This window comes from Macaca nemestrina, chromosome 17 (assembly GCF_043159975.1).
Source record: "Macaca nemestrina isolate mMacNem1 chromosome 17, mMacNem.hap1, whole genome shotgun sequence".
NCBI lineage: Eukaryota > Metazoa > Chordata > Mammalia > Primates > Cercopithecidae > Macaca > Macaca nemestrina.
Window position 1 is genome coordinate 85,862,083 of NC_092141.1, and position 140,626 is coordinate 86,002,708.

At 52.7% G+C, this 140,626-nt stretch overlaps 1 protein-coding gene and 2 long non-coding RNA genes across 8 annotated transcripts; 1 reads left to right on the forward strand and 2 right to left on the reverse strand.

Annotated features, from left to right (window-relative positions):
• Positions 1 to 22,613: 22,613 nt before the first annotated feature.
• On the reverse strand, positions 22,614 to 24,069 carry LOC139359378 (uncharacterized). The gene is made up of 3 exons (XR_011615292.1): positions 23,901 to 24,069; positions 23,166 to 23,305; positions 22,614 to 23,093 (listed from the first exon to the last, which is right to left on the reverse strand). It is a non-coding gene; the product is annotated as an uncharacterized lncRNA (long non-coding RNA).
• A 1,482-nt stretch (positions 24,070 to 25,551) lies between these two features.
• LOC105469217 (alpha-1,6-mannosylglycoprotein 6-beta-N-acetylglucosaminyltransferase B) lies at positions 25,552 to 105,846 on the forward strand. 5 transcript variants are annotated; one of them, XM_071083631.1, is made up of 18 exons: positions 25,552 to 26,090; positions 29,903 to 30,015; positions 39,490 to 39,637; positions 59,539 to 59,654; positions 60,287 to 60,360; positions 61,233 to 61,403; positions 62,148 to 62,312; positions 62,989 to 63,158; positions 80,002 to 80,133; positions 81,970 to 82,103; positions 88,401 to 88,531; positions 93,597 to 93,752; positions 95,965 to 96,111; positions 96,294 to 96,410; positions 101,864 to 101,938; positions 103,317 to 103,573; positions 104,120 to 104,314; positions 104,429 to 105,846. In XM_071083631.1, the coding sequence occupies exons 1-18, from the start codon at positions 26,023 to 26,025 to the stop codon at positions 104,484 to 104,486; spliced, it is 2,427 nt and encodes an 808-aa protein (XP_070939732.1). In that variant the 5' UTR covers positions 25,552 to 26,022; the 3' UTR covers positions 104,487 to 105,846. The 5 variants fall into 5 exon arrangements, with proteins under 5 accessions (XP_070939732.1, XP_070939734.1, XP_070939733.1 ...); XM_071083633.1 differs by lacking the exon at positions 39,490 to 39,637; XM_071083632.1 differs by lacking the exon at positions 29,903 to 30,015 and having other exon boundaries at positions 25,553 to 26,090.
• A 9,318-nt stretch (positions 105,847 to 115,164) lies between these two features.
• Positions 115,165 to 125,118, reverse strand: LOC105469219 (uncharacterized). 2 transcript variants are annotated; one of them, XR_011616045.1, is made up of 3 exons: positions 124,623 to 125,118; positions 119,758 to 119,921; positions 115,165 to 115,254 (listed from the first exon to the last, which is right to left on the reverse strand). It is a non-coding gene; the product is annotated as an uncharacterized lncRNA (long non-coding RNA). The 2 variants fall into 2 exon arrangements; XR_011616044.1 differs by lacking the exon at positions 124,623 to 125,118 and adding an exon at positions 120,058 to 120,154.
• Between the last annotated feature and the right edge of the window lie 15,508 nt (positions 125,119 to 140,626).

Here is a 140,626-nt window from a genome sequence, read left to right on the forward strand (position 1 = left end):
AATCCCAGCTACTTAGGAGGCTGAGGCAGGAGAATCACTTGAGCCCTGGAGGTGGAGGTTGCAGGGAGCTGAGATTGTGCCACTGCACTCCAGCCTGGGGGACAGAGTAAGAATCTGTCTCAAAAAAAAAAAAAAAAAGTAATTTGTTCATGGTTTTACATTAAGCAGCTGAATTGGGATTTTTAAAAACATTTCTTAAAAATAATAATAAAATAAAAAACCATTTCTTTATTAAAAACAACGGCTAATACATACCGTACAAAAAAATGGAAAATGAAAAATCAATCTACCCATATAAGCCTGCCATTTAATCTTTTAGAATATTTGCTTTGTCAGGCCGGGCGCGGTGGCTCAAGCCTGTAATCCCAGCACTTTGGGAGGCCGAGATGGGCGGATCACGAGGTCAGGAGATCGAGACCATCCTGGCTAACACGGTGAAACCCCGTCTCTACTAAGAAATACAAAAAATAGCCGGGCGAGGTGGCGGCGCCTGTAGTCCCAGCTACTCGGGAGGCTGAGGCCGGAGAATGGCGTGAACCTGGGAGGCGGAGCTTGCAGTGAGCTGAGATCCGGCCACTGCACTCCAGCCTGGGCTACAGAGCGAGACTCCGTCTCAAAAAAAAAAAAAAAAAAAAAAAAAAAGAATATTTGCTTTGTCTTCATATTTAATTTCCATAACCTGAGTCGTATTGTCTGTGCAGTTTTTTTTTTTTTTTTTTTTTTGAGATGGAGTCTTGCTGTGTTGCCTGGGCTGGAGTGCAGTGGCCAGATCTCAGCTCACTGCAAGCTCTGCCTCCCGGGTTTACGCCATTCTCCTGCCTCAGCCTCCCGAGTAGCTGGGACTACAGGCGCCTGCCACCTCGCCCGGCTAGTTTTTTGTATTTTTAGTAGAGACGGGGTTTCACCGTGTTCGCCAGGATGGTCTCGATCTCCTGACCTCGTGATCCACCTGTCTCGGCCTCCCAAAGTGCTGGGATTACAGGCTTGAGCCACCGCGCCCGGCCGTCTGTGCAGTTTTATATTCTAGAGCAGGATTTGAACCCAGAGCTCAGACAGGCCAAGTGAGGAAGGGGCTTCTGCCTTTTTATCTCTTCACATTCTGATGATGTCCTAGAATAGGACCTGAGGTTGTGTGTGAGGAGCTGATTTGTCCCTCTCAAAAAAAATTCACGATGAAAGCCGGGCATAGTGATATGTACCTGTCGTCCCAGCTACTCAGAAGGCTGGGTGGGAAGATCGCTTGAGACCGAGAGTTTCAGGCCAGCCTGGCCAACATAGTAAAACCCCATTTCTAAAAAAATAAAATTAAATTAAAATTAACTCATAATGAATCCCTAACCCCTGTACTTCAGAATGTGAGTTTATTTCGAGATGGGGCTTTTAAAGAGGTGATTAAATTAAAATGAGGCTCAGCGAGCGATAACCCAGTCTCACTGGTGTCCTTATAAGAAGAGGAAATTCAGACCAGGCACGGTGGCTCACGCCTGTAATCCCAGCACTTTGGGAGGCCAAGGCGGGTGGATCACCTGACGTCAGGAGTTTGAGACCAGCCTGGCCAACATGGTGAAACCCTGTCTCTACTAAAAGGCGTGGTTGCAGGCACCTGTAATCCCAGATACTCGAGAGGCTGAGACAGGACAATCGCTTGAACCTGGGAGGCGGAGGTTCCAGTGAGCTGAGATCACACCACTACACTCTACCCTGGGCAACAGAGCAAGACTCTGTCTCCAAAAAAAAAAGAAAGAAAAGAAGAGGAAATTCAGACACACAAAGACAAAGAGACAGTAGGGAAGGGGCACACAGGAAAGACGTAGGAGGCCACCTACACTGTGCCCCGGCCCTGTCTGGGGATGTCCACCTTCGCCTTGAGCACACGGTGTAAGGAAGTGGCTCAGAGCCTTGGCACGGGGCGCTGGAGTGGGAGCCCTTTGTTTCTGGGTCTGCCCCGGGCTGAGAAGACTTGACGCTGTTGAAATGGCTCTGCTGGCTTGGACCCCCTGAGACAGGTTCCGCTTCAGCTGGTGAGCTTGGGCCCTGGCCTTGGATGTGGCCAGCGCCAGCGAACCTGGATCTAGAATAAGCAGAAAGACAGCTCACTGCCACCTTTAACTCACGGTGCAGGGAGTGAGCCCGGGCTTCAGGGCAGAGTGCCCCCTGTCCTTGCTGACTCTCAGCCTGGGCTCTGTCCTCTGGGCTCCAGCTGTTGTAGGACATCCTGAGAAAGGGGTCAGCCAGGCCGTGAATAGTCAATGGCATAGAGGCCTGAAGACTCCAGTCCTTCCCCCTGTGACAATGACACCTCCTAGGTGACCACCCTTGAGCTAATGCTTTTTTTTTTTTTCCTTTGAGACGGACTCTTGCTCTGTTGCCCAGACTGGAGTACAGTGGCGCGATCTCGGCTCACTGCAAGCTCCGCCTCCCAGGTTCAAGTTATTTTCCTGCACAAGGAGCTGGGACTACAGGCCCGCGCCACTGCGCCTGGCTAATTTTTGTATTTTTAGTAGAGACGGGGTTTCACCATGTTTGCCAGGCTGGTCTTGAACTCCTGACCTCTTGATCTGCCCACCTCAGCCTCCCAAAGTTTTGGGATTACAGGCGTGAGCCACTGCGCCCGGCCTGATGCTTATTTCCTTCCTTTCGTGGTCTACACTTCCTCCCCTCCGCTACTTCAGTCCGCTTCACTCTTCACTAAGCTGGCCTTTGACCAGGTCTCTGATGAGCGACCTTACCTCTCAGCTCCAGGCCCCCCAGACAGCACATTTTCCAGGTGTCCTTTCTGAACACTCAATGCTGGCCTGTGCCTGGCTCAACCCTTGGCTCTCTTTTCTGTCTTAGCATGGTCCAACAGAGGTTTTTTCTTGTTTTTGAGGCAGGGTCTTGCTCTGTCATCCAGCCTAGAGAGCGGTGGCACAATTATGGCTCACTGAGGCCTCAACCTCCTGAGCAGCTGGGACTGCAAGCATGCACCACCGCGCTGGGCTAATTTTTTGTTTTTTGTAGACATGAGGGTCTCATTCTGTTGCTCAGGCTGGTCTCAAACTCCTGGGCTCAAGTGATCTGCCCGCCTCCACCTCCCAATGTGCTGGGATTACAGATGTGAGCCATCATGCCCAGCCCCATTTTTCTACAGTGTTGGAGATGTTCTCTCTGTGCTGTACAACACAGTAGCCATGAGCCACGTGCAAGGTGGCCACTGTGACTGAGAAACCAGTTTCCTTTTTTTTTTTTTTGAGACGGAGTATCTCCCTCTGTTGCCCAGGCTGGAGTGCAGTGGTACGATCTCGGCTCACTGCAACCTCTGCCTCCTGGGTTCAAGCGATTCTCCCCTACCTCAGCCTCCTGAGTAGCTGGGATTACAGGCACATGCCACCATGCCCAGCTAATTTTTGTATTTTCAGTAGAGACAGTTTCACCATGTTGGCCAGGCTGGCCTCTAACTCCTGACCTCAGGTGATCCACCCGCCTTGGCCTCCCAAAGTGCTGGGATTACAGGCGTGAGCCACCGCACTGGGCCTGAAGTTTCCTTTTTGTTTCATTTTAATGAATTTAAATGTGAAAAGCCACAGTGGCTGCTGGCTGCGGTGCTGGACAGCGCCTCCTAGGACGCTGTTAATACCTGTGCCGTGCCCTTTTGGAGCATCTGCCGCTGTCTTCTGCATTTCTGTTCCTGGCGCTGACACCTCCCCTGAGCCCCCATGAGACCCATCTCTTCTTGACACCTCTCCTGGGTGCTGATAGGCCCATGGATTGAGCATGTGCAAATTCTCTGATCCCACCTTCCCCATTGCAGAGAACAGCACCTGCCACTGCACAGCCTCCAGACCCAGGAGTTGCATTTATTTCCTTCTTTCTCCTGTCCTGAGCCAGTCACCTAGGCTCGTCCCTCGAGACATATCCCAACCTACACTTCCCTCCACCCCCACTGCCTCAGCCCACTCCGGATCAGGCTGGCCCTCCCAGCTCTCTGCCTCCCCACTCCTCTCCCGTGTTCCCCAGCCCAGCAGCCAGAGTGACCCGGCTACAGCACAAATCCCAGCACCTCATTCTCTGCACCCTCAAATACAACTAGAATCCATCCCTGCTGCTCTGTGGTCTGGCCTGCCCAGCTCTCCCACCCCGTCTCCTCCTTCCCCTTCTAGTTTCCTGGGGTCCAGGCACCTGGCCTTCTTCCCCTCCAGTGCCCAGTGCTGACCCCCACCCAGGGCTCCTGCATTTTCTGCTTGGAACTCCCCTTTGTGAGTTCCAAGCCTTTGTGTCTCCTTCTCGTTCCAGTCTGAATTCAGTGTTACCTCCTCAGAGAGGTCTTGTCCCACCACGCACTAGCGCAGCACATCGTCTTCTTCGTAGAGAGCACGCAGCCCCTCCGATGAAGTGACTTCCACAGGGTGCATCAGCCCCTCCAGGCTAGAGCTCTGTTCTCATCACTGTGTTCCTGGTAAAACAGTCTTGTTGGCCTGCCTGAGCCAAGCTCTTTGTCCCTTCCTCCCTCTCTCCTTTTCTCCCTCCCTCTCTCCCCACCTGTCTCTTCCTCTCTCCTTTTCTCCCTCCTTCTCTCCCTGACTCCCTCTGTTCCCTCTGTCAGTCTCTTTCTCTCCTCTCCCCGCCCTCTTGTTCCCTCTCTCTCTATTTCTGTCTCTTTTCTCCCTCTCTCTCCCTCTCTGTTTCTACCCCGACTCTCTCTCTCCCTCTCTCTATGTCTCTCTGCCTCTCTGTCTCTCCCTCTCTTTCTCCCTCTGTCTCTCTCTCCCTCTCTCTCTGCCTCTCTGTCTCTCCCTCCCCCTCTCTCTCTGTCTCTCTTTCCCTCTCTCTGTCTCTGGGTCTCTCTGCCTCTCTGTCTCTCCCTCCCCCTCCCCTCTCTCTGCCTCTCTGTCTCTCCCTCTCTCTCTGCCTCTCCTTCCATCTCTCTCTCTGCCTCTCCCTCCATCTCTCTCTCTGCCTCTCCCTCCATCTCTCTCTCTGCCTCTGCCTCTCAGTCTCTCCCCCGCCCTCTCTCCTTTTGTTACCCCTACCCACCCATGTCTGTGGAGGGCTGTGTCTCCCTTTGCCCCAGGACACTCCCTTTTTTTCTCCCCCGTTCCTGTCTTTTGGGTGAAGGGTAGAAGGAAGACAAAAGCTGGAATTCCTGAGCAAGGGAAGTCATCACTGCCCCCACACTGAAGTTGTGACTGCTCATGCTGTAGCCCCTGGGTGGCCTCTGATGCAGCCACACAAGGGGGTTCCACTCTGCTCCTTACTGGACCCGACCCCACCCCCTCTAGCAGCGTCCTCTGGAAAGGACTAGTTTCCCGCTGTACCCAGTGCATCCAGGGCACCTGGATCAGTCCTTCGGTACCTTCACGTTTCAAACAAACACCTCTTGTAGCTCGGGCAGCAAATTGCGCTATTTGTGGGGAGAGGGGTCGAGTGCTCTGAGCAGTCGGAGCTGGACCGGCCAGTGCTCCTCTGGTAGAATGTGGGGGGAACACTTGGGGTGGACTTTGGCTGGGGGCACCCGGAGGCTTGCAGGCTGGTCCCCCAGAGACCTTAGGATGGTCTCATGTTCACCCAGGTCTATTCTGAGCCAAGCGCCAAGCACCTTGGCTGGAGTTGGCTCACTTCCTCCCCTTATTACAGATCCCAGCGGCAGCAAACCCAGCCTTCCCCCGGAGCACCGGCACACTCCCCACTAATGATAAGGCAGGAGAGCTCCTGCTCTTTCCAGCCCTGACTTTAATTTCTCTAATTATAGCTGAGGCTGGGAGCAGTCCCTCCCCCTTAATCTACTTAATGCAGACACACACTCCCCCCAACTCTCCACCCCTACCCGGCTTCTGCCTTTAACCCTTTTGCTGCTGGGTGGCAGTTTTCTGAGTGGGCACCTGTTAAGAGCTGAATTGCGTTCCCATCACCAAATTCGTATGTTAGAACCCCAAACCCTGTAGCTCAGAATGTGACTATTGGAGACAGGGTCTTTAAAGAGGTAATTAGGGCCGGGCGCTGTGGCTCACACCTGTAATCACAGCACTTTGGGAGGCTGAGATGGGGGGATCAGGAGTTCAAGACCAGCCGGCCAACATGGTGAAACTCCGTCTCTACTAAAAATACGAAAATTAGCCGGGCATGGTGGCAGGTGCCTGTAACCCCAGCTACTCGGGAGGCTGAGGCAGGAGAATCGCTTGAACCCAGAAGGTGGAGGTTGTAGTGAGCTGAGATCACAGCCACTACAGTCCAACCTGGGCAACAGAGCTAGACTCTGTCTCAAAAAAAAAAAAAAAAAAGAAAAGAAAAAAGAGGTAATTAGGCCAGGTGCAGTGGCTCACGCCTGTAATCCTAGCACTTTGGGAGGCCAAGGCGGGTGGATCACCTGAGGTCAGGAGTTTGAGACCAGCCTGGCCAACAGTTGAAACTCCATCTCTAGTAAAACTACAAAATTAGCCGGGTGTGGTGGCAGCACCTGTAATCCCAGCTACTTGGGAGGCTGAGGCAGGAGAATCACTTGAATCTGGGAGGCGGAGGTTGCAGTGAGCCAAGTTCGCGCCACTACACTCCAGCCTGGGTGACGAGAGTGAAACTCTGTCTCAAAATAAAATAAAATAAAATAAAACAGGTAATTAGGTGAAAATGGACCCTAATCCAACACGATGGGTGTCCTTATAAGAAGAGGAACATAGACACAGACACAGAGGGGAGACCCGGTGAAGGTCATGCAGCCAACGTAGGAGGCGTGAACAAAAACCCAACCCTGCTAACACCTTGAACTTGGACTTTTAGGCTTCAGAATTGTGAAAAAATCGCCGGTTGTGGTGGCTCCTGCCTGTAATCCCAGCACTTTGGGAGGTCAAGGCAGAAGGATCATTTGAGGCCAGGAGTTTGAGACCAACCTGGGCAACATAGTGAGACCCCATCTTTTTGTTTTTGAGATGGAGTCTCGCTGTCGCTCAGGTGGAGTGCAGTGGTGTGATCTCAGCTCACTGAAACCTCCACCTCCTGGGTTCAAACGATTCTCCTGCCTCAGCCTCCCAAGTAGCTGGGTCTACAGGCGCCCGCCACCACACCAGGCTAATTTTTGTATTTTTAGTAGAGACAGGGTTTCAGCCTGTTGGCCAGGCTGTTTTCGAACTCCTGACCTCAGGTGATCCAACAGCCTGGGCCTCCCAAAGTGCTGGGATTACAGACATGAGCCACCACACCCAGCTGAAACCCCATCTTTACAAAAAAAAAAAAAAAAATTAGCTGGGCATGATGGCATGCACCTGTGGTCCCAGCTATTCCGGTTGCTGTGGGAGGATAGCTTGAGATCAGGAGGTGGAGGTTGCAGTGAGCCATGATTGCACTACTGCACTTCAGCCTGAGCAACAGAGTGAGACTCTGTTTCTAAAAGAAGAAAAGAAAAATTGTGAAATAATAGATTTCTGCTGGTTAAGGCACGTGGTCTGTGGCTCTTTAGCATCCTCGGCTGGGAGGGAGCCATGCAGCTGCTGTCTGGGAGGCAGGAAGCACTTTTGCCTCTGAGGAAGCCCCCCTGGGAACCCAGCTCCAGGACCAGCAGTTGGGGTGGTCAAATGAAGCTGGGCCCCTCTGCTGGCCTAACCCTGGAGTTGGGGACATCTGGTGGCCTCCTGGGGAAGGGGACTCAGTTGCATCACAGCCAGTCGACCCATGCAGGTGCCAGGTGTGCACATGGGAATGTGTCTGTGTGCTTGTGTGTGTTCAAACAGGAGAGACTGGTCAGGCTTAGCAATTAAGCTTAGATCCCTTCCCCAGCCCACCGAGCACACAGTGCACCGTTTCTACAAGGATCTCAGAAAATCAATAGGTGTCCCATTGGGGCAGGAGCGGCTGAGTTCAGCTTGTGTTTCCTGAAATGTGCCTGTCCCAGATTGTCTGTTCTGTGGTGCCAGAGGCAGGAGTGGAGCCTGTGCAGAGCTGGAACTCTGAGTCATACTCTTGCCATCACCTCCATGGTCACAGTCGTGCCTGCTGGGCACTCTCATTATAGAGACCTTCTGAAGGTCACTGCAAAATCGTGATGCCCTAAATGCATTGTGGACCAAGACAAGAGGCAGGTGGGGTTCTTTGACAGGCCCCAGGCCTGGGAGATTTGCCCTTGGGAGGAATCACTGGTGACTGAATGTATTCTGGGGAAGAGAGAAGGGGGATGGATATGGAAACAAGTCACCAGAAAGACCTCTTGCGGGACAGATTGGAATCACAGCCCTCGAAAAGGGCCATGACATGAACAGGGATGGCCTGGAGTGGGGGGTGTGGTCAGGCTGCTGTGGGGTGCTCCTGTCTTAACAGTGAAGAATGGCTGGTGGTCCTCAAACAGCGGACAGTACAGCCGTGCTGGACCTGTAACCTGGTATGCTGGGCAGTTCTGTGAGGGGTCAACTCCCTGCAATGCCTCTCCTAGGTCCTGTTCTGCATTCTCTCATCATGAACCTCACTCAGACCAGTCTTTCATGACTGCTCTGCTAAGCCCACAGGGGTTCTAAATTTTTTGACTATTCGTAACCAAGGCAACCCATAAATATAGCACAAACCGATTCTCAATTCCCCAGACAGTTTTTGTTAGATTGCTACTCAGTTTCCATCTTTCCTTTTGGTACTGGGTTGTGGCGGTCCCTGGGATGGCCCACACACTTGGTGATTTGCCAGAAGGGCTCATGGGACCCAGTGGAGTTTGCAGAATTCTGTTACAGCCATCAGGGGCTTCCTCCTTCCCTCGAGGGTGCTCACAGAGCATGCTCCTTCCCCAGCCATGAAAAACACATGTGCAATATGTCTGCCCAAGGATATCCCTTAGAGACTCAGCACCCAAGGTTTTTACTGAAGGCTGGTCACATAGGCAATCCCTGCTGAGCAACTTAAAAAAAAAAAACCCTCCCATAGGAAAAGCAGGTGTTGGGCCAGGTTCAATGCCCCATGCCTGTAATCCCTGCACTTTGGGAGGTTAAGGCAGGAGGCTCGCTTAAGCTCGGGAGTTCTAGACCAGCCTGGGTAACATTACAAGACCCAATCTGTACAAAAATAAAAAAATTAGCCCAGCGTGGTGACATGCACCTGTGGTCCCAGCTACTCAGGAGGTGGAGGATCACTTGAGCCTGGGAGGTGGAGGTTGCAGTGAGCCAAGATTACTCCACTGCACTCCAGCCTGGGCAACAGAGCAAGATCCTGTCTCAATAATAAATAAATAAATAAATAAATAAATAAATAAATAAAGTAAGAAAAGAAAAAAAAGCAGTTATTTATCCTAACCCATATTGTTTGCATATACAGGCTAGGCACAGTGAGTCACCCTTATCAGCCAGGGAATGGAGGAATGGTTCAAGTGCCAAGTTCCCAGAAGCCAGCTCAGAGCTGACCTCGTGGGTGGACTGTTTTAAAGATAGCAGCCCTGGGCCTCAAGTCCATGAGGTCTTTTCTCAGTCGGGACCTGGCCCGGCTCTCCCAAATAAATGATCAACTACGGGGTTGCTTTCCTCTCAGCTCACTTTTCTTCCAGCTGTGACCCTTGACTTCCTCCCTCCCTGCCATGGGGACCTCCCATCATAGTTAAGGCACAGCTGTTGAATGAGGTGCTCCGTGCCTGCTTTGAAGAGCCTTTCCCTCTGCTAATTAGTCTTCCCATCTTCACAACTGACTTATTTGATTTTATTTTAATTTTTTTGAGATGGAGTTTAGCTCTTTGTGGCCCAGGCTGGAGTGCAGTGGCATGATCTTGGCTCACTGCAAACTCTGCCTCCCGGGTTCAGGCGATACTCTTATCTCAGCCTCCCAAGTAGCTGGGATTACAGGCGCCCACCACCATGCCTGGCTAATTTTTGTATTTTTAGTAGAGATGGGGTTTTGCCATGTTGGCCAGGCTGGTCTCAAACTCCTGACCTCAGGTCATCCACCTGCCTCGGCCTCCTAAAGTGCTGGGATTACAGGCGTGAACCACCGCGCCTGGCCACAACTGACTCTTAATTTATTGCTGTGTTCATACCATTTCTACCACTCTGGATAAATTTTTCTAACACCTCCATAATGGGGTCTTCACTTGAGGCTTGGATTCTTTCTTGAGGGGGCTTCTAGCCAGGGAGAGAATGAACTGTTTCTAACTGAACAGCTCTTCCAGATGCCTTCCACAAACGTTCAACCCACAAAGCAGGAAGGGCCTGTATTAGTGTCTATTGCCACACATTACAAACAGTGCTAAGGATACAGGAAGGTACAAGAAACTGGTGCCGTAGGTTGACTCCATGGAGGGGAACTGGATGGCTGTGGGGGGCAGGTGTGGAAAAGAAATTCACCATGTGCTCTATGAGAGCCCTTTGAATTTTGTACTATGTACAAGTATTACTTTTTCAAGCAAAATTATTTTACTTTACTATTATTATTTTTTAAGACAGGGTCTTACTCTGTCGCTCAGGCTGGAGTGCAATGGTGTGATCACAGCTCACTGCAGCCTCAACCTCCCGGGCTCAAGTGATCCTCCCACCTCAGCCTCCTGAGTAGCTATGACTACAGTCACATACCACTATGCCTGGCTAAGTTTTTGAGTGCTTGTAGAGATGGGAGTCTCACTACATTGCCCAGGCTGGTCTTGGGCTCCTGGGCTCAAGCAATCCTCCCACCTTTGCTTCCTGAAGTGCTGGTATTACAAACATGAGCTATTTCACTCAGCCAAAATTTTTAACTAAAACAAAGAAGAAGAGATGGAGGAAGAGGAGGAAGGAGATGAGGAGGAGGAGGAAGGAGATGAGGGGGAGGGAGAGGAATAAGAATAATCATACGAAGGAGAAGGAGAAAAATGAAGAGGAGGAGGAGGAGGACAAGGGGGAGGAGGGTGAGAAGAAGGAGGAGGCGGTGGTGGAGAGCCAGTGCATCATTATTCACAGTAAACGTCCATCATCTGATGAATGGATAAACAAAATGTGGTGTAGCCATACCATGAAATATGATTTAGTCATAAAAAGGAATGAAGTTCTAATATCTGTTACGATGTAGATGAACCTTGAAAATATTACACAAAAGGCCAGGCATGGTGGCTCATGTCTGTAATCCCATCATATTGGAAGGCCAAGGAAGAAGGATTGCTTAGAAAACCTCATCTCTAAAAAACAACAAAAAAAAAATTAGCCAGGCTGGGTGGTGGACACCTGTGGTCCCAACTACTTGGGAGGCTGGGGTAGGAGGATCATTTGGAGGTGGAGGCTGCAGTGAGCCGTGATCATGCCATTGTACTCCAGCATGGGTGACAGAGCAAGACCCTGTCTCAATGAAAAAAAGAGGAAAACTGCATAGAAGAGCACATATTTTATAATCCCATGTATGTGAGATATCCCAAATTGGTAAATCATGGAGAGAGAAAGCAGGTTAGTGGTCCCCAGGGGCTGGGGGAGGGGAGAAGGAGAGCTGGCTGCTTAGTGGGAATGGAGTCTTCCTCTGGGGTGATGAAATGTTTTGGAGATAGAAGTGGTAGTTGCACAAAAAAAGTGAATGTACTAAATGCTACTGAACTGTATATTGTATTTTATTTATTTATTTATTTCAAGATGGACTTTCGCTCTTTCTCCCAGGCTGGAGTGAAGTAGGCACTGTAACCTCCATCCCGGGGTTCAAGTGATTCTCCCACCTCAGCCTCCTGAATAGCTAGGATTACAGGTGCATGTCACCACGCCCGGCTGATTTTTGTGTTTTCAGTAGAGACAGGGTTTCACCATGTTGGCCAGGCTGGTCTCAAACTCCTGACCTCAGGTGATCCACCCGCCTTGGCCTCCCAGAGTGCTGGGATTACAGGTGTGAGCCATCACCCCTGGCCGAATTGTATGTTTTTAAATGGTTAATTTTATGTTATGTGAATTTCTCCCTGTTTTTTTTTTTTTTTTTTAAACAAGAAGCAGAGTATGCTCTGGTAAGGTTCAGCTCAGGGGGAAGTGCCCTGTCCATCATTACCGTGAGCTCTAGAGGGACTGGAATTCTCGGTGCCCTGGCCAAGTGCACACTGGGGCCCTGTGTCTCCACTCATTGACCTGGTTGGTCCCTGGATTTCCCAGGTTCCAGACATCAAAGGGAGTATGTCAACAGTGCACACCATCGTGCCAATTAAATGCAGTGATGCACTATACATACACCTAACCAGCAGCCAACCAAAATAGCTCTTAGGGGCAAACTCCCAGCCGTGTCTTACAAATAACTGTAGCTGCAGAATGTACCAGGAAATGACAGAGTCTGCCATTCACCTCAGGCCTGCAGCATCTCCAGACTGCACGGCTCGCAGATGGTGACACTGAGGGAAGCGTCAGTGTCACCCGGGGAGCCAACTGGAAGCCCATCTACTTCGGGTCCCTCCAGGCAGTGCCTGCTTTCTCTAAGAAACAGGAATGAAGAATATTCTTATCTCTACCCATTAGGCCTAAGGATGACTCTGGACTTGGTTGATAAAACCACCAAATTAGAAGGAGAAGCGGGGCCTCAGCACCGGGAGGACAGATCTTGGTGGCTGTCAAGGCTTTGGTTTTAGCTGTGGAGAAAGAGAGAAGGCGCCAGAACCTTGGGGCTCCCCTGTGAGATATGAATCCTGCAAGCTATATGTGCAGGCCCCGCTGAGTGCCCCACAGTCCTCACCACAGCCCGAAGGAGGAGGCACTTTTTTTTTTTTGAGATGGAGTTTCGCACTGTCGCCCAAACTGGAGTGCAGTGGCGCGAGCTTGGCTCACTGCAACCTCTGCCTCCCAGGTTCAAGAAATTCTCCTGCCTCAGCCAGGATTACAGGCATCTGCCACCACGCCCAGCTAATTTTTGTATTTTTAGTAGAGATGGAGTTTCTCCATGTTGGTCAGCCTGGTCTTGAACTCCTGACCTCAGGTGATCTGCCCACCTCGGCCTCTTAAAGTGCTGGGATTATAGGTGTGAGCCATCGCGCCTGGCTGGAGGGAGGTGCTTTTATGACATCATTCATTTACTTATTTAGAGACAGGGTCTTGCTCCATCACCCGGGCTGGAGTGCAATGGCACAACCATGGCTCACGGCAGTCTCAAACTCCTGGGCTCAAGTGATCCTCCCACCTCGGCCTCCCTGGGAGCTGGGACCACAGGTGCACCACCACACCTGGCTGATTTTTGTATTTTTTATTTCGCCATATTGCCCAGGCTAAGTCTCGAAAGCCTGGATTCCAGCGATCTTCCCACCTTGGCCTTCCAAAGTGCTGGGATTCCAGGTGTGAGCTGCTAAGCCAAGCATTATATGTCATTTATATGGTTGAGGAAGCCAAGCCCAGCCAGGCAGGAGAGGTGCTCCAGCCTATGCAACCTGTAAGTGGCAGTGCTGAGATGTGCACCCAGGGCTGTCTGATCCAAAGTCTGTGCTTTTACATAAGTTACTACACTGGGGAGTCTTTCTTTTTTTTTGAGACAGAGTCTTGCTCTGTTGCCCAGGCTGGAGTGCAGTGGCCGGATCTCAGCTCACTGCAACCTCCCCCTCTATGCTGGGTAGTCTTAGGGTTACCTCAGGGCTATGGCTGAAATGTTTGCTTTCTGCCCCTGCCAAATTCATACGTTGAAACCTCAACTAGTGTGACGGCATTTGAATATGGGGCCTTGGGGAGGGAATTAGGTCAAAAGGGTGGAGCCTGCGTAGATGGATGAAAGCCCCTATAAAAAGACAACAAGAGAGAGCTTGCTTCCGCTCCGCTCTCCACCAGTAAGGATACAACAAGGAGAGGCCACCTGCAAGCCAGGAAGACAGTCCTTCAGTAGCCTTCAGATCCGCCAACATCTTGATCCTGGGCTTCCGGCCACCAGACCTGTGAGAAAGTGAGGCCCGTTGTTTAAGTCCCTGGTCTTTGATCTGTTACTGCAGCGCGAGCTGACCACGCACTCATTGTGAGGCAATGACCTTTTTCTCAACCATGTGCAAGTGGTATTTCTGCGTGCTTCAAATATCACAGGCGGGATTGTCAGGAAGCCGAGGAGGGGCCTTTTGAAAGAGAATAATGCTGAGCCATCCGGGACCCTGGATGACAGAAGCCCTGAGGCAGACAGAAATTTGGACAACTCAGGACGGGGAACTTGGAAGGCAGCGCCTATAGGTCTGAGTGGTCCCTGCCTGTGTTGACTCAATTCTTCCTCCAAGGCAAGAGCCACTAGGAACAGAGTCAGGACATCCTACTGCCCAAGGCTGTTGAGCTCGGCCACGGGTAAGGCTAGGACTGGAGGAGCTATGCCTGGGGCTCAGGTGCGCCTGAGCACAGCCCAGGAGCTGGGGCTGGCTTCTCTGAGACTTGCAAGTCACACGAAATGCTTTCTACTCCATGGAGTGAAGGCGTGGAACTAAGAGGGTGCAGTTCTAGAAGCTGGGCGAGGAGGTGGGAGAGGCACCTGATAAGGGCTTGGGCCTGGCAGTTAGAGGAACAGGCAGAGGGGTTGGGGCCAGGTGCGAAGGTGGGGGATGGGCCACATGGTGGGGTAGGTGGAGGGAAAGTGTGGGGAGGACGGACGGGGTGGGCATTATGGGGTTCTGGAAGAGAGTTTGGGGGCAGGTGCCAGGGGCCGTGGCTCACACCTATAATCCCAGCACTTTGGGAGGCTGAGGTGGGCGGATCACCTGAGGTCGGGAGTTCAAGACCACCCTGGCCAACATGGTGAAACCCCATCTCTATTAAAAATACAAAAATTAGGCTGGGTGTGGTGGCTCACACTTGTAATCCCAGCACTTTGGGAGGCCAAGGCGGGTGGATCACCTGAGATCAGGAGATCAAGACCAGCCTGACCAATATGGTGAAACCCTATCTCTACTAAAAATACAAAAATTAGCTAGGCATGGTGGCGGGTGCCTGTAATCCCAGCTACTCGGGAGGCTGAGGCAGGAGAATTACTTGAACCCAGGAGGCAGAGGTTGCAGTGAGCCGAGATCATGCCGCTGCACTCCAGCCTGGGCGACAGCGCGAGACTCCGTCTCAGGAAAAACAACAAAAACAAAAACAAAAAAACCCAAAAATTAGTCGGGTATGGTGGAGGGCGCTTGTAATCCCAGCTACTCAGGAGGCTGAGGCAGGAAAATCAACTGAACCCGGGAGGCGGAGGTTTTAGTGAGCTGAGATCGCGCCACTGCACTCCAGCCTGGGTGACAGAGTGAAACTCTGTCTCGAGAGAGAGAGAGAGAGAGAGAGAGAGTTCGGGAGAACGGGGGCAGAGGTCCCTGGAGTTGTCCCCTTTTCCTGGGTCTCCAGCAGCCCCCACTGGCATCTCACTGAGTCCCTGTGTTCTCTGATATTCCTGAACAAGACCCAATTCATTATCATCCTAAATATTGATTTAGGGGAAAAAAAAGTAGAGCCTTCAGCTCAAAGAACTGCTGAGATCTGGGATGATGGATGGCTTTATTAACATGCTTCAATTTTATATTTATCAAATTAAACCAGCAGCCAAGGGACACTTAATTAAGATTCTTTGTCATCAGTCAGAGGAGAGAAGATGGGGGAGAGAAAGGGCTTATGACCCGTATTCTAGGAGGAAAGGTTTAAGTGCCCAAAATAATATGTCAGAGGCCCTTGTGAGGGTTTAGTGGCCGGCAGTAATGAGGGCTGTCTTCACCATGGGAATTCAAGGATGGGTTCGAGTCTTTCTTCCTTGTTTTCTCTTTATTAAGCTCTCATCAGAGATGCGACATTTATTCAGTGCCGGTCCTCCATATTAACAAACACACCATGTCTGTTAAGATGTCAGAGCACAGGGCAGCCAGGGAGCCCAGGCTTGGAGATCAAATCTGGGTTCAAATCCCGACTTTCCTTACTAATTGTGTAATCATGGGTAAGTTACTTCATTTAAAAAAAAACAAATAAACTGGGATATAATTCATATAAAATTCACCCCTTGAGAGTGTACAATTCAGTGGTTTTTAGTATATTTATAAATTCTTAGTATATTCACCATTGTGCAAACGTCACTTTCCAGTTAAAACATTTCCATCACCCCTGTATTAGTCCGTTTTCACCCTGCTGATAAAGACATATCTGAGACTGGGCAATTTACAAAAGAAAGAGAGGTTTGTTGGACTTAGAGTTCCACATGGCTGGGGAGGCCTCACAGCCATGGCGGAAGACTAGGAGGAGCAAGTCACATCTTATGTGGATGGCAGCAGGCAAAGAGAGAGCTTGTGCAAGGAAACTTCTCTTTTTAAAACCATCAGATCGACCTAGAGCGGTGGCTCATGCCTATAATCCCAGCACTTTGGGAGGCCGAGGTGGGTGGATCACCTGAGGTCAGGAGTTTGAGACCAGTCTGGCTAACATGGTGAAACCCAGTTCTACTAAAAATGCAAAAAACATTAGCTCAGTGTGGTGGCGGGTGCCTGTAATCCTGGAGGTTCAATATTCAAGCCTGAAAAATGCACTCAGCAGGAGACAGATAAGCAGGAGGAAAGACACACATTTATGAGGTGCATGTGCACAGGAGTCATACAGGGTAGGCGCCTCCAAGAAGGACCAGAGGGTTGAAGCTTAAATAGCATTTTGAGCTACATAAAGAGTTAGGGGCTTACAGGCTCCTGGATGGTGGTGGTGACCAGCGATGGAGGGTGAGGGCAGGAGCTGCACTGGGAACAAAGGCATTCGTCTCTCCTCTGGTTAGCGTACGTAGGTTCCGGGGACAAGAAAATTGCATTCCTTCTGGAGGAACTTCCCTTAGATAAGGAAAGCTTCAGGAAAGCCCCTCCTTGTGCTTTGGGAAAGAAGGGATGGAGACAGGATGGAGACTGGAGAAGGGCAAAGAGACCTTGGTTCTGAGGCTGCTTCTTTAGTTCAAAATACAGCCCTCTGCATCAGTGCGTTCCACATCTGCAGATTCAACCAACTGCGAATGGAAAACATTAAAAAACAATCATAACAATACAACATTTAAAAATAATACTGGCCAGGCATGGCGGCTCATGCCTGTAATCTCAGCACTTTGGGAGGCTGAGGTGAGTGGATCACTCGAGGTCAGAAGCTTGAGACCAGCCTGGCCAACAAGGTGAAACTTCGTTTCTACTAAAAATACAAAAATTAGCTGGGCCTGGTGGTGCCCAGCTATAATCCCAGCTACTTGGGAAGCTGAGGCAGGAGAATTGCTTGAACTCGGGAGGCAGAGGTTGCAGTGAGTTGGGTAACAGAGCAAGACTCAGTCTCCAAAAAAAAAAAAAAAAAAAAAAAAAAATACAAATACAAATACAAATTAAAAAATATAGTATAACTATTTACATAGCATTTGTGTTGCGTTAGGTATTATAAGTAATCTAGAGATGTATATGGGAGGATGTGTACAGATAACATGCAAATATGATATAAGGAAATTGAGCAGCCTTAGATTTTGGTACCTGCAGGGGTGCTGGAACCAATCCTGCATGGATGCTGAGGGATGACTATACTTAGCATGTCAAAGCACCGTATTTTTGGGGTGTCATTTTCTGAGTTCCGGCACTTGGGGTTACATTAGGCCTGCGACAGTGAAGAAGCAAAGAACAAACATCACTCCCTCCATTTGTGTTTAAGAGGCCTTTACTCATTCCTGCACGTCTGCTAGGATAATTTTAGAGCGCTGAGACAAAATGCAAAACAGCAATCATGTAGTTTTTGAAACTAACTCTGGGATTAAAGGCAAAGTCTGTAAACAACTAGCTATGTTTTGTTGAAGGTTTACAGGCACACTGTGACTGGACCAAGGACAAAGAAGTTCCCAACCTCTTCTCACCCTCACTGATGTCCGGATGTCTGTGGTCTTTCATCACCTCTAGATTCCAACACTCTCCTCTTCCCCATATCCCCCTCCCATAAAAACTCTCTGGCCAGCCTAAAAAATTGGAGCTGTTACCTTCGAACACTTGTTCACCATCTTCCTGGTTTTGCTGGCTTCTTGAATAAACCTGCTTTTCCTCCCTCCAACCTTACTGCTCATGTCTGGCTTTTGGGTGGCAAGCAGCTAAACCTGAGTTCGGATGCAGGCCCAACCAGATAATCTAGGATAATCTCTGCTTTTTTTTTTTTTTTTTTTTTTTTTTGAGACGGAGTTTCGCTCTTGCCCAGGCTGGAGTGCAATGGCATGATCTCAGCTCACCGCAACCTCCGCCTCCTGGGTTCAAGCAATTCTCCTGCCTCAGTCTCCCAAGTAGCTGGGATTATAGGTGTGTGCTACCATGCCTGGCTAATTTTTGTATTTTTAGTAGAGATGGGTTTCTCCATGTTGACCAGGCTGGTCTTGAACTCCTGACCTCAGGTGATCTGCCAACCTCAGCCTCCCAAAGTGTTGGGATGACAGGCGTGAGCCACCACACCTGACCTCATCTCTGCATTTTAAACTCAGTTGATTAGCAACCTAATTCTCACAGGTTCTGGGGATTAAGAGGTGGACATCTTTGGGGGCTGATTCTGCTGATCCCATATTTCTGCAGTGATCTGTGATGCAACCAGAGAAACTGTTCAGAAAGAAAGGGGGTCTGTATTAGTCTCCAGTGTTTCTTTATAGTAATGTGAGAATGGATTGAGTAATTTATAAAGAAAAGAGGTTTAATTGGCTCACTATTCCACAGACTGTACAGGAAGGATGACTGGGGAGGCCTCAGGAAACTTACAATCACAGGAAACTTACAATCACGATGGAAGGCAAAGTGGAAGCAGGTGTGGCTTCATGGCAGGAGCAGGAGGAAGGTGGGGGGAGGTGCTACATACTTTTAAACAACTGAATCTTGTGAGAACTCACTCACTATCAGCAAGGGGGAAATCTGCCACCTGATCCAGTCACCTCCCACCAGGCTCCTCCTCCAACAGTGGGGATTACAATTTGACGTGAGATTTGAGTGGGGACACAAATCCAAACCATATCAGGGTCATTAAAAAAAAAAGTTGCCCTGCTAAAGCAAATCTAAATAACAACGTGAACATGGTAACACATTTAGAGTCCCTGGTTCATTTCCTGGCTGTATGAGTCTGTTTTCACACTGATATAAAGATACTACCTGAGACTGGGTAATTCATGAAGGAAAGAAATTTAATTGACTCACAGTTCCTTGTGGCTGGGGAGGCCTCAGGAAACTTACAATTAGGGTGGAAGGGGAAGCAGCCTTCTTTTTCACAAGGTGGCAGCAGAGAGAAGAGTGAGGAATGAAGTGGAAGAGCCCCTTATAAAACCATCAGACCTCCTGAGAATGAACTCGCTATCTTGAAAACAGCATGGGGGAAACTACCTCCATGATCCAATCACCTCCCACAGGGCTCCTCCCTCAACACGTGAGAATTATGGGGATTACAATTCTAGATGAGATTTGGGTGGGGACACAGAGCCAAACCGTATCACTGGCATATAGTAGATGCTCAATAAATGGAATCTCCTGATCATGATAAAGCGTTCACCTGTGTTTCCAGCACTGGGATGGGGCCTATATGGAGGGGGAGGGCTGCCTGTCTGGTTTGTGCCTGCTTGGCTGGCCACACGCACCCCAGACACAGTGGTTACCTTTCCTGCAGAGCAGGGCAAGTACAATAGCTCTGCTCCCAGCTCCCACAAGCTGTGCGGTAGAATGGCCTTCTGTCATAAATAAAAATAAATCCTAGATGCTGCCTTTCAATCAGAGGATTAGCCAAATGTTGCGAAACAGAAAGCATAAAATACGCATTGGAGAAGCAACTCTCCCTACCTCGTGGCCTCTGCACTCGTGGTGGCTGGCGTGTGCGGGCCAGTTGTCCTCGCACAGTGCCGCTGTTGCTGATTTGTACGCAGTGTCAGTAAATGCTGTTATGTCATTATTAATGCTGCACACTCTGGCAAAGGACAATGGCCTATTACCTCGTAATGCGCTGTGTGCTGCTGCAGTCGGATCACATTAAATGGGGATTTCAAACATGGTAAACGGCTTGTTTCTCTTCTCCCTCTGCATACCCCAGGCCCCGTCTGTGAGCTCCAGGAACAACCTTGAAGCCCTGAGAAGGTAAGAGTGGCAGTCGAGGCTCTGATGCCCAGTGAGGCTCCAGCAGGACCAGTGAGGGGGTCCAGGGGTCCCTAGGAAGCAACCTAGCCTTCCCACCCCCAGAGTGCACGTAGGAGAGTTGATTTTCCTCCCTGGGGCAGAGAGGTGTCTGGGCAGCTTGGCCTGAGGCTTGAGGGTGGTGGGGTAGTTCAGGGAAGCTGGACTTGCCAGGTCGGGGAGCTGGTGGGCTCACTGCTCTGCCCTCCAGTGACACCCGCAGGGGGCCCAGATGGCAGGCCTTCCAGTGGATTTTATTGGTCTTGCACAATATTCTAAAAATACTGAGCCTACATTTTAAAATTATGCGACTTCACAGAAGTCCAGATTTCTGGCTTCTCTTGAAATAACTGGGCCCACAGTCACACAAACACGATGGCAGCATGTCCCCTTTGGGGGTGCAGCCCTTGACGGACTTTCACCATGCTGGTCATTTGAACTAGGTCCCTGTAGTGCGTTAAACAGTGTCTCCCCCGATCCATGTCCTCCCAGAACCTCAGACTCTGACCTTATTGGGAACTAGAGTCTTTGCAGATTTAACTAGTTAAGATGAGGTCCTGTAGGATTAGGGTGGGTCCTAAATCAATGAGTAGTGTCATTACCAGAGAAGGGATATTCAGGCACACAGAGATACACCCGGAAAAGGCCAGATGGAGATAAGGCAGAGACTGGAGTGATGTAGCTACAAGCCAAGGGCTGCCTGGGGCTACCAGCAGCTGGGAGAAAAGCATGGGGTGGTTTATCTCTTAGAGCCTGGAAGAAACGGACCCTATCAACACCTTGATTTCAGACTTCTGGCCTTCAGGAAGCTGAGGCAGGAGGATTGGTGGAGCCCAGGAGATCGAGGCCGCGGTGAGCTATGAGCGCAGCACCACACTCCAGCCTGTGTGACGAAGCGATGCCCTCTTTCTTATAAAATAAATAGATAAACAAGGACTGGCATCAGGTGTCCCTGTTGCCAAACCCCTTCCCTCTTCACTGTTTCTTGAGGCTATCAACAGATCCACAATCAGTCAAATGCAGAGCAGGGTGCACATTCGCCCAGGTGCCCTGAATACAGCACTTCCAGCCCCTCCCCTTGAGCAGGGTGAATGTGAAGAAATAAATTCCGGTTGCCTTGAGCCACGCAGGTTGTGGTGGTTTGTTGTGATTGTCTGGGAAACACCCCACTCCCCTTGTTTCCTGGCCCACCCTCTCAGTATATTGAGTTTGGACTCCTGAATGGCAGGACTTACCCTGCCGCACCCCAATCCCTTCCCCGGAGTCCTCTGCCTGTTTGGACACAGGCCTCCACTGCCTGGCCAGGGCTTTCCGACAACTGTGGGCTTCTTCTGACCCCTCCAACCAGGCCAGCAGGACCCAAGGGCAGGGGGAGGGGCTGGAAATGCTTTTTTTTTGAGACGGAGTCTTGCACCGTTGCCCAGGCTGGAGTGCAGTAGCACAATCTCGGCTCACTGCAACCTCCACCTCCCAGGTTCAAGTGATTCTCCTGCCTCAGCCTCCTGAGTAGCTGGGATTACTGTATTATTAGTAGAGACAGGGTTTCACCACGTTGGTCAGGCTAGTCTTGAATTCCTGGCCTCATGATCTGCCTGCCTCAGTCTCCTAAAGTGCTGGGATTATAGGCGTGAGCCACTGCACCCAGCTATTTTTTTTTTTTTTTGAGACTGAGTCTTGCACTGTGACCCAGGTTGGAGTGCTGTGGTGTGATCTCAGCTCACTGTAACCTCCACCTCCCAGGTTCAAGCAATTCTCCTGCCTCAGCCTCCTGAGTAGCTGGGATTACAGTCACCCGCCACCAGGCCCAGCTAATTTTTTGTATTTTTAGTAGAGTTGGGGGTTTCACTGTGTTGGCAAGGCTGGTCTCGAATGCCTGACCTTGTGATCCACCCACCTTGGCTTCCCAAAGTGCTGAGATTACAGGCGTGAGCCACCACGCCTGGCTAGGAAGTGCTCTATTTAGGGCACCTGGGTGAATGTGCCTCCTAGCCTTGCACTGGCTGGTGGTGGGCCTGTTGATAGCTTCAGGAGAGAAACGATGAAAAGGGATGGGGTTTGGAAACGGGTACATCTGATGTCAGTCCTTATTTATTTATTATTTTATAAGAGACAGGGCATCGCACTGTCACACAGGCTGGAGTGCAGTGGTGCGCTCATAGCTCACTGCAGCCTTGATCTCCTGGGCTCAAGCAATCCTCCTGCCTCAGCTTCCCGAGTAGCTGGGACTCCAGGTGCATGCCACCACACCTGGGTAAGTTTTAAAGGTTTTGGTAGAGATGGGGTCTCACTATGTTGCTCAGGCTGGTTGTCTCAAGCTCTTGGCTTAAGCATTCCTCCTGCCTTAGCCTCCCAAAGTGCTGGGATTACAGGTGTGAGCCACGGCGCCTGGCCCACCATCAGTCCTTGGCCAGGCCTTGAAGCAGGTGCTGCGGTTCCTACTCCCCTGTTCTCCCCTGGCTTGCTTCCAGAGACTCTCCTTCCTCCTCAGGAGGCCACAAGTATTTGTATAGAACAGCGCTTTCCCACCCGGGCCTGTGTCGGCATAACCTGTGGCATTAAAACACCGGCGTGCCCAGGCCACACCTCAAGTACTGGATCAGAATAAGGACAATTTTGCTAAATTCTGCAGGTGATTCTGCTGGAATCCGGGCTGAGAACCACCAGTCGATGAGGCAGGATCTTGGGATCTTGATATGAGTCCCCCAGAAACAGATGCTGAGAATAGGATTCTGTAAGTGGTTTATTTGGATGGTGACCCCAGGAACATTGACCGGGGAGTGGAATGAGACAGGAGGGAAGGGAGTGAGCACAGCGGCATCACAAGGCTGGTCACATCATGGGCGACTGGAGCTCAAACTTGCTGGGAACCCGTGGAGCCACAGGGTAACACACCACGGATTATCACCCTGAGGGAGAGGGAGTGGGGGTGTCTATCCACTGCTTCAGGGCTGCTTCCCAGTTGTTGATCCTTTGTCCAGGGTCCTTTGTGCTTGCCCTTTTATGTTCTAGAATATTCCCACAGCCGTTAAAAAAAAGTCCTCAGGCAGAGAGTTGAAGGTGTTCTCAGTAATCTGCCTCTTTGCTTGCAGAGGTGACTGCAGCAGGAACCAGGGTGGGGCACAAACAGCATCTGTTCCTGATAGACAGTAACAACAATCAGAACTACTATGCTTAAGGGCTCAGGAGGTCCTGGCAATGGGCTACTTACCTGCATTAAGCGGCTCAATCCTCAGAACAGCTCTATGCAGCAGGTTACAAGGAGCCCGATTTATAGTTGAGGAAACCAAGGTATGAAGAGGTTGGATCCAAGACTGCACGATGCGGGATCCACAGTTTTTCTCCTAATGCCTACAGCACAGTGGAGAGCAAGCAGGACTGTTTACACTGAACTGTACTGCAGACAAGAGGCCAAAAAAAAGGGGACAGACTTCAAAAGGGACAGGCAGCTGGACAATCTGGCTTGCAAAATGTCACTGGCTGGCCTGGCACGGTGGCCCATGCCTGTAATACCAGCACTTTGGGAGGCCGAGGCAGGAGGGTCACTTGAGGTCAGGAGTTTGAGAGCAGCCTGGCCAACATGGCGAAACCCGTCTCTACTAAAATATACAAAAATGGTGCATTTTTATAGGCCTTTATTACAGGTATCTGGCACGTGCTTGTAATCTCAGCTACTCAGGAGGCTGAGGCAGAAGAATCGCTTGAACCCAGGAGGCAGAGGTTGCAGTGAGCCGAGATCGCACCACTGCACTTCAGCCTGGGCAACAGAGAGAGCCTCCATCTCAAAAAAAAAAAAAAAAAAAAAAAAGTCACTGGCTGTCCTCTGCTTGCTTCCCTCCCTGGCCCAAGCCAGCCATCAAATGGCAGACAGGCTCTCCCACTCCAACCTCAAAGTCCATATCTAAGGGAGTGTGGCCCAGAGGAAGAGGGGAGTACCCTCCCCTACCTTCTGAATTCTGGCTTCTGTGGAGGGTAGGCCACCTCCCCAGAAGACCCACGCCAGAGGTGGCCACGTCTTCTAGGGAACCCCATCTCCACCACTCAGCAAGAGGCTTCCCCTTTGGCCTAAAATGGCAACCAGATATAAATGCCACCCCCTGAGCTTACATGAGAGAGACACCTAATCAGAAGGACCATTTCATTCCTTAGTGTACATATGGCTTATTGCCAGTTTGTGGCAGATGTAGGCACCCAGGCATGAGGTATGATTTAGAGGCCTGGCAGAGACCTCTGCCCTCCAGTATCTCCTTAGCCAGCCTGCCACGATGCCTAAATTTCCTGCCACCATTCATCACTCTTCTGCACAAGGGCACGGTCAGCATGTCCTTGTTCAATGCAAATTTGTTACCTAAGCTGTGTAACACAGTATATCTGCTAACACCAATTTATCACCCATTTTCACATTAGCAGAGAGCAAGGCAGTGAGATAATGGAACTCGGGACAGGTACATTTTGATGAAGGAGGAGGAAAAGCAGGGAGCCTGTCACGGCCAGTGAGAAATGGCCCAGGAAGGGGGCCGGGAGGTGGGCAGGGCAGGCAGCAAGGGACCTGGGTGTAGCGGATTGGAGGGGACCAGGCGCAGCTGGAGGAAAATAAAGTCTCCTCCTCGCATAAGCCAGGCTGCAGCATGGTGGCCTGAGCTGGGAAGACCCTCAGAGTCATTTGACATATGACCGAGGCTTTGGGCACTTCCCAGGGTGGAGTGGTTAGGTCTGACCTCGGGAAGTGCTTTTGAAGCGGGAGAGCTTTCTTCAGGCTGGCTCTGCGAGCTCCCAGGAGCCTCTGTCTATCTCTGCAACTGCAAACACATCTCCAAAGCCAGGAAGCGCGAAGAGGAGGAGGGGAGGACGCCTAGATGCTAAGAGATGACATGAGATGCTACATGCTTTAGGGTTGCAAGGGGCCTTGGTGAGCTTCTGGTCACTATCATAATGGAGACTGAGACGTGCACACTTGATCGCCCACTGACTAGAGGAGGATCTGGGGCTAGAACTCAGTACGCCCCTGCACTTGGCTCTGTGAGCGGGCCCCACACCACAGGCTGAGTTTATACTCAGATCAGTAAGCAAAGAGGAGCCACGGGAGTTTCTGATCAGGGAGGGACAGAAGATGGGCGTGTGTTGCCAAGCGAAATCCGATCGGTGGGAAGCGGCTGGTGAGGAAGCCCGTGGAGGCACCTGGCGGAAGAGAAAGGTCTCCGCTGGGTGCGCATCTCTTCTGTGCTCTGCGGGAGCCAAAGCAGCTTTCGGCCCTCGGGGCTGGTGGCGCCCTGGGAAGTAGCTTGGCTCAGGGGAAGGAGCAGGGACCCCCGCCCGCCGGTCCTCGAAGCGGGTCCTCGGCGTCCCAGCCCCGCACGGCCCCGGGCAGGGTGGACAGCGGGGCTGCGGCCACGAGGTGGCGCCGGCGCGCCTTGGAAGCGCAGCGGCCGCTCCCGGGCCGCCCCAGCGCCGCTCTGCCGCCTCCTCCGAGGAACAATGCGGCGCCTCCGGGCGTAGCGCGGCGCGCGGCCGGACGCCGGACACCAGAGCGCGGGCGGCGGAGCGAGCGGGCGGGCTGCGGGCGCGGGTTGCCCTAGTCGAGAGCCATGGGCGCGGCGCGGCGCGGGGCCGAGGATCGGCGCGGCCCGGAGGCGCTGGGGTCCCGGGCGCGGGCCCGGGGCTGTCTCTAGCTGGCACCGAGGGCGCGGGGCCGGGGATGAGGGTGCCCGCCGCGGGGAGCCCGTCTGCGCGCCGCGGCACGGTCCCGCCCAGCGAGCGAGCCCAAGCAGGCAGACGCGTGGCCGGCGGTCTGGGGGCGCGCCGCCTCCCGGCCCCCAAAATGTGAAGCGGGGAGGGCGGAGACGCAGAGACGGCCCGGCCGGGCGCCCTCACCGCCCTCCGGCAGCCGCGCCGCTCCCTCCGCTGCCCTCCCAGGCCCGAGCAGCGAGGCCACCGAGCCGCGCGCTCCCAGCTTCGCTCGGACGCTGCTTCGGCCAGCAGAGGGTTCGTGGCCCGGAAGCGGCGAGAACTGGGCCCAGGACGGTGCGTCCGGCCTCGCCCGCGGCTGCTCGCACCAACAAGTTTGAACAATGATCACCGTCAACCCCGATGGGAAGATAATGGTCAGAAGATGCCTGGTCACCCTGAGACCCTTTCGGTAAAGTTCCCTCCTGGTTGGTCTTTTCCCCGGGGGGCGCAGGATGGAGGTGGGCGAGGTCGGTTCCTGCGAGCGTGCAAGTCCCGGCGGCAGAAGGGGAGGTTCATGCTTCAACTCCTGGTGATGACCAGTGGGCCTGGGCTGGGGAAACGGATGGGGTTGGGGTGCGGGGTATGGGTGGGGAGGGGTGTGGTATTCGGGGACCTGTCCCGAGTTGGGCAGGGTTGGAGAGGACTCGGGATGCAGAGGTAAGAATGGGGGCAGAAAACCCCCAGGTGGTGGTCCTGGGCCCAGAAAGTCGCCCCAGCCTGCCCGCCCCTTCCTAGCCCCTCGGGGTCCTTCCTCACCCCGCGGACGGTCCCATCCGGGCGGCAAAGTTAGTGAGCGGCGCCCAGGAGCTCCCCCTCTGGTCCCTCCCGTCCCTCCTGTCTGCCCCTAGGTCGGCTACCCCCAACCCCTCCGCCTGTGCCACCCTTTCCCCCGCCTTTGGTGGCACTGCTCTCCTCCCCACGGTGCTTGGGCCTGGCTCCGACGAGAGGGTCCCGAGATTAGACCGAGGACCCGCTCATCCCGGATTCGCCCCCGATCGCAGGCGTTGGAGATGCGGGGGTAGGGGCTGCGCTGCGGGGCTATGGGGCGGCTGGAGCCGGGGCTGCGGCGGAGCGTGGCGGGCGGGCGGAGGCGAAGGCGACATGCTTCGGGCGGCCAGCACCTGGGGGCCCAGGCCAGGCAGGGTTGGGGCCGCACAGGACTCACTGGACCCAGCCAGGGGCCCCCAGGGCCCAGCAGTGCCGGGGCAGCCCCCTCTCCTCCCAGGCACCCGCGGAGCCGGCCCGCAGTGGGGTGGGGAGGGGGTGCTGCCTGGTGGACGCTCGGCGGGGCCAGAGTGTCACCCCCTGGGTAGCTGGTCAGTGAGGAAGCTGGGGGAGTGACAGCCCCGGTGCAGGGGCCGGACTCGGGACGCGGCCACAGGTGGGCTCCGGGCGCGGGAGGGAGCCCGCGAAGGCGGAGCTGGCAGGGTCCCTGAACCCTTGCCCTCCAGGTCTCGGCCAGAGTCCCGGTCCCGCCCAGCCCCACTGTGGTCTCCCTGCCAGCTCCAGACAGGGATGGGGGTGGGGAGACGGTGGCTCACCTGGCGCCGGCCTCCCAGCACACCGGGCCTGCCTGCTGGGCCGAGGAGGCAGCCCCAGGGGACGGCAGGGGTCAGGCTGGACCGCTGCGGTTCAGGGCTCCGGGAGGCCCGGAGAGCTGGTGCAGGCCCTGGGCGGTGATAGGGGCCTCGGGAGCCCATGGGAAGCAGGGCGGGAAGCGGGCGTCTCTGAAAAGGGCCTTGCTCCTCCAGGGAAGCCCTTGAATCCCTGAGCTGACTGGGAAGGCTGGAGGGTCCTCACCCCTTCTCTTCTGACCCCATTCAGGTCCCGCCCTCCGGGCGGCTGGATGTTTCCTGGCGCGATTGGAAGCAGCCGCGGGACCCCAGTACCATGGACAGCGCTCGCGCCCCAGGGCTGCTTCCCTGTCTCGTCCTGCCCTGGTTTTTTTTCAGGCCCTTATCTGAAGGCAGGACTAGGGGTGGAGCTGCATGGGTCCCCAAAGTTGTGTAACTTCACCCCAGGGTCTCCCTGGGCTTCCCGGAGACCCGCAGCCATCATCAGTGAGTCCCTTCAGTTGAGGTGGGGGGCAGGCTCCAATTATAGCACCCCAGCTTGTTCATCCTCAAAGGCAGGCTGGGGTCCTGTTCTCTCTGGTTTTCCCCGGGCTGCTGGCAGGGTCTTTATTCCATAGGTGCCCCTGGAATGTTGCTTGAGTGGATACATGGATGGCTGAAACCATTTTAACTTGAGCCCACTCCAAATGCCCCCCAGCTGCCTTGGGGGACATTGAATCCCAGGATCGGGGGCTGGCAGAGGGAGATGCAGATGAGGTGTGTTGGGGGACTTTGGGTTCGGGGTTAAAGGGGGTAGACACTGTTCTCATAGCAGGGTTGTTGGACCCTGGTGGGCAGCCCAGGTCCCCAGCTCTAAGTACAACTCCCTCGCTCCCCTGGCCTCTTCCCTAGGGACTAGAGACATGAGTGGGGGAAGTCCGTCCTTGTCCTCAGATTGGGAGGACAAATAGCTGATTTCCCCTGGGATCTCCCGAGCATGGGACAGCACCTTTCCTGTGCCGTGGCTGTGGCTGTTGTCTCTAGAGTCTCCCGACTTCCTCTGAGGGACCCCAAGATCTGAGCCCCACCCCCAGGCTTGGTGGAATTAAGTGAGGTGTCCTTCTGTGCTGAGGGAAGTGTCCCTTGTGCGGTCTCGCCTACCAAATCATGTCTCCTGACCTTCCTGTCGAGGGTGTGGTCTTTGAGTCTCTCCTTCGGGAAGCTCCCAAGCACCTCTCTGCTTTGGGGTTCTCCTCCTCTCTGCCCAAATCTCTAACAGCTTCCTTTAAATATGGGCTGGGAATTTTGTTGTGCCTTTTATTTTCTTCTGCAATTATGTGTTTTCTTTAATGGACCAAATTTTAATTAAATACTGCTCTGCCAGTTTCAAATAATGAAGATTAAAATGCATAAAGCAAGTCTTGCATAAAGACACAAACAAGTGTGGAACCTGAGGGTGTGGAGTGGAGGGGCAAAGCCCGGAGGTCTCTGGCATGACTTGTGGGGCTCTCTCCAGGGAGCCTGACTCCACACAAGAGAGGGTTCCTCACCCTGATCTGGGGTTGGTGGGAGGGCGCCCCTCTCAGCTCTGCCAGTTCATCAAGTCCCCTGATAGGTTCAAGGTCCCAGAAAAGCCCCAAGGCTGTGCTGCGAGCTCAGCTCTCCTGTTTGGGGCCTAGGATTGATGAGGGAAGCAGCGGGACCCTGGGTCTGGATTGAGGGAGGAAGGGTTCTGTGCCTTCTTCCCTGCTGTCCCCCTGGGGTTACCCCAGAGCCTGGCTTCTGGTGGATAATCAATAACTACGTGTTGAAGGCAGGAACAGGAGTCCTGTCCTGGCCAGCTCTCCCTCCGACCCAGTGTGACAGCACACACACCTATATTACATCCCTTGCACAGGTATGAGGACACCCTGGCCAGTCCGTGGTGCAGGCTGATGACCCTGGGTGTGCCTGCCTAGGGGAGATGTGTGTTGGGGGCAGCCTGGGCATGGGCCATGTGGCCCTGCCCTGGAGATCTTACCATACAGTAGTGGAAGTGGTTGGGGGTGTTCAAACAAGTTCATGACTGCTGCAGCAAGGCCTCTGCATACAGCACTGAGGGTGGCCTGAGTGACTGATAGGGTCCAGGTGGGCTTTGTCTGGACCAATTCCTTGCCTTCTAGCTGGCCTCGGGCCCTGCTGTGTCCATCACTGGTTGTCAAACTTTAGCATGCGGTGGAATCTTCAGGAGACTTTGCTAAAACAGCTTGCTCGCTCCACCCCAGAGCCTCAGATTCAGTAATTTGGGGTCTGGGCCCAGCATTGGTATTTCTAAGGAGTCTCAGGTGATGCCGACTGCTGGTCTGGGGACCACACTTTGAGGACTGCAGCTGTTAATGAACCAGCTCCGCTTGGAGGCTAGAGCCCGCCCGCCTCATGCCTAAGTGTGCGTCATTCTGCCTTGTGGTTTTTCGTGTGGCTCGGGGCCAGCATCTTGTAGTCGAGCTCTCTTTATCCTGTAGTGGGGGAGCCCTCCTGGGCCTGGAGCTCAGCCCCCATCCTTTCATTCTCCTTTGCTTCCTTCACTCATGCACTCATTCTTAAAGCATTTGTGCAGCCGGTACTTGGTGGAGCGCCGGAGCACGATGGCCCTTCCTGCCCTCCTGACCCGCCTCCTTCCTCTCCGCAGGCTTTTTGTCCTGGGCATCGGCTTCTTCACTCTCTGCTTCCTGATGACATCTCTGGGAGGCCAGTTCTCGGCCCGGCGCCTGGGGGACTCGCCATTCACCATCCGCACAGAAGGTACCTTTGTGGGGCAAGGGAAGTGTGAGATGAATGAGGGTGTTTGTGGGTCAAAGAGGAACTGTCTCTGAGCCTAGCCCTGTACCTGGCTTTCTGGCCGCCCTGTAGGTGGATGTGAGTGGAGGGGGCCTGGACTTGCTCTGTGTGACCCTCCATGCGCTTTGGCTCTGGTCTGGCAGCTGTCATCAGGCTTCCTCTGGCCTGGGTTCTCAGGCCAGGCTAGGGCCTTTAAGCCAGGGTCTCCCGGGTCTCAGAAGAGGCTGCCACTGTTGCTTCTTTAGTTGGGTGTCGGGGTGAGCAGTCTCTGGATATTACACCTGAACCCTTGAAGCACACATATCCTTGTCTTTGGCCCAGGCTGTGGCCATGTGGGGACGGGTCTGGCCATAGGCTTAAATGTCTTATCTCTGAGCTCTTGGGACACAGCTCTCTCCCAGGCCCCGTCACTCCTTGCCCACAGGATATTTGCAAGGCAGTGGAATGGAGATCAGAGCATGGGCTTTGGAGGTCTGGTGGGTCTGGGCTTGCATCCTGGTCATCACCTACCAGCTGTGTGCCGTTGGCCGAGTCACCTGGCTTCCCTACAGAGAAGGACAGCAGTGACCTTCTGCAGAGGTTGGATTGAAGGGGCTCACACGTGAACATTACCCAGCATGGTTGGTGCCACATGGCACAAGAGTGACCAACTGGGAGCCCTCCTCCTGAAACTGGGCCCAGCCCCACCTCATCTCACCTAAGGAGGGGTAGGGGTCAGAACTGAGTCCTGCCCACTGTATCATGGGGGTTCTTTTGGTCACTGATCAAAAGGAGGGACATGGGGTAGTGGGGAAACTGAGACAAGTGGATTTCTGGAACTGTTTGAAGGCTGGCTCTGTGAGATTTCCCTGCCCCTCTGGGGAAGTCTCTCCTTGAAGTCCACCTTCTTGAACTTGCAGGGCTTGGGTATCTGGCTCCCCTGTTCTCAGCGATGAATATTGTAGACATCCCAAGTTGAATAGGTTGTCATCTGGGTGGGTGCTGAGGGGCTCTTATTATGCCATCTGTCATCTCATCATTAGATTCATTCCTCTGGTTTCACATGCACTTCTTTAAACTTGCAAAAGCTCTCAGAAGGAATCTCACACTTATTAGTCATTCAAGCCTGAGTGTAAGTTAATTTATCCCGTCTCTGACTCGCAGAGATTCCTCAGTCTCTGAGCCTCCAAATTTTCCTCTGGTAAATGGGGATGGTAATCCCCATTTCCCAGGCTTGTCGTGAGGCTGTGCTAAGATAAAGCATGGGAAGGGGCCTCAGCAGCATCTGTCAAACGGCAAGCACTCCATCAATACTTAATGGATGTTTTGAGTTGGAAACGGGGGCACTGCAGCAAAGCATGTTTATGGAAGAGGACCAAGGAGATGCTGGAATGTCTATGTAGGAGAGGCTGAGGATTGAGGTGGGCAGGGGTGGGAGGAGGCAGTCGTGAAGGTGCACCGGAAGGGTGGCTTGAGGGAGGGCTGGTAGGAAAAGTGGTGCATGGGAAGATGGAGTATAGACAGAGATTCATAGAGTACCTGGCTGCCACCCCTGGAAAGGGGGTGTGCCTATCTGGGTGGGCTGCTACAGAGGCCTTGAGGAAGCTGAACCTCCAGAAAGGTCAGGGGTCTAAGAGGTGGGAATTAGGGGTCGGGGAGAAGAGGGGTTTTTGGCTGGGCTCTGGTTTTTATGCCTCTCTCCCTAAGGGGGTTGGAGAGTCAAGGTAACTCACCTACCCCATGGCTCTTGCCCCATCTGGGCAGGATCAGGCTCAGTGGTCCGGAGTACAAGGGGTGTGGGAGCCCTGCTGTGCTCCGTGCTGTGCAGTTTTGCTTGGGTATGGGGGTGGGAGTCCAACCCTAACTGCAGGTCTGGGTCTAAAGATGAATGGAACCACATAGGGGAGAGCACTTGCCCAAGTTCATGCAATTGGACTAGAGCTGTGTGTGCATATGTGTGTATATGTGCATGTGTGTGCATGTGCATGGGCTTAAACTTTTTAATGGGGTATAAGATACACAAATGAACAATCCATGCAACTAACAACCCAGATCAAGGAACAGAACATGATCAGCCCCCAAGTGTCCCCATGCCACTTCACAGTCATTACTCACCCAAAGATAGTCATGACCTGACTTCTGATCGCATAGAAGAGTTCTGCCTGTTTTTTGGGCTTTGTGAGCATGGAATCATTTTGGGAGTTGATAATGGTTTGGCTGTGTCCCCACCCAAATCTCATCTTGAATTGTAGTTCCCATAATCTCCACTTCTTGTGGAGTGGACCCTGTGGGAGGTAATTGAATCATGGGGGTGGTTTACCTCCATGCTGTTCTTGTGATAGTGAATGAGTTCTCACAAGATCTGATGGTTTTTATAAGGGGCTTTTTCCCTTTTGCTTGGTACTTCCCCTTCCTGCTGCCATGTGAAGAAGGACATATTTGCTTTCCCTTCCGCCATGATTGTAAGTTTCCTGAGGCCTCCCCAGCCATGCTGGACTCTGAGTCAATTAAACCTTTTTCCTCTATAAATTACCCAGTCTTGGGTATGTCTTTAGTAGCAATGTTGAGAATGAACTAATACAGGAGTAGTCTTTTGTGTGTGGCTTTTCTCTCAATAGTACATGTGTGAGACTCACTATCTTGTATGTGGTTGCATACATATCTTGTATGTCACTTACACTTTTGCACTGTTTTTTTATTTTTATTTTTATTTTTTTGCTGTGTAGCCTTCCATTATGTGAGTACACCACCATTTTTTTTTTATACTTTAAGTTCTAGGGTACATGAGCACAATATGCAGGTTTTTTACATATGTATACATGTGCCATGTTGGTGTGCTGCACCCATTAACTTGTCATTTACATTAGGTATATCTCCTAATGCTATCCCTCCCCCCTCCCCCCTCCCCACAATAGGCCCCGGTGTGTGATGTTCCCCTTCCTGTGTCCAAGTGATCTCATTGTTCAATTCCCACCTATGAGTGAGAACATGCATACACCACCATATTTTTATCCATCCGACCATTGGTGGGCATTTGGTTGTTTCCAGTTTTGGGCTTTTGCGAACAGCGCTGCTATGAATATTTTAGTGCATGTCTTTTGGTAAACACACGTAGGCATTTCTGTTGGGTATACCTAGGAGTGGAGATTCTACATGTTGTAATGTTAGTTCTCAGACCAAATTTATCCAAACCAGTCTTTTCACATTTCCCAGGCCTCAGAAGCTGAGTGCCTGGAATACAGAACTGAAGTCTGGGAGAAGGAGGAGAAAAAGGGGCCGCTGAGAACCTGGGAGAGCTGACCCTGATTCACTTTAGATCCCGATTTGCAGTGTTCCCCGTGATTTCTTTCATATCCTTGGATCAAGCTAATTTGCTTGGGCAGACCCAAGGCAGGGACTGAGGCGGGGAAAGCAGTTTGCAATGTGGGTTTAACATCCTGATCCTGCAAGAGAAGCTCCTCAAACTACATCCCCACACAGTGCCTGGGGCAGCCCTGCTGAGAACCAAGGAGATGCCAGCGTTTCCACCTAGGAGATGCCTGAGGGAAGGATCAGGGCTTCAAGGGAGGTGCTTGGCAGATTGCTTGGCTGAATCAGGCCTGGGAAGGGATCTTGGAAGTTCTGGGCCAGGGTTGGGTTGTTGGATAATGCACATTTTGTTACACAAAAGAAATCTGTGGAGTCTAGACAACCCCAGAGCAGAATCAGGAGAAGGAAACCCTCTAAGGCCCTGCTATTTAGAAAAAAAAAAAATCATTGCATTGGTCAAAAAACAATCTGTGTACAAATGGGAAAAACCATCTCTCCTCCCCTGTCAAACCAGTGACAAGTGACAGAAGTGACAGAAGTGGGGTCCCACATGGACTGTGGCTGCGAAGGGGGAGGGAGGAGAAGGCTTTTCTCGAAAAGAAGAGCAGGGCGTCATTCAGCCTCTTGTGGACTGTGGTCTATGTGCGGGGCCTCCAAATTCTCCTCTGTGCCTGTTTATACTTCATGATAAACTCTGCATACTTTGGGGGATGAAATGTGACTGACATCTCATTCTGTATTCTGCACACTCATCTGAAAGATTCGAGAGAGGAGGCTGCATGGGGAATCATGACCCAGAGGAGATCTGACTTCATTCCCTCTTGCTGCATTTGGGCCAGGCCTGGACCCTGGGGAGGGCTTTCTGGCATCGCCCCCTCCCAGGCAGCTCTGCCCCACTTCCCACCCCAGGCCCTCCTCCTGTCTCCTGCCCTTCCAGCCCTTCTCTCCTAGGCCTCCTTCCCCATGTGGCTGCAGATAGGGCTGTGGGGCTGTTTCCTGCCCTCTGACTTGTCTTGAAGAAGTAGTGGTAGGAGTCTGGGCATGGTGGCTCATGCCTATAAGCCCAACACTTTGGGAGGCTGAGGCAGGTGGATCACCTGAGGTCAGGAGTTCCAGACCAGCCTGGCCAACATGGTGAAACCTGTTTCTACTAAAAATACAAAAATTAGCAGGCTGTGGTGGCACATGCTGTAATCCCAGCTCCTTAGGAGGCTGAGGCAGGAGAATTGCTTGAACCTGGGAGGAGGAGGCTGCAGTGAACCGAGATTGCGCCACTGCACTGCAGCCTACGTGACAGAGCAAGACTCCGTCTTGGGTTTAAACAACAACAACAACAAAAAAAAGTAGTGGTAGGAGGCTGTGTTTTGGGAGGGGTCTGTAGGTTGGAAGTCCATGGCACAGCTGCATGTGTCTACTGCACCCTGCCAGACCTCCCAGGCCTCCTCCAGGAATTGAACCTGGGGAAGGCTCCCTGGCTCCATGGATGGTTCTGGCTCTGGCCCTTGGTGCTAAGGGGCCCAGGGGCTCTTCTCTCAGGCTCAATGGATGGGGGGCCAGGGCCCGGAGGTCTGAGGGAGAGCCTGATGCGGCCTCCCACGGCCTGTCCTTGTCTTCTCTGCTGCCCGGAGCCCAGAGCGCCCGTGGCCTCAGCTGGTTTCTGCGGTGAGCAAGGACAGAGAGACAAACGTGCACATTTCTCCAGCTGCACAAACACCCAGTCACAGCTCCCTTCTCAGTGCCAGGGAAGCCTCTGCTTTCTGGAGAGATGGGGGCTCATTCAATTTCCAATGGTAAAGGGTGGGGATGGGGACAAGAAAAGGGGGACGAAGGAGGATGAGAGAGACAGAGAGATACAGAGCGTCTGGGGAGGGGATGGGGCCTCCGTGGGTAATAAACACACCCCGTCTGTAGATGAGAGGATCTATTTGTATCTCACAGCGTCCTAGCTTTCCTTATTTATATGGAAATATGGAGGGAACATGTGCCTGTTCTGAGATGTATCACTGGGGCCTCACATTAAATATATTTCAATTTAGCTGATGCCAAGAGTGGTGAAGTGACTGGGGAGAGGCGATGTCAGCTGGCTCTGCTGACAGTCCCAGGGCCAGTGGCGGCTTTTAGGGGGGTGGGTCACTGGGGGAAGGTCGGCCTAACCTGCTTCCCTCCTGGGTACCCACCCCCTGCCTTGTCTTTGGGCATTTTTAGAGTGGAAAATGTGCCTGATACCCCAAGGGCTCATTGGGAAGGGGCGGGGCTGTCTCCCCAGGTCTCAGGGCTTTCTGGAGTTCCATGCCATCTGCAGAAGATAGGAGCAGCTCCTGAGCCCCTGGAACTGGGGGGTGGGACTCTTGCTGCCTTGGTCCAGTCTGATGAGGTGGGGCTTGAAGAACTACAGATGGGGGATCTGGCTCTGTGGACATGGTCATTGTGAAACCCAGGCTGCAATGACCCACGCCTCTGTATGTCCTCAGGGTTTTCGTTTGTTTGTTTGAGAGAGGGTCTCGCTCTGTTGCCCAGGCGGGAGTGCAGTGGTGCAATCACGGCTCACTGTAGCCTCAATCTCATGGGCTCCAGCAATCCTCCCACCTCAGCCCTGAAAGTAGCTGGGATTACAGGCACATGCCACCATGCCTGGCTAATCTTTGTATTTTTTATTGAAAAGGGGTTTTGCCATGTTGCCCAGGCTGGTCTTGAACTCCCGAGCTCAAGCGATTCATCCACCTTGACCTCCCCAAGTGCTGAGATTATAGGCATGAGCCACTGCGCCTGGCCTGCTGCCAGCTTTTATAGGAGTGATTCTTTCTTTTCCCGTTTCTCGAATCTCTGGAAGCAATTAGGGGAAGTCAGAAACAGAAGTCAGGGTGATAGAGACTCAGAGCTCAATGAGCCCAGCCCCCTCGTTTTACATGAGAGTAAATTGAGGCCAAGAGAAGGACGGTGACCTGCCCACCTATCTGGTCCGTGGCAGAGCAGGCCTGGAGTCCAGGCTTCTGCCGCACCCCTCTTGACCGGGCCCATGCCACCATGCTGCTGCTGCTGCAGCCTCTGTTTTGTCGACTCTCAGGGGCCCCTGCAGCTCGAGGCCAGACCTCATAGTTTTTGGCCCATCAGCTGTTTTTCAGCCTGTGCAATGGGGCTGGGAGCGTGGGGTGTGGGTGGGGAGCTGTGACCGTGAGGTTTCTGGGAGGGGCTCAGGCGATGGGCAGGAGCAGAGGAAGCTTGGGGTGGGCTTGGAGAGTGGGACCGGTAGAGCAGCAGACAGGGTGCCAGGCCTGAGGCACTCCAGGGAACACAGCATCACCCCAAAAGCCATATTGTGGGCTCAGCACTCGTGGGGTGCTGCATCTGCAGGAGCGAGCTGCTGACCAGGCTCTGTGGTCAGTCAGGCCTAAGTGCTCTGGCCACAGCACCACTACGGTGTCCCGGCTGTGGTCTGTTACTCCTTTTTCCATCTTAGTCCTTTGGGGAAAGGACCCTCCAGCCTGAGCTGTGAGCAACTGCCCACCAGGGCTGCCCAGTGAGGCCAGGCAGGCTGTGTACTGCACGACTCCATGATACCCTTCAAGCGGTCACAGTACCAGTGGTGCCCCGTGGACTTGTGGAAAGCAGTGGCCAGGCAGGTCATCTGAGTCCTCCAGTGTTTTTAGCTGAAATGATGGGAATCTCTTCATTTACTCTGTGCTAAAAGCACTGGTTGCAAGCTCGGTATTGAATTTGGAGGGTGGGCTTGGGCAGGCATCTCTGAAATGAGAGTGATCTGAAAAAGTAAACCATTGCCCCCAACTCTGGGAAGCTCAAAGAGAGAGTGAGCCATCTATATCCTGTTTTTATCCCACTACTTTGGAGAAGGACTACTGCAGCCCAAGCTATGAGCAATGGCTCACCAGAACTGCCCAGATTAACCGATTGAGTGTGTGAGTGCGTGGGGAGGGCCTGAGAGGCTGGAGGGACCTGAGTTAGTGTCATTTAATGCTAGTGTGAAATTTCCCGGTCCCAGCTGAGTGTTTGAAAATCCACTCTGTTTTCCGTAGAGGGACTTGTGGGGGGGGGGGTCCTTTGCTGCTTCAGCTCTTGGGGTGGGGAGGAAATATGCCCATTTTCTCCAATGCCCGACCCCATCCGTGAGCCTTCCTGGGCATCTCTGCCTCTCTCTCCTTCTTTTCTTCTGCCCCCCACAACCCCCCTGCTCCCATTCATGCCTGTTCTTTGGAGCCAGGAGCCCTGTGTCTTTAAGGAAATCACAGCTTCTCCTGTTTTGCAGCCCTAGCCTGGCTGGCATTTCCACGGTGTGTGAGTGGCCCCTCCCCAGCTCCTGTGGCCTCCCTTCTGACCTCAGGTGGGGTCACCTGGCAGGGGAGCCCCACCAGGGGGTGACTTATATCAGGGTGGGAACGCGGCAGCAGTGGCTGGGCCGGCCGGAGCCAGGGAAGAAGGGCAGAAGCAAAGCAGAAATGTAACAGCAGCCCCGGTGATGCGGAGGCTGCCGGCTGCCCCTGCTCAGCCCACAGCCTCTGGTTCCTTCTCTCTTCTCCCTGCTCTGCCTCTTCTCAGTGGCCTCTCTCTTGTCACCTTCCTGGTGCTGTGATGTTGGTCTGCAGATGGGGCCTGTTATTCTTGCCTTGAGACGGGGATGCTGAAGCTCAGAGCCATTCAGTGACTGCCCCGGTCACACGGGGGTCAGAGGGCAGAGGCCCCAGTCCCCTTGCCCTCCCCAGGTGGGGTGACTGCAGTGTGTTCTACTTGGTCTTGGGGCTCCCTGGCAGGGCTGAGCTTGGGCGCCCTGGTGGTAACATTCTCGGCAATGCAGCTTTCCCAGCTTCCCCAGCTTCCCCGTCTCTCTTCCTCACTCTCCTGCCGAGGTTTCCATTAGCTCCCGTTTAAACTACTCACCCTCAAACCCTTGTCCCAGGCTCTGCTTCTGGGGAGCCCAACCCATGGCATCCTCCACTGGGCCCCTGGACTGGCAGCCTGAGCGTCAAAGGTTCGTGTCCCCAGGTGACCTGGCTCATTTTTGGGGAGTGATTTCAAGCCCAACCCATAGGGGTTTGGGAGGAGCTGAGTTGGGGATTTTAGTGCCTGGAGCCCAGCACCCTATGGACTGTGTGGAGGGCCAATGTGAAGCCTTCAGATTTAATTAAAAAGGAAGGCGAGAGCTCGCTCCTGCACACTGGCACGTGCAGTGCTAATGATCGGGAATGATTAGAAAGGAAGCCGTGGAGGATTGCAGGCTGGCTGATGGGATCTTGGTCGAAGTGCCTCATTTTCATTTAATTTTCTTCTTCACAAGGTCTCCCCTGCCCAGGCTGGGAGCAGAGGGAAGAGCAGGCGCTTCAGCCCCAGGGAATCTGCTCTCGTCAGTTGATCTTTGGGAACCCAAAGACCAGTTTGAGATTCAGAACTCATGCATTATGGTTTCCTACAGGAGGGTCCAGGGAAGAGGGATGGGGAAGAGATGGGGTTAGGGCCCAGGGGCTGGGCAGGAGAAGGAGGGCTGGGGAAGCAACAGGGCCCTGGGCCCCTGAACACAGGCTCCCAACTTCCCTGCATGTCCAGATCTATGGGGAGCAAGGAAAGTGCAGATTCCCAGGGCCCGGACCCTAGACAGTTGAACTGGCAAATCTAGACCAAGGCCCAGAAATCTGAATTTTAACAGCCTGCCTAGAAGATCCAGATGCTGCTGGGTGATTGGCCACACTTCTAGGAACCCTGATCTAGAAGTCCTGCCTGGAGCTTGCTGTCTGGGGGCTCTGGGGCTTCTGTCCCAGTGCTGGGCCTTTTCTGCCATCTCACAGATATGAGGGTTGTTGGGCCCCAGGACACCTCAAAGATTACATCTAAAGCTCCATTTTACAGTTGACAAAACTGAGGCCCAGAGGGCTTAGGAAATGATCCCAATGTCACATGGCTGGTGGAGACAGGGCTGCCCAGGGCTCTCACTCCACCACGATGCTGTTCTCTGTACCGCAAAACAATGCAGCAAAGGGGTCAGGAATGACTGGGAAGATAGGGCTGAGGCTGGGGTCTGGTGTTGGTGCTGGGGGGCTTTGGGGCCAGCTTTGTCTGAGCTGCCCCAGCCTGGACACCAGGTGGCCTCAGGTGGCCTCCAGGCTGCTCAGGCCTCCCCTAACCATACCCACACTCTGCCCACAGTGATGGGGGGCCCTGAGTCCCGTGGCGTCCTGCGCAAGATGAGCGACCTGCTGGAGCTGATGGTGAAGCGCATGGACGCACTGGCCAGGCTGGAGAACGTCAGTGAGCTGCACCGGGCTGGCGGCGACCTGCATTTTCCCGCAGACAGGTGAGGGGACGCGGGGAGGAGGCACGCGGAGCAGGGGAGCGGTGGCACCTGCCACTCTGCCCGGCATGCTGTCCATCATCTCCTTTTGTGAATCTGGAGAAGATTTTGACTATATGGTAATACAGCCCAGAACGCATTTCTACCACCCAAATTTAACAACTGTTAACATTTTATTGCATTTGTGGCCTGTTTTCCTCTTTAAATAAAACATCACAGATGAAAACTGAAGGGCCTTTTAACAACTTCTCCCTAGAGACAAGTGCCTCCCTGAATTTGCTGTAAGTTTTTCCAGTCCATTCCAAGCACATTTGCACATATGTTTAATACACACACACATTATAAATGCATAGTGTGTGATTTTAACAAATTCCATGTAAGTGGCATCTCACAGTACATATTCCACTGCCCTTTTTTTTTTTTTTTTTTTGAGATGGAGTCTCACTCTGTCACCCAGGCTGGAGAGTGCAATGGCATAGTCTCAGCTCACTCCAACCTCCGTCTCCCAGGTTCAAGCAGTTCTTCCGCCTCAGCCTCCCAAGTAGCTGGGACTACAGGTGCATGCCACCACACCTGACTAATTTTTGTGTTTTTAGTAGAGACAGTGTTTTACTATGTTGGCCAGGCTCGTCTCGAACTCCTAACCTCGTGATCCACCCACTTTGGCCTCTTAAAGTTGGGAGTACATCTACTGCCTTTTAAATATTAAAAAAAAAATTTTTTTTTGAGACAGTCTTACTCTGGGCTGGAGTTAAGTGACATGATCTTGGCTCACTGAAAACTCTGCCTCCCAGGTTCAAGTGATTCTCATGACTCAGCCTCCTGAGTAGCTGGGATTACAGGAGTACACCACCACACCAGTTAGTTTTTCTATTCTTTTTAGTAGAGATGGGGTTTCACCATGTTGGCCAGGCTGGTCTCCAAATTCCTGACCTCTGGTGATCCACCCGTCTCAGCCTCCCAAAGTGCTGGGATTACAGGCATGAGCCACCCAGCCTTTTTTTAAAAATTTTTTTTCGTGATGATTTTGAACTCTGTGTTGAGGGTATGTTACTAATGTACCCCTGGCCATTTTTGCCAAGTAGAACTTTCTGGTTTATTTATTCTAAATATTCTCCTACTTCGGCCAGGATGTCTGAGAGCCCCAGAGTCTGTGCTGCTATCCTACGTGCCCCAGCAGCATCTCCAGGGGCACATGCGGTGTGACATCCAAATCATGTGTCCTAGGTATATAAGGCATCTCCTGGACCTCAGAGAACAGGAGTGTGGGAGGTCAGGCCGTCCCGACTGGCCCCTAGAAGTGGATGTGGAAGGAGGGACTTTGACCTCACCCTATTCCAGGGAGACAAGCTCCACTTTCCCTCTTTTATATATTGGGGTTCTTTTTTTTTTTTTTTTTGAGACGGAGTCTGGCTCTGTCACCCAGGCTGGAGTGCAGTGGCGCGATCTCGGCTCACTGCAAGCTCCGCCTCCCGGGTTTACGCCATTCTCCTGTCTCAGCCTCCCGAGTAGCTGGGACTACAGGCGCCCGCCACCTCGCCCGGCTAGTTTTTTGTATTTTTTAGTAGAGACGGGGTTTCACCGTGTTAGCCAGGATGGTCTCGATCTCCTGACCTCGTGATCCGCCCTTCTCGGCCTCCCAAAGTGCTGGGATTACAGGCTTGAGCCACCGCGCCCGGCCTATATTGGGGTTCTTTATGAAATGGATTTGCTAAATGTATTCTAGCTGCTAAAAATTAAACTTGAAACACACTTTTAGACAATTTGCAGAAAAGCTGTTTCTCAGCCAGCGTGTGTGATGGAAAAGCCAAAGCTCTAGGCATTTCTAAAGTACGGAGTTGGGTGAAACGGAAGGAAATGCTGACCCACAGGAGGTCACTGTGCCCACAGGAGGGTTGGAGGGACGCCTGCCTGAGTCAGGCCTGAAACACAGTGCGCCTGTGTGGACTGGTGTGGGATCCTGTGCCATGTAGCCTGCTGGTGCTGGGCTGCTGGCTGTAGGGCTAACCTCTAACTGGCCTTGCCGATTGAGTGAATGTCCTGGATGCCTGGTAGGCCAACCTGGTGTGAGCATCATTACCCTCATATTAGCTGACATTTACTCAAAGTGCACTAAGCACCTGGCATGGTTCTTACTGCATACGTGCCGTGATCTTACCTATCTCACAAACCATCTTATAGTTTAATCTTTAAAGATTTAATTAAATCTTTACTCTCACAGAGGAGGAAACTTTTTCTCCCAGAGGAAGAAACTGAGGCACAGAGAAGTTCAGTAACTCACCCAAAGTTGCACAGCTGTAAGAGGCTGGACCTGGCTTTGGGTTCAGGCCGACTGGCTCCACAGCCCACATTTCTAAGCACTGTGCTCTTGATGATTCATTAAATATGTGGTTATGTGTGGTTTGGTTTTTGTCCCTTTCTAAGAGGTTTTATTTATTTATTTATTTATTTTTTGAGATGGAGTCTTGCTCTGTTGCCCAGGCTGGAGACCAGCAGTGGCACGGTCTCGAGTCACTGCAACCTCCGCCTCCTGAGTTCAAGCAATTCTTTTGCCTCAGTCTCCCAAATAGCTGGGATTACAGGTGTGTGTGCCACCACACCCAGCTAATTTTTGTTTTTTGTTTTTTGAGATGGAGTCTCACTCTGTTGCCCAGGCTGGAGTGCAGTGGCACGATCTTGGCTCACTGCAAACTCTGCCTCCCGGGTTCAAGCGATTCTCCTGCCTCAGCCTCCTGAGTAGCTGGAATTACAGGCACGTGACACCATGCCCAGCTGATTTTTGTATCTTTAGTAGAGACGGGTATCACCATGTTGGCCAAGATGGTCTTGATCTCCTGACCTCGTGATCCACCTGCCTCGGCTTCCGGAAGTGCTGAGATTACAAGTGTGAGCCACTGCGCCCGGCCTAATTGTTGTATTTTTAGTAGAGATGGGGTTTTGCCCTATTGCCTAGGTTGGTCTTGAACTCCTGAACTCAGGTGATCCACCCTCTCGGCCTCCCAAAGTTCTGGGATTATAGGTGTGTGCCACCGCGCCTGGCCTACTGGATGTATTTTTTAGAAAGATCATTCTGACTGCTGAGTGAAAACTGGATTAACAGGGTGGCAGGAGGGGAAGCAGCGAGGCTGTGGTAGAGATGAGGAGTGCTGGCAAAGGGATCTCAGCTTCCTTGGAAATTCCCCTGAGGCATGAGGCCATATTCTATTCCTCTCTGTGTGCACAGATCCTTCTTCTCTGACACTGTCTGTGTGCCCTCGGATCCAGCTCCATCTTTCTCCCTCAGATCCAGTCCTTTGCCCCTCTTTCATTCTTTCTGCTTTCCTGTCTGCCCCCAGCTGTGCCTCTGACGCAGCCTTTGTCCGCAGGCCTGTTCGCCAGGTCAGGAGCAGCCCTTGTTGATCTCTGTTGAGGATATCGCTGCGGGCAGCAGAGCTGAGGGTCCAGTGGACCTGACTCCAGATCTGCCTTCTTTGGCTGGAGGTGGTACTGCTGACACATCCGGTGGTTCTCTGATTTTTTCCAGTCCTGGCCTGTGCCTCCCTCCCCTGCCCTGCCCTTTGTCTCCTCCTGGGGAAGGCGGGAACTTGTTGGGGAAGGGGGAACACGTGCCACCTCCCAGCTCCCTCCTGGGAAATCGCAACCGTCCATGTGGGCAGACCCCATCACACCCACAGGCAGAGCCATCAATTTCAGGGACACTGCAGTTGCTGGTTTCAGGGAGAGAAATGGTGGGTGTGTCGAGGGCCTGTGAAAGCCACCTGCTCACACGCCCCTGTGCACAAACTCTTGCTCCCTCCCCGCGCGAACCTGACTCCAGGTTAACCAACCTGCAGCTAGACCGGCAAGAATCCTGCAGGAGTGCCTGCTGCTGCGCTTCCAGAAAACTCTCAGGTGCCTGCACTTGGATTCCCCACTTAGAAATTTCCTGTGGCTTGAAAAAACACCTCCACTGTTCTTCCTCAGCCCTTTTGGAAGCTTCTGGGCTGCCGCCTTCCACTCGTGGCTGGTGTGTCCTCAGGGAAAGTAAATTTGTGATTTTAGCCTAGGAAAACATAATTAGGGAGGCAGATTTGCTGCAAATGGCATCGTATTATGTGTCCTAAAGCCAAATAGTAATGATCTTTGAATTTTCCATAAGGCCATAAAACCACCGAAATTTGAGGCTGTCTGGATTGAGGAGATCAGTCTGTATTTGTTGAATGACTAGTGTGTGCAGAGTCTGGGCTGGAGATTTGAGAGCAAGTGGAGGGCACAAAAGAGATGGAATTCCACTGCATGCCCGGTGCCCAGCCTGGCCAGTGGCCGCTGGGAGTGGCGCAGACCTGGGCGGCCTTGGGCTCTGCGAGCCTCAGGTTCTTCAAGTGTGTTAGAGATGATGCTGATGGGAGGCCTGGGCCCTGTGCTCGGCACTCAGAAGAATAGCTTGTCTCCTTTCCTTTCCTTGTACTGTTAGGGTCTAGAGAAGGGGGTGACCCAGCCACGCTGTGGGAGGCTTAGAATCACCAAGTCCCCATAGCACAGGGGGAGTTTGGGATAGTCTTGAAGGAGGGACATTTTGACTGGGGAGACAGCCAGTGCTCTGGACAGAGGGAAGGAGCAGATGACCCTGCAGACCCAGACGTGGCTGAGCCCGAGGGAGGCAGACCAGGGAGGAGGGGCTACCTGGGAGCACTGTGGCTGGAGGACCTGGTGAGTGAGGGGCAGTGGTGGGCTTGAACCCTGAACTTTGATGGCTCTAAAAACCACCTTCAGGCCAGGTGTGGTGGCTCATGCCTGTAATCCCAGCACTTTGGGAGGCCGAGGTGGGCGGATCACCTGAGGTTGGAAGTTCAAGACCAGCCTGAACAACATGGAGAAACCCTGTCTCTACTAAAAATACAAAATTAGCCAGGTGTGGTGGCAGATGCCTGTAATCCCAGCTACTCAGGAGGCTGAGGCAGGAGAATCGCTTGAAGCCGAGAGGCAGAGGCTGCAGTGAGCCAAGATCGCACCATTGCACTCCAGCCTGGGTGACAGAGTGAGAGTCTGTCTCGCAAAACAAAACAAACAAACAAACAAAAAAACCCACCTTTGTCCTCTAGACTCCTCAGTTTGTATCTTAAGCTGGGGCTGATGCCGCTGCTCTCAGAATAGGCACCTGCCGACCCACCTGGGTGTCCTGGGAATGCTCAGACTTGGGGTCTCCTGGTTACACCCAAGACCCCCTTCTCCCCCAGCCCCCATCTCAGGCTGTATCAGCACCATTATTGCCATGGCTTGGATGCTGACCTTACAGTCACTCCTGACTCTTCTCTCCCATACACTCACCCTGTCCCTCAGCAAATTCTCCCACCTTCAGAATACACCGTAGAAGCCCACCTCTTCTCACCCCACCAACTGACCCCAACCAGCTAGTCCCAACTCAGCAGCCACCGGGATCTTTCTTTCCCTCTCTCCCTCCCTTAGTTCCTTTCTTTCTTTTTTCTTTTCTTTTTTTCTTTTTTTTTACAGAATCTTGCTCTGTTGCCCAGGCTGGGGTGCAGTGGCACGATCTAGACTCACTGTACCCTCTGCCTCCAGGGTTCAAGCAATTCTCCCGCCTCAGCCTCCCAAGTAGCTGGGATTACAGGTGTGCACCACCACGCTTGGCTAATTTTTTTGTATTTGTAGTAGAGATGGGATTTCGCCATATTGCCCAGGCTGGTCTCGAACTCCTGATCTCATGTGATCTGCCTGCCTTGGCCTCCCAAAGTGCTGGGATTACAGGTGTGAGCCACCATGTCTGGCCCAGTGGGGTCTTTCTAAGTCATCAATAAGACCAGGTCCCTCCTCTACTCCCAGCTCCCTCATGGCCCCCAGCTCACTCAGGTAAGAGCCCAGGTCCTTCCAGTGGCCGCACTGTGCCTGGCCCCATGTCCCTGTGGCTCCTCCTGCTGGTTCTGCCACTGTCCCTGGAACACAGTGATCTCAGGCTTTGCTTCCCCAGGCAGGTGGTAATGACACCGCACGCAGCCCAACCCCAGCTCTGTCCTTTTAACAGGGGGAGTGCATGTGTGCATGGGTGTATTTATGTATTCATTTTTTGTTTAGGACAGCGGAGTCCTCTCTGCTCTCACTTGGGGAGGGGCCTCCCCAGCCTCGGGGCGGCTCTGGATGGGGCCAAGGAAGAGCTGAAGCAGAAGAAAGCAGTGCAAATGCAAGCCAGGCTGGATGCTGGGGTGGGGGCTCCATGTCCCGTGTGGTGTGTGTGAAAGAGACAGAGGCGGACACAGAGACACGGCGACAGAGAGGATCCGTCTCCCTGGCTCCGGCGCTCATGTTTCCAGCCGTGTGCACTCAGGTCTCCCGGTATGCGTGTCTGTAGGCACCTGTGTACGTGAGTCTCTGTGTTTTAAACAGGAAAGTGATCAGTTTCATAGTAAAATAACAGCCCCAGCAAGCACCCTAGTCAGCAGCGGGGAGATCAATACCCCCGTTAATTGAATGCAACTCTCATAAATCAGGAGAGGAAGTCAGAATTAAACCTCCTTCCGGAGGTGGCCTGGAGAGCTCGTTCTCAGGGTAAGCAGACTGGACCAGAATCAGTGGTAACCTTGTGGGGCCGGGAGGAAGGGGCTGAGTCTCAGGGGCCTCTTTGGGGGACCAGCCTGAAGGGAGTTGAGGATTGGGGCCTGCGAGGAAATAGTGACCTGCCACTGGCCACCTGCGGAGCCAGAGTTCCCCGCCGGCCCCAGCCTGTTGCCCTAGGCCTCAGGTGGTGGAGGGAACAGAGCATCTGGGTCTGGCATGTGGCCTGCAGTGTTGGCTGCCTCTTTGGTCCCCTGGGGCAGTGCCTGGAGGCTGGCTGCACGGGGTCGGCCTTGGGAAGAAGGGGGGACAGTGACCAGAGGTCTCGCTTGGCATTCTTTCACTTTCCGAGTAAGAAACGATGGTTTTGGTGGAATGCCTGGGGCTTAGTGGGTGTGCAGAGAACATACTGAGGCCCAGGTCTCCCATGCCAGGTGCATTGAGCTGTTTTGCAGATGCAGTGAGGAGATGCAAGGCTGGTGCAGGGCAGTATCAGTCCTGGGAGTTTGCCGTCTGACCTTGGGAAAGCCGCTGTATCTGTCAGACGTCCTGGGACCTTGGGACCCAGGCAGGCTCTTGAGGTCACAGTGCCCATGGGAGGTGACTGAGCCCACGGGAGGTCACTGTGATGGGTTTGGGCCCACCAAGGGGCGGCTCCAGCAGGCAGGGAGGGGAGAGCTCTCAGGGAACACACCTGATAGCCTGGGAAGTCACCGTTCCCTCTCCCCATCCCCGCCCAGAGCTGTCTGCAAACCCCTCTGGTCTCAGAAGCTGTCTCGGGCCACCATGGGTACCTTCACTGGGATAGAGGCGTGTGGTTGGCAGGTCGGGGCCTCTTTCAGCCAGTGCCACCCAAGGGCAGCCCTCGACCCCCAGGGGCATGTTCTGGATTCCAACGGACTTTGCTGCAGAGCTAGCTGAAGTAATAATGATTAATCATCATAATAATTAATGATGATAATTAATGACAATAGTAAATAATAATAACAGCCACCCTCTATTAGGCACTTCTGAACTTTGAATGTCACCAGCAGCTTGGTGAGGAGGATCCCGTCTAGGTCTGAGCCAGGCCTGTGCAGTTGGCACAGCCCCGCGGTGCTGAGAGCTGGACCAACCACGTGACAGCCACGTTTACTGGGGATGGGATGTCAAAAAGTCCCAAGTTCCCAGTGCAGTCCCTGCCGGGCTGGGAGGGAGGTGGGATCCTTCAGGCTGCAAGTATGTCCTGTTGGCCCTGAGGGCTTCCTGATCGTGATGAATGTCTCCAGCTTTTCTGTTGAAGGCAGGGTGGGACCAGAGACCTTCCCTCCCCTCTTATTGGCCGTGCTGTGGGTTAGGATTCCTTCCTTCCTTCCTTCCTTCCTTGTTTGCTTCCTTCCTTCCTTCCTTCTTTCCTTCCTTCCTTCCTTCCTTCCTTCCTTCCTTCCTTCCTTCCTTCCTTCCTTCCTTCTATCCCTCCTCCCTCCCTCCCTCCCTCCCTCTCTCCCTCCTTCCCTCCTTCCCTCCCTCCCTCCTTCCTTCCTTCCTTCCTTCCTTCCTTCCTTCCTTCCTTCCTTCTATCCCTCCTCCCTCCCTCCCTCCCTCCCTCCCTCCCTCTCTCCCTCCTTCCCTCCTTCCCTCCTTCCCTCTTTCCTTCCTTCCTTCCTTCCTTCCTTCCTTCCTTCCTTCCTTCCTTCCTTCCTTCCTTCCTTCCTTCCTTCCTTTCTTTTCTGGAGACAGGGTCTCCCTCTGTCACCCAGGCTGGAGTGCAGTGGTAAATCTCAGCTCACTGCAACCTCCGCCTTCTGGGTTCAAGCGATGCTCCTGCCTCAGCCTCCGGAGTAGCTAGGATTACAGGCACCTGCCACCACCCCTAGCTAATTTTTTGTATTTTTAGTAGAATCGGTGTTTTACCATGTTTCCCAGGGTGGTCTCAAACTCCTGAGCTCAGGCAATCTGCCCACCTCGGCCTCCCAAAGTGCCGAGATTACAGGCGTGAGCCACTGCGCCTGGCCCTGGGGATTAGGATTTCAACATAGAAATTTTGTGGGGACACAGACATGGTTCATAGCAGCAGGCAAGACAAGCGCCTTCTATTGCTTACTCCTTCGCACAGCTCTCCCAGGGCTCCCTTTGACAGACAAGGGAGCCGAGGCTCAGAGAGGCTCGTGGGTCCAGGACATGCAGCACAGGGCCAGCCTGGTGGCCTGGCTGGCTCCAAAGTTCTCGGTGCTTCGAACACAGGTTGTTCCTCTTCTAAGCCCTCTGTGGCCCTGATAGGCCTTGAGGAGGGCAGGAGGCTTCCTGGAGTGTGTCCCCTGACCCCACTGAATAAGAAAAAGCCAGCACAGCAAGGCAGGTGTGGTATCAGGGCCAGGAGGTGGGAAGTCTCTTTTTGAGACAGTGTCTTGCTCTGTTGCCCAGCCTGGAGTGCAGTGGCTCAATCATGGCTCACTGAAGTCTCAACCTTCTGGGCTCAAGCAATCCTCCCACCTCAGCCTCCAGAGTAGCTGGGACCACAGGCATGTGCCACCACACCTGGCTAATTTCTGTATTTTTAGGGGAGATCGGGTTTCACCATATTGGCCAGGCTGGTCTCGAACACCTGACCTCAGATGATCCACCTGCCCCAGCCTCCCAAAGTGCTGGGATTACAGGTGTGAGCCACCATGCTTGACCAGGTAGGAAGCCTTTAGAAGGAAGCTCCAGGACTGTGATGGGCCAGTGGCCTTTGCCCCCCAGTGAAGCCCCAAGTGCCGGGCAAGAAGGAAACTGGCAGACCCTGTGTGGAGAACAGAAGGTGACCTTAGTTTGGTCCTAGGGCTCCAGATGCAGGGCACTGGCACAGAACATCTGGGGTCCCCAAGGCCAGCCTGAGGTCCAGTGATTTGCTAGGAGGACTCAGAACTCAGCACAGCCATGATCCTCACAGTGACAGCTTATTCCTGTGAACGGATATGGATGAAAATCAGCCAAGGGGAGCGGCGCACGGACGGGGCAGGGCCCTGGAGATCTGCATGGAGTACCGGTGTCCCTTTCCCAGTGGAGCTATGACAACGCTTGCTCTCCCAGCTATGATATGGGACAACACGCGTGGGTGTTGCCAGCCTTGGTGTCCAGCGATGTTATGGGGGCTCAGTCTCAGAGGCATGACTGACCACTCAGGGGCTGATCTCAGTCTCTGGCCCTTCCAGAGGTCAAGCTGAGGTGGCGTGGCCCAAGGCCCCCACCGTCAGTCACAAGGAAGCACAGACTGTCGGGGGTGGCCCAAGGCCCCACATAAACAGGGACACTTTTATCAGGGGGCACTCCAAAGGCTGAGGGGCGAGCTCCCGGGAGCGGATCCAGGGCAGGCCCTTCTTTCGGATGTGTGGGTGTGGACATCCTGGAGCTGCCCAGCTCACCTGTTACTGCACGCACAGTATGGGTTCTTGGGTACCTGCGTGTTCTTCCCTCTTGCCCTTGAGTGGCTCAGTGATACCCTGTGATGCGCCCCAGGGTCACCCCACACAGACACACCCTAGATTGCTCTCCCCTCTGCCCCCTCTCCCTGATAACCCCCCTCAGGGTGTCCTTGAGGCTGGGCCTGCGTTTGGTTCATCTATTTGGTTCCTCTGTGCCTAGAGCCCAGCACCGAGCAGGCACGTGGTAAATATGTGTGTATGCACGTGGATGATGGGACCTCCTCTGGGGACACCGCTCCTGAGCTCTCCAGCCTCCCCTCTCCCTGACTCTCACAGGCCAGGTCTTCACTGTTCACGTTCATGCTGCTCTGCCGGAAGCCGCTGGTTCAAGCTCACCTGGGTTAACAGCCTTCCTCTCTTAAAATGCGTGTAACGAAGGCATAAAAGAAAAGAAAGGAAAATGTACTATAAGCAGGACCAAAGGGCTCAGGGGCATCTGCACCAGCTGGAGAAAGACTGGGTGCACTTGGTGGTGGGAGTAAGGCCCAGTGGATTGTCCCCTGTCCCCCCTGCCGGGGTAGATAGAATTCAAGGTTCGTACCCTGGTCATGGATTCTACAGGGTTAGGGTGGTTGTTGCCTGGGAAACTCCTTCTGCCAGAGCAGCTTCAGCCTCGCCTCCTGCAGGGCCTTTTGCTCAGTTTTGGCCTTGATCCTGATGTCCTGCCCCCACCCTGTGCATGGACCCCTTCCAGGTGAAATGGTGCATTCCTGCCTGTCTCAGAGCCCCCCTGTTGGCACTACCTTCCTGGGGTGTAAGAGGTGGAAAATGGATTTTCTTCCGGCAACCCAGCGTGTCTCAGGGCAGCCTTTTCCGACTGATTGAAGACAGTGTTCCATTTGTGGCTCTAGGCTGCTTCCTTTGCTGAAGACCAAGGCCTGGAGGCCCCTTGTAAGCTTGTAGGCGCTGCAGTTGTGTCCAGGCATTCATTAGGGCCACCTGGCTCCCTGTTCTCCACCAGGAACGTTGTCTCCAGCTGTCCCTCTCCAGCCATGTTGCCTGTTCAGCAGCCTTCTGTGCTGGGCGGGGTGAGCTTTGGGGCTAGGCTGCCTGGTTGGACTGATTTTCTCATTTAATAACTGTGCGACCCTAAGCAAGTCACTCAGCCTTGCTGTGCCTTGGTTTCCTTCCTGATCTGTCCGATGGGGGCATTAAGAGGGACCAGGATGTTGTCATGGGCATTAGACAAGATCAGAGTATAGAAAGAGCTGGACAAGTGAGTGCTCAATACCTGTTGGCTATGTAACTGTCATTATCATTAGTGGAACGGTTTTCTCGTGTCCTTCTAAAAGTCTAAAAGAAGTCTTGCCTCCCTGGGCGGCCTTATGACGTCCATAGAAAAGATTTTAGGCTGGGCACGGTGGCTCATGCCTGTAATCCCAGCACTTTGGGAGGCCGAGGCAGGTGGATCATGAGGTCAGGAGTTCAAGACCAGCCTGGCCAAGAAGGTGAAACCCCATCTCTACTAAAAATACAAAAATTAGTTGGGCACAGTGGTGGGCACCTATAATCCCAGCTACTCAGGAGGCTGAGACAGGGAATTCCTTGAACCAGGGAGGTGGAGATTGCAGTCAGCTGATATTGTGATAGTGCACTCCAGCCTGGGCGACAGAGTGAGACTCTGTCTCAAAAAAAAAAAAAAAAAAGATTTTAAATGGCATTGGTTTCCTAGGGCTGCTGTAACAAAGAAGCACAAACTGATTGTATTAAACCACCTGTCCCTAACACCCTGGCATAGACTGGTACTGCTCCATGGCCTGTTAGGAACCTGGCTGCACAGCAGGAAGTGGGCAGCAGGCAAGCAAGTGAGGCTTCATCCATATTTACAGCCGCTCCTCATCACTCCCATTACCGCTTGAGCTCCGCCTCCTGTCAGATCAGCGGTGAGATTAGATTCTCATAGGCTTGAAAACCCTATTGTGAACCATCCATGTGAGGGATCTAGGTTGCCTGCTTCTGATGAAAATCTAATGCCTGATTATCTGTCATAGTCTCCCATCACCCCCAAATGGGACCATCTAGTTGCAGGAAAATGAGCTCAGGGTTCCCACTGATTCTACATGGTGGTGAGTTGTATAATTATTTCATAATAATAGAAATAAAATGCACAATCAATGTAATGCACTTGAATCATCCTGAAACCACCCCCACTGCCCCTCTCCCTGGGTCTATGGAAAAATTGTTTTCCAAGAAACTGGTCCTGGGTACTAAAAATGTTGGAGACCACTGGATTAAACAATAAAAATTGATTGTCTCACTGCTCTGGAGGCCGGAAGTCTGAGATCAAGGCGTCAGCAGGCAGTGCTAGGGAAGGATCTGTTCCAGGCCCTGCTCCTGGCTTCTGGTTGTTCCTTGACTGATGGGAGCACAATTCGAGTCTTCACATGGTGTTCTCTCTGTATGTGAGTTTCAGACCAAATTTCCCCTTTTGATAAAAACACCAGTCATATTGGTCACTCCAATATGACCTCATATAATCACTCATTACATCTGCAGTGACCCTGTTTTCAAGTAAAGTCACATTCTTACCTATTGGGGGATAGGGCTGCAACATATGAATTTGAAGGAGGGGGGAACATCGTTTAACCCAGTGCAAAAATTGTATTTTATAATATATGAAAATCACATATTAAAATTTTTTTTTGATCTACAAGGGTTTTTTTGCCCCCCCGATTTTTAAAGAAATTCAAACATTTCGAGGGTCCCTAAAATCAACGTGGGCCCTGGCCTGTACCTCCTGGCCCTGGTGGAGAAGTCAGTGCTTGTGCTGCCTACCCCATGGTAACAACACCAAGGCCCTGGGTTCCCCACACGGTGACAACACCAAGGCCCTGGGTTCCCCACACGGTGACAACACCAAGGCCCTGGGTTCCCCACACGGTGACAACACCAAGGCCCTGGGTTCCCCACACGGTGACAACACCAAGGCCCTGGGTTCCCCACACGGTGACAACACCAAGGCCCTGGGTTCCCCACACGGTGACAACACCAAGGCCCTGGGTTCCCCACGCGGTGACAACACCAAGGCCCTGGGTTCCCCACGCGGTGACAACACCAAGGCCCTGGGTTCCCCACGCGGTGACAACACCAAGGCCCTGGGTTCCCCACGCGGTGACAACACCAAGGCCCTGGGTTCCCCACGCGGTGACAACACCAAGGCCCTGGGTTCCCTACGCGGTGACAACACCAAGTCCCTGGGTTCCCCAGACCACATTGGCTGAAGGCCATTGGCCACCGTTCTCCCAGTCCAGCCCCTCTTTTTCTTTTCCAACCAGGCATTTCCCAGGCCATAGATCTGTTGTGGTTTGAGGCTTTATGACATCTACTTTTGTTGTCACTTTTAGAAAAACCTCTCAGGGAGAGAAGCCTCATCGTGTATGATTTGAAAATAGAAAGGGCTGTGCAAATGCTAAGTCCAGTATAATAATAGTGATGCCAAGTAATTCTGTTTTGAACAAGTTGAACTTGTTAAATCAGACAGATGCCATCTGCACTATTTAAAGCCTGTGCTGGCGATAGGTTTTACGCAGACACGCTTGTCGTAGGAAAATTGCTGAATCCCCCAGAAAGTAAAGTGCTTTGCTTTGTATTTGGGCGTATGATGCTTCCTCTCAGGAATGGGATGGCTGCTGTCCCTGGGGAGCAAAAGCATATCAAGCATGTATTGAGCATCTCCTGTATGCTGAGTACTTTACATTTGGCCTCACAGCTAATCCTCACAATAACTCTGTTACTCAGATTTCACAGGAGTTAAAGCCTGAGTTCAGAGAGGTTAGGTAACTTGCCTAAGGCCACATAAATGTGAAATGCAGCAAGGATTTGAACCCAGGACCTCTCACTTCCGGGGTTTCACTCTTTCCAATACATCTCTGGATAATGTGGAGAGTCACTGACCCAGGGCTTGAAACTCAAGGGCATCCCTTGATTTCTTTCTTTCCTATGAGAGCGGCAGGTGAATTAAAGCTTGGCCTTCAGCAATAGGGACATGGTTGGCAAAAAGAACTTCCTGACAGCAGGAGCATCCAGGAGAACCTAGGCTCTCTCTCTCTCTTTTTTTTTTATTTTAACAAAGTCTTGTTCTGTCACCCAGGCTGGTGTGCAGCGGTGCGATCACAGCTCGCTGCAACCTTGACCTCATGGGCTCAAACGATCCTCCTGCCTCAATCTGAGTAGCTGGGACCACAGGCGCATACCACCATGCCCAGCTAATTTTTAAAATTATTTATAGAGATAGTGTATCACTCTGTTGCTCAGGCTGGTCTCGAACTCCTGGGTTCAAGTGATCCTCCTGCCTTGCCCTGCCAAAGTACTGGGACTACAGGCGTGAGCCTCTGGGCCTGGGCCTGGACTCTCTTTTGTGATGGATTAAAAACCATTTCCCCTCAATTCTGCAGATGGTGATTATCGTAGTTTCCTAGGGTTGCCATAAAAAATGACCACAAACCAGATGCCTTAAACCGACAGAAATTTACTCTTTCCCAGTTCTGGAGACAGAAGTCTGAAATTAGGGTGTCGGCAGGGCTGTATTCCTTCCAAAGCTCAAGGGGAGACCCCTTCCTGCCCCTTCCTGGCTGCTCCTGGTGGACGCTGGCAGTGCCTGGCCTTCTTTGTCCTGCAGATGCATCACTCCACTCTCTGCCTCCTTCGTCACATGGCCTTCTCCCCTGGGTGTCTGCACGTGGCCTTCTTAGAAAGACCCCAGTCATTGAACTTAGGGCCAGCCTGATCCGATATGAACTCACCTGAACTAATTACATCTGCAAAGACCCTATTCCCAAGTAAGACCTCTTGCTTGCTTGCTTGCTTGCTTGCTTGCTTGCTTGCTTTTTTTTTTTTTTTTTTTGAGACGGAGTCTCGCTCTGTCGCCCAGGCTGGAGTGCAGTGGCGCCATCTGGGCTCACTGCAAGCTCCGCCTCCGGGTTCACACCATTCTCCTGTCTCAGCCTCCCGAGTAGCTGGGACCACAGGCACCCGCCACCTCGCCCGGCTAGTTTTTTGTATTTTTTAGTAGAGACGGGGTTTCACCGTGTTAGCCAGGATGGTCTCGATCTCCTGACCTCGTGATCTGCCCGTCTCAGCCTCCCAAAGTGCTGGGATTACAGGCTTGAGCCATCGCGCTCGGCCAAGTACACTAATATTAAAGGTAGAACTTGATGGAGTTTTACATATAGACAGATACTGAGATTAGGTTACATAGAATATTTCTAGTACACAATATTTCCTGTGTTCCTTCAACGGAAGTCATTCTTAGCCCCTAAACCTAATTTCTACCCTGGCTTCTATCAGCATTACTTTTGCCTGTTCTTGAACATCATATAAATGGAGTCACAGAGTACGTTATCTTTTTTATTTTATTATTTTTTTTTAGACAAAGTCTTGCTCTGTCACCAGGCTGGAGTGCAGTGACACGATCTCGGCTCACTGCAACCTCCGCCTCCTGGGTTCAAGTGATTCTCCTGCCTCAGCCTCTTGAGTAGCTGGGATTACAGGGACACACCATCACACCTGGCTAATTTTTTGTTTTTGTATTTTTAGTAGAGACGGGGTTTCACCATGTTGGCCAGGCTGGTCTCAAACTCCTGACCTCAGGTGATCTGCCTGCCTCGGCCTCTGAGTGGGATTACAGGCGTGAGCCACTGTGCCCAGCCCATAATCTTTTTTATTTGGCTTATCATGCTCAGCATTGTGACTCTGAGATTCATCTATGTCATTGCACATAGCAGTAACTTCATTTTTACAAAAATTTTTTTATGTCCATAGGTTATTGGGGAACAGGTGGTATTTGGTTACATGAGTAAGTTCTTTAGTGATGATTTGTGAGATGTTGGTGCACCCATCACCTGAGCGGTATACACTGCACACTATGTGTAGTCTTTTATCCCTCACATAAGGCCACATTCTGAAGTTCCAGCTGGGCATGAATTTTGGAGACACTCTTCAGCCTACAGTGATGGAGCCCTGAGCACGGGGCCCACACTGGGCAGTGCCCGGCTCCACACAGGAAAACTGAGTCTCTGTCCTCGAGGACTCAGGACTCCGTTCGGGGTTTCAGGCTGGCCACTCACAACCACACCACAGCGGGGCAGGAGATTCAGAAAGTGATCTGGCTCTTGCAGCACAGATGGAGAGGAGCCTTGCTCCAAGGAGAGGTGCCTCCAGGAGGGGCTGAAATGGGTTGAGGTCCGTTCCAAAGTCTCTAGTTGACCTGGCAGGACCCCCGGCTTGTCTTGACATAGGTTGTTTGTGCCCTGGGGTCTCTGGTTAGAAGGTAGGACAGGCGCCCAGTTTTTCTCCACCTTGCGTGCCTCCTGTCATGATGGGAGCCCTAGAGCCCGGCCTTAGCTGCCCTTGCTGGTCTCCAACCCTGACCCTGCAACAGTGGAGGTTTCCCTGCCTCTGCACTCTGTCCTTGAAATATTCATTCCAGGCCGGGTATGGTGGCTCACACCTGTAATCCCAGCACTTTCAGAGAACGAAGCGGGAGGATCACTTGAGCCCAGGAGTTGGAGAACGGCCTGGGCAACATATTTTCTACAGAAAATTTTTTTAAAAATTAGCTGGACGTGGTGGCTCATCCATATGGTCCCAACAACTTGGGAAACTGACTTTGGATGATCGCTTGAGCCCGGGAGGTTGAGGCTGCAGGTGATCTCGCCACTGCACTCCAGCTTCTGTCCAGGGTGGCAGAGTGAGAGCCCTTCTCTCTCTGCCTCTCTCTCTCTGTATATAAAAAAATATTCATTCCTGTCAAAGGAGCGTCCATCCTGCCCCTGTAGGTCAGCATGGAAAGCAGCTCCACGATCTACATCTGGACTGATTTCAGAGCCCAGCAGACATCAAATCAGCATGTTTCTTCTTGGGGTGAACCCAGGCATTCTCGGTGGGAGCACATCACTGCCCAAAGGGCGAACACTGGTTCTTGAAACAAGCATAGTAGCGGTAAGAACGTGTAAGAAATTTCCTAGATGGGCCATAATGAGAAAAGGTTGATGTGTCCTGGTCTAACCCAAGTCCCTGTGGCTGCTGCTTCAGCCACATCAATATCAGTGCTGATCACGAATGCAAACAGTGCCGATGTCGCACAGGTACCGCTGGCCACGCACTTCACAGCTCTCTCTTCATTCAGGCCTCACGATGGTAGCTGCCCTTATTTCTTAAAAGACGAGACTGGTGAACACAGAGAGGCTCAGTGACCTGCCCAGGGTCACACAGCTCATAGGGGGCTGAGCTTCTCTCGTCTCCTTGTGTGGTACTGGTAATGGTAATGAACCTTGATGCGTTTTGGACGGATGAAAAATACTCCTACTTCCTTCTGCCTGAAGACTTTTTGAGCAAACGAAGCAGGTGGCTTTTAAGTCTCTTCTCTTTCTTCTTTGCAATCTCACAGAAGACTGTCGTGCATTCAACTTTGTGCTCCAAAAAGCCATGTCCAAGCCCTGGTCCCCAGGACCTGTGACTGTAACCTTATTTGGATATAAGGTCTTTGCAGATGTAGTCAAATTAAGAGGAGGTGCTACTGGATTTGGATGGGCCCCGGTTCCATGGCTGGTGTTCTTATAAAGAGAGGAAGGTGGACACAGACACACACAGGGGAGAAGGCCGTGTGAAGGCGGAGGTGGAGGTCGGGGTGAAGTAGCCACAGACTGAGGAACACTGAGGACTGCTGCTACCTCCGGAAGTTGGGAGGGAGGCCTGGGGGAGACTCCTGCAGAGTCGGAAGGCACTGGCCGTGCTGCCGCCTTGCTGTCTGCCTTCCAACCTCCAGAGCTGCCAGAGGAGAAATGGGTGTGGTTTTAAGCCACCTGGTTTGTGGAGATTATTTCAGTTGCCTAAGGAAACTAACACAAAAGTGGTGGCATTTTTTATTTTAAGAGTTTTATGTTTGTTTGTTTTTGTCAAAATTTGCCTTGGGCACTGAACTAAAGAGTGAGAGGACAGACTGGATTGTGTGTATGTGTGTGCGTGTGTGTGTGTGCGTGTGTACATGCGTGTGTGCAAGAGTGTGCGTCTGTGTGTGCATGTGTGTGCGTGTGTCCATGTGTGCGTGGGTGCGTGTGTGCATGTGTCTTTGCGCATGTGTGCATGTGTCTACTGGGGTGTGTATATGTGTGCACGTGTGTGCGTGCATGTGTGTGTATGTGTGTGCATGCATGTGTGCACGTGTGTGCATGCATGTGTGCGTGCATGTGTGCACACATGTGTGTGTGCATGTGTGTGTGCATGTGTGAGTGTGTGCGTGTGTGCATGTGTGTTGTGTATGCATGTGTGTACATAAGGGGCTCATTCCCCATTCCTGTCATCTGCCTTTTGTCCCCTCCACTTCTGTGTCTGCTTTGCCCCTACCTGTCATCCTGACTAGTCCTCTGACGTGTATGGGGCTACTGCCCTTTCTTTCTTTAGGAAAGGTGGAGGTGGGAGAGGAGGATGGCTGCAGAGGGCAGGTGGCCATTGAGGGTTTCTGTTATGCCTTCTCTAGTGGGCAGCTCACCAGGCTCAGAAGATGAGGAGAGGTGGAGTTTGCAGACCTGAGCGGAGCCCAGGTTGGAAAAATCCTTCATTGAATTCCTGTTATGTGCAACCATAAAGACCAGTACCTTGTATAGGGATAAACGGAGCTTAAACAGGGCCGGCAAAGCCACGGGGTGAGGTGAGAATCAAAGGAAACCGAATTAATATGTTTAAAAAAAGGCAAGCAGCTTCCTGGAAAAAGACCCCCAGGGCTATCTTTGTGTGAGAAGATCTGCCAGCCGAGGGGAATCCATCTCAATAGAAGTTTGCAATGAGATAAGTACGACATATGACGGCTAATAAATGTCCCTGAGAGCTGAGTAGTAATCAACACAGGAAATAAATTCTCCAAAAATAGAAGCAACACTGGTATCGATGGTGAGGTGGAGGGCTGTGGTGGTGGCAGTCACCTCCTTTAAGATCCTGGGAAGGATTTGTTCTCAGGAAGCCAGTGATAATTTACCGGAGTTTTAATACCTGGCAAGTTCCCAGGCTTCTGTGGGTGGAATTCATTTTGGCACAATACGGCCTCTTGGGAGGAAATAGAGAGACAGACTGGGAGAGGCCTGGCTGTGCCTGGGAAAAGGCCTCTGTCACTTGTGTGGTCCCTGGACAGAACCTAGCCAGGCTCCTGAATGGAATTCCTCTGCCTGTTTCAGCCCCATGTGTTGCCCTTCAGCACACATGCAGTAATGCACAGGCGTGCCTGCCACGTGCAGATAGGGTCACATGTGCAGATAGGGTCACATATGCAGTCGTGGGCACACGTGCAGTTGTGGGCACACATGCAAATGTGATCACATGTGCAGTTGTGGGTATGTGTGCAGTTATGGGTATGTGTGCAGTTGTGGGTATGTGTGCAGTTGTGGGCACACGTGCTGTTGTGGGCACATGTGCATATGTGGGGACATGCGCAGATGTGGGGACATGCGCAGATGTGGGCACATGTGCATATGTGGGGACATGCGCAGATGTGGGGACGTGCAGATGTGGCACCTGTACAGTTGTGGGCACATGAAGATATGTTCCCTGACTGCTCAGGGAAGGTGGATGTGAGGCCTGGGGCCGAGGGGCGGGGATGTCCAGTAGTAAGGGCCTCTCTGCAGATATGATAACACATGCAGTTGTGGGCACATGTGCAGTTGTGGGCACACATGAAGTCATGACCAACATGTGCAGATATGGGCTTTCCTAGATGTCTGTAACGTGTGTACTGACTGGGGTAGGCTGCCAGCTCCATCTTCTCACCCGATCCACTCCCCACCATTTGGTCTGCTTGGGGTTAGGGTTTGGGAGCCTGGGGCGTTGCAGAGCCTGCCAGCTTTGCCCGTGGGCCTACTGGCAGGGCCCTCCTGGGAAGGTCATCTTGGCCGGTTCTGTGGCTCACCTCCGACTTCTCCCACTTAGGATGCCCCCTGGGGCCGGCCTCATGGAGCGGATCCAGGCTATTGCCCAGAACGTCTCCGACATCGCTGTGAAGGTGGACCAGATCCTGCGCCACAGCCTGCTCCTGCACAGCAAGGGTGAGTGCCAGAGGGTGGGGGTGCCCTCTACCCCAGGGAGCCAATGAACTGGGTGCTGGGCGGGCCCTGGAAGGGTGGGACACCTGAGGTGTGGCTGACTTCTCTTCACAGCAGCTCTCCTGGGTCTTCGGGGCCCCAGTTTAGGCTTTCAGGAGGAGGACTGGGGGTTCACTCCCCCCGACCTGGCAGGAGGGCACTGAGGACAGAGAGGATCCCTGGAATCCCAGCCTCTGGGGTCCACAGTTCCAGAAGTGAGGCCACCTGGGGAAGGGTCCCTGGGCAGCCCCCTCCAGTCCCTGTGATGTGAGGAGCAGCGAGCTGGGGGCTGCAAACCTCATTTCTGTCTCCTCAGAAAACACTGGGTACGCTTTCGGTGGGTGCATGAGGTCTGCCCATCCAGGCGGCTGCTGGGTAGCTGTTCGCACCAGCTCCTCACTGCTCCTGAACCTCCTGAGGAGGCTGCGGGCAGCCCAGGCCCAGGATGACCTTGTGCGTGGGTTGTGCTGCTGGTGAGCTTTAAGGTGGGAAAGTCTGGCAGCAGTTTGTGTGGGAAGCTGCCTCCTGCACCCAGGCCTCCCTCCCTGGGCTCCTCCTTGGACCCAGGCCTTCAGCAAGGTGACCTCTCCCTACAGTGTCAGAAGGCCGGCGGGACCAGTGTGAGGCGCCCAGTGACCCCAAGTTCCCTGACTGCTCAGGGAAGGTGGAGGTGAGGCCTGGGGCTGGGGGCGGGGATGTCCACTAGCTAGGGCCTCTCTGTCCAGCCCCGCCCCTAACCTAGGCACAAGCTGGCAGAGGCCAACCTCAAGGAAACGGCTTCTCTGCTCAGTGCATCCACCCCACCCATCAACCCAAATCCCCCAGGAGGAGTCGCCCTCAGGTGTCGGTGCTTTCTCACAGCAAATGATTAAATCTCCGAGTGTCACCGCCAGCAGCCAGAGTCCCCCAGAGACTCAGAGGAGTGGCCCTGGACACCCTGTCCCCACTCTTCCTGGCCCAGCCAAGAGCTGGACACAGAGTCTTCCTGCCCCATCTCTGGGGCCACCGCTGGCTGCGTGAAGTCTCCCCTGTAGGAGCTGTCCACAGCCATGAAGCCAGCGCCCCGCTGGTTCTGAATGCCCTAAGGGGTGGGCAGTGGAGCCGCAGACCCCTTCCTCGGTGACCATCTGGGATCACTGCAGGTGGATCCTGCCTGGGCTCCAGCCCTGGCCACCTTGGAGGCTGCTGCCTGACCTTGGCCTCTAGCCCAATAGTGCTCTGGTAGTGGGGAGACAGGGACCAAAGGGAGAGTGAGACAGCCAGGACTCCTGGCTCTTTGCCCCAGACCTTTGAGCCAGCGTTCTCTCCCAGTCCCTCCTCTTTCCAGACATGAGGGCTGGTGAACCTGCCCCTGCCATCTCTGGGGTCCTTCGGGCAGGTCCTTGTTCAGTCTCTTCTCTGCCCTGTCCCCTGTTGTATCAGTAGGGTGGGCCGCATGGGCCCCATCCTTGACCTCAGGGCCCCTGGGGTGCATGTGCAGGGGAGCCCCCGAGGGTTGGTGGGGCTGGCGCAGCCCCCTGCCCAACCTGGCCCTCTCTGCAGTGGATGCGTGCCCGCTGGACCTCCGACCCCTGCTACGCCTTCTTCGGGGTGGACGGCACCGAATGCTCCTTCCTCATCTACCTCAGTGAGGTCGAGTGGTTCTGCCCCCCGCTGCCCTGGAGGAACCAGACGGCTGCCCAGAGGGCACCCAAGCCCCTCCCCAAAGTCCAGGTGGGCCTGGGAGGTGGGTGGGCTGGTGAGGGGCCAGCATGGCTGGACATCCTCAGGGACAGTGGGCAGAAACCTCTGCCCTGGGGGAATGAGACTGAGCGGCTGTGCCAGGTGTGCGGGCGAGTCCCAGCCCACCCTGCCGGGCAGACAGGAGGCCAGCCTGCCAGGGTCTGTCTGCCTTCTTTGAGATGCCACCAAGCTGGGCCTCTTTGCAGAGCAGGTGGGGGCCTGGAGGTGCCCCCTTAATGGACTAGAATAGTAGTAATAGCAGCTGTCACTTATTGAGGGCTTTCTGTGTCCAGACGCTTTATTTGCACTTAAAGTTCCCAGCCATCCTCGTGCAATCATATTTGACAGACGATGCATCTGAGGTTTACCGTTGAATTAATGGGCTTGAGGTGCACAGTTGCTGTGGTGGCCACATCTGTCCCCTGCCATCAGAGTTCTGGCTGTGATCACCGCCCACTGCCTCCCTGCTGTGGCTGGGATCCCAGGAACTGCTGTGGTTGGCTACCTCCCCGGAAGGGCTGGGTGCCGGTGGTTAGAGCTGGGCTGGGGTGAGTGTGTTGATGGGGAGGGCAGGACTCCCTAGTTTTGGGGCTGATGAGCCCTTTACAAAGTGTGGGAGAAGCTGGAGCAGGCCCTAGCCTCATGGGAGGGTGCCAGCCCCTGTCCCCAGGCCAGCAGGAATGATGGTGGCTACAGGTCGAGGGGCAGAGAGAACTGAGGTCTGGACCCCTCCAGGCAGTTTTCCGAAGCAACCTGTCTCACCTCCTGGACCTGATGGGCAGCGGGAAGGAGTCCCTGATCTTCATGAAGAAGCGGACCAAGAGGCTCACAGCCCAGTGGGCGCTGGCTGCCCAGCGCCTGGCGCAGAAGCTGGGGGCCACCCGGAGGGACCAGAAGCAGGTGCGTGGCCCCTGCCCCCTCATGTGCAGGAGTTGAGAAAGCTCAGGGCCCCCACTTCCAAGTGGGCATGGAATAGGTCTTCAAACAAGCTGTAGTGGGCTTCTGAATTTGATCAGAGGGAGCGAGGGGTGGAAATGGCAGAGTCAGGATAGAAGTCTGTGGTGGTGGCCCCTGGCCCTTTTCAAGGTTGGGACCGAATGACAAGCCCCCAAGGGGTCCTGCATTCTGTGTACATCTGGTTCATGTCAGGCAGAAAAGTCATGGTATTGGCCTGGAAATTTGGGAATATTCTGGGGAGCTTTGTTAGCTCATCCCTCCCTTCTTCCTTCCCTCCCTCTCTTCCTCCCTCCACCCAGTAGATATTTACATGACTGTCACATTGCCCTTTTATTTCTTTCAGAGCCCTTATCATTTCATGAAATTATCTCTTGTCTGTGTTCACTGTTGTCTACCTCTTCCATCTGGAACATAAGCTCCATGAGGGCAAGCACGCGACTATCTTGTTCACCCGTGTCCCCAGTGCCCGATCTGGTCACTCTGGTGCCAGAAAGCACCTGCTGGGGCCCGGCCTGGAGACAGGGTCTGCTGCCAGCTGGTCTCCTGGCCGGTGCCCCTGGGGAGCGGGGCTGAGAGCTGCTGCTCCTCCCTGCTCACCCTCTGTGTTGCACCAACCCAGATCCTGGTCCACATCGGCTTCCTGACGGAGGAGTCCGGGGACGTGTTCAGCCCTCGGGTCCTGAAGGGTGGGCCCCTGGGGGAGATGGTGCAGTGGGCAGACATTCTGGCTGCGCTCTATGTCCTGGGCCATGGCCTGCGGGTCACAGTCTCCCTGAAGGAGTTGCAGAGGTGAGTGCTGGGGAAAGCCACTGGCGTCGAGTGGGGCAGGGAGGGGATGAAGGGGAACCCCTCCCCTCCCTCCCAGGGGCTGTGGGAGCCCCTGCTCCGCCTGCAGGCCCCACGGCCCTGAGGCCCTGAGACCCTGGGAGGCGTCCTGGTGTTCTGCGAGACATCGCCCGCAATTCCCCTCCTTCTGCCTGGTCTTGGGGGATGTAGCCGGGAAGTGTGTTTGCATAGCTCTGTCTGGCCAGGGCCTGGCTCCTTCTCTGGTGTTTCTGCTTGGGGACTGACACGTATTGGCTTGTGGAGTTGAGCCACGTCTGCACGCCAATTGAGCCCTTCTGCCTGCCATTCTGGAAGGCTTGGTTTCTCTTCTGGAACTGGGCTCCTTCTTGGGTCTACTTTAGGGTCTGGAGACCAGTAAGAGGTGGAGGGTGAAGGGAGTGGGCGGGTGGTGCCTATCCCTTATCCAGTGCTGGGCTTTTCAGGGTCCCTCAGATGCTGTGGGAGGTGGAAGGGCAGTGATTAGAGGCTCCCCTGGGTGCTTGAGGGTAGGATGGGGTGAGGCTGAGAGTGTGGGGATACCAAGGGGGTAAGAGTGTGTGATTGGGTTTATTTTTAACCACTGTTTCTGTGGGATATAGGAATACAGAAGATTTTTCTCTCTTTATTAATATTTATTATATGATATTTGATGCACACAAAGTCTATTTAAAGTATGTTGTGAAACACAAGAGTCAAATCACCTCCCATGTGTGACCATCCACTTAAGATCATTATGTCACCAACGACTCTGTGTCTGGTGTCCGCTGATCTCTCTGCCTCCTCCCCAGACGAAGCCTTAACTTGAACTTTATGTATATTATTCCTTTGCTTTTTTTTTTTTTTTTAAATGGAGTTTCTCTCTTGTCACCCAGGCTGGAGTGCAGTGGCGCAATCTCGGCTCACTGCAACTTCCACCTCCCAGGTTCAAGAGATTCTTCTGCCTCAGCCTCTTGAGTTTGCTGGGATTACAGGCGTGCGCCACCACGCCGGGCTAATTTTTGTATTTTTAATAGAGACGGGGTTTCGCCATGTTGGCCAGGGCTGATCTCCAACTCCTGACCTCAGATGATCCACCTGCTTTGGCCTCCGAAAGTGCTGGAATTATAGGCGTGAGCTACTGCGCCCAGCTTCTGCTATTCATATATTTTTAAATCTTATTTATTTTAAAATAGAGATGGGTTTTCGCCATGTTGCCCAGGCTGCTCTCAAACTCCTGGGCTCACGTGATCTGCCTGCCTCAGCCTCCCAAAGTGCTGGGATTACAGGCACGAGCCACGTGCCCGGCCTACTCTGCTATCTAACATAGAACTTATTCCTTCTATCTATCTATATGTTTGTACCCATTAACCAAACCAACCTCTCTTTATCCCCGCTCCTCACCACATTTGATGAGATTATTCCTCAAGGTCTTCCTTAAAGAGCCCAGAATTGTTTGCATGTGAATTTTCTTCATTAGCCCATTAACTTCTACTCAGGTGGTTTTCAAGTGGTTTCCTTGTGTGTCTCCCCAGGGCCTCCCCAGAGCCTCTTGCTGGTCTAATTAGCCCTCTTTCCACTAATGCTGACGCTCTGTAGTGTTGGAGAGCAGAGGATGCTGATGAGGACAGAGCCATGGCAATCTTAGGTCACTAGGGCCCAGCAAAGCACCAATCTTGGGCAGCTCCTTAGTTTCTACACTTCTTCCCTGCAACTCAGAGTTTGCCAGTAACTCAGGAAGAACGTCCGTGACTCTGATCAGAGGGAGGAGTCTGGGCCAGTTGTTTTGAGTAGTGGGAGAAGGAGGCTGGGTCTGGATTGTGTTGCTTAGGAGTCTGCTAAATGACCCAGTGCTTTGAAGGTTTTCATCCCCATCGCCTGAAATTCACAGCGCTGGAGTCATCCTTTTAAGTGAATGCATTCAATGGATAGGCTCAGTAAAGATGAAAAAGTGTCTCCAGAGAGGAACAGCACATGTAAGTGAGGCTATGGGGCAGAAGCAGGTTGATGCCGGAGACTAAAGAGGCAGCTGTGCGCTTGTGGCTGTGTTGAGAAGCACCGTCCAGGTCAAGGGTGGGCTCTAGGGGAGGAAATCCCCACCTTGAAATAGCAGGTCCAGGAGCTTCAAGGAACCCGGCTGGGAGCTGTCCCCAAGTGCTAGTGCTGAACCCACAGAGGGACTCCCAGTGCTGGGAGAGGGAAACAGCACATCCCTCACTCTGGCTCTCACCCTGGTGACACCTTGTTGTCAGATCCAGCTGTTCGCACTGTGCAGGCCACTTTAGAGCCAAGGTGTGGGGCCCCCTCGCTTGCCTGCACCCACTGCTGCACACTAAACTATGTCCACCCCCGGCTCCCTCTGAACAGAGGGCCTGGAAGAGGCATCGAGGCTGTCTGTGGAACAGAGCGCTGCAGAGGCAGTTAACATTTGCAGATTATGGAAAGAGGTGATTTTTCCCTGGCCTGGAAGCTTCCTACAGGGAAGTCAGAAGGGGCGGGGCTGAGGAGGAGGGAGAAGAGAAGGGACCTGGGTTGGGGGAAGCTAAAAAGGTCTTGAGCAACTTGTGAGTGGCACAGCCAGTGACTGTGGCTGACCATGAGTCAGACCTTCCTCAGCAGAGCAGCTAACAAGGGTCTAGTGGCCCTTGATGCCTGGGTCACCAGAGACCCCAGGACGTAGTGGGAAGAATTCTGGTGAATGGGAAGAATTCTCAAGGAATGAGAAGGTGTCTCCTCTGCATTCATGACAGCCCAACGCCACGCATATCATCTTTCTGTAAGAAAGGCAGATATCTGACGAGTCTCCTTGAGAGGTGGGAATGGAACTCAATTGTTCTGCATCTCAGCCCATGCTGGGTTTCTGCTCTCTCGCCTTACCCTGAGCTCTTACTTTCCCAGAGCTCTGCATCCTCTTCTGGTCTCTCCCCTGGGCCCAGCACTGAGCCTGTGGTCAGGACAGTTGCCAACACCCATCTCAGGGCCAGAGCAGGGACAACGGGGGTGGCTGCACTTGGGAGGCCCTGAAAGTGAGGCCCTGGTAAAAAGTGACAAGATCAGGAAATGCCCTTTACTTTACTATTGATTGTACTTTACTGCCTTGTTCTTTACTATTCATATGCCCTCAGACATGCACACAGAGACCCACATGCACACACACATGTGAACACCCATTCACATGCATGCACACGTGTGTATACACTCATGCAACCTCTGCATGCACCCATGCATACATGTGCATATCCACCAGATGTGTGCACATACATGTATACTCACCCACTCACATGCACACTCATGGACACATACTTATAGCCTCTGCACCCACACGTGCACACCCACACATGCACACCCACTCACACACCTGAATATGCACACACTCCACATACACACGTGCAAATGCACGCTCCTGCATGTGCAGCCATGATACACCTATACAGACACACATGCACAGTCTCTTGCACACACATGCACAGTCTCTTGCACACACATGCATATCCACAGCCCACAGGAATCAGTGTTTTTTACCAAGCAAGGCTCCATTTCCTCTCAGGCTCTTGCAGATCTGAAGGAGCTCCAGGGAGAGGTTGCCCCATCTCTGGTTTGCAGTTTGTTAAATGGGCAGGACCAGGACTGTGCTTAGATGCCCTGGCCCTTGGTCCCCTGTGGGGTGAATGAACGGTCTTGCTCAGACAGGGCAGAATGGTGTAAACAGCTCAGCTACCTCAGGGGATCTTCTTAGGAAGGTGATTTCTAAATCTGCTACCAAATGCAATTTAAAAACAACTAAAAGAATAAAAATAAAAACCAAACCACCCTCCCCAGGAGAATTCCCCAGTTATGCCTACAAAATTTACAGCATCAGCTGTGGTTGGAATACGTTCAGGGTGGGGGTTCTTAACCCTGGCTGCAGCAAACCACCTGAAGCACTTTAGAAACTTACCAGTGTTTGGGCCCCAGTCTAGGCATCTCTGACTTCATTCATCTGGGGTCGGGGCCCAGGTAACAAGTTTAAGCTCCCAGTGATTCTAATGGGCACCAAAGGTTGCAAATTGGAAAAGCTTGAGGCTGTGGCTTTTCTAAGCCCCTCAGCCCAGTACACAGTCTGGGTGGCGGTGGGGCTGGGACATTGTAGAATGCATGGCTTCTTCAAAAGGCCTCGTCTGTGTCCCCAGTGCAGTCCTGGAGGATGGGATTGGGGCCCCAGGCTCAGAGCTCTAGAAGAGATGTAGAAAGAATGGGAGGATTCATCCTGAGTCCTCCTCTGCACTCCTGAGAACACCCAGGATACCCTTGGTTGCTGGAGTGTGGCCTAGTTGGGGGGTCGGGCCACAGAGGCACCCCGTGGAGGTGGCCCAGATGGTGGGGCCTCTGGCATCCTGCCCAGGGCATCAGGTGGGAACCTGCTGGCCTGAAATGCACTTTGTGCCACGCCCTTTCTTGGATGTACTTTCTTCCTTCTTCCTTTGTAAAGTGGGGGCATTGCATTGGTCCCCACAGTTGGCGAGGTCAGTGACAGATGTAAGGCCAGGGTGGAGGTACAGCTGTGAGCTCCCAGGCACATTCCCTGCCGGGGCCTCTCTGATACATAAACGCAGGCCTTTCCTCACAGCGGAGATGTCAGTGCAGCTTGAGATATGGATGAGCCTCCTAGAGCTGCCGTAACAATGGAGCACGTGCTGCAGGGCTCACACAGCAGGAGTGAATGAACTGAATCCTGGCGCTGGAGCATGCTGCAGGTCCAAGAGCAGGGTTTTGGCAGGGCTGGGGCGTCCTGAGGCTGCGAGGGAATCTCTGCCCCAGGCCTCTCTCTGGGCTCCTGGTGGTTTCCTGGTGAGGAACTTGGTGACCCTTGTCCTGCAGCTACATCTCTACAATCATCTCTGCCTTTGCCTGGTGGCCTCCCTGTGAGCGTGTCTGTGTCCAGATGTCCCCTCCCTATAAGGACCTATTGCATTAGGGCCCACCCTCATGCCCTCATGTTAACTCCATTACCTCCGTAAGGACCCCAACTCCAAATAAAGTCATAGCCTGAAGAATTGGGGGTTAGGACTTCAATATATCAATGTGGGGGGTGGGGGACACAATGTTAACCCATAGTAAGATGGCAACCATTGTAGCCTGGATGCGGCGCTGGGCAGAGTTCTCACCGAGTAACCGCGAGCCCTTCAGGGAGAGGCAGAAGCACGCGAGGCCTCACCTCTCAGCCCTGGGAGCCGTTCTGTGGGAGCAGCACCAGTTTAATTTGAAAACAGGTCAACCGGATGTGAAGGTAATCTGAATTCCGAGTGTCTCAGCTTGGCTACTGCGACAGAAACGTCTCCCTTGGCTGGCGAAATGACCCGCATGGGAGGCGGCAGGACAAAGACGCAGCTTGTACATTTGTTGTAGTTTATTCACAGATGTTCATGGCAGATGTCCTGGCCACTGACGGAGCAACAAGGCTGGACGGATGAGCCCGCCCTGCTCCACTCCTCGGATTTCGGTGTTTCAATTAACCTGCTCACTGGAGTGACATTTGGGACAATGTGCAGGATCCATATCTGCCTTTGCTGCTGCAAGATGCTTCCGGGGTGAGGGAGTTGGCACGAGGGAGCCACGCGCTCTGTGATGAGATTGCAGTGAGGTGATGTCAGCCAGTTCCCGCCTGCGCCCCGCCGTGCATGGAGAGAAGAAGTCAAACCCGAGCGTCTGCCCGGCCGCTGCATCCTGAGACGGCCTCGTGCATGCGCAGGTCCAGGGTGGGCATTTTAAAGTTAAGCCTTTCCCTTCCTGCTTTCCCAGAATCAGCTGTGCTCATCAATTTTATTTGCATAATTTCAAGCATCATTAATAGTACATGGCATGAGGAAAAATTACTGAGCTCTTCCTCCATCCATGAGTGAAATTGGGTTTAGTAGAAAATTAGTTGACTTAACTGGCAAATGATGAAAGCTTAAGAGGAGAATGTTTAAATAAGGAGGACTAGGAGAGACAACTCCTGGCTGTCAAGCATGCAGCCAGGCTGGAAATCTGCCTCCTGCCTGGGGCCCGGTGCCCAAAGGAAAGGCTGGGGAGGGTCCCCAGAGAATGACGAAGGTGGAGACTCCATCTGCTTCCTCCGGCACAGTTCACGGTGACCAGCTGAGGCAGGTCTTAGGGTTGGAACCCAGAGATAGATCTGGATATGACTGGCACAGACTGGTCTGAGCCAATGCAAACTGGGCCCAGCTGCTGGAAACCAGCTTGAGCGGACCAGAACCAGGCTGAACTGGGCAGCTCAAACCAGCTCCAGGGCGGAGGATGCTGCCCTTCTCTGAGGGGAGAGGAGAAAAGCACTGGGTTTGGGGCACACATGTTGAAACAGAGGTGCCCCATGGAGGCCACCGGGTGATGGGCCCAGGGGAGGTGTGGCATGGAGATGGAGTCTTGGCCATTGAGCGTTGTTGAACACAGTGTAGATGAAGTTGCCAAGGGATGGGAAAACAGGCTTGAGGGGCACAGACTTGGGAAATATCAACACAGAAAGGCCTCTTACAGGCAAAGGAGACTGAGGAGTAGCCAAGAGCAAGCGAGATGTGGTCATGGGTGACCATGAGAAGATGCTTCTAGAAGGATGATGTGGCCAGCAACACATTGCTCATTGAGAAACCAAGTAAGAAGGAGACTGAAAAATGTCCGAAGAATTTGGTCACATGGGGCTGGGTGGGGCAGCTCACTCCTGTAATCCCAGCACTTTGGGAGGTCATGGCAGGAGGATTGCTTGATACCAGGAGTTCGAGACCAGCCTTGGCAAGATAGTGAGACCTGGTCTTTACCAAAAACAAAAAAATTAGCCAAGTGCGCCAGTGGTCCCAGCTACTCAGGCGACTGAGGCAGGAGGATCACTTGAGCCTGGGAGGTCGAGGCTACAGTCAGCCATGATCGTGCTACTGCACTCCAGCTTGGGTGACAAAGCAAGACTCTGTCTCCAAAAAAAAAGAAGAAGAAGAAGAAGAAATAAAGAAGGAAGGAAGGAAGGAAAGAAAGAAAGAGAATTTGGCCACATAGATGTCATTGCTCACCTTGGAAAGAGCATTGTGGTGCAGTCGTGGGGAACAAAGGTTCAAAGCACACCATGATGGAAGGTGTGCTTGTTTATTTTTCAAGATAAGAGAGTGCACTCATGTTTAAATGTGGATGTGAAGGAGCCAGAACAGTAGGGAGGTTGTGGACACAGGAGGGAGAGAGTATCGCTGGCAGTGGCTTCAGGGGAGGGTCCCAGGAGGAGGGACAGGGACAGCTCTTCTGCCCTGAGGTGAGAGAAGGAGCAGAGACCAGGGTATGATGTAAATGCAGCGGGCTGGGGGGCCTGGGCTGGGGCAGGGAATCGGGCGCTCCCCTCTGATGGTTTCTGTTTTATCTTTGATGCGGGAGGGGAGGGCATTTCCCATGAGCCAGGTGGAGGCAGCGGGAGAAAGGATTAGAACCAAATATGGCAAAAGGTTAAGGCTTGACAAGGCAGGGAAGTGGAAGCATTGGAGCATTATATGATTTTCTATAATTTTCTGGATGCTTGGACTATTTTATAACTTATAAGCACACAGATTAGGAAAAGGTGGGGAAGAACCGCGTCTTGGCACCTAGACTTGTGAACGGCGGCTCTCCTGCATCACCCTCTCTGTTCCAAGAGGAGGCACGAGAGGCCGACGATTATGTTATGCTAAAAATCCCCGGCCCCTCTCCTGTCTCCTTTTTCCTTCCCGTTCCTTCAGTTTCAAGGAGGCATTTTAACCTCCTGGCTGAGTGGGGAGCGAGCGCAGGAGCTACATATCCCAGCCACGCCTGGCAGCCGGACACCCGACCCAAGTTGGCTGGCGGTCAGATCTTTCCCCGGAAAATTCAGACCTGGATGGGCAGAAGACCTAGATGGCAGGCAAGGGGACAGAGAGGGAGCAGGCGCTGGCATGCCGAGTGTGGTGGGATCTCGTTCAGTGTAGCCAAATGTCGTGGAAGGTTGTGGGCTTCTGCTGCTGGGGCCTGGGGCTGCCCTGGCCCCTGCCCTTCATCCTTCCTCGGGATCCAGGAGCGACCTTCCTCGCAAGGGCCTCGTCTCCCCTCACACTCCATGTGCTGCACTGGCGTCTCAGGGAGTCTGTTTCTTGGAAGTCAGGGCCCCGGGTCAAGTCTGAACATTGACCGAAAAGCAAGACCGATGGAGGCCGTGCCATGTCACCTGTCCCAGGTCTGGCCTGGCCTGTGTTGGGGAGGGCTGCAAGGGAAGACTCATGGAAATGACGTCGCTGACCCTCATGAGAGATCCATGCACCCCGAGTGGAGTGGGGAGAACTTGGGGAGATAGATAAGAAATGAGGACAGACCAGGCCTTCAGCTCATACCCGTAACCCCAGCACTTTGGGAGGCTGGGATTACAGGCGGATGCCTTGAGTCTAGGAGTTCAAGACCAACCTGAGCAAGTGAAACCTAATCTCTACAAGAAAAAACTCAAAAGAGAAAGGAATGAGAAGGACTGGCTTCTGGATGCTCCTAAAGGAGGCAGGATTCGTCCCTGTGGAGGAGGCATCGGGGCCCCTGTGAATCTCAGGGGTCGTGGGTTCTCGAGAAGGGATGGGGGGACCAGGGTTCTTCCTCTGCCAAGCACAGACCAAGAGAGCGTCTTGTCAGATGGTGGCTGGAGAGGAGGAAGGTGGCAGCGGACGAGCTTCAGGAACCATCTGTCAGGGAGACTGGAAGGAGCCACCCACGGGAAGGGTCAAACTCAGGGGTTCCTGCCTCTTGGAAACTGGGACCAGGGCTGGTCTGGGGCCCTTTTTATTCTGGGTGAAGCTGGCAGAGGCACAGGATGGTACGAGTAACCCCCTAGCACTCCTCCCAACTACGCTGTCAGGTTTGAGTCAGCCTAGTTGTGCTAAGTCCAACGCCAGGTGGGAGGTTTCACTATGACTCAGTGGCCAATTAAATGCTTTCAAGTCCGGGTTTAGTGCGAGGATTTGCACACCAACCTTCACTGCAAATATATTCAGCACCCACAGGCCAGTGGCTCGGGATACATGTGCACTGACTAACAAGCCAGGCGGGTCCGAATGTCCCTCGAAGTCAGTTTCTTTGCTGTGTCTCCGGCCTCCGCAGAGCCGTCTGTGGTCATTTCTCAGCTGCCTCTGGCTTCGCTTTCTTGCTGAGTCTCGGGGGTGCCTTCCCACAGCAGGTGTCATCTCATCACCCCAGTCCAGCATACATTTATCACGTTGAAGGATCAGCAGTTTCACTGTGGGCTGAGTCACTTGTCATAAGTGACTCCATTTTGAGATTATTGAGGATCACGAAACACTATCCTATATCACCACCTGCCCCTCAAGTCAGAGTAGCTTTGGTAAAAGGAATGCATTTTCCTGGGAGCCAGACTGCTTTTTCCTCGGCAGCTCTAGCGTGGAGCCAGAGGCCTTCAACATCCGAATCCAGGATGCAGGGGCTGTGTCTTAGCTTTTGGCCCTCATCTCCCACCAAGACTGCTTGAGTGGGATTGACAGCAGAGTCTTACCCCAAGGCCCCTGCACAAGTTGGTTCTCAGCAAAGGTTGGTGGAACTGGATAGAATAGCCAAGAGCCCCTGGCACACAGGAATCACCCGAGGAACTAAAAATAATCCCCAACGCCCAGGCCCCAACCCAGAACAAATAGAGGAACCCTCGGGGAGGCTTGGCCACCTTCCTCCTCTCCAGCCACCATCTGACAAGACACTGTCTTGGTCTGTGCTTGGCAGAGGAAGAACACTGGTCCCCCTATCCCTTCTCGAGAACCCACGACCCCTGGATGAGATAACCTGGATTCGGGCTCAGCGTTTACAGGCATTTGTTCTAGAAATCGAGGCCTGTCTGTAAGGAAGAGGACTGGGAACAGCCGGAGGGCCGAGTTCCCGTTCCTCTTCCTGCCGCCGTGCTGGCAGCCAGGGGGATGAGTGTGCCGTTTCCTCCAGCTCTCCTGGGAGCAAGGCCCTATTCTTAGCCCTGAGTTTGCTTACTAGGAAAGAACACTGGGGAAGAAAGTGCCAGCTTTGGATGCCAGCCCCACTTTGGGTCTGCAGTGTTGAGGATACGCTGCTCCCTCAGTTTCCCTTTCGGAGGCTCCCCCTGCCAACCGCACACCTTGCACCACCTGCCCCCACACCCATGCTTTGTGGTGGCTTCAGCTATAAGGAGCACCTGGACTGTGCCCCCATCTGCCTTTGGGCTCCCTTTTCCTCTGAGCCACGGACCCCGAGGGGGCCTGGCAGCTCTCAGCTGTGGCCCTGAACCCTCGAGGGCATGGGGTATGTGCTGGAGATGTTCAAGGTCATCTGCTTTTTTGGGAGATGGGAGCTGAGGGCAGGGCCATCCCAATGGCTCCATAAAGCAACTCTGGGCTGCTTCTGTTGGATACAGGGAGGTCAGTCCATCCTGGGCAGGAAGAAAATGCTGCAGGACTGTGTAATTCTTTCCTCGTTAGTGATCCTAACCCCTGCTTCCTAAAGCAGCTCATTAGATGCCCAGTTCAACCTCTGAGTTTCTTCTTTCTGCCCCCATCTGATCTGTCAGGGACCAGACAGTGACCTGCTCTGGTAATGGGCCATGGTGGGGTCAGGGGCTGCCCATGATGCTTGGGAAACGGGCACTAGTCAGGTTTGGAGGATTTCAGGGCCCTGGGGAGGCAGAACGTCTCAGGCTGCACCGGCTGTGTGTTCCCCCTGAGAGGCACCCAGTGAAGTTGTGGATCCTGCCTGCACTTCAGCCCCTGGAGCCAAAGATCTCTGAGCCCTTTGCAAGGATTCTTTTTAATTAGGTCTCTCCCACACAAGAGAAAGAGAGAGAGAATAGTTTGTTCCACAGTTTGAGCGCTACCTGGAGAGATTATTTCTAGCCACAGACCAAAGGCACAGAGAGAAATAAAACCAGAGAATTTTTAGCCTAAAAGAGACCGTGGAGATTCGCCTGAGCACGTGTCCCACATGTGGAGGCGGCAACAGAGCGATGCAGTGGCTTGCGGAAGGCTACCCAGCAAACGCCTGCTGGAGCTCCTGGCGAGGGATATTTTTCATTGCCAGAATTCAGCATTTGAATTCCTAGCCGAGGGTTTCTTCTATTAAGTGAAGGTTTATTTTTCTCCTCCCTCATCCCATCTCCCCATCCTCCTCTTGGATTTTTAGCAAAGAGTGCCTGAGCCAGTCCTTCCCTGGATATTTACTAAGCCCCTGTGTTGTTTGTGGCCAGCTGGGAGTCCCAGGCAGGTGGGGAATGTGACAGCTGGAGAAGATGGGGCCTCAGCCCCTCTGGGAGGCAGAGTGCTTGGCATGGGAGCCGGGAATGTGAATGGGTTGACTTAAAAATTATTTTTAAATCATTCATATTTTTAAGACTGGGTCTCACTCTCTTGCCCAGGCTAAAGTGCAATGATGTCATCACAGCTCACTGCAGCCTTAACATCCTGGATTCAAACGATTCTCCCACCTCAGCCTCCTGAGTAGCTAGAATGACAGGCACATGCCACCATGCCTGGCTAATTTTTAGTATTTTTGGTAGAGATGGGGTTTCGCCATGTCGTCCAGGCTGGTCTCAAACTGCTGGACTCAAGCGATCCTCCCACCTAGGCCACCTAAAATGCTGGGATTATAGGCGTGAGCCACTGTGCCGGGCCGGCTTTTTAAAAAATTATAGTAAGACGCACATAACATAAAATGTGCTGCTGTAACCACTTCGAAGGGCACAGTTCAGTGGCAAAGCACATTCACATTGTGGTGCAACCATCGCCACCATCCATCTCCAGATCTCTTCCTGCAAAACTGAAACTCCTTACCCATTAAACAATAATTTCCTGTTCCTTCCTCCCCCGAGAGGGTAGCTTTTCTGGGTGGATTAATTTGGGCACAGTGCAGGGGCCAACTCTAACCAGGTGACCTGCAGAAATGCTCCATTCCCCTGGCCGCCCTACCCCTACCCCTTTCATCTTGGGATTTAGACTCCTATTCATCTGGCCTGGGGACACTCAGAAATATATTCTAACCAGCCAGTTTGGCAATTCCACACAAACTTCCCCGTCCTTCCCAAGCACTGGCTATTGGCAGTGGGCAGACGGTGGGGTACGCAGCAGATGCATTTCATGTTCCTTCTGTCCCTGAGGTCCTCCCTCTGCCCACCCCTATCTGTGGGGGCTCCTGAACCGTCCTCTTGACCCAGCCCTGGCCTGAGAGTTCAAGAGAAATGAGGACTTGGCCTTGGAGGTGCAGAAAGGTCTGGACAGGAGCGTTTTGCGGATTCAGCAGGATTGGTGGAAATGCACAGCCGTGCCTCCCAGGAACCTTTGGCTGAAGGTTGTCGGGGGATGGCGTTTTCAATTCATGTCACTGCTCCAGCCAATCACTTAGCATAAAATTGCCTGTAAAAGTAAACTTAAAATACAAGTGATAAAACTAGTCTCCCTGCAGCTGACCTTTCTGCTCTCCAGGGGACAAGGCTCAGGTTTCTTCTGACAAGAGCAATGAGGCCGCTGCGGACACCTCCAGGGACGTCCTCCCCTTCCATTGAAAATCCTTGTTTTTCAGGGTTGGGGACATGTGGGCTTCTCCTTAACTCCTCCTGGGAAGGGGATGCTGCTGTCTCCGGGCTGACTGGTCTCCCTCCTCTGCTGTGATGTCCTTTGAGCCGCATGGAGGGCCACTCGGCCCAGGTCCAGACCCAAAGGCCAGTGGCCGAGGCACCTTCGCCCCTGGGCCCCTCACTCACCCACACTCTCTCCGGGGAGGCTTTTCTCGGCCAACTGTTAAACATTGAAACCAGTTATTCCTGAGGGTCATCTCATCTACCGCTTTGTTATTGCTTCATGAATACAGCAGATGTTTAGTGGGTCAGGTCCTGTCCTTGGTCTTGAGTTTTAAAGATGGCCTGACCCTGCCCTCAAAGGGGCCTCCAGGTGGGAAGAGGTGTGTCCCAGGTATGGAGGGAGCAGAGTGGGAGGGGTGTCTCAGGTAAGGCTTCCTGGAGGAGGAGGCGATGTTTGAGTTAAGCACGTGGAGGTGAGAAGAGTATTTTAGACCCAGGGAATGGTTTCTGTGAAAGCAGGGCACCGTCGCAGGAGAACCTTGGTAGGATCAGAGGGGAGGGTTTGGCTGGGTCCACCTTGAAATTTCTGTGGCCCCTGGCCTCACGTGTGACAGAGACAGGAAGTGTCCGCTCTCACTTATCTTAGTTGCATGCTGGTGACAGCTGCTGTCTTATTGTAGATTCCTTCTCCCCCATCCGTTAATATTCCTCCCTTTTTTTCTGGTTTAGTCAAAACTTTGACTTCACACTGAGCGGGGTGTGCATGGGGGAAGCAATTGCTCAGCAATGTGCCCCTGCTCCTGCCCGGGTGGAAGGACCTGGGTGCGAAGGTTTAGGGCTGATGCTTCGTGGGGTGAGGACTGACTGCCCAAGTGGGTCCTGCATAAGGTGGGGCTCAGTGGGGGTCCACCTTCTGCCCGCTCCCTTGCTCCCTCCATGCACACCCAGTGGGCCTGTGCTGGAGAGGCTGCTGCAGACCCTGGGGGGCACAGGGTGTGGTGCAGGGGCTGCAGCTGTTGCTTCCACAGGGGTTAGGTGGGGAAGCATCCTGGAAGTCCTGGCTCAGAGGCAGTGGGAAGCCTCAGAAAGGGTCAGGACCCTGGGGAGATGTGACCAAGTTTCCATTGTAGAAAGACTCTGATCCCAGTTCTGCTCCTTCCTGGCTGTGTATCCTTAGGTAAGTTACTCAGACTCTCTGTTTCCTCATCTGTAAAGATGGGAACAGGATGAGAATGGGTCTGATCTGGTAGGGTAGTTGCTAAGATGAAAGGAACTGATGCATCAGTAAGTTGAAAGCACATAGAATGATGCCTGTGTCCAAAATGTTAGCCTTGAAGATGGCGAGGATGATGGACTCGCCTTAGAACCACAGCGTGGCGGTCTCCCAGGAGAGGGCTGTGAAGTGCTACAACCCCTCTGTCCTCTCGGTGGCCCCGGTGTCTGGGACTAGGGTCAGGGGTGTGGTCAGTGATGGGGCAACAAAAGGAAGCTCCCAGGACAGAGAGATAACATGTTGCCTGGAAACCAACCAGAGATCTGTAGGGAAACCAGTCATGTTCCTGGTGCAGGTAGCAGCTCCTAGACCCACCTATGGTTTGTATTTTCAGGATTGTCTTAATTTTACTAGACCCAGATTCCATGTGGGAGGAGCAGCCACCCCCTTCCTGGTTTCTGCAAGGAAGGGGATAGAGGGAGCATCTTTGTGTCCTTTTGTGTGTGGTTCTCAATTGGGTTGGGGAGGTGAGGAAGAGGGGACTTCTGGAGGCCCAGGGCAAAAAAAAAAAATGAAGCTTCTTTCTGGGGCATCAGTTTTACTGGAGGAGTTTTGGGAGTGAGAAAGTCCATGCTTCACAGAAAACAACAGGGGTATCTTGCAGAGTGAATGCAGAATTTGTTCGACACTTAAACGTACCACCAAATATTTCATGAAGTCTCCAGGTTGTGGGAGCTGCTGCCTGTGATGGCTCCAGACCCCTGGGGCCTGTGCTCCTTCTCCTTTGCTTTCTGGGTATTTCAACCAAAAAGCTGAAGAGGGAGGCACTGCCTTAGAAGCCGTGGATCAGAGAATCCCATGTGGCAGGCGGTCTGGGTTGGAAAGAGGGGAAGACGGGAAGGTTGGAGGGATGGGGGAGGAGCCCGTGGCCATTTTTAAGTTTATAGACAAGAAATGAGGAGGAAACGGTTATTAGGTTTTCACATTCCCCTCTCACACTTAGCAGCAAAGGTTCTGACATGGCGGGGAAGCCAGTGTGGGGACAGCGCAAGAGGCTGGTGGGGGTACCAGCTGGAAGTGGGGGGCAAGGCCCAGAGAAAGCGCCTTCCCTCTTGCTGCCTTTCTCTGCAGGGTAAGGCTGACCTCTGATGGCTTAGTCCCTCTGCTGGCAGCTTCTCCCCACCTCTTTCCATCACAGCGCTGTCGGCAAGTCACCAGAAACATCACTGACACGGTGCCACTTTGGACGGTGTGCTAACGGATGGTGTGCACAGTCCCCTCCCCGAGCTTCTGAGCATGCGCAAAGCGAGCATGCACCTTTTGGGCCTGTACTTTTCCACCTGGCCTGAATGGTTTCAAGGAGCCCAGACACAGCCCAGGAAACTGATCAATCCTGGCCCCTTGCCATTAATGAGCAGGTGACCTTGTCAAAGCTCATCATCTCCCCAGCCTGACTCTGCTTATCATGTGGGTCCCTGAAGGGCCTCCCTAGTAGGAGGTATCCTAGGTCTCTTACAGAGCTGGCACCTGAACCCCGAATCCTGGGGAGGTGGGCATCCCCGGGAGATGGGGCCCGATGGCCTGGCTGCTTCCCAATCTGGGTTGGGAGCAAAGGACAGTTACATCCAGCTCCATGAGGTGACGCATCCACCAAGAGCTGTTGAGAGAGAAAAATGAAGACAGGGCACGTGGCCTTCTCTGCCCATCCCTCCACCAATGGGCCCCTCCTCAGGACACCTCCACTGTGCCTCAGCACATGCTGTTCAGATCTCCGCTCCAGCACCCCTAGGCGTACACACCTCACATGGCTCATGCTCCTGGGGCTGGGGCCACATCCCACGTGTCTCTGAGTTCATGATGTGGGCACAGGGCCTGGCACCCCACATGCACTCAAGAAACATTTGTTAAAGAGAATTATCTTGAGGACCCGGTGGGGAGCGGGTGTTTGGGGAAGCAGGTGCCTGACCGGGTTCTGCATGCATTCTGAGCTCCCGGGCGTCCTCCTCTGGTGGAGTGGGGAAGGGAATGTGGAAGGACCGTCTCTGTGGAGGATGGCGCATCCCACCTGACTCGGGCTCAGCGTAGACTTAACTGAATGAACAAGTGACCGGATGCCTCATCATTCCCTGCAGGGGAGACACCGAGGCTGTAGAGTTGGAATAAGCAGGGGCTCCTGGAGGGAGGAGCTGGTTTGTACGGATGCTGGCAGGGGGGTTGTGGGCAGAGGAGTTTAAAATGGCAGCTGTGGCTGCTGGGACAGGGGGCTTTGAACCCTTCCCCAGGGAGGCAGACTGAGCAGATGTGGGGATTCTAGAGGAAGCCATGGGGTGTGGTCATGTCCTTCCATGTCCTCCTGTCCATGATCCTGGAGCCGGGGACCTGGGGGGGCCAGCAGGAGGAGATGACCCAGCAGCTCCAGCCAGATGGGATGCCAGATGGCAGAGGGGCACCACCCCTTCTCTGACCAAGCTGCGTCTTCCAGGTCACCAGAGGCAACCTTGTCCCAGATGAAAACCTGTGTGTAAATGACCCGGCAGGTGAGGGCAGGCAGGTCCCGTGCGGTGCCCGGAGTGGGAAACAGGTGACCAGTGGCCTGCAGGAGCTTGTGGCCTCAGCCAACCTGGGCGCCAGGAGCTCGGTCACTCCTGCAAGACTGTACTTTTCTGAGGCAGGAGGTTTGGGGCCCTCATCCAGACAAACACATAGCTGAGCTTGAGGACTGCAGCCAGCATCCATGGGATTTGTGAGAGTTAGAGAAAGGCTCCCTCTCTGGGTAGCCACAGCCCTGCGGGAGCACATTTGTGGCAATGACAAAAAGTGCCCCTTCTTCCCGGCAGGTAGCCCAGGCTGGGTGCACGGGAGCCCACACTGACGTCAGTCCCACCTGCCCCTCGCTGGATTGCCTTGTGCAGTGAAAAACCTACGTTACCGTATAGGGCCATCCTGCTCACTTCCTGTCTGAGAGTCTGTGCTAAGCTCTCTGCACTTTTACTGTTCATCCTGGGCTCTAAGGAACTGGGGTGGCTGGCTGGGCAGGTGGGTCTTGGGGCCCAGACTCTGAAGGGCTCTTCTCTCAGTAACTTAGGGGTGCCGCCAGGCCGGGGGAGCTGCCCGCTCACCATGCCCCTGCCCTTCGACCTCATCTACACCGACTACCACGGCCTGCAGCAGATGAAGCAGCACATGGGACTCTCCTTCAAGAAGTACCGGTGAGAGGGTGGCCAGAGGGTGGGCACGTGACCTGCATGCCAGGGGAGAAAGCTCCTCCTTCACACCCTGCCCCCACGTCCCCACTCGGCCAGCTGGGCCCAAGTGGGAGAACATACTGTCCTGCATCCTGCCCTCCGCCCTCCCCTCCCCTTCCCCCCCCCTCCCCTTCCCCCCTTTCCTCCCCCATCTCTCCTCCCCTCCCCCTCCCCCTCATCTCCCCCACCCCCTCCCCTCCCCTTCCCCCATTCCCCTTCCTCCATTCCACTCTCCCGCATTCCCCCTCCCCCTTCCCTCCCCTCCCCTTCCCCCATTCCACCCTCCCCTCCCCTTCCTCCATTCCACCCTCCTCTCCCCTTCCCCGTCCCTTGCCCCTACCCCCTTCTCTCCCCACCCCCTCCCTTCCCTTCCCCCATTCCACTCTCCCCCCATTCCCTCTCCTCCTTCCCCTTCCCTCCCCCCTTCCCCCTCCCCTTCTCTCCCCTCCCCTTCCCTTCCCTCCCCTGCCACTTCCATGTCTGCCTCCCGGCTAACACAATGATAATTAATAAACCACCCAGGGAGTTGCTCCATCACCCCTCTGCTGCTTTGAGGCTGGGGGCAGGGGACCAGGGTAATCTACATGGAGTGGGGCTGAGGAAGTGGAGAGGGGTACAAGGGAACGGGACAGTAACCAGGGCTGTGACCCTGCTGTGGGGACCTTGGGGTGGGGAGAGTTGCTCAGCACTCCCCTCTTCCTCCACCCCACCCTCTCTCCGTCTGGAGGAAGGCCAAGGCCATCGCTCCCTGTCTCACTGCAGCCAGCGGGATGTGGGGCTTAATTTAGCACAGAGAGCCCTGCTACTTATTACGTGTGCTCCAGTCCCATTGACGATCCCACATGATTTTATTAGGGAAAAAAGTGACAGGCAGTGTTATTGCTTTTATTATTAATGCGCGTTCTCTATGCACTGGGCGCTCTCTCCCACCCCAGGCCCCTTCCCTGGGGGAAAAGTGCCGACCTCAGCACTCTGCAGACAATTCTGGGTCACCAGGAAGGATGCTGGGGTGAGGAGCTCCTTGCAGGGCCTCTGAGTCTTGGTGCTTTTTTTCAGGTGCCCCTTCCAAGGGGTAGGGTGGGCAGAGGGTGTGGCTCTGGGGCTGTGGCCCATTGAGAGTGGCCTCGGAGTTCGTCTGGCCCTGCGGTTGGCGGATCTATAGGAACAAGCCCCCTCTGTTTTGAACCTGGGCCTCCACCGCTGGAGGCAGCAGAGGGAGAAGAGCCCTGTGGAGCAGAGCCTCTGCCCAGCTGCAGGGTCCACCCCGGCTGGGACCAGTCTTGCAGAGGAGGCTCAGAAGTGCTGCCACCCAAAGACAGCCCATGGGCAGTGCCTGGGACCCTGCCTGTTGCATCCTGGCCCTATAGACCGGGCACATCCAGGGGTGTCAGGCTCCTGAGCAGAGGGGCTATGGACTCCCGACCCAGGCAGGTGCAAATTGTATAGAGGACCTGGGGGACAACAGAGAGGGCCCCCTCTCCAAACAGTGCCTCCCTTCTGGGTGGCAGTAATGGCTACAGTTCCTGAGTGCTAACCACGGACCGTGGGCCAGGAGCCTCCCTACAACCCTGAGACAATTGGGCTGTTGTTTTTCCCACTTGACAGATGAGGCAGCACAGAGAAGTGAAGGCACTTGCCTGTGGTCACACAGCGAGGCAGTGTCCTAGTCCAAGTGCTAACACACACTGTGCTACTCTGACCCCGCCACTGGCTGGTGACAGTGCTCGTGGCTGGGGCACCTCCAGCCCAGGGACACATAGGGAGGTTACTGACCCTGGTTCCCGGTCCCTGGGGGGGCAGGTGCCGAATCAGAGTCATCGACACCTTCGGGACGGAACCTGCATACAACCACGAGGAGTACGCCACGCTGCATGGCTACCGGACCAACTGGGGCTACTGGAACCTCAACCCCAAGCAGTTCATGACCATGTTTCGTGAGTGCCCCACTGGGTGGGGGTGGGGTCAGGGTCAGGAGGTCCTCCTTGTGGTTCTCAGAGGTGGCGCGAGAGGCGGCCAGGGTCTCGCTCCTCCCTCTCTTTCCTTCTCCAGCCAGTGGGGTGGTGGGACCCAGCAAGCATCGCCTTCTCCTTCTCCGTAAGTGTATGAACCAGGAAGGAAGCTTCTGGTGCTATTTGGGGAGCAGGAAGCATGGAGGGGATGTCCAGGGCGGGGTGACCTCCCTGACTCCAGCAGACGTAGCCTTCACCCTCCAGGAGGGCGGTTGGGCACACAGTTCCAGAACACAGGGGACTCCGTGGCCTCCCAGAAAGACAGGCATTCCAGAGTAGGTTGGAGAACTTCCCTGGGTGGAAAGGAGCAGGCAGGCAGAGGGAACAGATGCAGTAAAGAGGGATGCGGGAAGAACTGGAAGGTTCCAGAAATGCAGGAGTGGACTTGGCTGCCAGGGCTCCAGGCAAGGAACGTGAGTGGAGCTGGGCTTCAGCTATTTGTTTGTTTGTTTTTTGAGACAGGATCTGGCTCTATTGCCCAGGTTGGAGTGCAGTGGTGTGATCTCCTCAGCTCACTGCAGCCTTGACCTCCTGGGCTCAAGTGATCCTCCTGCCTCAGCCTCCCAAGTAGCTGGCATTACAGGCATCCACCACCACGCTCAACTAATTTTTATATTTTTTGTAGAGAAAGGGTTTCACCAGGTTGCCTGGGCTGGTCTTGAATTCCTGGGCTCAAGCGATCGGCCCACGTAGGCCTCCCAAACTGCTGGGATTACAGGCGCAAGCCACCGTGCCTGGGTTTCAGTTGTTTTTAATGATACTCTAAAATGTATATACAACTGACCTATCCTGTTAAACGCAGCTCACTGAAAACAATTTCACCTTTTCTTGACATCTCAGGGTCAGTTCTCTGCCTCCCACCCAGGTGCATGGGCCTGCTCTTCTGGACGGCAGAGGTGCGGAGCTGTGTCCCCTCCCCGTGTCTGCTTCGCGCTGCGCTCTTCCACCTTAGTGGGAGGCTCTTGGCTGTCACTTTTAATTGTTGTCAGTATATCTGCCTCCAGCGGCATCTTGCGTGTGGCTCTTTGAAGGCTCTGGGCCAGAAAGCTAGATAAGCACCCTTGTTAGGATTGCATCTATTAAATTAAGAGCATCACAGACTCTGAGCGGAGTGCTGAGGGACTTGCTTGTGAGTAAAGTATATGATTTGTATTTAGCCTGTCAAATTCATGGCATCTCTTATGGGTGCTTGGACTATTCTTTTTTTTTTTTTTCTGATTCTCTAGACTCTAGGCTGTACTGGGGCAGATGTGATTTTTGAATAAATAAGTAATGGCATCATTGAATTGCAGAAGGTTGGGAAAGTGGGAAGGTTCCTGGGGCCCACGCAGTCCAGATGAGAAAACCAAGGCCCAGAGAGGTAGAGCATGCAGCCTGAGGTCACACAGCTCAGTCGGGACCAGACTCCTTCTGCAGGGCCTATTTCAAGGTTGCATTAGACTTCTCACTGTCCTCCCAGCAGAAAAGTGCTTGGGGTAGAGCAAGCACAGGGAGCAGATTTCTGGAGGGAAAGGAAATGGGGAGTGGAAATAGAGGTGGGGAGGAAATGGTGTTGCTCTGGGCTGTGGAAGAGGAAAAGCTACGGAGATGAGAGGCTTGGGTAATTAGATCACTTAGAAGGGAAGCAGTCAGGCCAGGCATGGGGCTAACACCTGTAATCTCAGCACTTTGGTAGACTAAGGCGGGCAGGTCATGAGGTCAGAAGTTCGAGACCAGCCTGGCCAACATGGTGAAACCCCATCTCTACTAAAAATACAAAAATTAGCTGGGCGAGGTGGTGGGTGCCTGTAATTTCAGCTACTCAAGAGGCTGAGGCAGGAGAATCGCTTGAACCCGGGAGGTGGAGGTTGCAGTGAGCTGAGATGGCACCACTGCACTCCAGCCTGGGCAACAGAGCAAGATTCCGTCTCAGGGAAAAAAAAAAAAAAAAGAGAGGAAAAGAAAAAAAGAAGGGAAGCAGTCAGATTGGAGGCTGGTAAGAGGAGCATGGAGGATCAGGGCACCAAGGAGTGGGGTCTTTTAGCCAAGGTTCCTGAGTTCACGTTGGAGGACCACTGAAGGTTCTTCAACTAGAGAATGTCATGAAGAAACTTTTTTTTTTTTTTTTTGATACAGAGTCTGACTCTGTCCTCCAGGCTGGAGTGCAGTGGCATGATCTTGGCTCACTGCAACCTCTGCCTCCCAGGTTCAAGCGATTCTCCTGCCTCAGCCTCCCAAGTAGCTGGGACTACAGGTGCCCGCCACCTCGCCTGGCTAATTTTTTGTATTTTTAGTAGAGATGGGGTTTCACCGTGTTAGCCAGGATGGTCTAGATCTCGTGACCTCATGATCCGCCCGCCTCGGTCTCCCAAAGTGCTGGGATTACAGGCGTGAGCCACCGCACCTGGACTTTTTTTTTTTTTTTTTTTTTTTCTTTCTTTCTGAGACAGAGTCTTACTCTGTCGCTCAGGCTGGAGTGCAGTGGTGCGATCTTGGCTCCCTGCAACTTCCGCCTCCTGGGTTCAAGCGATTCTTGTGCATAGCCTTTGGAGTAGCTGAGACCACAGGCACACGCCACCTTGCCTGGCTAATTTTTGTATTTTTAGTAGAGAGAGGGTTTTACCTTGTTGCCCAGGCTGGTCTGGAACTCCTGAGCTCAGGTGATCCACCTGCCTCGGTCTCCCAAAGTGCTGGGATTACAGGCGTGAGCCACTGTGCCTAGCCGGAGAAACATCTTTATTGAGGCATATTATCCTGTCGGACTGCAGGTGGCCAAAGACGATGGAGCAGGTAGGAGGGGGAAGCAGAAATGGGTTAAGAGGCTTCTGCAATGTCCTGCAGTGAGAAAATGAGGACTTGTCCCAGGGTGGAGCCCACTGGATGTGGATTTCTAGACCTGGCCAACTCCTACTCATCCTTCAAAACCTCAAGTCAAATGTCTCCTCTTTTTACCATCACTTTCACCGATCCCTTCATCTACTCCAGGCAGAATGTATTGCCTCTTTACCTCTATTTTTATAATTCTTAAACTTAACTCTGTTAAAGCATATATTGAAGTATGCTAGAGTTATTTGCTTATACATTTCTTTTCCCTGATAGATCATGAACCACTCAAAAAGGGGCCACTAATTGGTTTATCTTAATCTCTCTGGAGCCAACCTAGATCCTCAGAGAACATTAATTGATTGAATAAATCGAAGAAAGTGGGGACAAAAGGGAAGAGGGAGGCTGGCCAGTTTTAATGGCTCAGAGTCCAGGAAGGAAATCAGGAGCACGCCTGTTCCCATCTAGCTGACTGATTTCCCCAGGGAGCTAACTGGGTGAGCTGCTGCCTCTCCTGGCCTTACCCTTGCTCTGCCCCCAGGAGCTCTTGGCTTAATGGTCCCTGTTATTTTAATTGGTTGCCATACTTCCCTGTTCCCCTCTGACTGGCTTAGCTAATTGTGTTCTAAATGTGTCCCTTCTGGTGGAGTTGGTGGAATGAAGGCAGTTTAGTGCAGGATTCTTCAGCTTTAGAGAGTGGTGGAAATGGGAGAGAGGGCTGGGTGGCAGCTTTGGAGGAGCCAGAGGGGAGGGGGAAGATGGGTGCTGGACAGGTAAACAGGGGCGGGCAGGGGCTGCTTTGCCTGGCGTGGACAGAGCCTCCTCAGACGGAAAGCTGTCCTGACCCTGACCACCCACAGAAAGAACTCCAGGCCTCCAGGGCTTCTCCTGACCCTCCTGAAGCTCTAGAGGAGAGAATGGTTGGTTCTGTAGCTGGATTTTCAGGCCCAAGAATCTGTGAGCTTTGCGGGCACTTACACAGGAAACCGTCATCTCTTCTAAGCTGTACCAGATGTCGATTACTACATCTTGTGGGCCTTGAGGGGTGGGTGGAAATACTACAGTAGATCTACGCATTTGATTAAAACATGCATCCCAATTGGAGAAACATTAAAATGTGGGGAATGTGCATTCAAAATGAAGAACTAGGGTATTTAGAATCAAAGCTGTTGTGGGAAATCAAGGCTGGGTGGCTGCTCCCAGACTGCTCGCTCACCATAGCCCCTTCCATGCAGGAAGGTAGATTAAATATCATTGGATTCAATAAATGGTTTATTCGGGATCCTAGTGCGCAGAAAGCAGGGCTTGTGTGTCTTGCAGATTCGCAGCTCTCATGTTCCTGTTAACCCCTCCCTGGCAGACAGAGCTTTAGCAGTCACTGCGCTCCACACATGGCCATGGAATTGGAGCACGAGATCAAACATGTTCCCTGGCCCTGGTGCGTGGGTTCCTGGGAATAAATAAGTCAAATGGCAAGGAAGTCCCGGGGCGATCCCTGCTTTGACAGAGACCTAACTGCCGCAGATGGGGCCACAAAGGGAGGCACAGTCCATCCCCGAGAAGGCTTCCAGGAAGAGATGTTGTGTGAGAGGGGCCCTGAAGGCTGAGTAGAATTTCCTCATCCAAGACAAAGGGAGGAGGGCAGTGCAGGCCGAGGGGACAGCAGCAGGGACAATGCTTGGAGGTGGGAATGGGAGCCTCTCTCCCCTGTCTCACCCATCTTTCTCCAGCATTCATTCAGCCAGCCCAGGCTCTGTTTCAGGTGCTGGGGGCACAGAAGTGAACAAAACGGAACCATTGCCCACAAGGGGCTTCTATTTTAACAATTATTATTATTGTTTTTGGAGATGGAGTCTTGCTCTGTTGCCTAGGCAGGAGTGTAGTGGCGTGATCTCGGCTTACTAAAACCTCCGCGTCCCAGGTTCAAGTGATTCTCGTGCCTCAGCCTTCTGAGTAGCTGGGATGACAGGAGTGTGCCACCACACCTGGCTAATTTTTATATTTTTAGTAGAGATGGGGTTTTGCCATGTTGGCCAGGCTGGTCTTGAACTCCTGACCTCAGGTGATCCACCCACCTCGGCCTCCCAAAGTGCTGGGATTACAGGCGTGAGCCACCACACCCGGCCTATTCTGACAATTATACATGAACAAATAAATATATAGTCTAATGTCTGGTCAGTAAGTGCTATGATGAAAAATAAAGCTGTTAAGGGGACAATGAGTGACCGGGGTCAGGACAGACCTCTCACCGGCCTGTGAGCACAGTTCTGTGTGGAGAGGGGTTGCGTCCAGCAGGGCTCTGGGTGGGCTGGATGGTCAAAGGTGTGGTGGGAGGGGAATGGAGGCAGAGCCTGGTGATTGTCAGGTGGACTTTGGCATATGAGGTTTTGTGCAGAGGAGGAACCTGATATGGCCTAGATTCAAAAGTGTCATTTCAGAGAAAAGACTCTACCAAGACAGCCACAGGAATGGGGAGGCAGCTGTCAGGGTGGTCCCACTGAGAGCTGATACGGCCTAGGCCGGGGTGCAGTCATGGAGAAGGTGGAGGAAGTTCCACCTGGGATGACAGACGCTGCCTATGGGCTCAGGTGGAGGGCGGAAAGATGAGTCAGAGGTGCAGCCAAAGCTTGGTGCTCCAGGGACTGTGAGGAGGGCAGAGTCCCTGCTGGGTCACCCGGGGCCTCAGCCTCAGTTTCCTTATCTGAAAACAAACAGGGGGACTTGATGACCTCTTAGGCTGCTGCTGCTACTGCTGCTGGTGCTTCTTCCTTCTTCCTCCTCCTCCCCTTCCTCCTCCTCTTTCTCCTCTTCCTTTTTTCCTCCTCCTCCTCCTCTTCTTTCTCCTCCTCCTTCTTTTTTCCTCCTCCTTCTCCTCTCCCTCCTCCTCCGTCTCCGTCTTTGTCTTCGTCTTCTTCTTCTCCTTCTTTCTCCTTCTTGCACAGGGTCTCGCTCTGTTGCCCGGGCTGGAGTGCAGCGGTGCGATCAAAGCTCACTGCAGCCTTGAACTAGTGGGCCCAAGCGATTCTCCCACGTCAGCCTCTCGAGTGTCTGGGACTACAGGCGCATGCCACCATGCCTGGCTAATTTTTCTATTTTTAAATAGAGACAGGGTCTCACTTCGTTGCCGAGGGTGATTTCAAACTCCTGGGCTCAAGGGATCCTCCCGCCTCGGCCTCCCAAAATGCTGGGATTATAGGCGTGAGCCACTATGCCAGGCCTAGGTTTCCTTCTGCTCTGAGCTTTGTGGCAGTCTCTGGGAAGGGGGTTCCCAGGCGAGGGCTCTCCGGACCGCACTCCTACGCCCCGCCCCCTTTCCCACCCCTGCCAAAAGAGGACCTCTTGGGCGGGGCAGTCCAGGGAGGCCTGGGGCTGCCATTGGTTGTTTGGTGACCCCGTTCCTTTTGCATGCTCGGGCTGCAGCTCACACCCCCGACAACTCCTTCATGGGCTTCGTGTCAGAGGAGCTCAACGAGACGGAGAAGCAGCTCATCAAAGGCGGCAAGGCCAGCAACATGGCCGTGGTGTACGGCAAGGAGGCCAGCATCTGGAAGGTGAGTGCGGCCCCTGCGCGCGGGAAGCACCAGCCTGCCCAGCACAGGCCCCCGCCTGGGTCCCGCATCTCCTCCTTCCAGGATGCGGCGCCCACCTCCCGCCCAAGCCCTGCATGCTGGAAATGTCTCCCATGAACAGTTCAGGACAGAAAGTTCCTAAGTGCTATTTAAAGACACCCAGTCTGGAAGCTGACAGCTTGTCCCCCGGACTCTCGTAATAAATGATTCCTTAATTGAGGACTGTGACTAAATCTTCCACCCTCCCAAGGAACAGATCAATAGACAATGTAAGCCCAGCAAGGGCGTCGTCGGTGGGTGGGGAGTGGTCAGGCTAGACTTGGGGGTTCTGTGGGATGAAAGGCAGAGAGAAGCAAGAGAGGCGTAGAGATTAGAACCCCATCTTCAGGGTTGGGGGTCCCCAGAGAGGAGCTGTCTGCACGGGGTGTTGTCTGCGAATCACCACTAACCTGCTGTCTCTCTGTTCCCTGCGCTCCCCCTGGCCACGAGGCAGCTCCAGGTATGGAAACCGCTTGCAGCCGGCCCCTTCTGCCCTCTGCTCCCTTCCCCGCTCCAGCAGCCGCTCCAGGGGTCTCTCCTCGTGATGTTCCCCTCCTCGTGATGTTCCCCTGACTCAGGCTTTCTGGGGCTTGTGGTTCCTGTGGATGGACCAAGGTGGGGAGGAGGATGATGGGGACAGCAGAGTCCTAGGAGCCGTCTTTCCTGGCTCCTCTGTGACAGGGAGGCAGGTCCCTGGAGGTCAAGGTCCTGCTTGGCATGGCCACAGGGCAGCTCCTGGCAGTGAGAGGGACCAGCGTTCGATGGGTTATTGCATCAGGCAGGTGGCATGAGGTCAAGGTTAATAATGAAGATACCAATCAGGGGAAGCCCCTGCACCCTACATCAGGCCTGTTACATGATCGTTGGATTTAATCACTCTCACAGCTGTGTGAGATCCAGCTGTCCCAGGAAAACCCCAAAATAATCATGATTTAAACAAGATGGAAGTATATTTTCTTTCCTGCTTGCAAATTCCAGAGGTCGGGAGGGCTGGTGTGGCGTTCCCGGGGGTCTTCTTACCTTGACCCACCGTGTTGAGTTTCCACCCTGGCCTTGTCTCATGGTTCAAGATGACTACAGCCATTTGAGTCATTACATCTGCATCCCAGCCCGCAAGGAGAAGGAAGGAGCAGAGGGGGACACCACGTTTCCCGCACTGCTCATCAGCTCCGTCTTGGCCACAGGACCATGCCCACTTCCAGGGGACGCTGGGTGACTTTATTTCCAGGCAGCTCAGCTCAATGTGCCCAGCCCAGTTCTGGGTTCTATGACTGAGGAAGGAGGAGAGAAGGAGGACTCGGGGGGGATCTCACCATCTGGGTGGCATCCACCCAAGAGGCTACTGTTCACTGAGAGCTTGCTATGTGCCAGGCATTGTGCTGAGGGCTCATGTGCATCTCTTATTTCACCTTCACACCATGAGGTAGGTACTGTGTGTGATCCTGCCCACTCCACAAATGAGGACACCAGGGCACAGTGGGTTAAAAGGTGACCCATAGCTGGTAAGCACCGAGCTGATGTTCCAGCCTACATCGATCTAAGTCCAGAGCCAGGGGTGCTTGGCCCTGACTCCACAGTCTGTTCAGCATTATGAAGCCTTGGAGAATGGCAGAGAGAAGGCTTGGAAGCAGGAATCAAGGTCCAAGACCTCTGCCGAGATGTCAGAGGTCACTGTGGGGTGTGGAGGGGGGCGCTGGCAGGTGAGGCTCCCCATGCTGATTGCCACAGCTGCAGGGAGGGAAGCCCGGGAAGCTGTGGGTACTAGGCGCTGAAGAGGGCAGAGTCGGAGGGTTGTGGAACACACGGGATCTACCTTTATCAGAAAATGCTATTAAGAAACTGGCCCAAGAGAATGAGAGGTTATGAAGTCTGGAAAGAGAAAGGTTTTATCTCTAGCGCTGGAACTTCTGTGACAGCCTGAGGCAATCCTGTTCAGCTAGAGACCTCAAAGAAGCTGCTTCCAAAAAAAGACATCCTTGCTCTGGTATTTGTAACCAAAGGAAGTCAGAGGTGGCTGGATGAAGAGAAAAATGAAAGCAGCATCCTAGGAGAGATGCCTTCCAGAGTTCAGGGGACCAGGTGGCCGAGAAGCAGAGGAGGAAGGAGGGGAGATGGAAGGTCATTTATCATCCTTATGGGGAGCAGGAGCTGGGGACCCAGGGCAAGGCGTTGGGTGATTTTTGTGCTAAGCGGGTCTGTCTTATTCTGCATTCCCCAGAAAGTGGAGCCTGAGGCGAAGGCTTAGGTGCTATTTTAGTAGAGTGTAGTCCCAGGAAGCGAGGGTGAGGACCGAGGGAATGAAGCAGGAAGGAGGGAAAGGCAGCTGGTTCAGGCCCAGGGCAAACCCACCCTCATCCCTGGAGGAAACATTCCAGGCCCTCAGAGAGTCATCTGGGTGAGCTTGGGTGGAACTTTTCAATCCGTAGGTGGCAACCCATGAATACATTGCAAAACCAACTCAGGGAGTCTTGACTAGCCTTTTTGGTTCGTGTACAATTTTTTGTAGAAACATATGCTTTCATTTCTCCTGGGTAAATGCCTAAGAATATAATGGCTGGTTAATACTGTAGAAGTGTGTTTAACTTTTTAAAAAAAGGTGGTCATGCCATGTTATAGTCCTACCAGCAATGTAGGAGGCTTTCAATTCTTTAACAAATTCATCAATGCTTGGGATGGTCAGTGTGGTAAATTTCAGCCATTTTAACAGGCATGGAATGGTGTCTTCTTGTGGTTTAAATTGGCATTTTCCTAATGACTCATGATGAAGATATTTTTGTGTGTTTATTAGTCTTCCATATATCTTTTTCTTTTTTTTTTTTTGGTGATGTGTCTTTTTAAAAAGTTTTACTCATTGAAAATATTAGTTTGTTTGTATTAGGTTGTTTATTTTCTTACTATGGAGTTGTTAGAGTTCTTTGTATATTCTGGATCCAAATCTTATATCAAATATGTGCTTTATAAATATTTTCTTCCCATCTGTGGCTTGTCTCTCTCTCTCTTTTTAAACGTGTGTGTGTGTGTGTGTGTGTGTGTGTGTGTGTGTGCAGATAGAGACAGAGAGACAGGGTCTCGCTATGTTGCCCATTCTGGTCACAAACTCCTGGGCTCAAGTGATCCTCCTGCCTCAGCCTCTGAAAGTCCTGGCGTTACAGGCATGAGCCACTGTGCCTGGCCTTGTCTTTCTCTTAACAGTGTCTTTTGGCAGGTGGTGGCTCACACCTGTAATCCCAGCACTTTGGGAGGCTGAGGCGGGTGGATCACAAGGTCAGGAGATTGAGACCAGCCTGACTAACAAGGTGAAACCCCATCTCTACTAAAAATACAAAAAATTAGCCCAGCGTGGTGGCACATGTCTGTAATCCCAGCTACTCAGGAGACTGAGGCGGGAGAACTGCTTGAACCCAGGAAGTGGAGGATACAGTGAGCCGAGATTGTACCACTGCACTCCAGCCTGGGCGATAGAGGGAGACTCCGTCTCAAAAACAAACAAACAAAAAACAATGTCTTTCAAAGAGCAAAAGTTCTTAATTTTAATGAAGTCCAGTGTTTTCTTTTATGGATTGTGCTTTTGGTGTTGTATTTAAGAAATCTTTGTCGAACACAAGGTTACAAAGATTTTTTCCTATTTTTTTTAAAAGTTTTGTAGTTTTAGGTTTTGCATTTAAGTCTGTGATCCATTTTGCATGAACTTTTACATATAAGTATAAAGTTCTTTCAGTTTTTTGCATATAGATATCATGTTTCATGACCATTTATTGATAAAACCATCCTTCCTCCACTGAAATGTTTTGCACCTTTGTTGAAAATCAATTGACCATACTGTGTGTGGGTCTATTTCTGGAGTCTATTCTGTTCCATTGATCTATTTGTCTATCTTGATACCAATACCACACTGTCTGGATTACTGTAGCTTTATAAGTCTTGACATCAGTAATATAAGCCTGCTAACTGTGTTCTTTCTCAAAGTCGTTTTGTCTGTTCTAGGTCCTTTGCATTTCCAAATGAGTTTTAGAATCAGCTTGTCAATTTCTACAAAAAAAGTACTGGAGGTTTGATTGGGATTTCAATGGTTATTTTTTTTTGAGTTCTGGAAAATGAATATGAAGAATTATAGAGATAATTTAAGATCAAGGATGACTCTATTTTATTCCAGAGAGAATTTACTTTTACTCTTGGCTTGTAGCTGGAGGCCCTAGCAATCTCGGATCACCTTAATCAATATAGTGATTGAGACAAAATGGATTCAGCCCCTGCAAGGACTGGTCTAGCTGTGTTTCATCCTTTTTTCTAGGGTGTAATTCCCCTGAGTTCGAATTCCAAATATGGAGCTTCCATCAGAGGTCCCCCTCCTTCAATGAAAGAAGGGATGGACAGATAAGATGGATGGATGAGAGGATGAATGGGTAGATGGATGAGTGGATGGGTGGATGGATGAGTGGAGGGATGTGTGAGAGGGATGGGTGGATGAATGGGTGGGTGGATGAGTAGATGGGTGAGAGGGATGGATGGGTGAATGGATGGATGGGTGGGTGGATGCATAGAGTGATGGACGGATGGACAAATGGATGGATGGATGGATGGATGGATGGTGGTTGGGTAGATGGATGGATAGGATGGATGGGATGGGTGAGAGAGAGAGATGGATGAATGGACTACAGAGAGCTCTACATTTCCTCAGAGGAGCTTAGAGGTCATTAGGGGTTCAGTGGAGGCCAAGTGGCACCATGTGAATCCATTTAAATGTTGGTCCCCATAGGGTTCCTTTGGAAAGAAAACAGTTTCATGGCTAAAAGTAATCCCGAAGCCTCTGCTCCAGTCCAGTCTCTGCAACTCGTAGATTTCGAGGGCCAGACAGGGGAGGGGCCTTTCCCAGTGTCCCACAGCCAGTTAATGGCCAACCTGAGACTGGGTCCACATCTTCTGACTTCCAGACCAAGGGGATTTCCTCCACCGACTTTGCCTTCTGTGGTTTGCATGAGGTTCCCATCTCCTCCTCTTCTTTTTCCAGGGGAAGGAGAAGTTCCTGGGCATCCTGAACAAATACATGGAAATCCATGGCACTGTGTACTACGAGAGCCAGCGGCCCCCTGAGGTGCCAGCCTTTGTGAAGAACCATGGCCTCTTACCACAACCTGAGTTTCAGCAGCTGCTGCGCAAGGCCAAAGTGAGCACCCATCCCCCACACCATTCTCACACGTGCCAGCTGCAGACACTGAGGTCACTACCCATGCCTGCCAGGCCTGCCACCATCACTCAGGCCCCTTCCACATGTGGACATAACCCAGCATGCTCTACTGTCCTGAGCCCCCCATCTGGCCAGAGCCCGGGGGCAGAGATATGGGTGCCCACCAGGCAGGAGAGGCCCTATAGAGAAAGGGACCTGAGCAGGGCCAGCAGAGCAGCAGAGCTGTGGCTCAGTGATAGGAAAGTAGAGTTGTGCTGCCCATCCGCCCCCTTGCAGTACCAGGCCAGCCAAATGGACTCCTGGGTCAGGTCTAACTTTTGGAGACACTGAGCTGGGGTGGTTGGGTGGGTGGAGAGAGGGGTGCTGGCTAGAATGCCATTGAGCCACGAGTCCTGAGTGACTGCTTCTGGGGTCCCTGAGCTGTACTCCTGGAGCAGCAATTGACACAGTGGACAAAACCCGACTGGACCCTGGAGTATCAGCTGAGGCTGGAGAGTCTTCAGCCAGCTTCTAGGCACCCCCACCCTCTTTTTTATGAGACAGGGTCTTGCTCTGTCACCCACGCTGGAGTGCAGTGGTGCAATCAGGGCTCACTGCAACCTTATACTCCTAGGCTCACACAGTCCCCTCACCTCCGCCTCCTGAGTGGCTGGGACTGTTGGCATACACCACCACACCTGGCTAATGTTTAAATTTTTTGTAGAGATGGTGTCTTCCTACGTTACCCAGGCTGGTGTCAAACTCCTGGGCTCAAGCGACCCTACCACCTCGGCCTCTCAAAGCGTTGGGATTATGGATGTGAGCCACTGCACCTGACCCCAGGCCCTCTCTTGATCTCACCATAGCTTCTTTCCCAAAGCATCTTGGGGGTGTGTGTGTGTGTGTATATGTGTGTGTGTGTGTTGGGGGCAGTGGAGATGCTCGTGTGCAGTGAATAACCTGAACAACCTCACAGAACAGCCTTGGATTCAGAATCATTTATTAAGTGCCTTCCAGGCCAGCCCTGTGCACTCCTAGCGCAGGTTACTTAAAAAATAATAATTTTGGCCAGGCACGGTGGTTCACGCCTGTAATCCCAGCACTTTGGGAGGCCGAGGTGGGTGGATCATGAGGTTAGGAGATCGAGACTGTCCTGGCCAACATGATGAAACCCTGTCTCTACTAAAATCCAGAAAAAAAAAAAAAGTTAGCTGGGCGTGGTGGCATGTGCCTATAGTCCCAGCTACTCAGGAGGGTGAGGCAGGGGAATTGCTTGAACCCAGGAGGCAGAGGTTACAGTGAGCTGAGATCATGCCACCATACTCCAGCCCAGTGACAGAGCAACACTCCATCTCAAAAAAAAAAAAAAAAAAAAAAAAATTCAACTTTTAGTTTAGGTTTAAGGGGTACATATGCAGGCTTGTTACCTGGGTATATTGCATAATGCTGAGGTTTGGGATATGAAGGATCTTGTCACCCAGGTAGTGAGCGTAGTACCCAGCAGTTAATTCTTCAGTCTTTACCCCTTCCTCCTCCCCACTCCAGGAGTCCCCAGTGCCTGTTGCTGCCATCTTTATGCCCATGAGTACCCAATGTTTAGCTCCCACTTATAAGTGAGAATATGCGGTATTTGGTTCCTGTTCCTGCTTTAATTCACTTAGGATATTGGCTTCCTGCTGTATCCATATTGCTGAAAAGGACATGATGTTGTTCTTTGTTTAAATGTCTGCATAGTATTTTATGGTGTTTATGTACCATATTTTCTTTATGTAAGCCACCGTTGATGGGCACCTGCGTCGGTTCCATGTCTTTGCTATTGTGAATAGCCTCGCACAAGTTAGGTGCTGAATAAATGTTTTTGGGGTAAGTGAGTGAGGTTCCTGGAGGTCTCTTGTAGGTGCGGGCCTGCACCTTTCTCGGCTTGAAACCCTTGCTCTTCTCTTCCTCCCTCCAGAATCATAAATCATAGCCTGATAGAGCAAGAAGAGACTATTGATAATAGCTAATTAGACCCCTTATTTCACAAATGGGGAAACTGAGGCCCAGAGAGGGGAAGTGCTTGCCCGTGGCACAAGATGTTCTGGGCTGGCTTTTCTGGCCCAGCTGCCTCCTGTGAATATCCTGAAGCCTAACCTTGTCCCCGGCATCCTGGGGCTGACCGGGCTGTGCGGTGCAGCGCTTCCTAACTACCGTGTGCCTCTTGACTTTGCAGCTCTTCATCGGGTTTGGCTTCCCCTACGAGGGCCCCGCCCCCCTGGAGGCCATCGCCAATGGCTGCATCTTCCTGCAGTCCCGCTTCAGCCCACCCCACAGCTCACTCAACCACGAGTTCTTCCGAGGCAAGCCCACCTCCAGAGAGGTGAGTGAAAAGCATCCTGGTCCCCAATCAGGAGAGGCCAGGACAGAGACCCCTGCAGGTCCTGGAAGAGGCAGACTGAGATTTGGGGCAAAAGGAGATAGGACAAGTGGATGGGGTACCTTCCTTTGTCCCTGCCCCACTGGCAGGCACAGGGGCAGCTGCGATCTCTGTACCCTTGCCAGGTGTTCTCCCAGCATCCCTACGCGGAGAACTTCATCGGCAAGCCCCACGTGTGGACAGTCGACTACAACAACTCAGAGGAGTTCGAAGCAGCCATCAAGGCCATCATGAGAACTCAGGTGAGAGCAGCTACATGCCGTCCAGACCACCACTAGTCCACACTGCTGGTCTTTACTCTGATTAGAAAACGGTGCCCCTCTGGGTGAGTTCAGACTTGCAGGCCTGGGTTGACAAAGGTGTCCATCCCTCCCCTGGTCAGACACAGCTCTGAGCCCCGGCATGTGGACTGGGGAGTGGAATGGGGGCCCCCATTCATCTACTCGGGTGTAATGTGTGGGGAAATGCCTTTGTGCAGTGAGCAACCTGCACAACCTTACATGGATTCGAGAGCCCTGGATCTCGAATTGTTTATGGAGCACTTTTGAGGGCCAGGTGCTAAGTGAGTGTTTTCACGATGAATGTGTGGAGGTTCTTTAAACTGCTGCAGGTGTGGGTTTGCAGCCTTTACCCAGCACATTTCAAAATATAATGTGCACACAGACCATCTGTTAAATGCAGGGCAACGCTTTGAGTAGCAAGGGGGTAGAACACCCTGGGTCTCCAGCGAACGTGGGTGCTGGTGTGTGTAGGTTCACATGTGTGGGCTGGGTGAGAGTGAGGAGGGGCTTGTGCCTGATGCTCATCTCCACAGTGGGCATGTTTGTGGCTTTTGAGCATGCCTTGTGCTTGGCTGATTCCTTCATTCTGGGGAGGCTCAGACCTCAGGCTGAGCAAAAATAATCGCTCCAGGCCAGGCATGGTGGCTCATGCCTGTAATCCAGCACTTTGGGAGGCTGAGGCGGGCAGATCACTTGAGGCCAGGAGTTTGAGAGCAGCCTGGCCAACATGGCAGGTTTCTCAAAGTCAGGGGCTGTCTGAGATTGGATTCCTCCAGGAAGTAACATGAAAACAGGAATTTCAGCAGTAGCTTATTTGGGAGGCAACCCCAGGAAGCAGGGATGGAGGTGCCAGGTGAGGCAGGGTGGGTATCAGCAGGTGGCACCTGGAGCTCATCACCACGGGGGCCTCTGTGAGATGGGGTAGGTCACATCCCAGAGCTGTCCTGCCCGAGGAGAAGGAGGCTAGGGTAGGTATCCTCCTCTTCCCATCCATCTGTGGCTGAGGGTGGCGCCTGGGATGCCAGTTCCTGACACTTTTGACCTGCACATGGATGGGCTCAGCAGGCCAGAGACAGCCCTGAGGTGGAGTCACAGGTGACTGAGGGTGGGGCGCTGATGGTCCTGCTGCAGGGAGAGGTTGTGTGACCTTGTAATGCTGGGTCCTAGCAAAGCACCAGCCTAGACAGAGTGAGGAGGGATAAAAAGCTCCCTTGCTAGCTCTCAACCCAGTGTTGTCCCCTGTCCTGGGCTGGTGGCTTAAGTTCTGGCAAGGCCTTATAGAGCACAAACAAATAGAGGCCAGGTACAGGGGCTCACACCTGTAATCTCTGCACTTTGGGAGGCTGAAGTGGGCGGATCACTTGAGGCCAGGAGTTCGAGACCAGCCTGGCCAACATGGTGAAACCCCATCTCTACTAAAAATACAAAAAAAAAAAAAATTTAGACAGGTGTGGTGGCACACAACTGTGATCCTAACCACTCAGGAGGCTGAGGCAGGAGAATCGCTTGAACCTGGGAGGTACAGGTTACAGTGAGCCAAGATCATACCACTGCACTCCAGCTTGTGTGTCAGAGCAAGACTCCATCTCAAAAAATTTTTAAAAAGACCAATAGGAACTTGGCCCCCTGGCCACGCCCTAGGAAGAGGGCCAGGTATTTGACTGGTACCAGTTCATAGGCTTAAATGGGGCTAGAAGTACCAGTGCCAGGAAGGAGGCCTTAGGTAGGGACCTCAGTGCATAGGAAAGAAGATTGAAGGGGGTTAACTGATTAATTTTACTGCTGGAAACTGACCAACCCCAGCCCACTGCATGGGGAAGCTGGCAGCAAGGTGCACAGGTAGTGAAGGGGGCTCCTCCCACCCCACAGTCTCCTCCTGCTCCTTCTCCCCACTTCTCCACCCACCTGCCTCTGCTCTCCTCCCTCTCCCCTCCCATTGCAAACCAATCCTCCAAGGCTTCTCCTACAGAGGGGCTTGAGCAAGGCTGGGGAGGAGGACTACATAGACTTTTCCAATGTGGGGAGCAGGGTTGGCCCAACCTCCAAGACTCATTGTTGAGCTGAATGAGGAAGACACTCCACCCTGTGGATAACTTGCCTCCTGGAGGCCCAGAAAGCAGGGTCAGGGGAGGGCTGTGTGCATGAAGGTGCTGGGATAGTCACAGGTATTTCTGGTTGGACACATAAGAAATTGACAACTGGGGGAAGGACTGAGTGTCTGGGGTGAGAGGAAACTTCCCTTTCATTGCTTTCCTGTTTGATTTCTTTTTTTTTACATGAACATCTGTTTAATTTTGTTAATTAATTAAAAAATAACAATTACAAAGGGATTAAGGAAGCAAGGTATTGCAAATCCGACCAGCTGAGACTTGTGCCGGGCCCCAAACCAGCCGAGGCCCCTCTGCCTTCAGGCCCCTCCTTTCTGTGGGCCCCACCCCTCCGCATAACAGTTCACCCCGTCTTACCTCACAGCAAGTCAAAAACGTTCATGTGCCCAAGAGTCACCCAGGGGAGGGGCTTAAATGCAGATTCTCGAGTCCATCCCGCACCTTCCCATTTAATAGGACCCAGCTTTGCGTGGGAATCTGCATTTTAAATAAGAACTCTGGGTAATTCTAATAATCCCATTTTATTATTTTTTTAAAATATTCTTTTTATATTATTTGAATAGAGATGGGGTGGGGGGGGTGTCTCACTTTGTTGCCCAGGCCAGTCTCGAACTCCTGGGCACAAGCGATCCGCCCGCCTCGGCCTCCAAAAGTGCAAGGATTACAGGCGTGAGCCACCATGCCCGGCCTAATAATTCTATTTTAGAAAACAGGTTTAGGGCCAGCTGGTGGAGGCTGAGAGCAAATGAGGGCCGCCATCAGGGGGAGTGGCTTGTTCAGCCAGTCCTGTGGCCTTTTACAGGGAAAGGGAGGGAGGAGCGGCCAGGATGGGGAGAAAGAGGTGAGAAGAGGAGGTGAGAAGAGGGAGATCTAACACACAGCCTAGCCAGCCCCCGGCCTGACAGCCATGGAAAACCAGGGCCCGGCACCCCTTCTGTGTCTCTGCACCTCCCCGGCTTTGCCTGTGGGCATCTCTGTGTCCACAGCAAGGCCATTCAAGGTGATGCCAACACCGGCCTCCGCCGCACCCCTCCCTGCTGTTATTCCCGCAGGCCAGCAGTTCCCAGGCAGGACCAGCACCTGTCACTCTGTCAAGACTGATGAGGGTGCGCACCTGTAATTAGATCTAATGGGGGTGATTTCTAGGCCAGGCAGGCTGGCTCCTCCGGCAGGAGATTCGTGGCAGGCAGAATGTCATCCCTGGCTGTGAGTGTTCGCTTCACACAGGGACCTTTGAATTACCTTATGACAAGAGCTTCAGACACAGGAGCGAGAGTAACTCAGAGATCTGCTGTCACGGAGAGGGGGAGCGGCACTTGGAGGGGAAAGCTCTTCTCTGGGGAGTTTTATTTATAACCTGGGAGTGAAGCCTTGTCCCTGCAAGACCCCCAGAAGTGTGTGGGGCTCAGAGGCTCCCAGGGCTTTGTTATGAGTATTTAGGGAACCAGCTGGGGCAGCAACTGGTTGCCAGGGTCTTCTTGGGCCATCAGCTTGGGAACGAGAGCAGGTCGGGACAGGGCTGTGCAGAGCATGGGGCTTCAAGGCTGGGCTGAGGATGGGACCTGCAGATTCTCCAGGACTTCGAAGTTGCCCCAGTGTTAAGAATACCCGTGCACAGTGCCGGGGGAAGTCAGTGCTGGGGCAATGTCCGGCTTCAAGGACATTGGTGACTGCTGCTTCCCTGGGACCCTTGAGTGTCAGGAATGTCCCCTTGGCCAGAGGCCCCAGGACGGTCTCCTAAGAAACACAGGAAGCAAGACAGAGCTTGGCACAATTGCACTTTCTAGCACCACCCAACGCCAATGAGGAAGAAAGGAGGTGGTTGCAGGCTTGAATCAAACAGTTAGATTTCACCCACTGGCTAAAGACAGGAAAGTGGCCTCATTAGGAGATGGGCTGGGCCAGGTCAGGTGCCACTAGACATGTTGGGGTGGGGAGGTTGAAGGCTAAAACAGACCTTTCTCTGAGTCTGGGATGGCTCCTTCCTGGGTCCTGACCGCTGCCCCTGCCCTTCCAGGTAGGTGATCTCCCCCACAGTGCGCCGCGCTGGGCCTGAGAAGGTTAATGGAACAGGAAGGGGTTGGTTGATTAAGAAGTGGGGGGAGGCAAGAGTACCCCCTTACTCCTCTGTCACCTCTTCCCTCCATTTCCCTGGCTTCTTGGACCCCAATTACTCCATGCATCTGCCCACACGACAGGTTGCTGTGTGACTATTAGATATTTATTTATTTATTTTTGAGACAGAGTCTCGTTGTCACCCAGGCTGGGGTTTCACTAGTACAGTCTCGGCTCACTGCAACCTCTGCCTCCCAGGTTCAAGCGATTCTCCTGCCTCAGACTCCTAAGTAGCTGGGATTACAGGCACCTGCCACCATGCCCAGCTAATTTTTTTTGTAGTTTCAGTGGAGCCGGGTTTCACCATGTTGGCCAGGCTGGTCTCGAACTCCTGACCTCAGGCAATCCGCCCGCCTCGGCCTCCCAAAGTGCTGGGATTACAGGTGTGAGCCACCGTGCCTGGATGACTATTAGATATTTAGACAGACAGCCCGTGGTCTCTGTTTGGGGGTTTGTGCCTGTGGGGGCAGGGTACTTTGCAAATGTCATCTCATTCCCGCCGACTGGGAGATGTCCCTATGTTCCTCTGCATGAACGTCCCATGTCTTGGGCAGGATACAGGCAGAGCTGGGGATGCCTTTTCATTCCATGGCTATTTCCTGAGCACCCACTGTATGCCAGGTACTGTGCCAGGCACCGGGGATTCAAAGTGAACAAGCCGTAGTCCCCACCCTCAAGGGGTTCATAAGTTCACGAGAGACATGAGGAATAAACAGGAGACAACACAGGGGCTCATTCTGTGCTGGGGGAAGTCTGGGGTGCTGGGGGCCACCACGGAAAGTGTTCCTGTAACAGGAGTGGGGGTGGGGTTCAGGGAAAGCTCCCTGGAGCCGGTGATGCCTGAGAGGGTGGGTGGGCTGTGGGAAGAGGAGGTGTCAAAGCCCAGGAGGGGACAGAGTATGAGCTTTATCCCCAGTGCAGTTGGGACCAGGACCTGGGAGGGGCGGGGAGGGATGAGGCTGGGCCTCGTGGGTCCTGGGCCTGAGTCCTGGAGGGTCTCATACTGGAGGGTATGCGGGGAACAGGGACTCTGAGCTGGGCGGAAGGGCCAGGTGGATGGGGTGGTCACCTCCCTGGGCATGGCACAGGATATGAGAGCCCACCAGTCCTCCACTCCCAAGGCTGAGCATGGCAGGGCCCCCAACAGCTGGGCCTCCTCCCACGCTATGTGTCTTCCCGTCCCTCCCACAGGTAGACCCCTACCTACCCTATGAGTACACCTGCGAGGGGATGCTGGAGCGGATCCACGCCTATATCCAGCACCAGGTCAGTGAGCCCTCTGGTCTCTGCCCCAGATCCCGTCAGACCAGAGGAGGGGGCTGAGCCAGCTTCATTGTCTGCCCAGGGACCTGCACCCGTGAAGTCATCCAGCTCCCTGCTCCCTCCTCCAGCCTGTCCAGTCTGTTTTCCCAGAGTTCCCTCAGGGCTGGAGACAGGCAGGCCTGACTGCGGGTGTAGAAAGCAGCACTGCTCGGGGCACCCCTGCCCGGGGCCCAACTTTAGAGCTGAGCTCCATGGCACTAACAGAAACACAAAGACTTTCATTCTTAGAAAACAGTGGTTGGAAAGTCTGGTAACCGATTGGGATTTGGTAACTGGGAAGTGAAGATCCCCGGACTCCCCACCCACCCGCTAAGGATGGCAGTGAGACTGGAACAGGAGATTGGGATCTCTGCCCTGAGAAACCAAGGACAGCCCCACGGTTTCGAAAGCTCGGCTACCTCAGCCCCCCAAGGGAGCACCCGGGCAGGCAGCTGTCCCAGGAGTACACTCCTTTCTCCTCCCATGGGTGCTCAGAGTGCCTGGAAGTAGTGGGTGAGAAGGAGGATGTGCCCTATTCCTGGGGAGTCCTGGCCCCCCACTGCATCCTGGTGGGTCTAAGCCACCGTGAGGGCTGCCGGTGGCCCAGATGGAGCGCGGCTCTGCAGGTTCCAGGTCTCCAGGGTGATGCCTGGGGTGGGCCTTGGGCTCGGGGGCCCTGGGGCAGGTGGCTGTATGGCTGTGAGAAATTTCCACGGATAGCGCGTGGCCTCCCTTTCCATCTTGTTGGCCCCACCAGTGTTAGGGGCCGGGAGAGTCTGGTTCTCCCCTGTCCCTTTACAGATGGGAATACCGAGGCCCCCAGAAGGGAGAGCGTGTTCAGGTGACAGGGTGAGGGTCAGGGCCGTGGCCAGAACCCAGGACTGAACCCAGACAGGAAACTCACAGGAAGGCATTCGTGGGGCCCTCCGGCCCCTGGAGTTGAACCCTGCAGGGAGAGCCTCACGGCCAGCCTGGGGCCATGTCCCCATGGAGGGCAGGGCTCGTGGGCCCCAGAGTAGAAACCCCAGCCTGACCTGAGCGTCGAGGCTGCTCCAGGGCAGACAGGATGCAGAGGGCCCTGAATCCAAGTGCTGTTCTGCCATCCAACCCCAAGGCCCTGGGCAGGTGCTGTGACCTCTGAACCTCTATAATTCCTGTAAGCGATCTGGAGACATGAGTGTCCATGAGAAGTAAATGAAATAATGCAGGTAAAGCTACCCGGTATTCAGTAAGCGCCCAATAGTGGTGGCTCATACTGGCACGGCAGGGCCACACCTTCAGGTGTCTCCCAGGCACACCTGGGTCACATTTCCCCGCCCTAACACTGCTCTCCTTCTTGTAGGACTTCTGTGTAGCTCCAGGCCCTGCCCTGCCAGGGGCCCACACCTCGCAGAGCCCCTTTGTCCTGGCCCCCAATGCCACCCACCTCGAGTGGGCTCAGAACGCCAGCTTGGCCCCTGCGGCCTGGCCCCCTGCACACTCCCTGCGGGCCTGGCTGGCCACACCTGGGAGGGCCTGCACCGACACCTGCCTGGACCACGGGTTGATCTGTGAGCCCTCCTTCTTCCCCTTCCTCAACAGCCAGGACGCCTTCCTCAAGTGAGTGTGCCCCCCACCCAGCCCCTATCCTCACTGGCCCAGCCGGGCTCACTGAGAGCTCTCACACCTAGAACCGGCCCTCAGCCCTGCCAGTCGGGGGGATTTAATGCTTTCCAATGAGTCAGGAAGGATCCAGAAGGGATCCTCCAGGCCATTATCCAGGTCACTGCTGCCCTACTCTTGGCCAAGCCCTAAACTACCAGGGAAAGCTCCTTCCAGTGCCTGCCGTCTTCCACCCACTCAGCCGCCTACACATCCTATTTGGGCATTGTCCTATCCCAGACCATGAAAACTGTCCCGGGTGCTCCTCCTACTGGGGCTGCCTGGGTCCCCAGCCCCTCCAGGCCAGGCCCCTCTCTTCTCCAGGGGTCCCTGGGTAGCACGTGGGATAAAGGAGCCATAACACATCTCCTTACCCAGTCTGGGATGGGGATGGGCCAGAGAAGTGGGGCAGGCGTGTCTAGGCTCGGGGCAGCCCCTACCCTGCCCCAGCCCTTCTGCCCAAGTGACCAACGCTGAGTGACGGTGCTGTGCGGTGCCTGCCAGGCTGCAGGTGCCCTGTGACAGCACCGAATCGGAGATGAACCACCTGTACCCGGCCTTCGCCCAGCCCGGCCAGGAGTGCTACCTGCAGAAGGACCCTCTTCTCTTCAGCTGTGCCGGCTCCAACACCAAGTACCGCCGGCTCTGCCCGTGCCGCGACTTCCGCAAAGGCCAGGTGGCCTTGTGCCAGGGCTGTCTGTGAGTCCACCTCTGCCGCCCTGCCTGGCACCCATGCTGGCTCTCTCCTGCCACAGGAGAAAGCACCAGCAGGTTCTGAGCTCCGGCTGCTTGTCCTTCTTGCAACCCCTCCAGGCCGGAGCTTCCTTCCTTAGCCAGGAAGCTGGCAGAGGAGAGCCGTGCACAGGAATAGGAGGAGGCAGCACGCTGAGCCCCTGGGACCTCCCAGGCAGGCTCCTGGTTCTCTCCTGGGGACTCACGGCAGCATCATGGCCAAGAAGATGTCGGACTACTCAGAGTCCTCATGGCCCAGGAGCAGGTGGTCGGAGGCCCCTGGCTTTGTGCAAGGCCAGATCTGGGCCAGATGGTGAAAGGGGCCCAGTCATTCTTGGGCCCAGGATGGGGCCTCTAGACTTGCAAGGGAGAGGAGCAGGGACCAGACTGCCCTGTGGCCCCTGAAGGGTCCAAGGAGGGGCCCTCCCCATGGCCCTGGAGAGCAGGCCTGGGTGGTACCTGCTCCAGGCAGGGAAACTGGGGGCTCGCCCTCCTCCTAAGAGGGAAGCCAGGCACACAGGGCCCACTGGTGTTTGGGATGTGGACAGAGGGGCAGGGGGCTGGGAGAAGGCTAAGCTGAGGAGTCCTGTTTGTGCCTCCCCTTAGCCCCTTCCCTCCCGATTTCCCGATTCCCCCACCCTCCTTCTACACTTGAGGACCACAGTTGGGGGTGCAGGAACCACCCAAACCCTAGTTGAATTGTTTCTCTCTCCTGCTTGTTCCAACCCTTTTCACTCTGGGCTTCTCCCAAAACCCATCCCGGCATGACCTGTGACTGACTCCAGACGGTGGATTTGTTCCAAAGCCTCAATCCCTACCCCCTCCAAGGGGCAGGTTTCCACCCCAGCCTCAGAGAATGGGCCCTGGGACCCCCGCCCGGGGGTGGCCTTCATGCACCAGGCACTTCCACAGGTGCTGACTCCCCAACTCCCCAGCATCTTTTGCAGACGAGGGCTTGGGATGGAGCCTTAGCCCCATGGTACGCCCTGCCCAGTTTCCAGTTGCCCTGTGTGCTTACCCCAGATAACCTCCCAGCCCATCAGTGCTGAGTCCTCATCCCTACCTCCAGCTTCCTCCGGCCTCAAACGGCCTCCAGATCTAGCCGTCCTTCTCCGAGTGGCATGCCTGCCCCGGGATGCCCCCTGTTCCTCCCCCCATGCCCAGAGCCCCGCCTGCCTCAGCGGGTCAGGCCTTCAGAACACTGCCACCCACCCAGTTTTATAATCCTGCTCCCACCCACCAACCTAGGCCTGCTCCTCCGCCCTTCCCAGGAGGCAGCCCCGGGATGCTGAGAGTTGGTGGAGGGGCGAGGCTGGACACTTCCCATGGGAGTCCCCTCCAGACATGGCTGGCCCCTGCAGCCGCAGAAACCACGATGGCAAAAAAAACTCATTGGTTCCCAAGGACTAACCTGTGGGGGAAAGCAATAGAGACACTCTTTTTCTCTCTTTTTTTAAAGATTTATTTCTTGAAATAATAAATATTTTATTGGGATGTGAGATGCAGAAGAGGAACTGTGCTGATTCTCATCTTCCTGTGGCATCCAGAGCTCGCCCAGGGTGGAGGGCAGATGGCCCGGGTCCCCGGGCTCTGCTCCGTGTCAGTTGGGGCACATGGGGCGCTAGGCCTGCGGAGCTGGGTGCTGTCTGCTTCAAGCCGCCCAAAGGAAGTCCCTGCTGATGGCAGAGACCCAGGGTCTCTTAGCTGCCCCAGAGCTGTGACTGCAGGCACCCTGACAAGCAGTGGCGAACTCAGTCATGTTCACCTCAGGCTGGCCTCCGCCTACCTCCAGCTGGCTGTGACAGTGGCAGCGTGAGGCCAGAGAACACAAATCCATTTTGATAAGAGCCTGAGCCACATCATGAGAAAATGATCCAGTGTTTACTGCCTGAGGCACTGGGCTGAGAGTTTGTCCCATGCTTGAGTTGTCATTTCATGCACTCAGCTACCCTAGCAGGTAAGTGCTGTTGTATTAATATTTCCACTTTACAGCAAGAGGCACAGAGAGTTCAAGTAACTTGCCCAAGGTCACACAGCTTGTAAGCAGAGAGGTGAGATTTGCTATAAAATGGGGATCATTTTCAAGTCGTGGTGAGGAGCAAATGGCTGGATAGAGTGACAGCCTGGCATGGTGACCCTGCATGCATGGTCTTTGCTCCAGGCTTTTTGTTTTTTTGAGACGGAGTCTCGCTCTGTCACCTAGGCTGGAGTGCAGTGGCATAATCATACCTCACTGCAACCTCCGCCTCCTGGGTTCAAGCAATTCTCCTGCCTCAGCCTCCTGAGTAGCTGGGACTACAGGTGCCCGCTACCACCCGGCTAATTTTTGTATTTAATAGAGACAGGGTTTCACCATGTTGGCCAGGCTGGTCTCAAACTCCTGACCTCAGGTGATCCACCCGCCTCAGCCTCCCAAAGTTCTGGGATTGCAAGCATGAGCTACCGTGCCCAGCCTTCGCTCCCGGTTTTATGTGATCCTATATTTGAGTCGCTGCACAATCAGGGCCTTCCTTCCAGCCAAGAGTTCTCCACTGGGGCAGTTTTGTTCCCTGGAGGACAGCTGGCACTGTTTTGGATTGTTGTGACTTGAGGCAGGGGTAGCATGCTATTAGCCTCCAGTGGGGTAGAGTCCAAGGATGCTGGCAGCATCCTCCAGTGCACAGGACAGCCCCACGACACAGGAAGATCTGGCCTGGAGCGTCAGCAGCGCCAAGCTTGACACACCCTGTTCCAGGCCAGTGGTTCTCAAATTTTGGCATGCATCAGAGTCACCTGATTCCTGAGCTTACTGAAACACAGGTTGCTGGGCCCCACCTGCAGAGTTTCTGATTCAGCAGGTCTGGGGTTGGACCCTGGGATTTGAGTCTTTAATAAGCTCCAGGTGGGTGGGAGGATTGCTTGAGCCCAGGAGTTTGAGACCAGCCTGGGCAACATAATGAGACCTTGTTTCTACCAAAAAAAAAAAAAAAAAGAAAAAGAAAAGAAAGCCAAGGTTGGTGGCATGCACCTGTGTTCCCAGCTACTCAGGAGGCTGAGGTGGGAGGATGGCTTGAGCCTAGGAGTTTGAGGCTGCAGTGAGCCATGATTGTGCCACTGCACTGTAGCCTGGGCAACAGAGCAAGACCTTATCTCAAAAAAAAAAAAAAAAAAGCCAGGCATGGTGGCTCACACCTGTAATCCCAGCACTTGGGAGCCCGATGCTTGAGTTGGAGACCAGCCTGGATAACACAGACCTCATCTGTCTAAACAAAAACAAAAACAAACAAAAAAAACTCTGGGTGCTGCTGCTGCTACAGGGGGCAAGGGCCCACACTTTGAGAACAGCTGGTCTAGACCAAGCAGGTTCTAGAAGGTATTTCAAACATGAGAGTACCAATAACTTGATGCCAGTTTTTAATTAACAGTCACTATGGCCATTTCCTTGTTCCAGCATGTAATGCCAGGTAAGAGTCCTCATACAACCAAATCTGCTCAAGCTACGCCATCAGAATTCCTCCTGTCCCCTCATTTTACAGATGGAGGCCCAAAGAGACCAGATGCCTGGTCCATATCGTGCAGCTGGAGGAAAAGCCCAGATCTCAGTCCCTCTCTGTCTCTGCTTCTGTCCCTCTCTGCTATGCTGCTTAAAAGAGGCTGAGAAAAAGATAGCTGAGCCAGGCATTTTCCATGGTCTTGTCCAGCAGGAGGGGGGTAGCGCTCAGAAACCTGGCCAAGGCCTTCTTTTAGGAACTGAACCTATTTAGAAAACAAACAAACAAAAAAAAGCCAGGTACAGTGGCTCACGCCTGTTTTCTCAGCATTTTGGGAGGCCAAAGTGGGAGAATCTGAGGTAGAAGGATCACTTAAGCCCAGGAGTTCAAGCAACATGGCAAGAACCCATCTCTACAAAAATTGTTATTATTTTTATTTTTTTGAGATGGAGTCTCACTCTGTCACCCAGGCTGGAGTACAGTGGTGGGATCTCGGCTCGCTGCAACCTCCGCCTCCTGGGTTTGAGCAATTCTCCTGCCTCAGCCTCCCGAGTAGCTGAGATTGCTAGGATTACAGGCACCTGCCACCACGCCCAGCTAATTTTTTGTATTTTTAGTAGAGACAGGGTTTTGCCATGTTAACCAGACTGGTTTCGAACTACTGACCTTAGGTGATCCACCCGCCTCGGCCTCCCAAAGTGCTGGAATTACAGGCATGACCCACTGCACCCAGCCTACAAAAATTATTTAAAAATTAGCTAGTGTGGTGGCAAGTGCCTGTGGTCCCAGCTACTCGGAGGCTGAAGTGGGAGGATCCCTTGATCACTTGAGCCCGGGAGGTCCAGGCTACAGTGAACTGTGATTGTGCTGCACCACTGCACTCTAGCCTGAGTGACAGTGAGACCCTGTCTCAAAAAAAAAAAAAAAAAAAAAGACTTTTTTTTTTTTAGCAGTTTTATGTTCACAGCAAAGTTGGGTGGAAAGTACAGAGATTTCCCATATGCCACCTCCCCCACATACACAGGCCAGCCCTACCATCCACATCCCCTACCAGAGTGGTCCATGCGTTCCAATCTATGAGCCCACACTGACATCATCAACCAAACACAGTTCACCTTGCAGCTCACTCCTGGTGCTGTGTATTCTACGTGTTTTGACAAATCTTGAATGAGATGTATCCACTATTACGGCACCATACAGAGTGGTTCCATTGCCCTAAAAGTCCTCTGTGCTCCCCTATACATCCCTCCCTCCTTCTAACCCTGGAAAACCACTGATCTTACGACCGTTTCCACAGCTTTACCTTTTCCAGATCATCAGGTAGTTGGAGCCCTTACAGTCTTCTTAGATTACAGCCTTCTCAGATTGGCTCCTTTCCCCTAGTAACATGCATCTAAGATTCCTCCGCATCTTCTCATGGCTTGATGCCTCATTTCCATTTAGCCGTGAATAATATTCCATTGTCTGGATGCATCACAGTTTGTTTACAGATTCACCTACTGCAGGACATCTTGGTTGCCTCCAAGCTTTGGCAGTTCTGAATAAAGCTGCTATAAACGTTCACGTCCAAGTTTTTGAGTGGAATCCATTTTCTTTTCTATTTTCTTTTTTGCTTATAACAATCATAGTCATTTGTTTTGCTCACAGATCTGCAATTTGGGCAGGGCTTGGTGGAGGTAATTTGTCTCTGCTTCACGTGGCATCAGCTGAGGTGGCTCGCCCGGAGGCTGGAGAATCACTTCCAGGACAGCTCACTCGTGGCTGACAAGTTGGTGCTGTCAGCTGGGGAGCTCAGCAGGGGATTTGGGCTGGGGCCCGTGGTTCCCATCCACGTGGGCCTTTCCCAGGACTCTTGTGCTTCCTTGCAGCATGGTGGCTGGGTTCCCAGAGTGAACGTCCCAGGAGAACAAGATGGAAGTGAAAGGCATTTTTTTTTCTTTTAACTAGCCTTGGAAGCCACACGCTGTCGATGCTGGCATTCTCTATTGGTGGAGGGAGTCACAAAGCCCCTCCTGCTACAGTTCGTGAGGAGGAAACATAGATGCCACCTCTCAATGGGAGGGGTGTCAAAGTCACAGTAGAAGAAGCGCTCGTGGAATGGGATATAGTGTTGCCTCTATCTTTGGAAAATATCATCTGCCAAAGATGCATCTTGGTCTTCCAGCATTTCTGGACTCTTGCCCTCATCTGGTCCAAGATGGCTCCCTTCTAAGGCCTCATTCCATCCAACGAAAGAGAAAAAGGAGAGGGGGGGAGTCAGCTCATGCCAATTCTGATTGTGCTGCATTGGCCAGAGCTTAGTCACATGGCCATACCTAGGTTTACCGGTTTATTGTAAAGGATTTTGCAGAGGATACAGATGAAGAGATGTGTAGGGCGAGGTATGAGGGGGGCGGAGGACATGGAACTTCCATGCCCTCCCTGGATGGCCACCTTCCAGGAACCTCCACATGTGCAGCTGTCCAGAAGCTCCTGGACACAATTTCCAACTAATTCAGGTAAATGCCAAGGAACACGATTGCTGGATCCTATGGTAAAAGTACGTTTAGCTTTGTAAGAAACTGCTAAGCTGTCTTCCAAAATGGCTGCAGCATTTTGTATTACCAGCCCTGAATGAGAATTCCTGTTGTTCCACAGCCTCATCAGCATTTGGGGTTGTTAGTGTTTTGGATTTGGGCCATTCTGATAGATGTGCAGTGGTATCTCATTGCTGTTTTAATTTGCATTTCCCTGATAACATATGATGTGACATATATATTTATTTGCCATCTGTGTATCATCTTTGGCGAGGTGTCTGTTCAGGTCTTTTGCCCATTTTTTAATTGAGTTGTTTTCTTATTGCTGAGTTTTAATAGGTCTTTATATATCAGCCTACTTTTGAATCCTGTCTGAACTTTTAAATGAAGCTGGAGGGGCTGGCTGGCAGTAGAGGGAGAGAAGTTGAGAATTAGAACGAATTTGCAGCCCCGGATGTCAGTGCCAGGCAGAGCTGCGGCTCCCATGCCTGCCTCTGAAGTTGGCCACGCCTCCTTCAGCCCTGGCCCAACTCTGAACAGTGGAGGGAAGGGCAGGCACGAGCTGGCCTCAGCACCACCCTGCCAGGTGACCACCCCTCCCCACGCACAGGTGAGGAAACAGGTGTGATGAAGTCCCTCAGCCTGTGGACTCACCTGAGGAGCGAATTAAGCCAAAAACCAAAATATCTAGGCAGGGCCAGGCACGGTGGCTCACGCCCACAATCCCAGCACTTTAGGAGGCCGAGGCGGGCAGATCACTTGAGGTCAGGAGTTCGAGACCAGCCTGACCAACATGGTGAAACCCTGTCTCTACTAAAAATACAAAAATTAGCTGGGCATGGTGGTGCACGCCTGTAATCCCAGCTACTTGGGAGGCTGAGGCAGGAGAATCACTTGAGCCTAGGAGGTGGAGGTTGAGACTCCATCTCAAAAAAAAAAAAAAAAAATTCTTAGAGTCAGGGTCTCACTCTGTCACCCAGGCTGGAGCTCTCAAACTTCTGGGCTCAAGCAATCTTCCCACTTCAGCTTCCTGAGTAGCTGGGGCCACAGGCGAGTGTCACCAAACCTGGCTAATTTTTTTTTATAGAGATGGGTGGTGGAGGGGGGGTCTCAGTATGTTGCGTAGACTTGTGTCAAACTCCTAGGCTCAAGCGATCCTCCCACCTCGGCCTCCCCAAGTGCTGGGATTACAGGCGTGAGCCACCGCACCCAGCTAGGCATCCGAGTTTCATAAAGCACTCCTCTGTGTGTCTAATGTGGTTCTGCTGTGAACCACTGCACTCACCCATCATACCTGGCTAGCTCCTCTGCAGCCCTCGTGGCTTTGCCCTCCAAGGAGTTGCGTACCAACTCGGGGAGGCCTCATTTGAAGCCTTGGCCTCCAGCCCCAGCACGTGGGCTGACGCAACTTCTCTTGCAGCCCAGGGTCCACTAGGCTGAGCCCAGTGGAGGAAAAGGCGGGGGATCCAGCTGGACCTGGGGGCAAAGGATGCAAACAGGCCTCGGTGGCTCCAAGACAGTCCTGAAGTTCAAGGGCACAAGAAATAACATGAGTGGGAGGCTGGTAACGAGTTCCATCCCCCAGAGCCAGGAAAGCTGGAGGGCAGCAGAGGGGACAGGGTCCCAGCTCCCAGCAGGCCTGTAGGAGGCCAGCTGCCTGTGGAGGTCCAGGAGGCAGTCCCTACCCTGGGTTCTTCTCTTGGCAGCCAAGGCACCCTCTTAACTGGGCCTGGCGGGGCTGGAGGCCGAGCAGCTAGACCTGGTGGACCTGCCTTCCCTGTGCTCTGGCCCTGCGGCTGCCCCAACTCCCTCGGCTGACTTAGAAGGCTCCCAAAGACTCCGTATGTTCCCTAACCCCACCTTCCCACACCCTCCCCTGGGGAAGATCTGACCTCTGGGGGTCAAGAGCAGTTTGGGGTCTCAAAAAAGAGGTCCGCAGGGTTTAGGTTTATCCACCCCTTTCTGCCTGACCACACTGGCTCCTCCATGTATTGGCCTAGCACTCTCTAAAAGGGATCAATGCATTCCCTTAATGGGGACGGGGTCCTCTTTTCAGGACTGTGCTAGGGAGAGGCTGCCCTGCTCCTCCTTGGCTGTGCAGGCGCAGACCCCGCCACCCCATCCCGACAAGCCCGGCTCAGAAGGGAAGATGGGGTGAAAGTCCTGTCACAGTCCTCACAACAGCACCGAGCTCCTCGCCGGGCTGGCACCCGGCACCCAACCTGCTGCTGAGAACTTCCTTTAGTTTGCACTTCAGTTTCCTCCTCTGTAGAATAAGGGACATCATCCTGGGACACAGGTGTTGAGGACTAAAGGAGGTAAGGCAGGTAAGATTCCAGGTGCTGCCACTGAGATGAGGTGGCTGTTGATGACTGCAAGGCACTCAGCTGCTCTCGGGAGCCGCACTGTCTCCAGGGGCAAGGAGCTGCCGCCCCTCCTGGCAGGAGAGCACAGTAAGGCTCAAGTGGTCCCCGGTTCCCAGCCTGCTGCCACCCAAGATTAGAAACCCCAAACCTGGGGGGCCTTCTCCTCACCGCGGCTGCTGGAGGGGTGGCTGTCCTCGGGCAGAACAACGCAGAAGATGCTGTGGGTTGAATTATGTTCCCCCGCAAAAGATGCATTGAAGGCACCCCTGGTGCCTGTGAATAGGATCTTACTTGGAAATAGGGTGTTTCCAGATGTTCATCAATTTGAGAGGAGGCCAGACTGGATTAGCACGGGTCCTAAGCCCGATGACTGGTGTCCTTATCAGAAGAGGACCCAGGGACACACAGGGAGAAATCCCTGTGAAGACAGAGGCAGAGATCAGAGCCATGCAGCTGCCCCAGCAAATACTAAGGGCTGCTGGTGACTGCCGGAAGCTGGGAGGGCAAAGAAGGACCCTTCTCTAGTGCCTTCAGAGGGAACACGGCCCTGCTGGCACCCTGATGCTGGACTTCAGGCCCCCAGAACTGTGAGGAAATAGGCTCCTGTGGTTTTAAGCCACAGCTGTGGTAAGTTATTATAACAGCCCAGGGAGGCACATACAGAAGGGTCAGACTTCTGCCTTTGAAGATAATAACAGAGGCCGAGCTACGCGTCCTGACTCAGGAGTTAAACGGCCCCCCGGTCAGGCTGCTGGCTCCAGTGTGCAGCCCGCTTTATCTCTTCTCAGAAAAGCAAAGTGTTTGCTGAAGAAAAGCCTCGAAGGAAAAAGAACGCAGCCCCCCAGGGATCCAGACCAGTCCCCCCGCCCCAAATAAACACCCACAACACAGACCTTCAGGGCACCTGGGGTGCAGAATCCAGGCGCTTATAGCAGGAGACGGGGGTGGTCCTCAAGCTGGACTTTTCAGGTTGATTCTGTGCTCCTCTGGGACTGGCCCCCCTCACTCGAGTCAGCCTGAGATCATCTCCGGGTCTCAGCTAAAAATAGTCCAGGCTCCGATGTCTGCATATATTTGAATATTGGGCTCAAGAGACCATGATTCTGGGGAAACGGTGCAGCTGGTTCCCCCTGATGTTGGGGCGTGAAGCCAACAGAGCACTTTCTCCCCATTCAACTCTCACCTCTCACAGCTGCCCAGGCCTGACCACCAGCCGCCTCTTCCTTAGAGAACCTTTGCCAGGGGTCTTCTCCAGCCTGGGGCCCCATGGAGTAGCCCAGAGCTGGGTGGGATTTGGCTTTTGGAGTGCTGGGAGAGTTTCAGGCTGGGGTCTCAGCCCTGGGAGGGCTCCTTGGGCCCACAGAAGATACCCCTGGCCCCCATGGCTCCCCCAGCCCCATGCTGGTGCCCACCCGATCCTTGGACCTCTGAAGGTGGAGGGTGGGTAGAGACTATGAATCCCCCAGCCTTGTCTCAAGCCAGATTTAGACACCCTCACTTTCCCCTCTCTTTTCCCTCTCCCCATCACCATCCGTTCAGCAAACATTCTCCCAGGAGCAGTGCTTGGTAAGGCACTAGGCCTGGAGGGTACAGTCTCCTGTCTAGTGGCTGAGTCCCGAGCCCCTGTGTCCAGGGCTGGGACCTGCTGGGGACTTAAGCCGGCTTCTTGAATCTGCTGGTGCCTGGTTTTCATCAGTTCTGGAGACCGCTCTGCCAGTATCTCCAATCTTCCTTTTCCCAATGACAGACCCCCCCCCCCCCCCCCATCTGCCGGTGCTGGGGATGGGTGTTTTTCTCTGTCCTTCCACAGAGGCCGCAGTCCTGAAGGGGCCTGGCTTTCCGCAGGGGTCTCGATTCTGCGTGTCCATCCCCAAGGCCACACCTCTCATCTCCATAGAGGAGTCAGAGTCCAAGCCCTGGACCCCAGGACCGGGAAGCCTCGGCCCGCGCAGGCCACACTCACGCGGCCACCATCTGGTTTTCAGCTCCTGGTTCACTCTGGCCCTTGGGCTTCCCCTCCTTGCAAGCTCATCTCTGCCTTAAGCTGGATGTGGTTGCTTGTGGTGGTTCCTTTCCTTTTCTTTGCATTTTCCTTTCCTTTCTCTTCTTTCTTTTCCTTTCTCTTCTTCTCCGCTTCTCTCCCCTCTGCTTTTCTTCTCTTCTCTTGACTGAGTCTTGTGCTCTGTCACCCAGGCTGGAGTGCAGTGGCGCGATCCTGGATCACTACAACCTCCACCTCCTGGGTTCAAGCAATTCTCCCGCCTCAGCCTCTCACGTAGCTGGAGTTACAGGCGCCCACCACTCCTGGCTATTTTTTTGTATTTTTAGTAGAGATAGGGTTTCGCCATGCTGGCCAGGCTGATCTCACACTCCTGACCTCAAGTGATCTTGGCCTTGGCCTCCCAAAGTGCTAGGGTGACAGATCCACCACGCCCGGCCGGTTTCTTTTATTTTCTGGTGTTTCATAAAGAAAGGCTGCCCAGTTCCCGTGCCTGACATAGGACGAAGTTGTCAACCTTCCCAGAGGTGCTTTCATGTAAAGAGTGACTTCTCTCCTGGGATATAATAAAGAACGTAGGCCATGGAGTCAGACAGCCCCGGGGTCAAACCCTGTTTTGGGCCCCCATCACTAGCTGTGACCCACAGAGTTTACCTCTCTGAAATTTTGTTCCATCACCTGGTTAAATACCACTGTGTTGGAAACAAATGGCCACAAATTTAGTGGCATAAAATAACACAATATATCTTACAGTCCTGAACATCAGAAGTCTGGAACGGCCCTCACTGGGCTAAAATCAATGTGTCAGCAGGGCTGCCTGCATCCCTCTTGGAGGCTGTAGCAGAATCAATTTTCTTCCTCTTCTGTTTTCTAGAGGCTGCCTGCACTCCCTGGTTCTTGATTCCTTCCTGCATCTTTAGAACCAGCAATGACCAGTCAAGTCCTTCCTGTATATCTCATCCCTCTGATGCTGACTCTCCTGCCTCCCTCTTTTTTTTTTTTTTTTTTTTGGAGAGAGGGTCTCATTCTGTTGCCCAGGTTGGAGTGCACTGGTGTGAGCACAGCTTACTGCAGCCTCAACTTCCTAGGCTCAAGTGATCCTCCCACCTTAGCCTCCCAGGTAGCTGGGACTACAGGTATGTGCCTCCATGCCCAGCTAATTGTTATATTTTTAGTAGAAATGGGGTTTTGTTGTGTTGCCCAGACTGGTCTCGAACTCCTGAGCTCAAGCGATCTGGCCACCTTGGCCTCCCAAAGTGCTGGGATTACAGGCATAAGCCACTGCACCAGGCCTTCAAATGTTAATCTCATCCAGAAACACTCTCAGAGAAACACCCAGAATGTTTGACCAGTACCTGAGTACCCCATGGCCCAGTCAAGCTGACAGATAAAATTACTCACCATGACCTCCTTTCAGGGAAGGAGTAAATCTCATCACACACACAAAGGTGCTGGGGTCAGCTCCCATGAGCTGCCAGAGATGGTTGTTAGATTTTCAGGAATTTTGCAAGCCAGTTGTTAAATTGTTAGTATCTCCAGACTGGCCAGGGTGGGAGTATTACACCATGGAAACTGGCAAGCACTAGAAATCAGGACTTGTTATTTCTTATTTGCATTTTTCCTTGTTCTAGATTTTGTATATAAAGATCATTGTGATCCCTTATACACAGCTTTCCTTGGGGCATATATACACACACACACACACACACACACACACACCCCTATATATATATACACACACCTATATCTATCTCTATATATATACCTATATCTATATACCTATATATCTATATATATACCTATATCTATCTATCTATCTATCTATCTATCTATCTATCTATCTATCCATCCATATATTTTTTTGTGACCGAGTCTTACTCTTTTGCCCAGGCTGGAGTGCAGTGGTGTGATCTTGGCTCACTGCAGCCTCCGCCTTCTGGGTTCAAGCGATTCTCTTGCCTCAGCCTCCCTAGTAGCTGGGATTACAGGCACCTGCCACCACACCCGCTAATTTTTGTATTTTTAGTAGAGACGGGGTTTCAGCATGTTGGCCAGGCTGGTCTCCAACTCCTGACCTCAAGTGATCCGCCCATCTCGGCCTCCCAAAGTGCTGACTTTGGGGTATAATTTATCACCATTCTTCCTGAGATTAGTTAAGTAATGTGCATCAAAGCCTTAAAAACACATGTCCTATGATCAGGTAATTTCACCTTTAGAAATGTCAGTGAGGGGCCGGGCGTGGTGGCTCAAACCTGTAATCCCAGCACTTTGGGAGGCCGAGGCAGGCGGATCTCGAAGTCAGGAGATCGAGACCATCCTGGCTAACACGGTGAAACCCCAACTCTACTAAAAAAATACAAAAAACCAGCCAGGCAAGGTGGCGGGTGCCTGTAGTCCCAGCTACTCGGGAGGCTGAGGCAGGAGAATGGCGTAAACCTGGGAGGCGGAGCTTGCAATGAGCTGAGATCTGGCCACTGCACTCCAGCCTGGGCGACGGAGCAAGACTCTGTCTCAAAAAAAAAAAAAAAAAAAAAAAGAAATGTCACCGAGGTAAGTGAATGAGGGTATGGGTAGATATTTATGCAAAAGCCTGTTCATCAGATTTGTTTAGAATAATGAAAAGTGGGGAATGGCCCAGTAGTGAGGAGCTGGTAAGTGAAGGGACCTGTACGCCCCTACAGTGGAATATTACAGAACCATGAATAATGAATTGGTAGGCCAGGTGCAGTGGCCTGTAATCCCAGCACTTTGGGAGATCGAGGTGGGAGGATCACTTGAGCTCAGGAGTTACAAAAATTAGGCAGGTGTGGTGGTGCTGCGCCTGTAGTCCCAGGTACTTAGGAGGCTGAGGTGGGAAGATCACTTGAGCCTGGGAGGTTGAGGCTGCAGTGAGCCGAGATCACGCCCCTGCACTCCAGCCTGGGTAACAGAGCGAGACCCCGTCTCAAAAGAAAAAAAGAAGAAGAAAGAAATGTTGGATGATTGTTTTGTTTCTGGAGAGCGAGCTTACCAGTTCACCACTGACCACACGTGTCAGGTGCCTTGGCTGGTGGTAATGGTAATTCTCTTCTCTTCCCCACTTTGCCGAAGACAGAAGTCTTCATTATCCAGTGAAAGAGCTTCCCAAAGGTGAAGTGCCACCCTGGTGGAAGGTATTTTTGTCTGGTGTGGCCCATGGCTCCTCTAGGCCCTCCTTTCCCTCAGCCCTGCCCCACACTCTGGAAGCCCCGCCTCAGTCCAGAGTCTCCTGCACCCCAGCCCGGGGCCAGGCGAGCTGGTTGAAGCCAGCACAGGCAGCTCCTCTGAGCCTGCTCATCGAGGATTTGACAGTCAACGTGTGACTTGCGGTCTGAGAGTGGCCCTGCCTCCCCTTGCCACTACTTAAGAAAATAATTCATAATAATTAATGAATAAACTGGGTTTATTGAGAGCCATTTACCACAAAAGGCCTCAGGGTACACTGCACTCAAGCATAATTAAAAGTGGCATCTTTTAAACGTCAATTTGAAATGGAACACTGGCTTGGTTGCCCAGTACAGTCTGGGCCTCTCTCTGATTCCACCTTTGCAGATGGAGCCTGAGATGATGGGAGGAGGAGAGGAGGTTGGTCCTGAGGGTGAGGGTACAGCCAGAAACCGTGGGGAGGACCTGGAGGAGTGTGGTCCCAAAAATCAGAGTGGGTCTTCAGTCTGAGAGGGCTGGTGCAGCCATGGCCACCAGCAGGGAGGGAACAGGATGGCCTGGAAGCAGGTGACCGTTTGCTACAGAGGGAGAGGATGAAATCCCTGGTGCCAAACTCAGGCCACTTGGCCCCTGCATGCCAGCTGAGTCTAAAGGGAACAGGTTTCCCCAATTAGGCCCAGTGCCCTGTGCTCCTTCCCTGGCCAGGGAAGGTGATTCATTCATTCATTCATTCATTCATTCATTCATCAAGAGTTTATTGAGAACCTGCTGCCTGCAAGCACCACACTCTGGAGCTACAGCTGTGCACCAAAGAAGGCGCCTGCTCTTGGGGAGCTTATAATGCAGTTGGCAGAAGACAGACAATAAACAAATATTTAATACATGTCATAGAGAAACTCATAGCAAGAGGGCGAGGGAGTGTGGAAGGTGGGAAGGTAGTCTTGGGTTTCTAGGGAGATCTCAAGGACATGACATTTGGGCAGGAAGTGAGGGAGTGAGCTAAAGGGACGAGGTACCTGTTCCAGGTAGCAGGAACAGCCCGTGCAAAGGCCCTGAGGCAGGTGCAAGATGGAGGAAAGAGGCTAGCGTGGGTGGAGCAGAGCAGGGAGGGTAGAGTGAGGATCAGACCCATTCTCTGTAAGAGTTGCTGAACTCCAGCCCTGTGGGTGGCCCTGGACCTGACCCTCGAGATATAGTGGTAAACATAGCCATCCTCATCCTCAAAAAGCTCAGCATCTATAGGGAGGGCCCCACCATGGAGAGGCGCTTAGATGGGTGGTGGTGAGGTATGCGGCTCCTGGGGGCTTCTGATTGGCCAGGTGGGAGCACTGACCTGAAAAGCCTGGCCAGGCGTGGTGGCTCACGCCTATAATCCTAGCACTTTGGGAGGCCGAGGCGGGTGGATCACCTAAGGTCAGGAGGTTGAGACCAGCCTGACCAACACGGAGAAACCCTGTCTCTACTGAAAATACAAAATTAGCCGGCTTGGTGGCACAAGCCTGTAATCCCAGCTACTTGAGAGGCTGAGGCAGGAGAATCACTTGACCCAGGAGGCAGAGGTTGCAGTGAGCCGAAATTGCGCCATTGCACTCCAGCCTGGGCAATAAGAGCAAAACTCCATCTCAAAAACAAACAAACAAACAAAAGCCTGGGCATCCCGACTTACACAAGGGATAAGCCTGGAGAGCCCTCCCTCCACATCTCTTACCTCTCAGGAGCCCCCAGGGTGGGCCTGGGAAGCAGCCTCACCTTAGAAGCTGTATCCCACTCACTTCCCATCTCTTTCCCACCGGCTTCTCTCCCTGCTGCCCTGGCTGTGGAGACCCCCTTAGAAACCACTGCTGCCCCCAACCCACAACATGAGTCTGGGACTCACCATTGACTCCGGATAATGATTGGGTCCTTCCCTCCTCCTGGGGGAAATATGCGCGGGCCCCTCGCGGAGGCGAGCTGTCTTCAGCCTCGAGCACGTGGACCGTCTGCAGGTGCGCTGCTCCATGTCCCTTGCTGGGAAACCCTATTCACTGGCTCTTGATCTTTCTGTAAAATCAGGGGACACTTATCCCTTGGTATCCCAAATAAGGCTAACGAAAGCTCCACGAGGGTGACATGGTGGAACCCCAATTCCTGCCAGGATCGAGAGAGGTAGTAATCGGGATTAGAAGGGTGTCCACACCTGCAAGAACAATCTCCCGGCTGTCCCTGAGAGTCCAGGCTGTGGGCTGCAGACCAAACCTTTCTGCTTCTTCTCATCAGTCAGCCTGTTCCAGGGCCCAGAACAGATGCCATGTTTGAGGAATCCCACTTTCGGGCAAGGCTGGATGCAGGGCAGGGAACACCTGGATGTGAGGTGGCCTGGCACTGGATAGGAATACAGGAAAAGCAAAGACCAGGCATGGTGGCTCACGCCTGTAATCCCAACACTTGGGAGGCCAAGGCGGGTGGATCACCTGAGGTCAGGAGTTTGAAACCAGCTGGTCAACATGGTGAAATCCCATCTGTACTGAAAACAAACAAATATTAGCCAGGCGTGGTGGCACAGGCCTGTAGTCCCAGCTACTTGGGAGGCTGAGGCAGGAGAATCACTTGAACCTGGGAGGCAGAAGTTGCAGTGAGCCAAGATTGTACCACTGCACTCCAGCCTGGGCAACAGAGCGAGACTCCTTCTCAAAAAAAAATAAAAAATAAAAAATAAAAAAAGAATACAGGAAAAGCAAAGCCTCTTTGACCAGGTTCCTGCCTCTTGGTATCCTGCAATTTCCCTGATGAAAGAAACAAAGCCCAGGAAGTAGTGGTGTCAGCCCTAATTTCAGAAGCTTTCAAACTGCTGTCTTGGCTGTTGGGCTTGTAGGGGTGAAGCTTCTCTGAAAATCAGTTGACCAAAGGCAGATTAATTAATAGGAGAAACGGCGTTCACAATTTGTTGTAATGTGCACAGCATGGGGGAATTGTAGAATGATCACCCGGTAACTTGGTGGCTTACAGATACTTATATACCTTTTTTTTTCTTCAATTTTGAGACGAGTTTCACTCTTGTCCCCCAGGCTGGAGTGCAATGGTGCGATCTCGGCTCACTGCAACCTCCGCCTCCTGGGTTCAAGCGATTCTCCTGCCTCAGCCTCCCAAGTAGCTGGGATTACAGGCACCTGCCACCACGCCCGGCTAATTTTTTTGTATTTTTAGTAGAGATGGGGTTTTGCCATGCTGGCCAGGCTGGTCTCGAACTCCTGACCTCAGGTGATCCGCCCGCCTCGGCCTCCCAAAGTGCCGGGATTATAGGCGTGAGCTACCGCATCCAGCACAGATACTTACGGACTTTTCGTCATAGGGGAAAGGAAGGTGGGAAAATGGGGATGATTTCAAGAGGGATGTTTTAAGAGGGTAAATGATTTTCAGGGGGATTCTGTGGGCTTGGAGAACATATAATGGCCTGGGTCAGAGTCTGTTGGGCCCACAGAGCAGTGTGACAAGTCTGCTTAGGTGTGTTGACAGACTGCAGTCTTTCTTCCTGCAATATGAGTTAGTAATGAAAACTCGGGGAAGTGGCTGGGCGTGGTGGCTCACCCTTATAATCCCAGTACTTTGGGAGGCCAAGGCAGGCAGATCATTTGAGGTCAGGTGTTTGAGACCAACCTGACCAACATGGTGAAACCCTGTCTCTACTAAAAATACAAAAATTAGCCAGGTGTGGTGGTGGGTGCCTGTAGGCCCAGCTACTTGGGAGGCTGAGGCAGGAGAATTGCTTGAACCTGGGAGGCGGAGGTTGCAGTGGCTGAGATGGCGTCACTGCACTTCAGCCTGGGCAACAGAGTGAGACTCTGTCTCGAAAACAGCAACAACAACAACAACAACAAAAAACACCTCAGGGAAGGCAGTTGCATCCTTCTTTAGCAGGTCTGGTATCTGGGTAGATAAGGAAACTTCACAGAACAGCTTCATCCCGTGCTCTGAGAGAGACAGAGGACTGCAGAGGCGGTCAGGGAGACCTTGAGGCCACCTCATGTCAAAGCACCATGTTTTGGGGTATCAGTTTCTGGGTCCTGAAAAGGTCTTTGTTTCCCCCCACCCATGTATCCATCCATCCATTAAAAAGTAATTACTGCATGCATATCCTGAGCCAAATACTGTGTTTAAGCTCCCAGGACATAGCTCTTTGTCCCCTCTGCCCCTCGAGAGGGATGGCTCACTTGAAAGTTTAATGCTACAGTGGAATTATAATTATGAAAAACCACACACTGCAATTCGGGTTTAGGATGAAAGTATTAATTTCCTGGTTTTAATTATTCAATAGAAATTAATGAAAATTCAAGAGGAATCTCCAAGGAGCTTCTCTAACTAGCAGAGGTGGGGTGGATCGAGGAGAGGAGAGGAGAGTGGAAGAGAGTGGGGCAAGCCAGAGGCTGAGGACCCTGCACCTCTGCCCAACGCTGCTCATCTGGGAGCTTTCCCAGGGCGAAGGGGCGAGCCTGCTGCAGGAACCAAGCCTCAAACCAAGACTCAGGGTTTGCTCATTCATTTGGGAGACTGGGGCTGGGGTATGTGTTGAGTTCCATCCCTGCCAGGATGATGCCAGACAGTGGAGAGATGAAGACCCAGCCCTGCCCTCAGAGAGTTCCTGGGTCATTGCAGGGAGACAGACCACACCTGTAGGCTCTGAGCTAAGCCCTGGAGTTCTGGAAATGCCAAGCCAGGCTGCTGGGATGAGGTGGGAGGTGAGGACAGGAAAGGCTCCCCTGAGAAGATGACTGGCAGAGTTCTGAGGGTCTCTCCCTCCTGGGTGAACTGAGAAGCCGCCCTCTGAACAGAGGCAAGGCAATATTTTAAAGTACTGGTGACCATAATGTGTCATTTGTCCTCACTTTAAAAGAATCCAAATTCAGACCGCACCCTCTCTCTCTCTCTCTCTCTCTCTCTCTCTCTCTCTCTCTCTCTCTCTCTCATCCACCCCTAAGGGCTAGGAGGGTGGAAGATAAAATTCTGAGGGTGGGACGGCTCTGAGCCTTGGAGAATGGGAGATAGTTTCACTAAATGTCACTTCCCCAGAAAGGAAGAGGATTGGAGCTTTGAGGGCAGATGATTCGGAGGATGGGGGAACCTGTGTCCCAGTTCTAGCAGTCTCCCTACAAGGTGACAGGTCCTGAAAAGGGATGGCTGAAAAGGCCGTGATGATCCCAGGAGCTCTGGCCTCAGAAGCCCTGGCAAGGGGTCCCCACACCCAAGCTCAGTGCCAAGGAGGAAGCTTTGGATGGAATGCAATTGATTCCTGCCTCATGGCCAGTTTTGCATCTATTTGTAAATTCATTTCCTGACTGTCTACTGAGGTATGCTCTTTGAATTCTCCTTTGAACTTGGTTGTGGCACCTTGCAGGCTCCCTCATGAATTAATGAGTTAAATAAAATCATGGGCATTTGTTTGTTCTATCTGATGGAGCCATGATATTCCTTTATAAAAAGTATTCTCTAGCAATGCCTTATAGTCCTCGTAGTGAGAACTACTACAGGCCCCCACGCTAAGAGGAAGAACAGAGGCACAGACACTTGAAGTAGCTTGCCCAAGGTCACACAGCGAGGTGGGGTGGGGCCAGGATTTGGATGCAGCAATCTGGTTCAAAGTCCTTAAAGAGCACTTGAGTTCTGTTATCTGTCAGTCCCCCAAGTAACCCCACAAAATAGGTACTTTATTTTTAGAGACAGATCTCACTCCATTGCCCTGGCTAGAGTACAGTGGTCCGATAACAGCTCACTGCAGCCTCAACCAGGAGGTTGAGGAGCTCAAGTGGCCCTCCCACTTCAGCCTCCTCAGTAGCTGGGACTACAGGTGCACACTACGAGGCCCAACTAATCTTTTTACTTTTTGTAGAGTCGGGATCTTGCTCTGTTGCCCAGGCTGATCTCGAACTCCTGACCTCAAGCAACCCTCCTGCCTCAGCCTCCCAAAGTGCTGGGACTACAGGCATGAGCCACTCCGCCAGGCAAAATAGGTACATTATTTATGCTCAAGAACAGCAGCACAGAGGTCAAGTAATTCATCCTCTCTCTCACGGTAAGTGGTTGTTTCTATAGTAGGATCACTGTACACTGTGTGGTGGATTTGATATCTGCACTGAGGGAAAGCGCTGATAGAATATTAACAAAAATCGTGACTAGCATCTATTGAGCACGTTCTCTCTTTTTTTTTTTTAGTTTTGCTGGTCGCCCAGGCTGGAGTGCAATGGTGCCATCTCGGCTCACTGCCACCTCCGCCTCCCAGGTTCAAGCGATTCTTCTGCCTCAGCCTCCTGAGTAACTGGGACTACAGGCGTGCGCCACCACGCCCGGCTAATGTTTTGTATTTTTGGTAGAGACAAGAGTTCACCATGTTGGCCAGGCTGGTCTCGAACTCCTGACCTCAGGCGATCGTCCCGCCTTGGCCTCCTAAAGTGTTGGGATTACAGGCGTGAGCCACCGCGCCTGGCCCCTACTGAGCACTTCCTAAGTTCCAGATACTGCGGGCAAGTCTATACCCAGATCATCTCATTTACTCCTAAGTCCCTACAAGGTAGGTAATTTCATTGGCCTATGTTACAGATAGAAAGACTTTGAGGCACCCAGAGGGTGAGCGGCTTGAGGTTTTTTTCTCTCTGGGTGTATCTGAAGCTGAGCTCTGCCGGCGGACGTGGCCCGTAGCCGTCTGCCCTAAGAACTGGCCTGGACTCCCCAGACACCACCCTTCCCCTCCCGAGGCCCCCCAGCCGCACTTACACCCTGAAGGCGGATCCCTTGACTCCCGAGAGGCTGGCGGTGGAGTGCGCGGCAGGACCGCAGCGCTGATCTCTCCAGCTGGGCTGGGCTTTGGGGACCTCGGCCTTGAAAATCTGCTAATTACCGGTGGGGGCGGAGCCGCGTCTCCAGGGTCTCGGGGAGGGCGTCGGGGGTCAGGGATTGCAGGTGCCCGCAGCCGGCCTCGGTGGTTTACCAGGCACCCGTCACGCTAATTGAAATGTGCCAAATAGCTCCCTGGCGCGGGTTCGAGCCGAGCAGCGGGCCCCGGGTCACCTGCGGTGTTGATGAGGTATGAAAGAGGCAAAAGCGCCGGAGCGGCAGCTTCATTTGCAAGGGAAATGACTTGACGAGGCCCTTCATTTGCAGTCTTTCCGCCCAGAGGTTCTGATTAGCTGCGGAGGAAAAACCCTCCTGTTTTATGCATAAGGAGCTCTGCCTGGAGACCCTCGGCTGCTCACCCGCCCCGGCTCTGCCTTCTCCTCCTCCCACGTCGGGAAGGAGAGGGGTCCCCAGAGGGCAGGATCCGAGGCTGAAGCCCAAGACCAAACCTTGGTGATGAAAACAGAAATTTCTTGAAGCAAGGCTGCCATAAAGTGGAGTGAGACTCATCGGTGAGGAGGGGGACTGTGCGATCTCCATCGGGGTCTTCAGGGCAACTGCATGAGCTCAGCCTGCTGAGAGCCTGGCAGGCAGCGGGAGCTCCCCTGGGGTTCCGGCCTCTACACCCAGCGGCTCTGTGCAGCAATTCCTGCCGGGAGAACCTAGTACCCCCTTCCAGCCCCTCCTGGTGCTACACCTCTGCACCAAGACCCCCTCCCTACCTCCTTGGTCTCTGGCGCTGACTTCCTCTAGGAAAGGGGAGACAGTGGGCTAGATGCTTTTGCAAATATTTTCTCTACAATCTGCAATCTTTGTGACAATTACCCTTAAAAGTTAGATCTTACATCCATTTCCTTTCCTGTCACCCGCACCCCCTCCCCCTTCCCTGGACTCCCCGAATTTTTTTTTTTTTTTTTTTTTTTTTTTTACCACCACCTCCCAACCCACATTCTTCGCAGCTGCATCTGCCAGGCTGCCGGCTCTGTGAGCCAGCTGTAAATGTGATTAATGCTGAAGGAAGCGCTGCTGGCTGCAAGGACGCATCCCTGGCTGGGGCATAGCGCTGGGTCAAGTGGCCAGCTGGGGCCAGGCAGGTGAAGGATTAATCCAGAATCTTGACCAACAATCAGGTGGCTGTTTTCCCCAGACAATGGTTCTGAAGGGGGCAGTGCCCAAGGTTCACCCTTGAAAACTCCCAAGGGTCGTAACCCAGTGGCATTGGGAGCACCTTGGCTAGGGGCCTCTTGAGCCTGAACCCAGGTTTTGGGGCCTGGTTGCCCCTTAGGGTTATTAGATATGAGTTCTACATTTATTTTCCAAGAATTAATACGTCAGTGTGTTTAATTCTTTGCCTTCTACTTTTAAACTTACTGTCTCGTAAAGCAACCTTTTTTGATTGCCTACTCCACCCTGATTCATTCTGATCACCTGCTCCACCCTGACTCCTTCTGATCACCTACTCCACCCTAACTCATTTAATCACTTGCTCCACCCTAACTCATTCAGATTACCTGCTCTGCCCTGACTCCTGCCAAAGCACTCACCCCATCATTCTCTTTAAATTAGCCAGTTGGAATTAGTTTAGCCTGTGCAGTCTAACCCTAGCCAATAGGGGAACCACACAGCAGCAGGGGCCACGTGCGTCAGGGATAAGAGCCCCTTCCCCTCCCTTGTCCAAGGGTGCGCTTACCATTGCTCCATCTGTAAGGGCCACCCTTCTATGGAAGTAACTTGCCTTGCTGAGAATTAAAAAAGAAAATTTTATATTCGAGTGCTATTCCTTCTACAGCACTGAAACTTACACAGGGCCATGCCAGGGTGTGGCAGAGGTGGAAGTCCTGTCGCTGTCTATAGCTCACGCTGGCATGAGCACATTTCAGACCCAGTTAAAGTCTGGCTCTGTCGCTGACCAGCTGGGTGGTTTGGGCAAGTTCCTTCACCGTCGAGCCTCAGTTTTCTTATCAGAAGAATGGGGACGCAAGTCCCTATCTTTAAGGGTTATGGAGAATTGGAGTTGATGTATTTGACCATGGTAGTCCTTCAGTACACACTGGCTGTCACTTCAAATACTCTTCATGATACCAATGGGCCTGAGGAGGTCCCCGAATGCCGGTGGGACCTCAACCCCAGCTCTTGACACCATTTCAAGAAGGAATTCAAGGATGAGTCAGAAAACAGTGAAAGTATGGAGATTTATTGCAAAACAGAAAGTGCACAAGAAAGGGGAGAGCAGCGTTCTCAAGAGAGGATGGCACAGTGGGTTTGGGGTTTCATCTTTATGGGTTTCTTCAGCCAAGGGATGGGATGTTCATGAAAGTTCCTGGAAAAAGGTGGACATTTCTCAGAATTATGGTGCCACTCATTTTTACACCAAGTACAGGTGTTCTTGGAACTGTCCTGGCGCTGGCAGGTGTGTGATTTAGGATGTTAATGAGCATATAATGAGATCCTAGGAGGAACCCGGGTCAAATCCAGCACCATGGTGGGTCCACACACCCTGGTTTCCAGGGTTTTATCAGCCCATACCCTCTAGTCATGTGAAACTGTTATAGGAAAGTGGTCTCAGTCCAGACCCCAAGAGAGGGTTCTTGGATCTTGTGCAAGAAAGAATTCAGGGCGAGTCTGTAGAATAAAGTGAAAGCAAGTTTATTGCGAAAGTAAAGGAATAATAGAATGGCTACTCTATAGACGGGGCTGCTGGTTGCCCATTTTTATGGTTATTTCTTGATTATATGTTAAACAAGGGGTGGATTATTCATGTCTCCCCTTTTTAGACCATACAGGGTAACCTCCTGATGTTGCCATGGCGTTTGTAAACTGTCATGGTGCTGGTGGGAGTGTAGCAGGGAGGACAACCAGAGGTCACTCTCGTCGCCACCTTGGTTTTGGTTTGGACCAGCTTCTTTACTGCAACCTGTTTTATCAGCAAGGTCTTTATGACCTGTATCTTGTGCTGACCTCTTATCTCATCCTGTGACTAGCCCAGTAGGCCTCAGCCTGTTTTTACCCAGCCCCTATTCAAGATGGAGTTGCTCTGGTTCCAAGGCTTCTGACAAAACAGCGCCTGGAATTTTTTAATTATCCTGTGACCCACCCTGTATTTATTCCTGTCTCATTCGGGTGGTGTTACCGGCAGCCCAGGGGAGGGAATGCAGGAAGAGCTCTGCCTTAGGCTCAGCTTGAAGAAGTCTCAGCTCCCTCCGTCTCCTACAGCTGTCAGAGCAAGAGGTGGCCCCAGGCGAGGCTCTAGCTGAGGCCCATTAATGGCATGGAAGACGGGAAGGGGCAGGATGCAGCCCCATACCTGTCCCAGGCTGGGTCAGATGATTCCCAAGGCTGCCTCTCTTGGGGGAGGCTCCTGGAGGAAGCCTGGTGTGTGCAATTTTCCTGGAACACAAATGTGGCTGGGGATTTTGGAAGCAGCCCCACGGGTACATCTCCCCTGCTGCTTGGCAGGTACTTGGCTAATTTCACTTTGAGTGGGTGGGGGTTAGAATTCTGCCTCCACTTTTTACCTGCCATGTGATTTGGAGCAAGTTACTTAATTTTTATACATCTCAGTTTTAAATTGTAATATGGGGATAAAAACAATGAGAAATAAAAAAGACAAAGCATGTGAACTACAGAGCCTCACGTGTTACAAGCATCCATAAATGTCCAATTTTATTTGTGTTATGGAAGCCTCTATTTCATGGCAAGCCCCGATTCAATCTTGAGCCAAAGCTTCCGTTTTGAAGGCTGTGCATATGTGTATCTTCCAAGCTCCCCTCCGCCCCTGGCCTCAAAATGCAAATGTAATAGACTAAAAAGAATAAACCCACAACACCAAGACAGGGGTGGGGGGTCACCAATCCCTGGGAGACAGTGGATGGGAGGTGTTGCTTGCTACACAGGTAGAGAGTGCTGCAGCTCAGGATAGAACTGCAGAGAGAGGGGGCAGTGACCAGACAGCCCCCGAGACTCGGGGCTCAGAGGCAAGAGATTCTGTAGAGCAAAAGGTGCTTGCTGAGGACAGGGGAGTCATTGACAGTCTGTTTATGAAACAACTGCACACGTAGCAGTTCACCCTCTCCCACCCTCTGTGCATTTCACTCAATGACATCCTGGAAGGCTCCTCGCTAAAGAACTGCTGGGGAAAGCTAAGGCCTCTGAACCGCAAGGCTGCCAAATATGAGTGTGTCCCTGTGAAGATACTGATGCTCCAGAGAAAATCCCTGCCCATCCCGCACGTAGGCCCCCACCCCAGCCTACACAGGAGGGGATGGGGAGGCCAATTTACTCCATAGCAGAGGAAACACCAGCCTACAACCCCGTCCTTCCCTCTTGCATGTGAATGAGCCATGAAGGATCCCCAGGCATTTGAAGAAGACCATCCATGCAAAGGAGAAAAAGCAGGAAAGCAACAAAAATGCTGGCCCAGAGGAAGCAGAAATAATTCACGGAACAGAAGATAGCATTTAACCCTCTAATGAATATACTCAGGGAGACTGCAGAATATATTCCATCCATTAGAGAGCTCAGTTTTCTTGGGATAAGAAAACCCCAGAGAACCATCAAAGAGCTCCTGAGATGAACAAATATGCTTGCTAAAATGAAAAGTTCAATAGAAGGACTGGAAAATACACAATCTCAAAATGCAAAAACTAAAGAAAACAGAGCTGAGGAACCTAGGAAAAAGAGGAGCAGGCTCTGTACAGAAAGGAGGGCAGACTAGGACCACATTGCCTACCAGTAACACTGGGTACTAGAAGGCAATGGGTGCAGGATGGCTGCATGTTAGAAGGGAAAATTATTTTCAACCTGGAATTATATGTCTAGCTACATTATCTATCAAAAACCTCATGGCAGAATAAAGACATTTCAAACATATAAGGATACAGATTATCTTCAACACACCCACTTAAACATTTTTTCCTCAGCTTTATCAAAGTACCATTGATAAATAGAAATTGTGTATATTTAAGGTATACAACGTGATGATTTGGTATACATATACGAACACAGCCTTTCTTTAAAAGTTGCTTGATAATGTTCTCCAGAGAAATCAGGAAGTAAACGAAGAAAGAGGAAGATCCAGGAAACTGAATCCAACCTAGAAGAGAGTCAAGGGAAGTTCTAAGGTTTGATCTCAGGCCTAGACAGGGTGACCAACTCATCCCAGTTGGCTGGGACTTTTTAGTTTCAGTACTGAAAGTCTTGTCTCCTGGGGAATCTTGCAGTCCTGGGCAAACCGAGGTGATGGGTGACTCTAATGATGGTAGCAGCTGCTCCAGATGGCCTGGTGCTGCCGTCACACCAGCTGCAGCAGGGAGGCATGGCTGGGGCTGCACGCTCTACGGAGCAGGCAGGAGTCCTGCCCTCCTGGTGGGGCTGCAGCCACCCAAATTGTGGTTGCAGATCTGAGCTTCCTTGTGCTCTTGGGGGGCCAGGAGCAGGAAAGAGCCCTGCCCTCCCGGGTGCCACTGCAGCTACCCAAACTCTGGCAGCAGACTCAGGCATCCCTGTACTCTTGGGGTCCCAGGAAGGCACCCCTACCCTCGCAGGCTCAGAAGTGCCTGCCCACACTGTCTGGCTTGTTTCTGCTGTTGGTGCCTGCTCCCATCTTGGAACAAAGCCACGTGGAACTGTAAGTCCATTAAACCTCTTTCTTTTGTAAATTGCCCAGTCTTGGGTATGTCTTTATCAGCATGAGAACAGACTAATACAGACACCTAGGTCATTAAGGAGGGGTTTATCCTGCACAGCATGAGATCAGAAAGCCCAGATACCCAGTGTCCAAAGTGTGGATGCAAACACTTTTCCCTGACCAAGTTTCCACCAAGAATTAGAATGCCAAACAAAATCGTCCTCTCCTTATGGAAATTAAATTCCCAGAGCAACAGGTTCCAAACACCTATGTTCCTTCTTTAGCCATTAGAGCCCAAGCTGCCTTTCACTAGAACAAGATTTGGTTTGCGTGATCAACCAATTTCAAATGTCTCCAACGTAACCCTTCCCCGAATTTCTAGCGAGTCCCTGAGACAACCCCATTGATTTGTGCTCCTGCTTCATGTGGGACCTCTGAGGACTTCCCTCACTTTCTTCTGAGCTCATCTTTGTGTGCCAAAGAGTGTTTAAAATGTTTTACCTGAAGCTTTAGGTGTGGTTGAGAGGGAGGGTTTTCCGGATAACTCATCATCCTGAAACAGCTGTTCCCCCTTCCCAAAATTTACCCTAAGAAAAGCAGCATCCCCACATGGGCCTTGCCAGCCATAGCACCTGTAGGAAGGGGCCAGAAAGTAAGCATAGAAGACAGAAAACATTTGTGGTTTCAGCTTTGCTACGATGCAAATACGTCCTGCCAGTTGTCTGGAGTCCATAGATTGTGTGACCTTGAACACAAGCAGGAGAATCCTCTCGGGAAGAGGCTGAGGCTTCTCCTGGGCTTCTTCCTCAAACTCGGCAGAACCTGGAACTTTGTTAGTCCTTTGCTACTGTCATTGGCTCTGCTCAGACTGGACCGACCGATTGATGCAGGGTACAGAGGCCTGGCCTTCTCACCCCAACCCAAGCAGTTCAGAAGGGTCATCTGATTTTTCAGAACGTCCGTAGGGTAGGCTGAGGCCTCTGTTGAGACTGCAGTGCCAGCTCAACTTCTCTTTTTGCTCAATTCTGCTTCTTTCCTTTCCCTTCCACAGCTATTGGTCCAAGAGCACTCCCTACAAGCCTCTTACATGCTAACCTCCATTTCAGACTCCTACACTCAAAGGAAGATGGGCAATGTGAAAATCAACCTGTGGAACAAGCTTGTCCAACCTGTGGCCCATGGGACACACGTAGCCCAGGATGGCCTTGAATGCAGCCCAACACAAATCTATAAACTTTCTTAAGACATGAGGTTTTTTTTAAAAAAACATACTTTTTAATAAATGAAATTTTAAAATAGAAACAGGGTCTCACTATGGTGCCCAGGCTGGTCTCGAACTCCAGGGATCAAGTGATCTTCCCTCCTCAGCCTCTCAAAGTGCTAGGATTACAGGCATGACCCACCACACCTGACATATTGTGAGATTATTTTGCAATTTTTTTTTTTTTTTTTGAGATGGAGTCTCACTCTGTCACCCAGGCTAGAGTGCAGTGGCACAATCTTGGCTCACCTCAACCTCTGCCTCCCGGGTTCAAGCAATCCTCCTGCCTCAGCTCCTGAGTAGCTGGGATTATAGGCGCCTGCCACCACGCCCGCTAATTTTTTGTATTTTTAGTAGAGACAGGGTTTCACCATGTTGGCCGGGCTGGTCTCAAACTCCTGACTTCAGGTGATCCACCCACCTCGCCCCCCAAAGTGCTGGGATTACAGGCCTGAGCCACTGCACCTGGCCTCAATTTTTTTTTTTTTTTTTTTTTGTAGCTCATTAGCTATCATTAGTGTCAGTGTATTTTATGTGTGACCCAAGACAATTCTTCTTCCACTGTGGCTCACGGAAGCCAAAAGATCGGACACCGCTGTTGTAGAAAAAATGAAGAGCTGGCCGTGGGAGGCCGAAAGAGTGAGGGTCGTGATCAACTCAGTATACCACTGGAGGCTACATGAGTAAATAGCAAACTGTTTCTCACAAATGCAGAATGTTGGCAAAACTGACAAACTGCATCTGCCACCCAGAAGGAACGCTGCGGGCAGTCACTCTGCAAGCGCAGTGTTTCCTGGGATTAGGTACATCTGAAGCCTGTTAGTCATAATATGAACCTGTGAGGCCGGGCGCGGTGGCTCAAGCCTGTAATCCCAGCACTTTGGGAGGCCGAGGCGGGCGGATCACAAGGTCAGGAGATCGAGACCACAGTGAAACCCCGTCTCTACTAAAAATACAAAAAATTAGCCGGGCGCGGTGGCGGGCGCCTGTAGTCCCAGCTACTCAGGAGGCTGAGGCAGGAGAATGGCGGGAACCCGGGAGGCGGAGCTTGCAGTGAGCCGAGATCGCGCCACTGCACTCCAGCCTGGGCAACAGCGTGAGACTCCGTCTCAAAAAAAAAAAAAAAAAAAAAAAAAAAAAAATGAACCTGTGATCAATTAAGCAGCTGCTCAGTGGTTACCTCCTCCTCTCTGCTCTTTCTACCCAATAAATACGAAGGACTGTGGAAGCTCGGGGCTGCCTTTGCTTACGAGAAGCAGGGAGCTCTCCTCTTCTTCCCCTGGACCCTTCCTTTAAAACAGCTTCTTTTTTTGTTGTTGTTATCATTTCTACATTCGTCCCTTCGTTCAGTCTCATAATGACGGTCTCAAGCAATAACAGTAGTAACTGCTCTAATGACGGTCTCAAGTAGTAACCGTGGCAGTCGGCCACAGCTGGCCAAGGTGGCCTGGGTGGCCTCTAGTTGCATCTCCAACCTGCTCCCTGGGGGCTGGCAGAGCAGCAGGCATGGCCAATGTAGCTTCCCTCGGCTGGGCCTTTCCCATGCCATGATTCATTCCCTCCTTTACTCCATTACCTCCTCCAAGGCAGGAGCCTGACATCACCAGCACCCAGTCTGGGAAAATGTGTCAATAAGTAGGTGTCGAATGAATTAACAATTGAATGATCTCCCTGACTACAGGTGAAGACCCCATGAGTAACATGGGAAGAAAAAGAAATAAAAAGTTAATATAAAAATAAAAATAAATATAATATAAAAATAAAAACAAATAAAAAGTTATTGTATCAGTTGGGCACAATGGCTCATGCCTGTAGTTCCAGCTATTTAGGAGGCTGGCATGGGAGGATTGCTTGAGCCTGAGAGGTCAAGGATGGAGTGAGCTATGATTGCACCATTGTACTCCAGCCCGGGCAACAGAGCAAGACCCTGTCTCTTAAAAAAAAAAAAAAAAAAAAAAAGTCATTATATCAACAAATGGTTGGACAACTAATTGTGCATTAATATGCCAAAGGATGAGCCTAGGGCCATATCTTCTGCCATATACAAAAATAACTGATGCTGGATCATAGACCTACACGGAAAACCTAAAACTATGAAACTTTTAGAACAAAACGAGAAAATTTTAGTGGTCTTAGGTTAGGCAAAGATTACTTAGATAAGGTATAAAAAGCATAAACCATAAGAGAAAAAACTGGACTTCAATTTTTTTTTGAGACAGAGTCTCACTCTGTTGCCAGGCTGGAGTGCAGTGGCATGATCTTGGCTCACTGCAACCTCCACCTCCTGGGTTCAAGTAATTCTCCTGCCTCAGCCTCCTGAGCAGCTGGGATTACAGGTACCCACCACCACACCTGGCTAATTTTTGTATTTTTAGTAAAGATGAGGTTTCACCATGTTGGCCAGGATGGTCTCAATCTCCTGACCTCGTGATCCACTCACCTTGGCCTCCCAAAGTGCTGGGATTACAGGAATAAGCCATCGTGCCCAGCTGAGTTTCTTATGAAGTTAAGCCTACATTTACCATCCAACCTAGCAGTCCCACCTGATATGGTTTGGATCTGTGTCCCCACCCAAATCTGTCAAATTGTAATCCCCTATGTTGGAGGTGGTTGGATCATGGGGGTGGATTCTCATGAGTGGGTTAGCACCATCCCCCTGGGTGCCATTCTTGTGATAGTCAGTGAGTTCCCATGAGATCTGGTTTTTTAAAAGTGTGTGGCGCCTCCCCATTCTCTCTCTTGGTCCGGCTCCTGCCATGTAAGACGCCTGCTCCCCCCTGCCCTCCGTCGCCATGAATAAAAGCTCCCTGAGGCCTCCCCAGAAGCAGATGACACCATGCTTCCTGTATAGCCTGTGAAACTGTGAGCCAATTAAACATCTTTTCTTTAGAAGTTACCCAGTCTCAAGTATTTCCTTATAGTAGCGCGAGAACTGACTAATACACCTCCCTTCATTATTTATCCATGAACAATGAAAACCTGTGTTCACATGGAGACCTGTAGGAAAATGTTTACAGCGGCTTTTGTTCATAATCACCCCAAAGCTGGAAACAACTCAAATGCCCATCAACTGATTGGGAGATTCGCGTCACAAGGTTGATTGGGGAGCATTCTTGGGGGTCCTGCCTGTGGGAGGGGGGCAAAAGAGCACATGCGGCCAAAGGAGAAGCTGAGCTGTGATGCAGCCTCAACAGAAGCCTTGGTGGACCATGCAGGGAGTTCTGAAGACATGGCCCTTCAGGGCCATCCCGAGCCGGGAGAAGAGGGTGGGGACTCCATATCCCTGCTTTGGGCGGTGCTTGGCGAGGAGCCACGCTGGGAAGGGGACATTGTCCAGGAAGGCAGCTGTCTCAGCTGAAGCAGTCTCCAACGGGGCTGGCACCTGATGGTGAGTGTCAATGACACTTTCAGCAGCTGGAGTTCTAAGCCCTTCAGTCCTCAACAGGAATTTGGGTGGCTATGACACCCAGCACACAGACGCTCAGTAAATGTTTGTCAAAGAACTGAGTGGATCACAGGAGGGTACCAAAGAAGGAGTAAGAACGGGACAGGGCACCCAGAGAAGTGACATTGTTGATACCTGATGGTCAGTTGGGACCGATTTTTCCATTGGATCCCCTGAGACAATGGGGCAAGTTCTCTCACCCACCCCATTTTACAGATGAGGATACTGGGGCTCAGAAAGGTTAAGGAACTTGCCCAGGATTGCCCAGCTAGGACAGGGGGGCTGCAGCCGGACTCCAAATCTGGGCACCCTGAACCATCCAATTTCCCCCTCTTTCAGGTGGACAGAAGTGGACAGAACTTCTGGGTAAGGGGGCAACAGGCCGGAGGGGCAGTGGCTGCCTAGGACAGGTATGTCTCATTGTGATGAAAAATGTGCAGGAGGCTTACCATGTGGGCATCGAATACCTCTGCACACACCCTAGACACGCATATCTCATTGGCTGAAGCAAGTCAGCCAAGGATGACATGTCTAGGATGGGGAAGTTCATGATGCTCATGGGAAGCCATGGCCAGGGTAGGGAGGGAAGAAAAATTGCGAGCAGATCATCCATCCACAAGGGTCACATGCCCACGTGGTAACAGCCCACAGGAGCTGGGTAGTGGCTGCCCCCTAGAGAAGGGTCACATGCTCTCCAGTTTGCCACAGGCTCCACCATGCCCTGTGGTTCTCCCCACCCACTTCCATCACCTACATGGCCCTGTAGCTGGGTGTGTGCAGCCAGGGTTTAGTGGTTTCTCCAGGCCTTTCCAGTATTCATCTTTTCTTTTTTCTTTCTTTCTTTCTTTCTTTCTTTCTTTCTTTCTTTCTTTCTTTCTTTCTTTCTTTCTTTCTTTCTTTCTTTCTTTCTTTCTGTTTTTTGAGATGGAGTTTTTGCTCTATCATCCAAGTTGGAGTGCAGTAGTGCCATCTTGGCGCACTGCAACCTCTGCCTCCTGGGTTCAAGCAATTCTCCTGCCTCAGTCTCCTGAGTAGCTGGGATTACAGGCACCCACCACCACCCCTGGCTAATTTTTGTATTTTTAGTAGAGACAGGGTTTCACCATATTGGCCAGGCTGGTTTCGAATTCCTGATCTCAGGTGATCTGCCCGCCTCAGCCTCCCAAAGTGCCCGACCAAGTACTCACCTTTTCTGTGGATAATCACAGCACTTGAGAGGGATGGGAAGACAGCCCTATTAGGCTCATCTTATTCACATTTGTAAATCTGGTCAGCTGGGCCCATGGTCTAGACTTCCAGCTGTGTAGAGGTCTCTGCTGGGGCCTGTCCAGGAGCCTGGAACCCCATCCCTAAGAGTCACTCTTTGGAGCCATCTGGGGACACATGTCCCTCGAATGGATTAAAGCCATGTCTCCTGGGAAAGGCAAGATGCCATTTAGGGAATACTCTGGCAGGGAGTGAGGTGCCTTGACCAGCCCCACGTACATTTTCTCCAGTTGAAAGCCGGTCTCTAAAAGAATGGATCCCTGGCCAAGTGCAGTGACTCATGCCTGTAATCTTAGCACTTTGGGAGGCTGGGGGTGGGGAGGATCGTTTGAAAGAGCATAAAGTGTCTCCTTGAAATTTAGCTGCGGGGATGAGATTGGGAAAAGAAAGTGTCCTGGAGCCGGGAGCGGGGCTTGCCAGCTGGCAGACTGGGGAGAGAATTCAGAAAGGGAAATGGGGAAACTGCCTACAACGAGAGGCTGCTTTCCCACCAGTCCTGAGCTCCCCCAGCCCGGAGTGGCGTCAGCCCACCGCCTGCCCACATGTCGCCCACCCCTGCCCCTACCATGGCAAGGCTCTTCTCGGTGCCAGGCAGTTTCACATCCACAAGCCCTGCTCTGCCCAGGCCATGCTTGGTACCTTATAGCAGCTTTCTCAGTGACTCCTAAAACAGCCTTTTAATCCCCATTTTAGGGATGTGGAAACTGAGGCTTAGAGAACTAAGGAAGGTGATGAATTTGGGATTAAGGTCCATCAATGTCTGGATGTTTTCCATCTCATGATGCAGTCCCACGACAATACTGCCCCACCCACACCCAGTTCAGACAAGACCCTCGCCAGGAGCGGGGAGGCAGCCACCTCCTAACCAGTTACTGTAGCATCAAATCCCTGATCCCTGATCCTGTTGCCATAGAAACAGCTTTAGACCTCACAGTCTCTCCTGGGCTCAGTAGGGAGGTACTGGAGGGAATAATCCACCATTTGCTAGCAAACTGGGGGAACTGTGGCTCATGCTTGACAGAGAGGCAGCCAAAGGGTGGGACAGAGGATGGAGAAGGGCAGCTTGGTGTCATTTCAGCATCTGTCCCCTGTCCTGTGAGATCCCGCATCTGCAGGGAGAGGCCCGAGGCTGACTCCCTGGGATCACCAGGCCAAGGTACACAGGCTCCTTGGATCAGCATCCATGAACAACTGCTCCTCTGCCAGGCGCTATTCTGGAGATGCAGAAGTGGACACATCTGAGAAGGATCCTGCCCTCAAGGAGCTTACATTCTGGCAGGGGAAGCAGAGAGTGGACAGTAGACATAGTGCATGCATGATAAATAGTGTGAAAGATGCTATGGAAGAAGAAACGAGCAGCCCTGGATACTGGTGATCAGAGAAGCAGGGGTTTGCAATTTTAAGCAATGCAGCACCATCTTCAAAGGCAGGTCACAGGCACCCACAAACAGAGACCCATCCACCCATTTCCAGGCTGACATGGGACCCTGAAGCATGCTTGTCTTGTGCAGAGGCAAGACGCAGGAAGGTCACAGACTCTGAGAGGAGGTGGCCGTCCCCCTACCCACCCACCCAGACTCTCACAGCCAGAATCCCACCATGAGCACCCAGGCTTGGTTTTTGGGGGCTTCCTTTGTTTAAACCCTGCCTGTTCTCATCCAAGCGTCCCGGGAGGTTCTGCTCAGAGAATACTTGAGGGTAGATGAGCATCTCCCTGGGGACAGACGTAAAACCTTGGGGAGTCAGACAAACCCATTGCTATGAAAGGAGCTGTCCAGCTTACCGGGGAAGGGGCATCGCCTTCCTCACATAACCCCACCCAGGGGGTGGAGGCCTTTGCCAACGGCTGCTTTTGCGTGTCTGAGGTGGAACAGGGACAGCACTCTGTTTTTCCGACAACAAAGCTGCTCACCTAACTGCCCCTCCGTGTACCCTCAGTCCTAGCTGCCAGTCCACCCAGCCCTGCATCAGCCTGTGGCCGCCTTTTCGTGTCACCTTGGTCTGCACAGCCCCTAGAGCACAGCTCCTTGGAGGCAGCACATGCCCACACTCTGGGGCATCCTTGGCTCTACTTGGCCACAGCAAGGCTCCCAAACGCCACTCCTCTCCCCTTCCACTTAGCAGATGACCCAAGGACCCTGCTTTCTGGGGAAGAGCAGAGGCTTCCAGGCTTGCTTCCCTTGTCTTCCTGCGCGTCGCCCCAGCCCTGCACCGCTGCCTTCCTCCCTTCTCCTCCAGCCTGGAAGAGGCTGCTGAGGCATAGCTCCTTGCCTGGACCCTTGACGCATGCACCCCTCCCGCCCCTGGCTGTGGGGTTCGTAGAGGCCCTGGGCCAAGTCTTCCCCTTAGGCGGTCAAGGTGCTCACGTCACCTCTCCACAGACAGGCAGAGACAGCAGCTTCCTTTCCAATCTCTAATCCTCCTTAGAGTCCTGCTCACACCTCCTTGCAACCTGGGAGACATTTCATCTTGAACTTGACATTTAATGATATTTCAGTCTCAGTTGGTTTGTATCATCTCTTACCAATTCTGACTGGATTAGATCCTGCGACAGAAAAAAAGATTTTAGAGGAGAAACTGGTGAGATTCTAATAAAGTCTGTAGTTTAGTTACTAGTCTGATACCAGTGCCTGTTTGTTAGTTTTGACAGATGTATGCACCCTGGTTAGGTAGGATGTTAAAATCAGGGGAGGCTGAGTGAAATGGAGATGGGAATGGTAATTACTTTGCATTTTCAGCAAATCTAAAATTACTCAAAAATAAAAATTTATTTTTTAAAAACTGATGAGTCTGGGTAAATGATACACAGGAGTTTTGTGGTACTGTTCTTCCAACTTTTTAAAATAAGTTTGAAAATATTTCCAAATTAAAGTTCCTGGATGGGTGCAGTGGCTCATGTCTGTAATCTCAGCACTTTGGGAGGCCGAGGCAGGCAGATCACTTGCGGTCAGGAGTTGGAGACCAGCCTGACCAACATGGCGAAACCCCGTCTCTACTAGAAAAAATACAAAAATTACCCAGGTGTGGTAGTGCACGCCTGTAATCCCAGCTACTTGGGAGGCTGAGGCAGGAGAATTGCTTATTCGGCCTTACAAAAGAAGGAATATTTTTTTTTTTTTTTTTGAGGCAGAGTCTCACTCTGTTGCCCAGGCTGGAGTGCAGCTGCATGATCTTAGCTCACTACAGCCTCCCTCTGCCTCCCAGGTTCAAGCAATTCTCCTGCTTCAGTCTCCCAGGCAGCTGTGATCACAGGCACGTGTCACCATGCCCAGCTAATTTTTGTATTTTTAGTGGAGGTTTCACCACATTGGCCAGGTTAGTCTTGAACTCCTGACCTCAGGTGATCTGCCCGCCTCAGCCTCCCAAAGTGCTGAGATTACAAACGTGAGCCACCATGCTCAGCCTGGGATTTTATTTTTTATTTATTTTTTTGAGACAGTTTTGCTCTGTCACCCAGGCTGGAGTGCAGTAGCAGCATCATGGCTTACTGTAGCCTCAACCTCCTAGGCTCAAGTGATCTTGAATAGTTCTTGTCTTTTTGTTGTTGTTGTTTTGTTTTGTTTTTTAAGACAGGGTCTCACTCCGTCACCCAGGCTGGAGGGCAGTGCAGCCATCAGGGTTCACTGCAGCCTCGAACTTGGAACTCCTGGGCTCAAGCATCTGCCCCCACCTCTTGTTAAAGAAGCCACAGGCAAAGCTTTTGCAAACAGCCAAGACTTTCCCACTGAGGCAAAGAAAGAGGCCCACAGCCCACCTTGCCACAGTCAGTGGGGGAGGTAGTAAGGGGGAGAGAGGGCCTCTGCAGTGACCAGGTAGCTGGAGAACAGTGTCTAAGTACCTGAGGGGCAATAGCAACTGGGATCCCCGGATGTAGAGGAATGATTTAATTCCTGCTGGAGCAGCTGTACAGAGAAGTCAAGTTCATCTCTGGGAAGGCAGGGGAAAAGAAAACTAAGGGGAAAACTCTATATTCTCTGAGCCAAAAATGATGGCCCTGGACTCCCTCCCTCAACTTGAGAATGTATTTAGGTAAAAAAGATGACAAGAGGCTGGACGTGGTGGCTCACGTCTGTAATCCTAGCACTTTGGGAGGCCGAGGCGGGAGGATCACTTGAGGTCAGGAGTTTGAGACCAGCCTGGCCAACACGGCAAACCCCCATCTCTACTAAAAATACAAAAATTAGTCAGACTTGGGGGCACGTGCCTATAATCCCAGCTACTTGGGAGGCTGAGGCAGGAGAATTGCTTGAACCCAGGAGGTGGAGGTAGCAGTGAGCCAGGATCAT

Bases quoted from the DNA above. Each gene is read 5' to 3' on its own strand.
- LOC105469217 (XM_071083631.1), top strand. From the start codon at position 26,023: ATGATCACCGTCAACCCCGATGGGAAGATAATGGTCAGAAGATGCCTG. The intron at 60,361-61,232 runs GTGAGGCCTGGG...CCCTCTCTGCAG, and splicing joins ACTGCTCAGGGAAGGTGGAG to TGGATGCGTGCCCGCTGGAC. The intron at 62,313-62,988 runs GTGCGTGGCCCC...GCACCAACCCAG, and splicing joins CCCGGAGGGACCAGAAGCAG to ATCCTGGTCCACATCGGCTT.